This window comes from Sipha flava, unplaced genomic scaffold (assembly GCF_003268045.1).
Source record: "Sipha flava isolate LNK unplaced genomic scaffold, YSA_version1 116_pilon_pilon, whole genome shotgun sequence".
NCBI classification, from domain to species: Eukaryota; Metazoa; Arthropoda; class Insecta; order Hemiptera; family Aphididae; genus Sipha; species Sipha flava.
This window is the reverse complement of record NW_020271740.1, coordinates 1,146,250-1,290,428: the sequence shown is the minus strand read 5'-3', so window position 1 is coordinate 1,290,428 and position 144,179 is coordinate 1,146,250. Positions and strand designations below refer to the sequence as shown.

The 144,179-nt window shown below is 27.9% G+C and overlaps 11 protein-coding genes and 2 pseudogenes across 18 annotated transcripts in view; 3 read left to right on the top strand and 10 right to left on the bottom strand.

The window, feature by feature from the left end:
* The window catches only part of LOC112692280, a 15,489-nt gene extending 5,662 nt beyond the window's left edge, over nt 1–9,827 (bottom strand). The window contains exons 1-8 of the mRNA XM_025566904.1: nt 9,692–9,827; nt 9,283–9,353; nt 8,038–8,254; nt 6,961–7,092; nt 6,171–6,358; nt 4,874–5,030; nt 3,637–3,995; nt 1–117 (exon numbers count right to left, since the gene is read on the bottom strand). The exon at nt 1–117 is cut by the window's left edge and continues 83 nt beyond it. Of these exons, the coding sequence (XP_025422689.1) occupies nt 1–117; nt 3,637–3,995; nt 4,874–5,030; nt 6,171–6,358; nt 6,961–7,092; nt 8,038–8,254; nt 9,283–9,353; nt 9,692–9,827 (1,377 nt within the window). The remainder of the gene's footprint in view (nt 118–3,636; nt 3,996–4,873; nt 5,031–6,170; nt 6,359–6,960; nt 7,093–8,037; nt 8,255–9,282; nt 9,354–9,691) is intronic.
* Nucleotides 9,828–22,616: 12,789 nt separating this feature from the next.
* On the bottom strand, nt 22,617–24,541 carry LOC112692432 (tubulin beta chain-like). Of its 2 annotated transcripts, none has more exons than XM_025567116.1 (5): nt 24,485–24,541; nt 24,227–24,351; nt 23,939–24,136; nt 23,654–23,813; nt 22,617–23,429 (listed from the first exon to the last, which is right to left on the bottom strand). In XM_025567116.1, the coding sequence occupies exons 1-5, from the start codon at nt 24,539–24,541 to the stop codon at nt 22,617–22,619; spliced, it is 1,353 nt and encodes a 450-aa protein (XP_025422901.1). The 2 variants fall into 2 exon arrangements, with proteins under 2 accessions (XP_025422901.1, XP_025422907.1); XM_025567122.1 differs by having other exon boundaries at nt 23,939–24,134; nt 24,243–24,351.
* Nucleotides 24,542–24,979: 438 nt separating this feature from the next.
* LOC112692274 (ATP-dependent 6-phosphofructokinase-like) lies at nt 24,980–34,523 on the top strand. Its single transcript, XM_025566891.1, has 17 exons — nt 24,980–24,989; nt 25,639–25,779; nt 26,188–26,323; nt 27,026–27,123; nt 27,299–27,450; nt 27,518–27,713; nt 27,788–28,296; nt 28,385–28,569; nt 28,758–28,824; nt 28,888–29,031; nt 29,230–29,391; nt 29,447–29,599; nt 30,046–30,145; nt 30,205–30,334; nt 30,865–30,962; nt 34,145–34,349; nt 34,436–34,523. The coding sequence occupies exons 1-17, from the start codon at nt 24,980–24,982 to the stop codon at nt 34,521–34,523; spliced, it is 2,574 nt and encodes an 857-aa protein (XP_025422676.1).
* A 4,394-nt stretch (nt 34,524–38,917) lies between these two features.
* LOC112692071 lies at nt 38,918–42,740 on the bottom strand. 3 transcript variants are annotated; one of them, XM_025566617.1, is made up of 3 exons: nt 42,417–42,740; nt 39,912–40,058; nt 38,918–39,458 (listed from the first exon to the last, which is right to left on the bottom strand). In XM_025566617.1, the coding sequence occupies exons 2-3, from the start codon at nt 40,035–40,037 to the stop codon at nt 39,009–39,011; spliced, it is 576 nt and encodes a 191-aa protein (XP_025422402.1). In that variant the 5' UTR covers nt 40,038–40,058; nt 42,417–42,740; the 3' UTR covers nt 38,918–39,008. The 3 variants fall into 3 exon arrangements, with proteins under 3 accessions (XP_025422402.1, XP_025422391.1, XP_025422409.1); XM_025566606.1 differs by having other exon boundaries at nt 42,467–42,737; XM_025566624.1 differs by lacking the exon at nt 42,417–42,740 and adding an exon at nt 41,739–42,043.
* A 2,865-nt stretch (nt 42,741–45,605) lies between these two features.
* LOC112692055 (S-adenosylhomocysteine hydrolase-like protein 1) lies at nt 45,606–54,007 on the bottom strand. Its single transcript, XM_025566578.1, has 13 exons — nt 53,918–54,007; nt 53,719–53,800; nt 53,060–53,191; nt 51,681–51,781; nt 51,548–51,619; nt 51,398–51,428; nt 50,277–50,444; nt 47,291–47,441; nt 47,071–47,223; nt 46,522–46,687; nt 46,160–46,327; nt 46,020–46,098; nt 45,606–45,929 (listed from the first exon to the last, which is right to left on the bottom strand). Exons 1-13 carry the CDS (start codon nt 53,969–53,971, stop codon nt 45,802–45,804), a joined length of 1,485 nt encoding a protein of 494 aa, XP_025422363.1. The 5' UTR covers nt 53,972–54,007; the 3' UTR covers nt 45,606–45,801.
* An 832-nt stretch (nt 54,008–54,839) lies between these two features.
* LOC112692268 lies at nt 54,840–74,520 on the bottom strand. The gene is made up of 2 exons (XM_025566880.1): nt 74,262–74,520; nt 54,840–55,220 (listed from the first exon to the last, which is right to left on the bottom strand). The coding sequence occupies exons 1-2, from the start codon at nt 74,421–74,423 to the stop codon at nt 54,840–54,842; spliced, it is 543 nt and encodes a 180-aa protein (XP_025422665.1). The 5' UTR covers nt 74,424–74,520.
* Nucleotides 54,877–67,100, top strand: LOC112692060 (cysteine-rich with EGF-like domain protein 2). 2 transcript variants are annotated; one of them, XM_025566596.1, is made up of 9 exons: nt 54,877–54,966; nt 60,805–60,948; nt 61,109–61,255; nt 61,312–61,500; nt 61,875–62,046; nt 65,890–66,027; nt 66,085–66,180; nt 66,322–66,358; nt 66,910–67,017. In XM_025566596.1, exons 2-9 carry the CDS (start codon nt 60,817–60,819, stop codon nt 66,932–66,934), a joined length of 936 nt encoding a protein of 311 aa, XP_025422381.1. In that variant the 5' UTR covers nt 54,877–54,966; nt 60,805–60,816; the 3' UTR covers nt 66,935–67,017. The 2 variants fall into 2 exon arrangements, with proteins under 2 accessions (XP_025422381.1, XP_025422372.1); XM_025566587.1 differs by lacking the exon at nt 66,322–66,358 and having other exon boundaries at nt 66,910–67,100.
* An 873-nt stretch (nt 74,521–75,393) lies between the features above and the next one.
* LOC112692119 (RNA transcription, translation and transport factor protein) lies at nt 75,394–85,079 on the bottom strand. 2 transcript variants are annotated; one of them, XM_025566693.1, is made up of 5 exons: nt 84,866–85,079; nt 76,354–76,578; nt 76,187–76,282; nt 75,730–75,890; nt 75,394–75,669 (listed from the first exon to the last, which is right to left on the bottom strand). In XM_025566693.1, exons 2-5 carry the CDS (start codon nt 76,559–76,561, stop codon nt 75,463–75,465), a joined length of 672 nt encoding a protein of 223 aa, XP_025422478.1. In that variant the 5' UTR covers nt 76,562–76,578; nt 84,866–85,079; the 3' UTR covers nt 75,394–75,462. The 2 variants fall into 2 exon arrangements, with proteins under 2 accessions (XP_025422478.1, XP_025422470.1); XM_025566685.1 differs by lacking the exon at nt 84,866–85,079 and adding an exon at nt 77,619–77,817 and having other exon boundaries at nt 75,396–75,669.
* Nucleotides 85,080–98,966: 13,887 nt separating this feature from the next.
* Nucleotides 98,967–104,315, top strand: LOC112692113 (myotubularin-related protein 14). Its single transcript, XM_025566672.1, has 10 exons — nt 98,967–99,059; nt 99,763–99,819; nt 100,445–100,806; nt 100,891–101,076; nt 101,176–101,398; nt 102,491–102,822; nt 102,887–102,997; nt 103,053–103,433; nt 103,630–103,704; nt 103,767–104,315. Exons 1-10 carry the CDS (start codon nt 98,967–98,969, stop codon nt 103,873–103,875), a joined length of 1,929 nt encoding a protein of 642 aa, XP_025422457.1. The 3' UTR covers nt 103,876–104,315.
* Nucleotides 104,316–107,283: 2,968 nt separating this feature from the next.
* Nucleotides 107,284–113,341, bottom strand: LOC112692524 (protein Wnt-16-like). Of its 3 annotated transcripts, none has more exons than XM_025567221.1 (8): nt 112,886–113,341; nt 112,610–112,809; nt 111,717–112,006; nt 108,613–108,769; nt 108,398–108,551; nt 108,033–108,173; nt 107,686–107,946; nt 107,284–107,588 (listed from the first exon to the last, which is right to left on the bottom strand). In XM_025567221.1, the coding sequence occupies exons 2-8, from the start codon at nt 112,684–112,686 to the stop codon at nt 107,487–107,489; spliced, it is 1,182 nt and encodes a 393-aa protein (XP_025423006.1). In that variant the 5' UTR covers nt 112,687–112,809; nt 112,886–113,341; the 3' UTR covers nt 107,284–107,486. The 3 variants fall into 3 exon arrangements, with proteins under 3 accessions (XP_025423006.1, XP_025423015.1, XP_025422997.1); XM_025567230.1 differs by having other exon boundaries at nt 112,967–113,341; XM_025567212.1 differs by having other exon boundaries at nt 112,610–113,341.
* Nucleotides 113,342–115,953: 2,612 nt separating this feature from the next.
* Nucleotides 115,954–118,181, bottom strand: LOC112692258 (annotated as a pseudogene).
* A 210-nt stretch (nt 118,182–118,391) lies between these two features.
* LOC112692015 lies at nt 118,392–119,286 on the bottom strand (annotated as a pseudogene).
* A 15,956-nt stretch (nt 119,287–135,242) lies between these two features.
* LOC112692551 lies at nt 135,243–139,238 on the bottom strand. The gene is made up of 7 exons (XM_025567254.1): nt 138,994–139,238; nt 138,592–138,812; nt 138,328–138,514; nt 136,781–136,947; nt 136,579–136,681; nt 135,521–135,944; nt 135,243–135,437 (listed from the first exon to the last, which is right to left on the bottom strand). Exons 1-6 carry the CDS (start codon nt 139,174–139,176, stop codon nt 135,732–135,734), a joined length of 1,074 nt encoding a protein of 357 aa, XP_025423039.1. The 5' UTR covers nt 139,177–139,238; the 3' UTR covers nt 135,243–135,437; nt 135,521–135,731.
* Between the last annotated feature and the right edge of the window lie 4,941 nt (nt 139,239–144,179).

Below are 144,179 nucleotides of genomic sequence, written 5' to 3'. Positions count from 1 at the left end.
CTTTGTGCGGATCAACTCGGAAGGTTTCAAAACGCAGTAACGTGATTTAAACCGGGTAATTGTGCGACAACAAGATGATTGAAACAAATAAGATGTAATTACCGGAAAATTAATTAACTAACACACCAGACACACGAACATCGTCTCGATCCCGAACTGGGATAACTAGAAATACGATCAACAACATGGTTCCCAAAAACTCTCGGCTTCTCGTGGTAGAGTTTTTTTTCTGATAACATTTACTGCGACACTGTCCCAGGCCAGCGGACCGACTCACAGTGGGCCAGAATATAAAATAATGGGACAAAAATAGAAAAACAAAACTACTAAGATAAATGTTTATTTAATGTAATTAGATAAGGTATTCTTATATACATAAGTTGATAAAATTGTGTCCAAAGTAACATAAATATCTCGTTCATTCTATATAATTATTACACAAAGTCGTTGTACGAACATTCAACGTTTTATAATAAAATATTACATTTATCGAAATATTATTTTATTATGGGCTACTATGTATAGCCTAACCATGTATAAATAGAAAAAGATGTGTAACACAATATTATATAAATTGCGTAAGACAGCATATTATTATATTTAACTAATTGGTCGTAAGCCGAGTAATAATTGGAAGGTGCGTCAAATGTTAATCTATATTCCTAGCATATTATATTAGGAACAAGGCCTATCGCTGAATATTGCCAAAACAAGTCCTATAACGTCAATGGAGCAATATAAAAGGTTGATGAAAACGAACACAATTCAGATGAGTTCTAGTCACGGAACTAAAAGCAACTTCACGTCACTCAGTATCAGAATTTTGTTAAACACTTTGAATTATACAATAAACGTATAAAATGTATTAAAAAGTTAAAGCCTTATGTCTAATTAATTAAAATTAAATACATCTTCGACTGCACAATTTTAAATCGAGCCGGTGGCACGTAACAATTTATTCTTGTATTAATTTGTTATAATTAGAGCTCGGATGTTAATAACCAAAATTTCATAAAAATATGCACTCATATGCCATAAAATGTGTTAAATATTCCTATTTTTTCGACAAATATATGCAAAAAAATAGTTAATATTAATTTAAAAAACGTATATACTTGAATGTATAAACGAATGTGTATTTAAAATTACTTTATTACAAAAAACACAGCTAATATATATATAAAAAAATTAATTAATATAATATATAATATATTTATTTATTAATTTATTTATTTTTTTTATATATATATTAGTTTAAAAATTTATCTAAGTTAAATTTTACATAGATTAAGCACTTTAAGTATTAGGATTACACTGTATATGTATATGCATTTATATGCTCAAAAATTTCAAACATACAAATATATGCAAAATAAGTTTGAATATTTGCAATCAATATTTCACGAATCGAATTTATATCATATTAGGGTATAATTTTGGTTACGCGAAAAAAATATGCCGTCATAAACATCCAAATTCTAGTTATAATTATCGTGAATTCTGCGCAGATAATTAGTTTAGATAAAATTGTATTATATTTACTAAAAAAAGCAGTTATTTAATGTAAATATATTACTAGAATAGTGTATATATATAACTTAACATACTATTACAATTTTACCGATAGTATAATTATATTTTAAATCTATAAAAAATGCCCTGCACTTCCCGACTTATTTCTTTTTTACCTTCTTTTGGTAAAACTTATACAAAATTATATATACATGTCAATAACTGCCAATAACTGCCTATTTGAAACTTATGGAAATTTAAATATATTATTATTTATATTATTGATAAGATTTCACGTCGAGAATTGTATCAATCCGTTTTACTTTCTCGTAATAAAAATAAAACCCAAATAAAAAACGAACTTATTTAATAAATTTTAAATAAAAATAATATACCAGAAGCTACAAATAAATTTAAAAAATCAGTTGACAGATTTTATTCTGAGTTTTATAGAAAATGGCAAATTTAAAATCGTACAGTTAAACGTACGTAAATGTACGTTAAATGTACGTAAACTCGTACAGTTTTTGATAGTAAATTTAACTCTTGGTTAGATTTAAAATTCAAATTTTCTAACCACATTTCAAATAAAACATTGGCTAAGCCTACGCCTGGTTGTTCAAGAAGTCGGCCAAAAAAATTATATTCAGACTGCAGTGAACAAATTAAAAGAAGAAAAATACTAAATTTAATAAAAACTGATCCTGCTTTCTAAGAAACTATCTCTTGCAAATAAAATTGTTCTTCAAAATGCTGGTCAATTAGAGGCTGTTTAAATAATTAATGAAGCTACTATGACAACTGTAACACGTGCCTCTAAAATAATATATATAAAAAATATGGTTATAGATGCCAATAGTATCAATATAACCTTATTCGTTTTCAAGCAAAAAATAAAAATGCAAACATCATATAATTTAGTTTGAGAATCAAAACATTTTAGTCACCCCAGTGATGAATCAATTTCATAGGCGCAATTAGGGAGGGGGGACACAATAGGGTTTTTAGTACTCCTGAATTCAAATATAGCACTCTTGTTTTTTTTCAGATCTATATAATCTATAATTATTACAGTTTGTTTTCAGCAATTTCAACACCCCCAATATTTGGGCTGTAGTTGCACCCTTGATTAATTTGTATTAATAAATTAAATGCGGAAATAAAACTGCAATGATTACTTAAACATACCATAACTCGTATATTTAAAACTATTGATTATCGAAATAAGCGAATTACCATAACAGATTTACTCAATAATCTTCTCATATCATCAGATCTGTTAATATCTTACTTAAGAAAATCTTATAATTATAAGCCAAAAACACTTTTACCAGATGCAAAATTACTTCTAGCACGCGATTTTGAAGATTATGAAACTCAAAATAATGAACAAGTTCACAATATAACAGTAACACTAAAAATAATAGCAATAATAAGCTGTGAAAATTTAAATAAAAATAAAAATAAAAAATTGTTTAATGTCAACTTAGTTTTGTAATATATAAGTGAAATGGTATTTGAATAACATTAAAAACAACTTTTAAATATTTTGAAGTTGTTAAAAATTTTATTCCCATTATTTTATATTTTGACCCACTGTGCGACTATTCGAATCGATTAAAACGTTAAATTATTATGACGAGATCTCGTATGATGAGTATACTGCTGAGCGAGCGTCGTAAATCATAAAGGTGATCATATAGTGGAGCAAGTACCTACATTGGCGCGATTCGAGTCACTTGACCAGGGGTACTAGATTTATGCGAACGGCATTGATGCATCTTTAACAGCATGGAAAGCCGTTGAAGGTTTGCTGTACTCTCGTAATCGTGTTAAAACAACGAACGTAAATTGTTCAATATAAAATATATCCGAAAATCGACGACAAATATAAACAATAAACAAACTGGTACCGCTGCGTTTGATGCCAAAGTAGGGGAAAATACAAGCGAACAACTAGGACGAAAAAACGTTGTTTACTGTCCTTCCAGATGCATCGAGTGACGTGGTAACGAAACGCGATACTGCGGTAACCGATTCACCGGGAATGCTAATGTAATACCGAACCGTGACCAACTACGACCGACCGTGTCGGGTTTATCGGGTTCGTTACCGGCCGTTAACGGACGACGTGGACGTTTCGTAGTTAGCGCTGTCAATATCGATCGCCGTCTGCGTCACATTCAATGCTTTCTTCTCGGCTAGCCAGTCATCGTCCGACGACGACTGGTCGGCCCAACTCGCCGGGTCGTACGGTACCGAGAGATCAGCCTTTAGCCACCCGTAAGGTAACCGGTCGGTCGACTCTTCTCTGCCGCTGGACGATGACGAGGACGACGGCAGTTGCTCGATCACGGACATTGTGCTCTGCGAGGATTCCGAATCGGAAAACGTGAACAGTGATGAGCTTCGGACCGGCATTTTAATCGGATCACGTCCGCCATCCATCTCTTCTAGAGACCACGTGTCTTCCTCCTCCATTTCTGCGATAATTAAACGTGTTTCTCATTATCATTATTATAAACCAGAGACCGGGAATTACCCCGCTAAATGAATTAATTGCGTTCGAATATAACGGGAATTCATAAGTTTGATGTTCCCTGGTCGTCCCTGGTCTACTTGTTTATAAGCCTATTGTATTAATAACACACAATACGAAGTCACACTATACTTTCGATGTGCCCCAGTGACGTATTCAAGGTAACGGGGGCTGCAAGCTCTCTCACAATGATTCAGAGGATCTTAAATTACGTAGTAGCATCTTAATCTCAAATAATATAAAAATATTAGAGTCCCCCATACTCTGTTTCCATAATCAAACGTATAACCCATAAGTGATTTACTGTCTAAAATTTAGATTTTTAAAATGTTATTTTTTCTTCTTAATACTTATTTAACACTTATTATATAGGTTTTTTTTCGTAATATGATACATAAATGATCAGCCTTAACCCTTCAAAAAGAAATCAAATAAAATGTCCAGATACGACACTAGGTAATACACAGGCTACGGAAATCGTAAGAAAAAAAACACCAATAAAACATATTCTCATGAAAGTACATTATAGTTCGTCCCGTAAGTGACGTGTGTCTTTTTAGTCGTCAGTGAAATGAGTTAACAGCGATGGTACGGTCTCCGTTTTCGGAATTCTATACATTGACAGGCAACGCTGGATGTGACAATAGTGTCAAATCAGAAGTGTCACAATACTAACGGTCGGATGGATAGTTAGAAAACGTCTTAAAAACAAATATTCTTCATTTCTGATTAAAACTTAGCAATACTTTCATTTCTCAATATCGCTAACCATACTGTTTGGTCGGTATTAGTAGGTAATATTAACACACTATTGGCATGTACCGAAAAAAATAGATTCGGATGAGTGAGATTCGATAATCAGTTCTTCGTCTTCTTGTATAGATCCTAACATTAACGGTGGCCGATATAACATTTTCTGCAATGGATGTTCAGGGTATTCGATTTTCATTCGTGCTTTTATTGAGTTCTCGTTTTCCGTCTACACAAATCAAAACATCATCATTGTTTTATTTTTTCGATGTAAACACATGTACATATTAAAACACATAGTGTCTAACCTAACCTGTCAGTCTGTGTATGATTACAACCGTTAAATATGTGCAAAATATTGGTAAAAGTTGACGTATTACAGAGAAGTAACATACAGGTAATATACATTTTATAAACTTTTATTCAATTACCCTTACCTCGCACAGATTAAATAGGTTGTGTAGGATTTTTTTTAACCATCTTAATTTTATTTTGAAAATGTGTATCATAGAAATCAAAAATTATATTATATTTCTATTTATAGTAAGCAGAATGAAAAATACGAACAATTAAAAATCTCACTTTTGAATATTTGTACCGAACTATTTGCTGTTATTTGCTAGTCAAGTAATTGAATTATTAAAGAAGATCAAATCGTTGTGGTACGATTTAAAAATACAACCCAATTCTACGACTAATTGTTTTCGTTTTTCACATGTATACAACCAATTTAATATAGTAAATGTTAATTTTTTTTTTTAACGATATTTAGTAACCACACCTCATAATGACATGCCTCAATCCAGTGGCGACGGGAAGTTTTTCTACTCGAATCACCAGTTTCATAGGATTATCTACCCACCCACCTACCAATAATATTTATACGAAGTAACTGCGTGTATAAATATTTATTTGTATAAATTATAAGTTAAATTTTAGTATTTAACATTTCATATTATTATTATAATGTGTTCAGTGTATGATTATTCTTTCTAAATAATTATTTTCTTGGCTTTCTTTTTACAAAGACCACCTACCACCATTTTTTCATGAATCGTGTAATTCAAATATAACCCCTTCGCGCCGCCACTGCCTCAATCGTTGCAAATGTATAGCCAAGTTCATTTACCTTATAAATTATTTTTTTCTGATTAAATCACGTTTATAAATAGGTACACGTTGTACTCGCATTTACAAATCAAATGTTGTAATAATGTAGAATTTTATTGAAAATTCGCGTCAAATTTTTAACAGTTTCCTAAACTCGTTACAGTTACTTTCGAGACAGTTACCAACATCCATAGTAAGTAATTATATATTAGTAGCAATATTAGTATTATTGTTCCGTATACGTGTATATGTTTTTTACCTCTGTTTTTTGAAGCTTTTGTTGTTCTATGACTTTTAACTGTTCACTCATTTTTTGTTTTTTTACTTTCATGTTGTGCCACTGAATTTTTTTCTCTTCGGTCCTCGAAATAATGGGTTCAGGTAACGGTTCCAAATAGGGAGAATCATATTTGATTAGTGTTCGTTTTGGTAGTCTTATATATTTAACTAAAATCATAAATCAAAATTTAACTACTGTGTTAAGACGTTCACATTCGTCACAATTCTATTTCAAGTTCATAATTTGATAACGACTGTTTCATCAACATCAAATTTACATAATAATATTATTTCTAATAGTATACATGGAGCGATAGTATATATACATAGTATATGTATACAACGTATAGTGTATACATACGCTTTGCATTTCTTGATTACTTATTGGTATATTGTTTATTTTATTGGAAATTAAATGTAAAATGGATACTTGGTTCAAATATCAATAGACAAAATATTAAATATTATAGCATCAGAACTACAGTAGAAAAAGTTCGTTTAAAAATTATAAATATTATATATTTAATATTTATTATATTATAAATTACTTTGACGGTGGCGGCGAAGACTCTTGGAGAGTCATAAAGCCAAGAAGAAGAAAAATATTATAAATTATAATAAATAGTTGTATAATATTTGAGATAAAAAAACAATAATTTCTATACTATTAAGACTAAACTAAATTTAAGTATTCTCTGAGAGCACATAAAGATTATATAACGGTAAAATATTATTTATTATTTCAATATTCAGTAATCGTCTATCCTTACGCATTTTGTCAGGTACCGGTTTTGGTAGGCAATAATCCAGCCTTTTGATTAAGTTTGGAAATTCAAGGTAAACAATACCAGTCATTAATATTCGCACGTCCACTGAATACTTAACTGCATTATTATTTTGGCCTGAAAAAATTGTGTTAAGTATATTTTTCAAGCAAACACAATAGCCGTAATAACATTCATAAACTTTTACTGGAAGCGGAGATGAGAAAACCAAACCAATTGATGTAATTTTTTTAGTTACCTATGCAATGATTTTAATGAATTTTGTAAAATTGTCGATAAATATAATATTTACTCAACAAGAACTAAATACAGTCCACGTGTGATTCTGTGTCATGGGTCGAAAAGAAATATTTTCCATCCAGGGCGTCCGCAGGAATTTATCAAGGGGGCAAGGTATTTAAATTTTTTAATTTTTGTTTCATTATCTAATTAGTGATAAAGTACCTTATTGTTTTTGACGTGTTTTCTATCATATATAAGTAGGGAACGTAAAAAATTAAATTATTAATTATGTGTATAGTTAGAACGTTAGAATTTGATCTTACAGTATTAATTTTAATTAATTAATATGTAACTTTAAATCAAAAATGCATTTTATTTATATAAATAAAATAAAACCATTGATTTGATATTTTGAGGTTACTTATAAAATTAAATGTTTTTAGCTTCTATAAAATAAATAAAGAACTACCTATTACCAAACCATTTAATATTTACTAAATTTAAATATTCACATATAAAATTCGAAACAGTGCATCGAAAACCGATGATTTAAGAGGGCGCAACAATGAAAAAAATATGTAATACGCCCATGAAGATCCTCATAACATTTGTCGACTAAGTGTCGACCGTGGCATTCAACGTTTCAAAAAATGTTTTTAATTTAAAAAAATATTTATTTTGTGATATTTTATACTACATAATGGTTGTGATAATTGACCTATGAAAAAGCCAAGGGGGGCATATGCACCCTACTTCTTACCCTCTGCGGATGCATTTGGTTCAATCATAACATTTTTTAAATTGTTCAGGAGACTGATTTTAAAAACTATTATTATTCACCAATTTGTACACGGTTGTTCATTTTCATCACGTAATTTTTTATTTCCATTAAATAAAAAACCGGGTCAAGTTCGCTGACGACCTTGGCGTATGTAGCCACGGTATCCGGGATAAAAGTGCGCACTCCAAGAGTTTTGATCGCGTGTTTTGAGTATTGTGACGTGCACACATCGTAGTCATTCCTCATACTATTACGAAACTTATCCAAGATATCAATCTGCTTACAAGTAATTTTTATAAAGTAAATGATAATTGATTTCAATAAAGTGGTAATCATATCACAGCTAAACAGCATAACAGTAGTTTAGATGGAAAAAACGTAACGATTGGAATACAAAAAAATATGCATATAGTGTCTTAATTTGATTTTTAAATAATATTCATCCACACAAATATTTGATCTGATTTACTTACTACGAATGATTCTATGGCATATTATTTAGAACTTAAGGGTTTTATTTTTTGTGAAAATATAAGCAACTTATTAAGTTCTTTTTGAAAAAATATAGTTTTAATTAGCTTATACTTCACGATATTTTTTATACACTACTTCAAGGTTGCAGTCGAAGTAAATTAATTTTTAAAAGTCAATTATACGTGTGATTTGTGAATTATTTTAAAATAAACCACGTGATTTATAATTAATTGAAAATGTAAATTTTTTTTACAAAAATATATAAATAAATATTTTTTTATTTAAAATCTCAAGGCATCAACTTATTGACGTGTTTAATTAAAGCCGTATAAACAGCTTGAAATATCCATTAAAAATATTCTAAATGATTATCATAGTTATTGACAAAGACTCATGTAATAGTCGTAAAGTCGCAAAAAATATGCGTTGATACGAACTAATAAACCAAAATACTTAGCATAGACTATGTAACATTAAATAGAAAAATAATTTTATCCCATGAAAATACAAAATTTTAAAATCAAATTAAAAAATAATAATCGTGTAAACGTCACAATATTTAGTTATTTATAAAAGATCAGTGTGCACAGTGTTTATTTCAGACCTTCTATGCCGTGAAGGGGGGCGTACATTTTCGAACGGTTATGTGGTTTTATGATAGAGAATAAATACTTTTTTTTTCGGTGGTATAATTTATCCCCCCCAATCACCCCTGAAATGAACACTGTATAGGCAATTCTGAAGGTTTATTTTTTGGCCGGTTGATTTTTTTTTTTTTTTTTTAAATACTTGTAAAAACATATTTTCAATTTTGTGTTTATGTGTCTGACCTGATTGACTGATAGCTCTTGGTACCATCGCGGCCCCGTGTTATCAATGGTTCTTTTATTTTTTACAATTTCTGAGGAAAAAAAGAAAAAAATGCAGTGTTATTAGAACAGTAGAATGTAGTTGGGTGGTAACAGTCTTAAGGTGCGATCCCACGGCAAATGACTTAGTATAGCGCGGTACAACGAACGCGTCGTGGGACTGGTGTGGCGCGGTGCGGCTCGTGTAAGCGCGGCGCGGCGCAACCGTTCCCGATGATTGTCGGTTTTTGTGTCCCGCGTCCAAAAGGAAATTGGCGCGGAGCGTGTAAACGCCTGGAAACGCGCCGTGGGATTACGTAGAAGCGCGTCTGTCAGCGCGATATATAGTCGAATAACGAGCCGTTGGATCACACCTTTACAGGGTACGTACTTATTAGCTTTTCACGCCTTAGAAATTGCTTCCGGGCTCTTCGGTAATTTTTAATCCGAGCTGAGTACTTTTCGTTCAGTTCCCTTTCTACCTTCTCCTCGTAAAATTCGCGGTATCCTTCTCTCAGTTTAGGCATTTTCTCCTACGAGTATTTTTATTATGGTGATATACAGGGATTATTCTAAGGATTTTTATCAACTACGCATTTTGTTTAAATAAGCCTATCAAAATAGAACTATGATCTCAAAATATACTGTCAAATTGTTGTTAAAAATGATAAAATGTGTAGCTTCTATGTGAAGTCATTTAAAATGTAATGTATTTAAAAGATATAAAGCAATTTACATTCGTGTTCAAAGTATTTATTTTTTTTTTAATATTTTTTAATCAATTTCATTTTTACTTTGTTTTTAAATCATAATGTAATGTATAAAATAACACTAAACAACATCGAATTAAAAATCAATTACGCAAAATTATATTATCAAGTGCGCATATACCTTTTCCAAATACGCAAAATAAGCCCAACTGCGCTTTAGAATAAGCCCTGGTGATATACAAATATATACGTAACAGCCGTCACCGAACGAAGACTACTTTTATTGTTCCCAAAATTAAATACAACATATTCCGAAAATATCATCTATCCAGTTTAGTAAGTATTATATTAATATTTCAATACTATTTAACACCGAGAAAACTGTTAAGTCATTAGTGAACACTGATTAATTAACATAGTTTAATTTAATATTGTATTTGTTAATTTATATAGTTTCAGAGTTAACAAATCAAATTACAAAATTTCCGGTCACAAATAAAGATTTACACGAGAAATCGAAATCTAATTAAGTCTTATAAAAATAAAAAACCTTCACACAAGAATATTAATAAACTTGAGCTATAAAATGTTGATAATATTCTTAGTATGCACTATGAGTATGACAACAGAGTGCCTAACATTTGCCCACACTTTTAAATTTTTTTTAAATATTTGATTGTTAAACTTTTTTTTCCGATATTTCGTTAAAATACTTAAAAAAATAAAAAAATTGTAAAATATATTTTTGGTTGTTTGATTAAAATTAAGTTTCAAGTGTATTTTGCATCAAAATATTACTAATAAATTTTAATTCTTGGATCATGATTGATTATTACTTGACATATATTATTCAAATGATGATGGGAAATTGTTTTGTTTTTATTGGTCGTTTTTTAGTAGTATTTTTACAAAATTTTAAAATCAAATAAAAAAATTAAAAAATTGTACAAACGTAACAAAATTAAATGAATTGTAATCAATGTTACACCGAACATTAATAACTAAAAATAAAACTGTAACAATATTTAAATAAGAGTCTTATAAATATAACTGTAGTCTTGTATAATTTAATAGAAAAATAGTTTTACTCACAGATTTTTTTCACTTACTCACAATAATGAGTGATTTTGATTTATATGTGTAAATCGCAAATGCTAATTTATCATAAATTTCATAATTTAAATTAAAATAATAACAATAAACTTTGTTTATTTCAATTTTAGACAAATAAACACAGACAAGGTATACATGGAAATAGTGTATACAAACATTTAACGACAAAATATGGTCAATGCTGGTTCTATCTAACCTAACCTGGATCTATGAAAGGGAAGCAAGTGTACATATATGCTTGCCCTAGGCACTGTTGGTATAAGAATACTCTTAAGTTCATAAAAAAAAAAGTCATGAACATACCCCATAATTTCACATACGTAAGGGCGTTGTATTTTTATTAGCTCCGGAAGTAAAATATATACCTATGGGGATTTTTATTCAACAAAATAATTTTAAAAAGCCTGTTTGATTTTCGTTATATATTACTTGCATGACAATAGATTAAAACTTTCATATAATTTTTCTGGCAACGGCAATGACGATGGCATTTTGGCACCTTACACAGTTCAATCAACTCAAATAAAAATATGAATGCGAACAGCATCTTTTGTCCGAAATACTCAATCCATTTCTTAATGAACGTAATATCGTCTCCTTTAAGCGATTGATATTTTTTTAATGCTGATAATGTTTTGATTATTGTATTATTTTGTGTTTTATTATTAGGGTTCGGGACTTGTATTGCATTTGCATATTACTTAATAATGACCGCAGAATAGTATAAGTAAGATTTAAATTAGTTTTAATTCATAACAGATTTAAATACAAAAATTTTAACTGCATATTTTCGCATATTTTGCTGTTTTCTGAGCAAAATGCATATTTAACAAATTTTGGCATTTCATTTTTATTTATAGCATATTTACGCAGTTTTTTTTTATGTTTAGAACATTTATTTTAAAGGTTAACTTTATTTATTTTTTACTTTCATACGTTGTTCAATATATCTAATCACTCGTAATAAGTAATTGTTTCTCCATATAACTCGGTTTATTAAGGCTGAACAAGCCATTTTTTAAATTTAGTGAAATTTATAATTTTTTTTTCTAAGTTACTGAAAATTTTGTTTTTTAAGGGGTTAAAAATGATGATGAATATCGATTATATTGTGTTTTATATTAAGTCTTCTAGGTTCAATAATAAATATTATAGAGATTGAACTACATATAATTATTTGGTAGGACATATTGAAAAGCACCTCAATAGATTTTTTAAATTAATTCTCCTGTTTGACCAGAAAATTAAGTATCAAAAAGTTATTTTTTAAATAGGAGACTTTTTAGACATTTTATACATTTAAAAACTAATTATTTTAAAAATATAAAAAATCTCAACGAGATGCCCTGAAGAAAATGTTTATTTATCCAACTCAGCTTTTCAATTTAAAAAAAGTTGGTTATTAAAGAGTAAGGAGTTATTATAAGTGTACCATTTCAAAAATGTACTCTCGGATAATTCATTATTTCATTACAAAGTATAAAAATAGAATTATCAGCCTACACCGCGCACCGTAAACATTTCCTATAATTGACAACTTGTTGTACCTATTATAATCGTAAACGCTCATCTATAATATCACGGAATATCTATTATATATGTATATTGTATATTCTAAAGCCGCGCCCACACTAGTAAACATTTACGTTGCGCGTCGTATTCGGCGCAAATATGTTTTTTTTTATTCAAAAGAAGAAAACATTTCACAGGTCTGATCAAAACACAATTTTCAAAATTATAATTAAAGAATCTCAAATATGCATTCCAATAATGCACAATATTTGCTTTTTTTCAAATGTAATTTTCTAGTACTGTTCAAAGTAAAATGAAAATTCGGGCATTGATCCGACCTGCAAAATGTTCTCATTTTGAAGCTTTGAAGTATTGAACACGCATGCACTTGTAAAATTGTTCATCGTCGACGACGGTTCGAAATATTATTTAGTTATATAATAACATGAACAAACGTAGATTTTTATAAACAATTAATAAATAAAAAAATTAATATGTATATACGAATATGGGGCCCCGAAAACCGTAGAGCCAGCACTGTTTCAAGCCTTGGTCTTTTTATTTATGCATTGGTGAGTTTAATAATTCCTAATCACTACTCCAGACAAAGCATTGTAATTAGACTTGTAGTTTCTTTTCGACCAAGCACCATCAGCTATGACAGTTATCATGGGAACTCCGTCTTCTCTTACATCACCGTTTGCAACTGCCAGTTTAGCCTTTTCCTCTGCTGCTAGTGTCATTGCCTCCCAAGCTGTTTAACTAATAAACTTGTAAACATCTTCGTGTAGCTTCTGGTACAACTTGTTGCACATACTAGGCATATTCAAAATAGCAGAAAAAGTTTCTAGCTGAATAAAACCTTGCCCTAAATTTATAACTGCCGTTACTATTGCTGTATTGACGTTCATTAAAGACGAACTCGGATTTTTGGAATTAATAACCTCATATCTGTGACACATGTTACATGTAAACAATAATTCACTTAAAAATCCAGTTTTGCGCTCTTCAACCAAAAGTAAATTACTACAATTACAACCAAATGGTTTATGGTTTTGATATCAGCAATTTGCTTAAATACATAACCCATATTAAATATACGTCAACCCTCAACATTAAATCTTAAAACAAAAAAACTGTTGGAAAAATTACAAGCAAGTGGATATACCGTATATATATATGATCAATGATATAACTTACAAATGGTTAAGACCATAAGACACGTTTTTGTCTGTAGAATGGCTACTTGTTGATGGTGTATCTAATTTTTTAAAACTACATTGTGTTTTAGAAACATTTTCTGTTTTATTTTTTAAACCAAAACTAAACATAGGTAAATAAAAGCAATAATTAATATTTCACGAACATTATTACGTATAATTAATGTATTAATTTGTTTAGAATATAATTCACTAACCACTGTATAGTATATTACTATATTAGTAGCCATGTTCTATTTTTTATACATATACAGGGTGGGGCACTGAAACGGTCGATTTTCAAAGATAAATTTTCTCAGTAGCAATTAAAGTAAAAATTCTCTCTGAATATTATTAGTTGCAAGACAACATGCCATTTAGTAAACATGGAACAGTGGAGTGCTGAACAAAGTGCTTATGCGATAAAATTGTTTTATAAAAATAATAACAGTTACGTAGCTGCACAGCGTTCATTTGTTCGTCTTCATTTTAATCTTGAACGCCATGATTCAGTACTATCGGCATGGCTATTCAAATATGGGTAACCAACTTTTAAGAGTCGGGTTCAACATTAAAAAAGAAGCCTGTACGAAAAAAAAAACACGTCGCTGTGTAAAATCCGACCTAGACTTCTACTGAACAAGTTTTAAAAAAAACATATGTTTTGTGCAGAACATTTCGGACTCCTTATGAGAGCGGTCTTAACAGCAGTGATGTTTATGAATGCTTTTTTTTACGGGCATATATTTTTTAATGCTAAACCCGTGTCTTCAAAGTTGGTTATCCATATTTAAATAGCCTTGCCTTGACAGATGGTGCCGAATCATGGCGTTTAAGATTGAATTGAAGACGAAATGAACGCTGCGCAGCTACGTAACTGTCATTATTTTTGTATAATGATTTTATAGCATAAGCACGTTGTTCATCACTCCACTGTTCCATGTTTACTAAATGGCATGATGTCTTACAACTAATAATATTTAGAGAGAATTTTTATTTTAATAACTAATGAGAAAATTTATCTTTGGAAATCGGCCATTTTAGTGCCCCACCCTGTAGTAGGTACTTACCTCATATGTTTCCATCCTTTTTTCTTTCGATGAGTTGTTACATTCTTTTTTTATTTGAATATTTTTTTTTTTTGTTTTCCATATCTAGTATTATTTGTGACAAAATAAAAAAACACACACAATTCGTCATATAATACGTAATATTGGATTGTAAATTAGAGTCGATCGTAGAAAGCAAGAGACTTCGTCAATTATTGTGATCTCCAGTTGATAATAATAATAATAATAAACACAATTCATAACAGTAATTCTATAAAACGATAACGCATGGACTAATAAGACGTATAATATACAAATAGATACCCATCCGATAACGCGCAGCCAGTGAAATTATCTAATTTTATCTTATTATAGCTCACGCACACTAATATCGATTTACACACTCACATTCATGCACGGTTGGTGTGCCGCCGATAAAACATGTAAATTTAATTGCCTAAATTTTACTCCTTAATAAATGACCAGCACCGATCTTCTTAATAAAGATGAAATAATAACATTATTATAATAGTTATAACTGGATTTGGCAACAAGGGAAATACCTAATTATTCCTGTGTATACTATCGTTTATCGACGATAAGTTATCCACTTATCGTAAATCGTTTAAGAGTAATACTATGTAAAAGGAAAGTAAGAATTCAGTTTGTTTTGTGTGTTGTGGTTAGGAACGATTCTTGTAGCTCTCGTAATTTTAAAGATGCCGAAAATAACGAACAATACGCGTTTCAGACAATATATCACCGAGTTTGGAGAAAACATTTTTCGTTGTAGGAGAAAACGAAGAAAACGAAATATAATGTTGATAATGTAATTATTGTCAAAAAATAACGAATGATAAAAAATTATTTAAATTTAAATGTATAAATCAAATTTTTTAATTTGCATTTAAAAAATATTCAGTTGTATATTTCGGTTATTTTAAGTGCATATGTACATACATATTTCCTACAATTTGTGTACGAGAAGTCCCAAACCCTATTTATTATATAAGTTCATTGTAAGACAGATTTTTAATATTTTGTATCTTATGAGTCAAAATCTTATAACTAATTGTGAGTGCTTGTAAGTCATTTAATACTGCACCATCAATAAAGTATGTTAATTATATACTATGAACTTCAATATGCTTAAATAATGCATATTGGCTAAGGATCTTTAAAAAAAAGTAAAAAATAACAAAAATTATATACTTTTTATGTTCTAAAAAATTATGTCTACTTAAAATGTCTAATTTATGTAAAATATTAAGAACCTACTTAAATAGTTTTCTTTTAATCTCTTAGTTGTAGACTTTGAAAATAGTCCTTACAAATAATTCTGACGAGTACTCAAACCCATGTTTATGGCACATATTTGATTTCCATTTAAATTATCAGGTTTAATTAATTTAACTGGCCGGTATTATTAGAAAAAATGTTTGTAACTACTGAAAAAAAAATAGTTTTAAAAATAATAACTACCTATTTGTTAATACTTTATCACGACTAAATTTAAAATTAAATATGCGATCCCCGAAAAAAATCCAAGAAAATTTAATTGCCGAAAGAGATGAACTTAAATGCAAATTGCATGAAACATTGAAATGGAAAGATAGAAATCAAAACAAGCAAACAGAAGATTTTAATGAACTATTGTGTAGACTAGACACTTTAACCCGCGACTACAATACGTCACTAAAAGAGCTAATATTCTGCAACGGAGAACACGATTGTTTGTCGAGCGAAAACGATGAACTCGATCAAAAATTAACTGACTACAAAAAAGTTTTAGAAGAATTAAAATGCTGTAAACTAACCCAAATACAAATTGCGGACGATCTACAAAAACAATATTCGGATACGACTGAAAATCGACAACAGTTACAGAATAAGCTACATGTAGCCAAAGCAAATAATGAAGTCGTCGATAAAGATTTTAGTTGTGTTCAGAAAACATTGACTGAACAAATAACTATTCAAGGGGAACTAGAGAAAACCATAAGTAAAGAACAAAATGAAAAAGAGCGTTTGGTATCGTCAATAAACGAGTTGAAAATAAATATTGAGAAATTAAACAAATTATTCCAATCCGAGTCCTTATATCAACAGAATCAGGAAAATGAAAAAAAAGCTCAGTTGAATACAATAAAAGAAAAAAAAAATAATAAACACGAGGAAATAAAAATACATGAATGTCGAATAATAGAATTGAATACGAAAATAAAAGCACTTCAAGAGAATAATTTGAAAGAAAAAAGTAAACTAAATACAAAAGTTTGTGAACTCAAAGTCGAAATAAATACATTGACATCAAAACTTGACTATTGCAACGCAAAACTTTGCGATTTTCAATCTAAAAGTATAGTTTTCAAAAATCATCTAAATAATCAAGAAAATATAATAAAATTACTGGAATCGACGAAAGAAAAGATAATGCAGGAATTAAAAAATTTAAAAAATTCCAATGAAAAATTGACAATGACTATCACGACGTTAAACCAATTACGAGAAAAAGAGAAAAAAATCTATGAAACAAAATTGTTATTGAAAAATCAAGAAAAATGTAAAATTAAGGAGGTCATTAAAGGTCAAATGGATCAAATAAAGAAATTGCAGGCTCAAATATTAGATATGAAGATGAATAAGTGTGTTAACCAATAATACAATCTGCCTACTCGTAATATCATAAATTTATAATAATTATATACAGTGATAAGTTATTAATAATTATTGTTTATCAAATTGTATTTTTAAGACAAATAAAATTTTCTGACGTTATAGCCAAAGCGAAACGGTTACAATGACCGATAGGACGCGCTATTAGGTGTTTTTACACAGCGCAAGCCACAGGATGAACGAAATAGTTGTTATCGCGCGATTGACAAAACGGTCTAAAAATAATCAACATGCGGGGCGAGTATTTTATTGTTTCATCAACCGTCTTAGAATGCGGATAATATAAAAATATTATAATGGTGAATTATAATAATATCACCATAAAAGTCAAAATTCATATTATTTTGGCGCGCGCTTACGAACTAATTACTGATAGATTGAGATTACTATTTCTTATAATGTGTACATTAAAATAAAAAGAATTAATATATTACGATATATATGCCTATTAATATTTTACTCAATATTATTGAACTTTTATGTTCTCATTTTTATTTTTTATATTGTCAGATATATGTTTGGGTTCAAAAATATCTAATTTTAACAGCCCCCCTCCCCCAAATAAATAATAATAAAATAACACTTATTATTTCATCCATAATTAAGATTCTTTTAATATTAAAATATAACTTATAAATGAAAATCATTTAATACTTTTTTTAATTAAAAAATTAAACAAATTATAACATGATAAAACATACAATTTCCTTTTTTTTTTTTAACAAACTATTATATAATAAAAATAAATTTTTTTTTTAATTTACATGAGTAGTAATACTCGAAAAATTATTCCAATCTACTTCTAATTCATTAAGACACTTTTCAACACAGTCATATAAATCACTATCGGTTGTTGTGTCAGTCATAGGAATCAAGTACAAGAGTTATTTAGTTACTTCAAAATGATCGAAAACTCCGCGAATAAAAATAGCTAAATAAGCGGTATTGGTAATATCGGTACTTTCATCAACAACAATAGAAAAATTTAAAAATTGTTTACTTTTTTCATACAATTGTTGTTTAACATTGTTGGCCATTTCTTCAATTCTCTGAGCAATAGTATTTCCACTTAAACTTATATTCATAAATGCTTATTTCTTTTCGGGACATATTACTTCCACCGCACTAACTATACAATCTTTAATAAATTCACCGTCAGGAAAAGGTTTTGACGCGCGTGCGATTTTTTCTGATAGAACATAACTACATTTAACCGAATCAATATTTTCTCTTCTTATACTATCAAATAATTTTGTTTGATGCGAGAGATTTTTTTTTAATTCTTCAAATTTTTCTTCGCGTAATTTTTCTACAAATTTATCGTAAATCTTACCATGATTTGTGTCATGTTTTTTAATATTGTACTACTTGATGACAGATACGCTTTGTTTACAAATCAAACATATTGGAAGAGAATTAGAATAAGTAAAAAAATATGCATAGCCCCATTTTTCTTGAAAAGCCCGTCTTTCTTGGTAAATTTTACGTTTCATCGGTTTGATATGAGACATTACAACAAACAAATTACGCGTATAAACTTAAATTTAAAATTCAACTTGAATAGCAACTAGTTACTCGTACGAACAAAACAACACTGATCACAGTCAAGTTGTTAGCCTGTTACCCACTATTACACCGAAGTATAAATTATATTTATCTTTGTATATAAGATTTGATTTTATCGAGTATAATGGGATTTCCGAACAAGTAAATAATATAAAACATGAACGTTAGATAATATTAATTTTATTAACAATTTCAATTTTAACAATTCTTTTTATATTTTTGTTCAAAATGTATTTTTATTGCGGGCCGTATGTTTGAGACCACTGCTTTACAGGATGTAGTTAAACGCATTTTAAAACTCTACCAAAGTTGGATGCTGTTAAGCGAATTCTGCGTTTAACTTTCCACGTTTGTGAATTCGATTGGTCAGTTGTGTCCCTTTCTAACTTATCGATAGTTTCACTAGAAATTGATAATGATTTCATAAAATTATTTTTTTTTTATCTATATCTTCAAGTGTTTCATTAACGTCTAATGGTTCAGCTAGTCCATAATGTTCATCGGGGCCAACATTTTTTTTTCGTTTAGCAGTATATTTTTCTTTTTGAAAATTAAGCCTTCTTTTTTGTAAATTACTCAATTTACATTCACGGGCTTTCAAAAATTGTTTACCAACTATTCCTATGTAAGTGAAAAAATTATAAACAATATAAAAATATAAATGTTTAAATAATGAATATAAATACCTGGACTCTTCTTAGTAATTTTTTTATGAATTGATCTAATATATTTTCCTGAAGTATTAAAAGATACTACAGCAGCTTCAACGGACGACTCCCGAGTGCGTCCCAAAATGTCCCTTATTTAATGTTCCGAATGCGTCCGGAATAAGGTCTCGCCCGAGTGCGTCCCAAGAGAAAAAGGTCACTACTGTAATAACCCAAAAGTACAAAAATGAAATAAAGTAGGGTATATAGGTGTGGTAGGTGTGATGCGATGGGTTATTACCTTCCTCCTTGTTTAAGGGAGGGCTCTCGGGGTTGAGAAGGTTCGAGAGCCGATCAGTGCAATTGTGCAGTCTGCCAAGCTAAATAAAACAGCACTTACCTGTTCGCCGTAGAACTTCTGATGTCGACGTGAGGTTGAACAAGAAAGAACAAATGCAAATTTTAATGGCACCAGAACTGGGTATTCTTCAACACTCGTACGAAGAACGCAAGTCGAACAGATTCAATATTTTTTTTTCTTTTATTTGAGTTAAACTTGAATGATTCAAAACAAATCGCGTATGTAAATATGCAAATCGTTGGTCGTTGATCTTATGATCGGTGCGCATGCACTGACGATCTAAGACCAATGACTCTGTGTGTCCCGTCGTTGATCTTATGATCGGTGCGCATGCACTGACGATCTAAGATTAAGGACTCTGTGTGTGTGTCCCTGTTATATAGGCACATGCCGCGGCATGGACCTTGGGCCTGTCCTTTTAATGTAGGGATGTCAATACTACTATTGTTCGACCCGTGTCGTTCGTGCGGGTATCGAAGATACCGTTATTTATTTGAAAGAATTTAAAAATATATATTGTATACATAATAAAATATTTGTGCCGTCTTTAACAGTCGAATGATGCACATCATTACACTACTTTGACGTAGCTCAAGTGCGTCCCAGTTCATTTAAAGATACCCAAGGTGCACCACGAGGAGATGAACTTACACCTCAAAAATATTTAGTTAGTGAATATATGTATAAATAGTATAGTAAAATTAAATTATTTAGGCTTACATCCGTTTTTAAAATAATGGGTTAATATTAACTATTTTTTTGGTTGAATTTTCAATGCCATGATTTTCACATAATCATATCTAGAAATTTGTTCAGTTTTGTATTTTTGTATATTTTCTTCAATGAATTTAATATTTTTTTCATTGACTGATCTAATATTTTTAGGTATATGATTGAAAGTTTGTATTAAAATTGTTGTGTCTTTTTGAATTTATTTTAATATTTCCAAGAAGGAATATATGTCCGGATGAGGTGTGTAAATACATGAATTAAATTTTGAATGGAAGCTTTCGCACGCATTTGTTGTTCGCTCACTGCTACCGTTCATTTCTGCCCATGTGTGAGGAGGGAAGTCTGACTGTTGATCAATATAGTTTTCTACAAGATAATCCATAAACTGATTTAATTTTTCATCATCAGGCTTGATAGACATAAAATCCTCAGTAAAACTTATTTCAATATCGCGTTCATTCATCATGGGAAATCCAAATATATTCTTAATATATTATTTTAAATATAAAAATAAAAAAGAAATTTACTAAAAAATATTAAAAAAAATATTTTGAATTCGAGTTTAAATTGTTTTATATCTGTTACCGGAAATGTGGACATTTTAGGAAAGGATGACAATTCTTAGTAGCGGAAGGAAATTATATCATTGCCTAGGAATTGTCATCATTTTCGTAGTTTATTAGGCAATTTTATCACGCATTACTTTCTTACACGAAAGCATTGGAACTCATGATGTTGCAAGTCATGTGGGACCGACTTAACAATATAACTATTAGAACGATAACTAACTCGTAGCGGCGACATACTAAAACCCGTAATAACCGGTCACGGTAACCTAGGTTGGGCGATTGGTGCACCGAAAAGAGAAGTTTTCGAATATTCTAGATAATCGACAAGTCGATAGTCCATCCGAGTTATGGGTTTTGCCAACAAGACGTTCTGAACAGATTTTAAAAGCATTAAACTGTATAGGGTTTTTTTGTATTTATATATTTATGACGGAAAAGATTTGTAACAATAAATTATACCTACATTTTAACAGACATCTCGTAGAACATTTTTGATAATCTTATACAGCTTATGCTTTACCTATCTTATGTACCATTGGTATATTACATATGCAATACATATTAAAAGTATACTTAAATATATTAAAAGTACATTCCATGAATATTTTCTTAACGTTTCCCTAGATATCTAACGAATATGACCCTGGATTCTATCAGCATATTCATAATACATCGGAAACAAGACGTACTGCTATTATATTATTATTATATTATTTTAACTATTATATTTTACTAATACCTACAGCCTATTACTGGATAAATCTAGAAGTTCTGAAAAATGTATTCATCACGCATGGAAATAATATAGAAAAATATTTGTATAAGTTGGTATAGAAAATAAATTGTCAATGTTCTTATAATAATCGGTTTTGACGCATATTGTATACATTTTAAACATTTTTTTTGCCCGCAAATTACCCATCGCTCTTTAGAAAAAAGGTAAATTGTCCACAGTTTATCATCCCCTAACGAACATGTCGAGAAAAGTTGAGAAGGTACAAGCGTTATGTGATTCATCATAATAGTATCATGTCCGTATCGTTCCGTTTTCGCGCAATTCATTATAAAATATTTATTGAATCTCGTGTTGATTTTTTATTTATTTTTTTCAAACGCATTATTGCACAGACATCATATGTCCGCGCGTACAAAAGGAACGGTTGGGAATCGCAATGTTATTGTTCACGCCTCAGCATCCTCGTCCTCGTCCCCTTCACCTTCCTCCTCGACGGTCGCGTCCTGGTACTGCTGGTACTCGGACACCAGGTCGTTCATGTTGGCCTCGGCCTCGGTGAACTCCATCTCGTCCATACCCTCACCGGTGTACCAGTGCAAGAACGCCTTGCGCCGGAACATGGACGTGAACTGCTCGGCCACGCGCTTGAACATCTCCTGGATGGCCGTGGTGTTACCGATAAACGTGGCCGACATCTTGAGGCCGCGCGGCGGTATATCGCACACGGCTGTCTTGGTGTTGTTCGGTATCCACTCGATGAAGTAGCTGGAGTTCTTGGTCTGCACGTTGAGCATCTGCTCGTCCACCTCCTTCATGGACATACGGCCGCGAAATATGCTGGCCGCGGTCAAGTACCGGCCGTGACGCGGGTCGCACGCGGCCATCATGTTCTTCGCGTCGAACATCTGCTGCACCAACTCCGGCACGGTGAGCGCGCGGTACTGCTGGCTACCGCGGGACGTGAGTGGCGCGAATCCGATGATGAAGAAATGCAACCGCGGGAACGGCACCATGTTCACGGCCAGTTTCCGTAGATCCGTGTTCAGTTGCCCGGGAAACCTGAAGCACGTGGTCACGCCGCACATGGCTGCGGACACCAGGTGGTTCAAGTCACCGTACGTGGGGGTGGTCAGCTTCAGCGTCCGGAAGCATATATCGTACAACGCCTCGTTGTCGATGCAGAACGTCTCGTCAGTGTTCTCTACCAGCTGGTGCACGGACAACGTAGAGTTGTACGGTTCCACCACGGTGTCGGACACCTGTAAGACAAAAATACTGTTAGTAAAAAAAAACTATCGAAAAACCGTTCACTACGTGTATCCTTTTCCGATGATCTTTCCAACGTCGTTACGTACATCGATCAATTAATTAATAACGCGATTGTTCGTATATTACATTATAACGTCCAAATGAGCACGGTCAACAGAAAATCACGTGAACAACCCTCCCCCCCGCCGCATTAGTAGGACCCACGATTATATACCTTGGGCGAAGGGACTATGCTGTATGTGGTCATGATGCGGTCCGGGTATTCTTCACGTATTTTCGATATCAAAAGCGTGCCCATACCGGAACCGGTCCCTCCGCCCAGCGAATGGGTTAGTTGGAACCCTTGGAGACAATCGCAACTTTCCGCTTCTTTCCTGAAACCCAATACATTTGATACAGTATGTAAATGAGAATCCAAGTAATATTTTTTTTAAAAAATGTTTGTCTACAATTGATTTACTGTCTCGAGACGGTCGGTGGTTAATTTTAAACAATTTACCTAACTACATCTAACACGGAATCCACCAATTCGGCACCCTCGGTGTAATGTCCTTTTGCCCAATTGTTGCCCGCGCCGGATTGCCCAAAAATAAAGTTGTCCGGCCGGAATATCTGACCAAATGGACCGGATCTCACGGAATCCATGGTGCCCGGTTCCAAGTCCACGAGGATCGCTCTGGGTACATACTTGCCACCTAATATTATATTTTATAACGTCATGAACAGTGCAGTTGTAACGAAACATTAATTTTCCTCCCCAATCAATTTATTATTAATTATTTTTTTTTTGTTTTCTGTTTTACCAAGTGCCTCGGAATAGTACACATTAATTCGTTCCAGTTGAAGATCTGAGTCTCCATGGTATGAACCGGTTGGGTCAATACCGTGTTCATCAGAGATCACCTCCCAAAACTAAAAACAATAAGGGGGTTACATTAGTTGGTAATGTTGTTACATTGTATACAGGCCATCTTAATTATGTGTGTGTATGATCATTAGGTATTCCATATCTTACAAGAATGTTTAAATTTAAATTGTATATTACTTTAGCACCGATTTGATTTCCGCATTGACCGGCTTGCAAATGACAAATTTCACGCATGATGATACAGTTGAAAATATTTACTATTATTTGATACAGAAATCGTGAAGATGGATGACAGATAATTATAGTCCAGCAAAACGATTGTACGAAAATAAACAAATAATAATAGAAAACTAATAATTACGTTTCAATATTTAAGCTTTTTTAGCCAATACGGATAAAAATTTAATTAAAAACGTGTAATTTGTGTTATAACATTGATTAACGATATTTTCTAAAAATTATATATGGTTTACCGTATCTATCTATTAAATGAATATTTAGAATTTGCGGAAAGAATAGTATAAATATTTGTTAAATATTACATCACCTATTCAACAAAACCATTTAAATATTGATTTAAGGAGGATGTTTCAAAGTATTGTATTCATGTATAAATATATAATTTATATTTAGAAATAAATAAATAAAATGCATAGCTTGGAGTATTAAGATATGGGAGATGGTAAATTGCGGTGAAATTAATCTTTTTTTACTTGTATATATTGATATGTATGGTAAATTTGGGGAAAAAAATTAACATTTAACAATCTGCAGCGAAACCGATTAGATACATTATACATTATAGTACAAATTATAGCAATTTATTTTATATACCTTCTATGTGCACTATAATATACTATATATAGTATATATTATTATGTATTAGTATGTATATATTATATACATATCCATACAATAATATACATACGTTAATCGTATAATAACTATTATACGTGTTATGACAACTATACGTATTTTATCGGTAGCTTAACCTCATGATCGATAATGTTTGTAGTTTGTATGCTGTCTTGTAATATGTATGTATAATTAAATTTTTATGGCATGCATATTTTTTTTTGTTTATTTTAAAAAATCATATAATGAAATTCGCCCACCTTATTTCATTTGTTGCTGTTCGTTAATAAATATGCATTTTTGCGCTATCACTTTATTTCTTTCTTGTTTTGCTCTTTTTTGGCACTTATAATTTTTATATATATGTCAAATTGAATATCTGTAGAGTATCTATAAATTGATATAGTGATGGACGATGATAATAAAAATATTCGTTAACATTAAAAGCACTTGAATTTTAATTACTTATTTTATAGACATAATAGATATTGAAGCAATATATCCAAATGTAATTGATGCATTAATGTTATTAAATAATACTATTGAAATTTTAAAAGACATTAATAACGAAGATGTAGGCATGAATAATCTTGTAGAAAGTTCAATACAATTTACTTGTAAATTAGGAATTGATCCCAATTACGATTTTAATAATATTCATAGAAGACGATTAATATCCAATAGATAGGATTCAAATTCAAGTATACATACAAATTTTGATATGAAAACATTTTATAGATCAGAATTTAAAAAAATTCTATACACATTAACAATAAAACCTCTTTTCCAGGAATTTTCGACACTTTTATAGCCTAATTATACTGCAGAATATTTCAAAAAAATATTTTAATTACTTCCTCCAGGGAGTTCTGCATTCAAATTAACTGATGGAATTCTTTCCGAATTTTTAATATTAGTTCATTATTGTAATGATATGACAAATTTATTAAAAATATTAAAAACCTCAGAATCTTTTAAAAATCTTTTACCAAATGTGAACATGATGCTACGATTGGTGTTTACAGCTTTCATTCGTACAGCATCTAATAAACGGGCATTTAGTAAATTAAAAATTGTGAAGAATTATTTAAGATCTACTACTTTTGCTGGTCGCCAAGAAAATTCGATGTTGCTAACTCGAACAAAGATATTTTGGATAGTGTTAGTGTATCAATACTTGTTGATAAATGGTTACTTTTGAAAGAAAGAAGAATAATTATGTAAAAATTAAATACTTAATAGGAGTATTCTAATCTATATGTAACTTGAAATATTTGATATTTTGAATGCAATAAATACATGAGTACAATATGATAATTTTAACAAGTTTTAATTTCTTTTTTTTTTCTGAAGTCAGAAAATTGACCATAAGAACTTGTGAAGAAGAACCCCCTTGTCATTCATTCGTACCAGTTAGGATTATAAGAACATAATTAACTTCTTATTTTTCTTTTTTCTTACGTGTAAGCAGTGCTTATAGGCACAATACACCCTTGATGTATATTTAACAAAAAAACTTAATAAAAAATCTAACCAAATTCCATACGCCAACAATGGTAAATTTAGCAAAATTATGATTTTTTATTGTATTTGTGTTGGCCTAAGTAACATTGGAAAATAATAACGTAGGTAACTATTACAAGTACTCATTATATTATATCTATGTTGAACTAAGTATTATTGAAAATCAATAAAGAACAGTTATACAAAATATTAAACTTATTTTATATTTCAAATTTAACTTTTTAACTTATTTTTAATTAACGTAAGAAAGCACCGAACCAAAATATGTAAGTTATAATATTTATTGGCACCTAATGTAAAATTTCAACTCATGTAACTCGAAATAATATTTGGTTCCAGGTTAACTTACGACTTAAAAACAATTTTGCAGTCACACGCTCGTGAGAGTAATATGAATAAATCTCTAGCAGTTTTAACTAGTGGAGGAGACTCACAAGGTAATCATCCGATTTATTTTCCCAACACGCTATTGAATATTAATACGGGAGATAGGGTATCTAAAAACTTGATTTTGATTGAAAAATCTTTAACAACAATTATTTTTATCTATGTAATTGACTTTTTTATTTTTATAAATCAAAGATACATAAGAGTTAGTTATTTTTTTCACAGGAATGAATGCTGCTATACGATCGGTAGTTAGAGTATCGACGCAGCTGGGTTTGAATGTGTACATAGTTAAAGAAGGTTATTATGGACTTATAACAGGTGAAGATTACATAGTTAAAGCAAATTGGTTTGACGTTTCTTCTATTTTGAGTTTGGTATGTATGATTCCAAAACATCAAGCAATAATTTTCTATTGCTCTGTAATGATATTTGCATTACAAGGGTGGCACTTTTATTGGAACCAAACGGTGTATGGAGTTTATGACTAAAGAAGGAAGATTGGAAGCGGCCCGTAACTTAATATTGCTCGATATCTCGAATTTGATAGTAATCGGTGGTGACGGTTCACTGTTTGGTGCCAACATTTTCCGTAAAGAATGGTCGAGTTACGTTAATGAGCTTTTGAAATGTGGTAACCGTATAGTTTTTCAAACGTTTCCGGGACGAACGCAGATAATACTACTAATCAATGATAATAATTCTCGCATACAGGGCTTATAAGCCAAGAAGCTTCAGAGAAGTGTGCTCGCTTAAACTTGGTCGGCATAGTAGGCTCGATTGACAACGATTTCAGTGGCACTGATATGACCATCGGTGCGGACACCGCGCTACACCGAATAATTGAAGCGATTGATTCCATCGCAAGCACCGCGTTTTCCCATCAACGAACGTTCATAATGGAAGTCATGGGCCGCACTTGTGGTTATCTAGCCATCAAAAGCGCGTTGATGTGCGAAGCAGACTACATGTTCATCAAAGAATGGCCACAGAAATTGGATTGGCCGGAAAAACTATGCAAAAACGTGTCATTGGCAAGAGAAATGGGTAAAAGGCTGAATATTATAATTGTTTCAGAAGGAGCTGTGGACGAAAACGGCAATACGATTACATCGGAAATGGTTAAAAATATTTTAGTCGACAGATTGAATCAAGATGCTAGAATTACTGTTCTAGGACACGTACAAAGAGGCGGAAGCCCTTCGGCGTTCGATAGAACTTTGGTAACACGCATTAAATATTTTAAGTTATGCTACGAGTGATCAATACATATCCGTGTAGACTTAACATTATTAAACTCGTTTGTAATAGGCTACACGTATGGGTGCTCATGCCGTTTTGTCAATATTAAAAGCCTCGGATGAAACCAAAGTTATGTGTTTGAAATCGAATGCAATCGTCGAATCATCGTTGGTAGATTGCGTTCAAGCCACAATAAAAGTTGCAGAAGCCATTAAAAATAATGATTTTGAAAAAGCATTGGAATATCGAGGCCCGTACGTTATACGCAATAGTTCTATCGATATGTAGTTTTAGAGGAATTTGCGAAGTATTTGTTTTATCATATTTCATTAGTAACAATCATAAGTCAGTAATAGAGAGGTGTACGATCATAATAAATACATTTCAGTTAATTCGTTTTTGTCAACGTGTAATTTATATACTTAAACCAAACGTTTTTCAGAGGTTTCAAAAATAATCTAGAAACCTTCAAAGTAATGATTAGTCAAAAAATCGGTTGTAATGAAAACGTTCGTATCCGTGTTCCCAACATTAAATTACAATAATTATTACACTCAACGTTTTATTTATAGGGGAAAAGGACCTTGATATTTAATGTCGGAGGATCTAGTAACGGAATAAACGCGCTGACGTATTCTATAGTCCGAGCAACAATATCGTCAAATAATAGAATTTTCGGTGCAAAATACGGCGTTGATGGAGTAATACAGAACAAAGTAACTCATGATTTTACATACTAAATTGTAGCATGTAAACAATATGACAATCTTGACTAGGTTCATTATTATTAGTGATTTATAATTAAAACAAATACATTTTCAGTAATAAATATTTAGCTTTTATACGAGGGAGGGGGAAGTCACAGTGGGTTGCATTAATTACATCGTATTGTTACGTCGTTTTGTGGTAAATAGATTGTCGAACTCAAATGGACAGACGTCATAGGTTGGCTAAATCGAGGCGGCGTTGAGCTAGGAATAACTAGAACAGTTCCGGATTCGAAAATGTTGGCAGATATGGCAAAGCAAATGGGACATTATAAGTTCAATTCGTGCATAATTGCCGGAGGATTGGATGTAATATACATCATGTAATGGTACGAACACGACGTTACTAGTTTTCTGTTTGCAGGCTTTAAGGACTGGTCTGCGGATGTACGAGACTAGGGAGCAATTTGAAGAGTTTCGAGTGCCTATAATAGTAGTTCCAGTCACTTATAGCAACAATATACCGGGAACCGATTTTTCATTGGGAACCGATACGGCATTAAACCAAGTCGTGAAGGTAATTCGTATTGTTTTATGAATTATTGAGCGCATTTTTATTTGGTATATTTTGCCACTTACTATTGATTGATCAGCTAAAAAAAAGCTAAATTAGTTATAATTAATCATGCCAGTCAAACAGACGTATCCATGTACTGGGCGTTTGCTGTAACGTGAATTAGTTTTCACTAATGCAAATATTATAGTTATCTACTAAACTAAAATATACAAATGTTATTTTAATACTTCTCTGGTATAACATAAAGCTATACCTACTAACGCGCCGATTAACACTGAAAATCGCGTTAAACGATTTGCACGGTTTTTGCTTATAAAAATGTTCATAAATACTATTATTGGTGCAATAGAAATGTCTTTATCGGATTTTCATTAAAAACGCAACATCGATAAGCTTACAAAAGTAAAATATAATTAACAGTTTGAATGTTTCTTTTTAAATTACAGTTATGTGACATTATAAGGCAGTCTACAGAAGGCCATAAGCCACGAGTGTTCGTGGTTGAAGTGCCGGGCGGCAAGTGTGGTTATTTAACGACTATGGCGGGTATTTTGTACCTAGTTAATTTTTATTTGAATATTAGTTTAATGAAGTAATTTTTAAAGCGTTAGCGTGTGGTGCAGACAGATCATATATTCCCGAAGAAAACTTCAACATCGAAGATTTAATGGAATGTGTATACAGAATGGCACGGAAATTTGCTATGAATAAAATTAATCGAGGACTTGTGCTAAGGTAAAAGTACACATAATTAATTAACCATAATTTAATTCAAATTACTCTTGCACTTCCATGTGGGTATACAAATAATTATAACTCGAAAAATTAATTTATTAAAAATCAATCAAATTGTAATAGTTTTATTCTATTCAAGTCTACTAAAATAAGTGGACCTTAAAATAGCTATTTTCTCAAATCTGTTTTTATTATGTATTCTAATCATGGTAAACTGTGAAAATTAACGAAAAAAAAAAATAGTTTTTAAAATCTTTTTTGGCCTATTTAAACGTTCGTATTAATTATTATATAATACGCTATAAAAAAATATTAAAACGATTAAAACATTATTCACTGTGAAATTAAATGTCAATTAAAACAATACTACTATATTAATAAATGTTTATTATTATTTATAGATTGAAATACATAAATTAATAGATGTAGGTACATTATTTTTTAAATTATTTAATAACACTGATTCAGATAAAAACATATATTTGTTCAGAAAAATGCTAATTAATGATTAAAAATAATATATTTCATAGATCTGAAAGTGCCAATTCAAATTACACGACAAGTTTCATAGGAAAGTTGATGGCCGAAGAAGGAAAAGGTCTGTTTGCCACGAGAGAATCTATTTTGGGTGAGTACTGATAACAGTTCTTTACAACTCTATAAATAATTTATAATAACTAGATCAATTCTATTTTAATTTGTACAATGATAATGATATGCAATATTTTCGCACACGTGTATAAAATCACTGAAACCTTTAATTTTTCGATAAACCCATGGCCCTTCGCACACGTGGCAGTTGACACATGATGCAATTTTGCAATTTTTCAGCAAAGTGAATAGGGATCTACTATCAATGCAATTTTATAATAACGCGACTGTGATTTAAAGGTGCTACCATAACTAACCTTAGACCTTGAAGTGCTTTTTTATATGAAATTTACATCAAAACTTATTAATCACAAATACTCCAGGCCTTATTAGCTTTTATTTATCTATTTATATATATTAACTATTCATTTACTATATTATATTATACGAGTATATTACATTATATAGACAATATGTCAATGAATAAAATTTCTTTGTAGGATTCCTTCAATATTCTATAGAATTTCATACATTTTATGTGTATTTCCAGAAGTTTTCTAAAAAAAAAAAAGGGACGCATACTAGTTGTTAACGAAATTATTCAGGTCAATATTGTAACATAACAATTGCGGATACGTTTTTCGTTATCATAATACTAGTTGCGTACAGAGTTTTTTTTAATAAAATTATTTATTATTTATAGATTACTGTTATTATTTATTTATTTTTTTGTGACAGGTTTTATAGTTTTTGTGGCAAACATTGTTTTGGAACAGCCTGTATAAATGATAATCTACTGATTTTATCATTTGAATATTGCAACATTTTTTTGCTAATAATATCCTCCTTTTCGACAGTTCTTTTGGCTTGTTTTAAATTTTTTACAGCAGTACAGTTAATTTTAGTATATCTACCAGTCAGTACTTTATGTAAGGCCTTGATCAATTGATATATATTAGGGTGACTGTGATAAAACATACCATTTAGTTTAGCATGGAAACTTTCACAAGCATTTGTGGTTTGTGAAATAGATGAAGAAAATTCTGCCCATATTTCTGAAGGAAACTATACATTTTTCAAAGACGACAGATATTAAGCAAGCACGAGTAAGGTAAACTGATTAAATATATTTTTCGACAGCCGTCTCAAAAGCAACGGCACAATCTTAATGTTAATAAATAATCAGTCCAATAATATTATAGGTTTATATATATATATATATATCGTCAATATTAAGTAGTTTATCAGTAATTTCCTAACGTTTGGAAATTTGTACGCAATTAGTATGGAAATTTATGTCCGCAATTCGTATGTTACCTTTTTAGATTTCGTCCGCAACTCGCATTGTTTTTGTGACTTTGTCCGTAATTAGGAAACACCGAAAAAAAGCTGATAGTGATAATTCCTTTGAATATAAGGATGAATTCAAAACTCTTCTCTGATTCCTTTCTTGCTTTTTTTTATTAATCAATATTTATACAAATAATACGTAAAAATCGCTTCTTTGTCACTAGATGACAGTGGCGTAGCCAGGACTTTTAAATGGGAGGGGTTAATCACTTTTTGGATAAGTAAGGTAATAGAGAATATGAGAATTCACCCTTACCCCCCCCCACCATCTACCGCCAAGTTTTTAAATGTAATTCAAGCATTTTAGTATAGTTTTAAAAATATTTATTAATATATAATTTATAGTAATAATAATTTTGGTTTCAGTATTCAGTCACTTGGTCCACTCTGACAGCTGCATCCTCTTAGGCGAATTTCTGGCAAATTCAGTTATTATTTCACTTTCATCGAATTGCTCTTTTTTATTTATATTAGCCATAGCTAATCCATTCAGTCTGTTTTCCGACATGGGCTTCTTAAATAATTTTTTAAGCGATTAAGTGCAGAAAAAGTTCTTTCCGGAGTGGAAGAGGTAACTGGTAACGTGGTGAATAATTTTAAAAGTATTTTAATGTTAAGTTGAAGATTGGTGCAATGAGAGAGTGAATCAACAGCAGAATTCGGTTTTGGAATAGTATTTTGACTCCATTGTTGCCTTCGTATGAACAGCTCAGCTCTCATTATAGATGAAGTATCATCAAGGAGATCTTGGGCATATATTTTAGCAGCTCTAATAATATTTTCATCGTCATATATATATTTAAATCGGCCGGAATAAGTCCTTCAAGTGGCATAACATCAATAAGCCTTTGATTAAAACGAGTATCCATTGATTCTATTAAATAGCCAAGAAAAGGAATAAAAGTAGAACATTTAAAATATATTTCTGGATTTTCAGAAATAAAGTTTTCTCACTGAGTTTGCCTTTTACATACTCGTGGCATTTGTATTTCAATATTTACACTTTTTCCCATTTTGACATCATTAAATATTTGATAGTGACTCGCCACAACCTTGCATGATAACCAGGGCCGGCGAGAACTTCTGAAGGCCCCGGGGCTGCGGGGGTTCCGGACCGCCTTTCTTTTGCAGTTATTTGGCCGAGACGCACCAAGACCACTTGTACATGCTTTGGCACGACAAAAACATTGTATACAAGGCCGAAACGACAGTCCCTCTAGAACGAACGGGCCCCGGGGCTCTAGCCCTCCCTGTCCCACCCTCTCGCCGGCCACGATGATAACCATCAAAAAGATAGTGATAATCATGGTAGAAACTAGAAGTATTAGTAATCTGTAATATCTACGAAAAAGACAAACACCTGTTATTCAAAATTTAGTTAATATCAATGGTTTAAAATATTTAAATAAAAATAGTAGTATACTAGTTTAGTTCATAGATATACTATACATATAAACATGGCCTATGGGGGGGGGCTATAGCCCCTTAGTTCCCCCCCCCCTTGGTTACGCCACTGCTAAATGAACTCGATATTTTAAAAAAGGTTATAGAAAAACCACGCAAACATCAGTAAACGACTAATAATAATCGAATGTTACATAAAAAAATGATAATTTTAATTGCGTGTCAATCATCTCGCGTTTGGAGTGCTTAAATGAACGATTGATTTTATGGAAATAAATAAACATCTTCGATTCAGAGATTTTACTAGATTTTAATAACTAAACCAATTAACTAATTTTAATAAAATCTAGTGAAATGGTTGAGAACATAAAATAAAAAAATCAATATCCAATAATATTGAGTACAATATTAAACGAATTCATTGATACAACATTATATTATTATTTCAATTTTACATATACTCAGGGAGTATTGCCAGCGGTGGCGATCCAAGCCCGTTTGACAGATCTTTTGCTTTAAAAGAAGGTCAGAAGACGGTAGAATGGATAAACAAAATGCAAGCTCAATCTTCCCAATCACAAATGCTTCAGGAATCAGCTGTATTGTTGGGTTTCCAAAATAACGGTTATACGTTTACATCCCTAATAGATTTGAAATCTTCAATAGACAGGTACACACAAAGATTTCAAAATAATGCAACATTATAAATTGTATTTATAATTTAATTATTCTCGTCACTTTTATTTACAATTTTAGTGAACGATCCGACAGTAAAGTATGGTGGATGAAATACAGAGCGTTGTTAAAAATGTTGGAGGATTGCAAATACTGGAAAACAATTTAAACTCTTTGATACTAAACAAACATGATTAATATGTACACTACTGACTCAGAAATACAATGTGTTCCGGTATGAAGTACTAACCGATGTCATGAAATATGAATATTTTAATGCTATTTACTTATGCTGCCAACCAATATACACAATTAGACCAGAAATGTGCAAATTATATTTATTAAATAAAATATAAATAAATAAAATAATACTTTTTTAAAAGTAAACCGTGTATTACTACCAATAATTCGTATTGACTATAGTTTTTCATTGTACTTTATTATTCTACTAAATAAAAATTTGGTTTTTATATTATCTATAATTGAAAAATTATACGCTGTAAATTATCATTATCTTAGTACCTACCTATCGGTAGTTAATTGGTCGTCGACCGTTTGATTTTATTTTTTTCGGTAAATTTTAGTTTTTTCGTTGTCTGTATCATAAACTCCTGCTTCGACTACTAGTTTGCAAGTAAATTTGTAATTAAGTTTCAAAATGTCCAGATTATTAGATTTTTCCATTCAGTGGAAACACAAATATTATAATAAATTCAAAGTCATTCTGTGTTCATATAGGAGCTACTACAACAAATCGATCGAATTACATAGATATTTTGAAATTGAATTAAATATTAGTAGTTTAAGTAGAGGTCTACGTACAGACAACACAACAAATCCGCAAATTCCGAAACAGGAAATTAAATTTCATTCGATTTTTATGTAACAAATTTTTTCGTATTTTTAATATATTATCAAATACACTTGAATAAATATAAAAATCTACTTTGCAAAATAAATAAAATATTTCCTATTTTACTATTTTTCTTGGAAAATTACAGACTTACGACAAATTTTTTAAATATATATTTTATGAGCAACATTAAAATACATAATTGAATCGCTTATTTCAGAAGCCCCTTAAGTACAGAAATTTAAACTTTCGAGAAATTAATAAAAACTTCGCATTTTCCTAAAAAAAATTTTTTTTCATTTCTGGAAGTAGAGGAAGTTTCTATGCATAACATCAAACATACTCATATAATCATATGCTCACCAAAGTTAAAGGGAAGGGGTAAATTTAAACCCTTTCCCTTTGCAGTTATGGTATTTCTGCAATAAAAAACATTTACAACAATAATTTTCTAGTTTTAAGGTAATAATAAGTTTAATTTGAGGAAAAATTAACAAAGTAGACTTTTGAAAAACTATTAAAAATTAAATTATTACAAATAGATGTTTAAGGTATCAAAAAAATATATTTTACGCAAATTAAAATGTTTTAATTTATTATTACTGTTCTTCATATTCTGATTCGTCTATTTCTTCCTCCTGGGCTAATATTGGCCAGCTCAAAATAATGTTATAGAAATCTGAATAGTCTGTAGTATATTCCGAGAGCTTTTTCAAGTCTTCAATTTTTTTTTTTTTTTGTTTATTGGAACTTTCTCAGTAGGATAGGCTTTGGTAGTTGGTAAGTCAGGAGATTGATTGGTTTTTCTAAAAGTAAACGTAGATGAAGAGAGACCATTAATGAAGGTCTTGACTTCTACTTTTCCAGGTAAGCGATGTCTGAAAATAAATTGTTTGTATGAAGATATTTTGAATGTAATTCGGTCGTCCTTATGAATTCCTCTTCTTGAAGTTTCGTCTGATTTTACTGTTTTCTTGTATGAAGATGGCCACCAGTTTTTAAAACTCAAAATTTCGTTTGTTTGCACTTCGTGAACGGAAAAACGACTGCACCTGCTAGCCTCTATGATAAGTTGAACGTATTGCTGTGGTGTATAGATACGATCTGTTTTTCTTAAGTCTTTTTATAGAATCAAAATCCCTATCACATGGCAAAAACGAGTAGCCACGAACTGGAAAAAAATGAGTGATGGCCTCAAACTTTCCTCGATCGCATAAATTCATAAGAAACCTCACCACTGTATGGTTTTTGTTCTGCCCAGCTGCCCCATCACTAAATAGAATAATATTCTTTGTGTTGTCGGGGATATATTTTTCAAAATAATATAGAAGAAAAGAACAAACCTCATTCAGAGACTTACTAGCTTCTCATTCATGGTACATATACATTTTTGCCTGATTTGTTTTTACGTCATGTATACAAAAAATATTTACCCATAACTGACGTATATAAAACACCTCTTGAACAGGTATGTTTGGTAAGGGTAAGTTTGACGTATAGTTAAAACATAAAACGACCGTTATCATCTTTATTTTCTTTGGCAGTATTTGACTCGGTATAAAATTTTTTGGTTTTTCTTTTGTATAATATAAGCTCACCAGCTGCACCCCGTTTAGCACTCTCACTTAAAGCTGGATCTCTTATTTTCGTGTTTAAACTTTCGCACTGGCTACACACATCTATTTGTGGTCGACCGAAGGTATAATCAAAATTTTCTTTTAAATATTTATAATAGAAGTTGTATTTGTTAATTATTAATCTTCTATACATTTTTTCGCTCAGTACTATAGTTTTTGAGTTAAATACACAAAACTACAAAACTACCCTCTATGACAAATTTTCAACCTTTTTGAGGCACGGGATGGAGGTGAGTTATCATAACCAAATTTAGTCCCAATTACTTACTGATTATAATAAACAAAATGGCGGGTACCCGGCCAAAGAATATTTAAAAAAAATTTCTTCTTCTGTAACTAAGAACCACCCTAAGGTACACTCTTTTCGGCGTTTACTCGATAAACGAATAACGTTCACATATTTACTTACTATAATGCATTTCTTATCTGCAGTTATTTCGATATTGATATTACAAAAAGTTATTTATGTAATCAGTATTTTGTTGACAACCAGTTTATCGCTAGAAAATATTTATAAGACAATTTTTTTTTTATTAATTTTGACGCGCCAAACTTTCATTTTGGACCACTATGCGACCGTTTCATAAAAAAGTGACCATATCATGAAATATTTTTGTATTTCACCAAGTGTTAAAAAACCATTTCCATTTCATGAAATGGTCAATTTCACTAAATGGTTACGATATGTATATATTTATTGATACAGATAAAATTGTAGATTAATTAGCAGAAAAAATAGATTTTTAACATTAAAATAAAATATACAATAGACATAAATTATTTCTTTGTTTGTTTGTATTACACTATTACCTGTACATATTTGGCGCCTAACACAGTGAAGAAAAAGATAAGTAGTTGGTTGAAGTGCAATGTAAAACAAACACACATAAACAAACAAACTTCATACCTAACAAACTAAAACATCCTGGGTGCCACTGTAACTAAAGTTAAGGTAAAAATTTCAAGCCCCCCTATAGATATGACAAAATATTCACCAATGGAAACATTTCACCTAGAATGATTTTCTAAAAAGGGATGGTACATTGGTTTCAAGATTAAAAGAGAAATACAGTAAATCATTCACTTGTTCATATCCCACTATGTATATATAATATACCTATTTATCTATATATATCACTCGTTTTATTTATTTATTTTACATTGTATACAATATATATTAAAACTATTTGTCAAATAATTCAATTATACTAAAACAATAAAATTCATCTTAGACAGTACCAACAAAGTCTAGCAATAAGTATTTTAAAATTTGTCTTTAAAAACATAAAAAGTGTCAAGTGATAATAAATTGCTAAATTAAAACAATATTTGTTCAAAATCATACTTCAATGATCCTAACATTATAATTTCATCATTTATCGAACATTTTTGACTAATCTAATAAAATGTGTTAGAATTCATATATTTTGAGGTTTTTGAAAAATTTAAATTTTAAAAATCTTCAACAAGAGTATAAACTTTGATTTAAAAATAATTACAATTTTCACAGCATACTTTTTCTATTTAAATATTTTTAATATCAGTAATTGTACATTAACATATTTTTCTCAGTAGAATTTAATTTTCGTTGCACACTTCTAATAACATAGAACTATTCTTACTGCAAAACCTGATATTAATATAAATATGAATGCATTTCACCATAGCACATTTGATTTAGCTTTGAAATACTGTTTATTCATTAAGAAATATTGATAATTTTGCCTTCTAAAGGTGAACAATTAATTTAATTACAATAAATGAGTAAGAAATACTTTTTTCTTAAATATGATATAAGAAAAATTGTGATGCAAGTTCGATAATTAAAAATAGTTTACTCATCTTAAATTTAATAATTTAGATAATTTATTCAAAAAATCTAAAATGAATATATACATATAAAATTGTAAATATTATATTAAAAAATTATTATATTTAATAATATATTAAATTAATCATTACATAATAACAATTAATTTGAGAATTTTAAAACACAATATGATTTTTATTTGTATACAAAAATATAATAATAGTTTAGTAAAAATCACATATTTTTTAATTATAAATCAAAAATCAATTTACAATAAAAACTGTACTGTAAATAAATTATAGTAGCACCTGGAAATAATTGAAAATAGTAAAATCCTTTCAAACAGATGTAACATTATAAACCACCAAAAATTAATTCACGTTCCAATTGCTTGGGATCTGCTGATCCTTGAATAGGTGTGCATTGAGGATTAAACACAGAATATGCGCTCAATACATTGCGTTTATTTCCTGTACCTGTGTTAATATAAATAGCAATAAGTGCAGAGACAGCAAAAAATACTGCTCCAAAACCTGCTACAGCAATCATCCAGTACTGAATAGCAGCCCAACACAAAAATAAAGTTATCGCGTAGTACGTTTTTTTATTATTTGAAGGCTTATTTTTCTCTGTGGGATTGTCGTTTAAAGTAGAATCATTGGAATCTGAATCATCAGTGTCGGTTAAATTGTTGCTAATTGTGCATGATAATTTGACTTTGCTACGTTGTACTGTAGGAATTATAGGAAGCTCAGATTCTTGAAGTAAAATCCTTTTTTTCTCACTGGTTGCAGGAGATGGAATCTTTAAAATAAAAATAAAATAATTATATAATATAAATTATATACTAAAACAATAATATTAAATACTTTAAAAATAAATCTTAGTTCATTAAACTATTTATTATTTAGTAATTTTAAACTAGGTATATATGGGCATAAGTACTTTTACTATATTAAAGAATTAAGTAGCATTAAGTCTATTATTTTTTTCTAAGCTTCTTTTAATAAAGATTAAAGAATCGTTCTTTTTAATAATTGGAACTCCTTAATATATTTTAATATAACAATTTAAATAAAAGTAAATTGTATAGTTTAACTATAAAGTAAAACAGAATAACAGTTGAACATGAAAATTAAGTTTTTTTGTATAGATAAATTATTAGAAAACCTTATGTTTTTTAAAAAATAATCCAATATACATAAATAATCGTTTAACTTACACAATTAAAAATGTATCTATTTATAATAGACTTACCGGAGAACTGTCCTTAGCTTCCTCCAATAAATTTGACTTTTTGCTTTGTAGAGTTTCTGCTAACGATAGTGGTTTAATTACCATTCTTCTTCTGCTAGTCATCACTAAAGTTTCAGTTTCCATCATTCATCAACATCTAAGTTAATTCTGAAAAAAAAATACAACCAATATATAGTAAAATAATATAAATGCATTTACTGAAAAATTAAATTCATTAAAAATTCATAAAATAGATTTTAATTTTCTGTTTTTATCTGAACATAAATATAATGATTTTTATTATTTTTAGAGTAAAAGATTATTAGAAAAAAACCAGAAATTTTTAAATAACTCAACATTATCTATAAATATAACAATATTAAATCATTATTATTATTATTCTTTTTTTTAATTTTTGTCTTTTTTAATCTGTGCATATTTAATTAAATGTAATTATGCAAATCAAATTGAATATTTTCTTAGAAATACCATATACAAAAATATTGATTTCTAAAAACTGTCAAAAATCTGTTAATTTATATTAATTTTTTTCAAAGTAAAGAATAATTTAGTCGCTATAATGTTATCTAAATTGAGCTTTAATATATTTGCAAGAGCTTTTTTTTTTTATTATTTTGTATCTTGTATCATGTACATCAGTGATTTTAAAATTGTGCTCCGTGAAGTCTTTAAGGCTCTACAATTTCTCAAGGGCTCTGTTCGTTTTACTATAAAAAAATTTAATATTTATTTTTCAATTCAAATATAATTCCTTGATTACATATACAAACTGTATTGAAATTTGGATAAGAAAACATTATTTTTTAATTTTAGATAATAGGCATTCCTATTCTAATTACTACTATACCAGCTATATTATACATAAATATAATATTAAATATACATTATCCTGTTTTGAGTTTCCTGCTATATTCAATATGTAATATGCTTTATAGAAAAATTAAAATATTAATATTATATCATGAATAATAATAATAATAATATTTTATATTTTTTAATAGACAAATAAAACTTAATTATCCATATTTATTGGGGCACTACGAAAAAATATTGCTTAAAAAAAGGTTCATTGGCTGAAAAAGCTTGGAAATTATTGATGTACATCATCATTAAAGGAGAATGAAAAATTGAATTATAAAGCTAATGAAGCTAATGAAGGATAATTTTTATTTTTAATAAACTTAAAGTAAATGTATTTGTTGTTAAAAATCAAAGATTTCAAATCGTTATTTAGTATATACATGTTAAAACAAATTATTTTATTTAAATCAATATTATTAACCTGTCATTGGTATGACCTATGTAACGTCTTGCCATTGGTGTTGAGTAAGCGCTCACCTCATTGTTTTTTACCATTGTTTATTATTTCATAAGTATATAAAATTGAAACCAACACCAAATTATTCATATTTAAATATTTCACAAATATAATTATGAACATTTTTCCTGATTGCAAATATTTCAAACAATAAAAATTAAAAAGCCCATTATTTTAAAAAAAACCTTTTGTTCATACAATCTTTCAAATAATATTTACTTTAATATCTTCTGTTTGTTAGATATGTTTATTTTAAATAAACAGTTATATTGCAATGTTATATAATAGTACAGTAAATATTATTATTCGTCTAAGTCCATAATGTCTATGGAATGAGCACTAAACTCACTTTGTCGATATTAATGATATTGCATGTTGATATCATATCAAGAATTATTTATAAAATCATTAAAATAACAAGAATACATTTAGAATTGTGTCGATTGAAGGTAAAAATAGTATCAGAAGAATCAAGAAATAATTATACAAATGGTTTTCAAAATACTTACGAGGTAAGCGCCACACTCACCAGGATACCAATGACGGGTTGAATATTAATGAAGTTGAAGAACATTATTATATTAATATACTCAATAATGCTATTGTTTAATAAACAAAACAAATTATAACAATGGTATTTATGTTCTAATTAAGTTCTACGGTTACATTAGCAATAATTTTTAACAAGTTAGATGCATTCAAACAATTCAAGGAATAAAAATCGCTTATTGTAGTTTCAAGTTAAATAGATCTAATGAACAGCCAAATTAAATGTCATTTGTGTAGGAATAAATAAAACGCATGAATAGTTGAGAGCAGTTTCTTTTTATATAATACCACAGATTATATGAATATATTATAATTTATTATAATATATATATATATATATATTCATATAATCTGTGATAATACTATAATACTGGCAACGGTGATGAATCAAATGCAAAGGAAATTCATTCGAGTCCACGGCAAATTAATGTTAGGACCGCACAAGACGACCTCAAGTACAGCGAAACAGGTTAATAGTGTGAAAATTCTGACGGCAGGGTGAAAACGGGCACCGGAGAAATCCAGCAAACGATGGTGAAATTGCCACGACACGGACGACCGAAAGGGCGGGCCGTTACGTTGGGCGAAGATGATGGTACACTGCGGGGACGGTGATAGGGGTAACGGACGATACCAACCGATTGGCCACGGTCGTGGCGGCGGAAATTGCGTTGACAATCATACTCACATCTGGTTCAATGGATGTTGCGAGAATATGTTAGATCAGGACAAAAAGTGTTCAACGCGCAACAACAACCAGGTCGACTATCGGCGAAACGGTATCGACAGTAACGGGAACGAGAGGGAGAAGAGAGAAAAAGAGTGAGCAAGATAGAGAGAGAGAGAGAGCGACAGAAAGAGAAAACGTGAGACAAACGAATTCTGTGTGCGCTGCGGAACGTCAACAGTGTTTCATTTGCTCGACGCCACCGCCGGTGCCCGAAGACAGGCGACGATCATTCGCATGTAAAAAAAAAAAACAATTATAATTATTATCATTAATCCGCCCGGTGTAATATTTCTCGTTCGCGATCCGTGATAGCGTCGCGCGTCGGAACTCTTATCATCAACGGCTCGGCGTCGCGTTATCGGGCGAACGCGAAGTCGTCCGCGAAACGCGTCCCCGGCCGGATTCGGATTTTTCGCGGTACTGTCGCTGATAACGTTCGTGTAACGGATCTTTGAACCCGATAATAATTATGCGATTTAATTTACGATTATTAATATTGTTGAACGATGCGTCACCTGGTCGTCACGCCTGAACCCAATGTCGCGAATGTCTGAACGAACACGCCAACATGCTGACGTACGGCACGCTCCAAGAACGGATCGATGGGGTGCACCGCGCTGCGCAGTCACGTCGCAACGGTTGTACAACGATAAGATCACTGCAGAAAAATCCATCTCGGTCATCGTATCACGCGTGGCGCAACGTGTTTGGGACATACTTCACTATCGAGAATCGATCGACTGCGATGACGTGAGAACGCACTTTTCGACCGCGAAATCGGGAATAACTGTTCCTCGTCCTGTCGTTCGGGATTCTTGTTTGGATCGCTTCAAACCGATCGGTACGTTGTGCAACGGGGCGCATGCTGGATTGTCAGGATGACAATGACGTTCGAACTACGCGTAGCAAGCAGTCTGGCCTGTAATTGTTGTGTTGTCACGAAGAAAAATGATTTCCCTTTCAGAACCCAACGAACACTATTTTCCTTCTGTTTCCGCATCAACGTCGGCAATACCCTATCCAATCTTTTATATATTGAAGGCAAAGGTATGTTTAACAAATTCTTAATATTTTCTATTACTCATTTGTTAACTTTGTGACCATCAAGTTTTCCGTTAATCGGTATCTCGTGATAATCAACTCAACAGCGAAATTACATTTCTCATTCTTATAACAAATTTTTTACTTACAATGAAATAACATTGTTCTTGTGAGTAAAACAATAAAATTGTCTTACTTTAGATAATAAATAATTTAATTTAAAGGTATTAGGTCTTATAATTGACTAACCCATGTTATTCAACTGTTCCATGGAATACTAACCATAGTGAATTCCAATACAATAAAGAAAATTAATATTTGTGGATTGTACCCAGTTTTTACTTATAACTTCACATTTTTTTTCAATATATTAGTAACATAAATTAGGCTTACCTACCCATTTTAATAATGAGAGCTATTATAAAATATAATAGAAACCTACTTAATAACAATCATAATTTTATAAATCATTAATAAAAATATTTTAAACAGATTTACAAAAAATACATTATTGTAAAATATCTAATACTTTAGATTTAGATTACTATTCTCAATTGTATATAGCATATATATCCTATGTCTGTTTATGTGCTAATTAAATTAATATAACTAATAACTCAAATTATAATATTATACCACAAAAAAACATATGAAATAAAAATCAACATTTATAAATTGAAAATTTATTTAATTTTACAACACATTTAAATGTTAAACATTTCAGAAATACGAAAATACTGTTTTAATTATATTTTATTAGTATCAAAAGTATTAGGTACATAACCAATATTTGTGTGTATATAATAAGTATCTTTAGTTAAAATAAAAAAAGAAAAAAATATGAGTATCTATATGAAACTTGCTAAGTATTAGACCAGAATGATTATTAATCTATTTTTATCTAACTAGCTGCTATTTAAAAAAAAAAAAGAAAACATTACAATTATTATTAAACTTCTAATTCGTAACATATAATCAACTAGTTGATAGAATTAAAAATGTATTTTTAATATATTTTATACTAAATTTTATAATTAAATTTCAAATAAATCAATCAACCAAAAATCTGAAGTAAATGGATCAAATTACTAAGTTACTAGCAAACATCAAACTTTTTTATTGCCTCAAGTTCAACAAAGTGTAACAAACAATTATGAAATTAATAAAGAAAAATTGAGTAGTAATCATTTAAATATTAAAAGTGACAAAAATATGGTTGCATTAAACTCATAGTAAACTTATTGTTAAATTGTATTAAAATGAGATTTAAAGTAAAATTCAAATTATAACTGATAAAAAATGTTATAAAATATGATGGTAAATAATTAAGACCTTTGGAGTTTAGGTCCAATTTTTAAAAAGCATTGGTATAATTTTATAACTTGATCCATTGTTAAATGTTCATTTAATACTTCCAGCTATAAAAATAATTAATAAATATATTATAGTTAAACCTCACATTTGATTTGTATTGTACATTATAATTTTGTCTCCATTGTCATACTATTTTCATTAAATATAATCTAAACAGAATTTTTTGTCATACTCACTGTAATATATAAAATATTTGAAATTAAACTTGATATTACTAAGGGTTTTTTTTTTTTTTTTTTTTTAATAATAATTTTAATACTACTCTACATTTTTTTCTCTACTTATATTATTTATAAAACTAGTATAAATTCTTAAATTATAAAAGAAACCGATTATTTTTATTTTAGCTAATATATTTAAATTTTTTTAACAGTTTTAATTAAATACTGAATTAGTTGCTTATTAATTATAATTAAAAATAAAAGTCAATAATTTATTTATGCTTATACAACCTCCAAAGAAAATAATCTTTTCTAAAACTTTTTAAATGTTTTGTTCGGAATTTAAAAACCAAAAGTTAATACTTATTTTACAAAAAAATAAAAGAAATAAGAGTATATAAGTATCTGGAAAGTCTGAAGCAGTAGTAATAACACTTTAAATTAAAAAAAAAAAAAAAAAACATAAATAGTAAAATTCTGAATTTGAAAACTTGTATAAACTTTTTTTTCAATAAATGTTTAATTTTTATGTGAGGAGAAATAGTATAAAAAGAATGGAATTTTCAGAGTACTCAGTTTTTCCTTAATTATCTTTAAATATTATGTAAATATTCATGTATATAAAAATAATATTGTATTCCCTATAATAAAGTAGGTGTAATTTTATATTTGTGTTTTTGAACAAGAATTAAAAATATTTTTAAATTATTATTTCATTTAGTATCTATAGTAATTAGGTTTAAATGGGCCATTTTTTGGTAATCCCATGTACTTGGCTTGTTCTTCACTAAGTTCTGTAAGATGAGCATCAAATGTTGCTAAATGAAGACTTGCCACGTGCTCGTCTAAAATTAAATAGTAAATTAATTTCAGTTTCTATTTTAATTGTTATTTGATACAAATATAAATAAAATTATGCTTGAATAGTATTGTACCCATTTTTTTTGGCAGTAAATATACATCACTCTTATAGCGACCAATTGGCGCATTAAATAATTCCACTAATGCAAGTACCTAAATAAATCACATTTAATACATTTTTTATTCATAAAAAAAAATAAAATATAATAAATACTTGTGTTGCGGCAGTAATAGACGTGACAAATGATGGAATGCTAGAACAAGTGTAATTTACATGATGACCACCAGCAAGCAAAATCATAGTTTTTCCATCAGGCCAACGGATATGATCTACTTGTGAACGTACCTTTTCCCATTTTAACTCTGGTGTATGTAATGCAGCCTTATGAAAAAAAAATTAAATTTCAATTTATATTAATATTATAACTATAGGAACTATAGTAATTAATTGTATCATATTAGTTGTAATTAACATATGCTTATAATATAAGCAATAAGATATATAAGATATTATCTTTATTCACTTCATTAAATTATAATGAAAATTGTAATTTTAATACTTATCCATAGACTTACCACATCAATTTCATTATGACAATAACTCATACAACATACAATACAGCCAGACTTCATTTTATCCATATGTTCTCGAACAATTACATTTTTATTACCAGTAGCTGTAATTACAATATCCACTAGTCGAATTACTTCATTCAGCTTAACCACTTTAAATCCATCCATACTAAAAAAATAACATTAAAGAAAACATATAGAAAAATTATTGACAAGAATTATTTCATTCTTATTCTTAATTAATAAAGTAACCAAATTATCTTGAAGAATACTATTTACTATGGCAATATACAAAATTATACAATTATCTATGAGTAAACATTTATTAAAATGTTTAAATTATTTAATTGTCTTGAAAATAAAAATAATATAGTAATAAGTAAATTTAAAAGAAATATCTTTCGTGCATTTGGATGTTCAGTTATATATTGGCCTGTATGTGAGGCAAAATAAATATTTTTTATCAGTTTAATTAAATTTAATATAAAAATTGAAAAAAAAATGTGTGATTAAAACATAATAAGAGTCAACTAAAATTTCAATTTTACAAACCATGCTTGCAAAGCGCAAATTGGATCAATTTCTGTAACATATACTATACAACCAAGTCCTTTTAACGATTGACAACATCCTTTGCCCACTTCTCCATAACCACATAACACAACTTGTTTTGCACCAAACATTAAATCAGTACATTTCTTTAGACTGTAAGTATAAAACATTTATATACATGTATATAAAAAAATATTTGTAACATTATCAATATACATACCTGACAATTACAGATTCTCTACAACTATAACGATTATCAAATTTAGTTTTTGTTACACAATTATTGATATTAATAGCTGGTACTAATAGTTTTTCTGCTTTCAATAATTTATATAAACGATGAATACCAGTGGTGCTTTCTTCAACAATCCCTAAAAAACATTTTCAATTCATGCATTTTATTAAAATTATGTACATTAAAACTAAAATCAAAAAATATATGTGTAGTAAATTTAAGTGTCCTTTTTCAAATCAAAACCCAAAATTACATTTTATTTAAAAAAAAAAAAATTATAGAATCAGGTATTTATAAAGTTTTTACATTATTAAAATTAAACCTTAAAATTAACTTTTTTTTAGCTTGTTTATATTTCGAAAATTACCCGTTTTATATGTTTAGTAAACATCTTATGTATACAGTAGTTATTATGCGACTGCTTTCATATTACATATGTAAAACACTATTTTTACCAAATATGTATATAGAAAAAAAAATTGTTTGATATAATAACATGAAATATGCAATTTTATAATTAACCTGACAGTAGTCTGTGAAGGAAAAGTAAATCATCTAAATCTTTTTACTTAAAATTACAATGTGAATACTTATTAAATTGGGGCTTACACAAAAATATATTTTGGGAAGGATTTTAATTTGTAGGTATATTTTCATATTTATAAAATCTATAAACCACTTTTACTCTATAAAAACATATTTATTTATTTTCCTTAATTTCTAAGGGAGGGGGTTAAACCCTTAAAAACCTTCATTGTGTATGTATCTGCCCCATTTCGTCTTCGTTTTATTTTTTTTTTGAATAAACGCCCTTTAAGTCTCATTATCAACCTAACTGAATTTAAAACTCAACAACTAGGTAATCTCTTATGTTCTTATCTTACTTTCTTTTTACGTACATAATTATATAAGATCATAAACACTGAATATACCTAAAGAGCATAATCATGAAGCACTAATCTAGTGTATATGTATAAAGAAATATAATATTTCGTATTTATATATATAATATATTATAGTACGTTATACTGCTGTTGGCCTCATTGTTACTACTGCGCGTTTATTTTCTTAAATTGCCGAGAAAGTCATTCCACGTTTTTGCTATGAATAAATCACGCATATGTAATATTCCAAAAACGGTTCTTAGCAAGAAAATATTTTCAAAGAATGTATGACGTCATAGCCCATGAATCTACGATAACAGTGATGACGACAGTATTAATATTTTTTTTCTTTTTTTAATTGGAATTTAGAATTTATTTTGATGCTTTTACCTAGGTGTGAGCTTGGAAATTTTTTTCAGGGGAGGAGGGGGTTCAATATTTTTACTACTATATATTTCAAATGTATTTATTAACAAGATAGTAATTTAAGAGGGGAGAGGGTTGAACACCCTTGAACGTCCTTGCTTTTACTATAAGTTTTGAGTTACAGGTAAACATAATGAAATACAATTAAAACTACAGTAAAAGCACCAAAATAAATTCTAAATTCAAATTTAAAAAAGAAACGAAACATTGATATTCTCGTCATCACTGTTATTATTATAGTTTCATGGGCTGTGACTGTGGGCGTATTTTAGGGGGCAAAGGGGCGATCGCCTCCCATGAATCCGTATTTAAAGAATTGATTATACTGAGATACACAATTCAAAATTTTTTTAAATACTGAATTGGGCTTTTTGTTGGGTCCATACTTAGTGAAAAATTAAATAAAATACAAGTGTAACTTTCAAAACACAGGTGTTAAAAATAACTACACAAAAGTCGATTTTAAGGGGATCAGGCATAAGATTAAAAAAAAAAAACCATAAATATTAAGAATTCACTTGATTTAAATATTATCAAACATTTTATTTGTATATTTTGAGCCTGAATAAAAAAAATTTGAGTCACCCCCCGCCCCATAGAAGTTTAAATATACCCCTGGCTGTGACGTCATGGATACTATAACAACATTTTCATGCTACGCATTATTCGTTATATATATATATATATATATATTCCAGATTAAATAAATTTATAATATAAATCATACATTTTGCATTTTCTTTGTAAAAATGTATTCGAAAATCAATGATTACGTCATTAACTCCTACGTTAAAATTTTCTATTACAACATACAAATTTCTGTCGCTAGTCTTGAAGCTTTCATACATATTCTGAATCAGTTTTATACATATTTTCGGGACCTTTTCTCATTAATGCCCACTTTAAAACTTCTCTTAACAGTTTTTCGCACGCCTTTTTAAATTTATAAACATCAAATATAACTTTTTTTTTTATACTTCTCTACTAGATGTCTAACAAAAATTAATGGATCCACTGTCCATTTTCCTGACCTATAACTAAACTGTTTTCCTAATTCGTTTTTATTAATTATTATCATATTTATTAAAATTACTAATTTTAATGGTTATTAATTAAAATATTGAAGAACAGATAAGAGTAATTCCACTTTAATATAGCTTCATAATATTTAATTATTATGGAACTCAGAATCAAGTTATGCAATACATTTTTTTTTCATTATCCTTAAATCAGATGTTGAAAGTAAATAGGTTATAGGTATATATTGATTTAACAAAGACGTGTTTATATTTATTTTATAAGTATTATTTTTTGTAATTTGGAATTATTATATTATATATTAAACTATTATATTTGAAATACTGAATTAATAATACAGAGTTAAAAAAAGGAAGATGAAACAATAACTATTTTAGCTATTTTGCTATATTATATATAGTATAATTACACCTAATATTATTTTAAATTAGTTATTATTTTTTTTATGATTAATAATTTTACTTTTTTTTAAAAAAAATTATAAAATTTGGAATTATCATTATAAACACCTACAAATAATTTATATAAGTTCATTAATAAGTAATTATAATTTTAACTTCAACGACCTAATTTTCAAACTTTACAAAACAAAATATTTATCAAGCAACTGTTAATATATTTACCAATTAAATTTTTAAAAACACTAGGACATTTTGCCTGGCAATAATTAGTTGCGTCTCCACCATCATCCAAAATCATGTTAGGTTTCCAGTTCTTGCTTTCAAAACATTTTTCAATACACCACCAAAAATCATCAACAGATTCACCTCGCCAAGCAAATATTGGGAATCCTAAAATTTAGTAACTACATTAATTAAATATTTAAAATGTTGAGTTATAAATACAAATATCAACCATTTTTATTCCCAAAAATAGTTGTAGTTTAATTGATATTTATAACTTTTTAAATTATGATCTGCATTTTAAGTATCTAGCAAATTTCACTGAAAAAATAGTTATTATACAAATTTATAAACTTAATAAATAAATAAAAAAAATAAATACATTGTTCTATTGTAAATATAAAATTTAATAAAATATTTATAGTTTTAAATGTTAGCATTAAACTATAGTGATTATCTAAATATTTTTTATAATACAGGGTTGACTATTAATGGCATATATATTATATATAAACTGGTAAATGGGAATTTCAGGAATACCTTTTATAATAAATAACAAATTGATAAATATTCATAGATTTTATGAAAATTGGTTTCATAATTTGAAATATATAATAAAGTACTGTCTTGGACATTTAATAATATATTAAATATAATAAATTGACAATTTTTTTTTTTATTATATATAAGTATTATACAAAATAATAATTAAAGTTAAAAACTACAACAATATACATACAAAATGTAATTGAATACCAAATTAAATATAGGTACAATTAATATTTTAAATAAGTCAATCATACATAATTCAAAACATGTTTTTTTGAATGAGAGTAAACTTCTGTTTTGCTAATGTCAAATGATTATGCATACTAACACAGTCCTAATTTATAACTCAAAACCATTAATATGATTGATCGGTTGTTATAAATTCCAAATAGAACATTAATATATTATAGTGTTTAGAAATACTAGATCTTAATGGATATAGCTTATACTCTATAAATTCATGCTTTCAATTAACCCATAAAAAGATTAATTATGCTATAAGTTTTCACACTTTTGCATAGTATCTCATTTCCCTTATTTTCAATAATATAACTTGCGATGATCATTATTACCTGCTTCTGCTAAAGCAGCAGCAACTTCATTCTAAAACAAAATTTTAAAATAATGTCATAATTAATTTTAGTTGACTTAACATTAAATCCATTTAAAATAAACAAAGAATAAAGAACAAAAACTGGATTAAACATCATAATGTATAATACCTGCGTTGAATAAATATTACAAGCACACCATCTTAATTCAGCGCCTAAAGAAGCTAATGTTTCAATTAATACCTAAACAAAACAATTAGAAAATGTCGTATAAAAATAAACAAAACATAGTTCTGTGACTAACAGCAGTTGGAGCCGTAATAGATGTACATCCAACAATTTTAGCTCCTCGCAATGGCTTGTCATCTATCATTTTTTTTCTCAAAGACAATAAGCCAGGCATTTCTAAAATAAAATAAATATTGTATGCATTATAATATAATATAATGATAGTTATAAATTAACTTGGCTTTTTTATATAATGTTAATCGTAATTAATAAAATCATATTTTATTATACATTTTGTTTAAGAGGACGTACATCCGCATGTGTTGTCTCCATATGACATACATACAACATAGCAAATTTGTGTTTACTGATTCAAACGTAGTGATGTTAGCTTTAATATTAAAGTAAACTGACCTATAATCAAATTTTAAGGGAAGGACATTATTTGTGTTTTGTTGGTCAGTTTTTTCCAATTATTAAATTTTTTAGCGAGTTATGATGTTTTTTTAAATGTTATTTATTTCAAATTTCCAATTACATAAATATTAATAATAATAACAATCATTCATTAATAGTCTTAAATAAAAAGTTATATTTTACATATTCATAACACGCTTAAAAATTAAAATATCGGAAAAACTGACTAACAAAACACAGATAATGTTCTTCCCTTAAAGTTTATTATAGATCAGTTTACTCTAATATTAAAGCTAACTTCACTACATTTTAATCACTGAACGCAAATTTGCTATGTTATATGTATGTCAGACGAAAACAACACATGCGTGTGTGAAGTCCTTTTAATGTCATAATATTTTTTCTATATTTATAACTATTTATAAGTAATGTTTATAAGTACTTATACTTTTTAAAATAGAAAAACTCTAGATAAAAATATAGTAAAAGTTTCTCATGTCATGAACAAAATATTTTTAATGTTTATATTGAGCTATTTATAACATGAACATAATTTAATGATTTTAACTAAATTATTTTGTAATCATAAACTAATAATAAATACTCAGTTTTATATTTTGTACAAAAATATAGGTATTATGTTTAATGCTTATAAAATGTAATAATGAGTACCAATTTATGATGTATGACCTACTTCAGAAAAATTAAAAAATTATAATATAATAAATTTTCTTGTTAAAAAAAAATAAAATGCAAAAATTTATATATTTTGAAAATAAAAAATTATAATTAATATTTAAATATGTTGTAACAAAATATTTGAAATGTAAATTAATTAATTATATATAATACTTAGGTATAATTCAAAAAAACAACTTTAATTTAAATTTAAATATTTTTGGTTATTAGACATAAAAATTTGACAGTGGATAATTCTATACTTGAAATAGATTTAGAGTACATGTTATATTTGTATCAATATGTCAACAATTTTTTTTCTATTCAAATTTTTATACATGTGAATTTACTATGTTATACCTTGTTCTGCAAAATCAATTTCACGTCTTCCAAAATCCTTTAGCCTAATATCTTTAATGCAAAAGTCACTAAATCCAGAACTATTAAGTTGTTTTCTTGACCTAACTGGAGTATCATCTTCAGATAAACTTGCTATAAAAAATATAAAATATATTAATATCATAATACAAATAATAAATTAATTTATATAATACTTATATCAGAAAATAATTTATATAATAGTAATTTAATTTATGACTCCTGTAACCCATTTATTAATTAATGTATTCCTAAGTCTTTTATTAATACATACTTAATATTGGAAGTATTAAAATTAAAATATATAATATACAAATAACTGCTTTCAATGCTATTTTTAAAATATAAATAGTATTCATATAGACAATAATATTTCAAGAAAAATCATTATTAAGTTACTCAATGGTTTACAACTTCTTTCGATTATTGAATAATTTTTGAGAAAACATATTGTTTCATCAGATGCTATTTTTCATATTTTATTATATTAGGTGCTGCTTTAAAAACTTAAAGAAAAAAATGTTTCTTAAACATATATATATATATATATATATGTAAAAGAGGTCTAGAGATAACATGTAACATTTACTAGATCATACAATGTAATAAAAAAATAAAAAGCCATAAAAAGAAATACTCACCAGAGCTACACGAGTCTGTTGAACATGTAGACACGGATCTAGGCCTGTAGCTTTTATAAGGCATTTTGGCAGCTGTTATTTTCTAGGAACAAAAGAGTAAATGCTAAATGCATTGCGGACATTGTGTGCTCAGGAATCGAGACCGATAGATACAGGGAGAACACACATTCGTATATAGGCTCAGACTAGCGCCGCTTACCTCATTGCTAGCGTCCAAAGATGTGAATGACACTTCTTTGCCGTTCGTGGACATTGTGAATTATGCTGTTTGTCGAAGACGCAAGGGTGGATCTCGCCTTTTCACCAAAGCTGCGTTAGCAATCCGACCACCAGGTGTGTAATGAGGGGAGGAGGGAGAGTTTGTGAGATTGTTGAAGAAAACTCCGATCACGACGAACGGGATTAAAGGGGCACGGCAGACCTTGATAACCGTAGACGTCGTGGTCACGCTAATTTCAGGAACAATAATAATTAAAAATTAAGTGTTGAGATTCGAGTTAATTGGTTCGGGCGGAGACGGTGCCAAGTGAAACGCGACGGTGACCACGATTGTGATTATTGTCTGGTTTTTTTTTTCTTTGTTTTTCTTTCTCTCTCTCGTTATCCTACTGCTATTTGTTTTTACTTTCCATACGCCAGCGATGAGAATCCATATGAGCGTACAATGGTACTACTGTCGGCCGTCTGCCGGTATATGATGGCGACGGCTGGGACTGGTGTCCGCGCGACCAATGTTGTCGAACGCTACAGCTACCGTCGGTACCCACCCACCTCATACAGACCGGGACGACGGCACACGTCAATGTTTTCGCGGCGGCGACGCGTACACGAGCGCGACCGACGGGTGGTCGGCGGCACCGCGACTTTGGTAACCACCGAACCCCTTTGATAACTGTGATAACGATGGCCCGTCGCAGTGTCAACAATAACACATCGCCGCAGACAAACGTACGAGTGCTGCACCGTGTGACCATCGCTGTTCCGCGCTTAATCGTCGCGCCCTGGCTGCGGCATACTCTGTACATGCGCTCTACGAGTTGCTGATAACGACTGATTATCAACGTCGTCCGTCACCTGCAGTCCGGTTGGGCCACGTAAATATTCACGTTGCTCCAAACGGCTCACCGCCGATCCGCTGTACCCGTTCCATCACCGAGGCGAATGACATGCGTCCGTCGCCATTTCACTAAAACGTTCGTCATCGCCCGGCGTTCTAGAACATTATTGGAGTTAGCGGAACGGCCCATGGTGAGTACCTCATGCGTCCGTGACTCGTTTTGTTTGGTTGTCACAAGACAAACAACAGTCTCTGACCGGGTCCCGTACGTTGTTCTCTGACCGTTATTGGACCTATCTTCTCGTGTCTTGTTCTTAGCTGCGAAACCTTTCCAGCTTGGTTCTAAGTTCTTTACATTCTGTAGTGTCTCGTACGTCACAGTTGTGAACTGTTGTCGACGGTTGGAACTTATGTATGTATTGAATACCATCAGTGATTGAACGTTCTAATTCATATAATCATATCTAATATTATTGTTTAAATAACATTGTATTTACTTTGTTACAATTTTTAAGACTAATAATTATGTAATAAGATTAAATTGTTTGCAATTTTTTTGTACACCAGTGTGTACTTTAAACTTATATTTCTATAAACCTTACTAAAAAATTCTGTAGCAACATTTTTTATGAATTTAATTGTTTTTATTTTGGATAAAATGAATACAAATTACCAAATTGATTTAAACAAAAATAATTGTATGTTCTTTAAAATGTTTTCTTCTTTTTACTTTCAGTTTCAATCGTTCACTAAAATAAGTAACTAGTATAGTTTTGTAATTTACTAGAAGTCTATAAATAATTTATTAGATTATAAAATATATAAAATAATTTTATAATTGATTGACAATTTTTATTTTTGAATAAACATTTTACTTATTACTAAATCTCTAATATTAATGATCAATATTTTATTAAAATATACGAATAAATTAATTGGGCTTTAAATTATTTTGATGGGTTAATAAAAAAAAATAAAAATAAATATTTGGACTTAGAATTATTTCCAATAAAGTTATTATTTTAAGTTGAGAGTTAATTTATTTCACACATACCATATAATACATTGATTAAGAAGCTGCTTAATTGATTGTGCTCTACTCTCATTGCACTGATCATTATGCATCAATGTATATAAAAATTTATTAATATTCAAATATATGATTTAAAATGTATAAAATATATCTATTTTTCAATAAATATATGGAGAAAAAAACTGTTAACATTAATTCAAATTAAATTATGTACTCTTTTAAATGTGCATTTAAAATTAAATTAAATGTGTCAAATGCTTATAATTTCATAGTAGTGTAGATATAATTTAGCAAGTTCTACATGTACTTCTTATATATACCCTCATATATAAATATTAAATACCATTATATATGATAATATGGTATAATATATAATAGTCAATGAAAATTGATATTAATATAAAAAATATTTGTTTGTATTTATAATTTATAAATATGCTTCTAAATTTAGAAATAATCAATATATGCAAAATAAATTTGCTTATTTGCAATCTAGATTTCATGAATTGGTTTTATGTTGTAATCGGTTAAAACTGCACTAAAATTATATGTTATATCACAAAAATCCAAACTTTACTAATTTGATTATTTCTATAGAAATCTGAAGATTTTAATTTTTACATTATATAAAAATATTTATCGCTTGCTCGAGAAAGTCAAAATAAATACTTAAATCTTAAGTAGTTATAATAGCTAATTTTATTATTTTTCTTTTTTAATATCTTTTTTAATTCAGATTCAAATTTATTTTAACAAAATTATCAACTCTAAAAAAAGGTTTATAATTTAATAATGAAAACATGAAATTCTTGGTCTTATTTAACGTTATAATTCATAATTGAAGCGCTCGTCTGAACAACGGGGGAAGCACCACTGAGTGCATTTTATAAGAGAGGCAATTAAAATAATATCATATGTCACATTGTTCCATGAATTAAAATTAAACTTAAATTTACTTTCAATCTATTTTTAAATGAAATTTTAATGCGATAGTTACCATATACATAAAATTAGATGTGTCCCGATATTCTACTGATAAACGCAATATTGCCAAAACTGGCTCTTGTCCTGTTGTTTGGCCAAGTACTTAAATTCTGTTGATATATATGTCTACTTTTAATGATAAACAGAACTACCTACTACTTATTTATTCTATTTATTATTTTTATTTTCAAAATGTTTGTGTTTTATTGATTGTTTATAGTTTTAATTAATATTTTAACCTTTCTAGTTTTGGATGGTGTTTAAATTGTATTATATATTTAATAATTAAAGTATGATAATATTAAATGTCTTATAATTATTTATTTAACTAGCCTATAATGTTTTCAAACTCGATTTAAATATTATTTTTTATTTTTAACTTAGTATAAATATAATATTATTACTTCTTAATTGCGGATCATACTAAGCTGGTTGTTAGCTGCTGTTGATCAACGGCTTACAACGGAATTACACTTTCAGTTGCTACTCGCCATACAATCTTTAGCTTGTATACTTCAATTGCACCTGCACCACTTCTTTTTCAATGTTTGAACTTAATTAAGTTCCTTTCAATAGATGTAAGCTTTTAATTTTTTTTTTTTTTTTTAATTGACTCAAGTGTACCAGTAATTTCTGCAGTTCTTAAGTCTTCTAAAAGTTTTTGTTACAACACATCCTTTACATTCTGATTTAAATAATTTGCTGACTAAATGTCCCATAAACATTTCTTTACACTTTTTAAATCATTAATTTTTAAATAAAAAAAGTACAAAAAACTACATGATATAATGTTACTTGCTGCTGATATCAGCAAGTGGTCAGATTGTTTTGCTGGTTGGTAACAGCGGTTATGTGATTAATTAGCCGTCACCTCCTCCTACCAAAAGTAAAAACATTTCTAATTTCATCAGTTGCTGATAAATACTTGCCGGTTGGTGATGCTGTCTCCAAATTTAGTAGTCACATCAAGCTGATCGACAGCTGACAGTAGCAGCTACTAAATTCATGGATGGCAACCAGTCTACTGTGACCCGTGCTTAAGTTCTGCATTTTAAAATTAATAGTTATTTTTTAACAAACCTTAACTTTAATGATCAGTAATTACATTTTACAAAACAATTGATTACAATAATATAGCGACCCCTGCAAACAAATAATGTGCTAGGGCAGCAGTTTTTATCTAATAAATTCATACATATAATAATTTACAATTTATTTAAATTTAATTTTGAACATGGTATTTTACTCTCAAATTTATACTTTTCAACATATAATAAAATAAGAAAAGGTAAAATATAACATAAGTATAATATAATATTAGTATATTTATAATTAATTGACCTTATATAAGATACTAGATTGATTGAAGTCTAATATAATTATTAAAAGATTTTAAACTTTAAAAATAATCAAAGTTATTATTATATTTGCGCTATAAACTTAAATCTGTGCATAATATATTTAATTACAATTTGTATGTTATTACTTTATTTATATTATAAGTTACTTAAAATCCTTTACATTTATTGTCTTATGTATTTAAATAGTATTTGTTTTTGCATGGATAGATTTAACAAATATTTTATATTGTAATTTTTAATAATAATGAAACTTCACAAATTATTATTAATGATTTATGTATACTAGGTTGGTATTAAAAAAAAAAAAAAGTAATAAAAAAATAATGTTTTTATTTTTATTTTTATTTATTTGTTTTTATTGTTATTTGATTTTTACACAATTTATATAATTTATTACTATGAAAATGATACTGTGAATATGTGAAGAAATTTCATTTATATTAAAAGATTGCTCTATGAATTTAAAATGACCAAATATATTTAAAAAAATGTATTTTATATTATTTTAAATTGATTTTTTTGAAATTTGGGATATCTTGTCTGTGTTTTTCGATTATTTTAAGAAGTTATTGCTGTTATTGGTCTTAGTTGGTAAGAGTTCCATTTTTTGATATCAATGAAATACCCCTTTCATCTGCATTATTAACCACTTAAAAAGTTTTCTTTTTTATATTCATCCAGATATTGAATATTATTTTTCCAAGTATTTGGGTGCAATGTTAAAAAGTCCATTTTAATGTTAAGAGCTGTAAAAAGTTTATATAAAATATTTATAAAAAAGTCTTATAATTCGTTATTTAAAATATTATGTTCTGGAATACTTATTCTGTATTTAAAAATATTAGTCCCATTTTTATCCAGAACCTTAACTATTTATACTCAAATATTATCTGAAACTCAATTGTCAAAAAAAGCAAAGCCAAATTCACTAATGGAGCACTAAGGTACCATAAATATCCAAAAAATACTTTCAATGCTAATTTTTATTTGCTATTACTTGTATTTTTGTACCCCTTCAGGTCTTTCATAAAATTTAAATCGTTTAGTGGTGCATCTGAAACATCAGTAGAAGTAGACCACACTTTTAAATATATTCTCTTTATGAAAAAAGTAAGATGTTCCAAGTTTGATAATTCTGTTTCATTGAATTCAAATTGTAATTGAAACAAAAATATTTTTTTATAATAAATTATTTTTGCCTTTCATTTAACTCTATGACAAGCTCAGAGTTTCCAAAAACAATTTTTTCTGAAAACTCTTTACTAAGGTAATATAAACTTAATTGATCAATCATAAATTTAATCATATTAGTTTTTATCAGTTTTAATTTTGATGATAGAAATATTCTCAATAAACCATTTTCAAATGCTTTTGATTTATGTTGGGCCAAGATTTTGAAAATTGTTTAAATAATGTAACATCTGGTCCATTTGATGGGTTCATCAAGTTATCAAACACTTAAACCACAGCAATATCAAAATTATGATGTCAACAGGCTAATTTTAATACATTTTAGTCACTATATAGGTACACTAGTTGGTAGAAAATGTAAAAATAGTGTTACTTACGTAAGTTCAAAGTGTAATTGCCTTCAGTGACCATCAAATATTATTTGATTAGTATCAAACTTTCAATAAATAATTTTTAAACAAATTTAAATAATACTACAATATTAGACATGATAATAAAATAAATAAAAAATGTAAATGAATATCATTCTAATGTATTCTATTAGAAATTGATAGCACTAGTGTGAATAAATTATTATTTTACATGAATCATCAATTACCTATATATTTAAAATATTTAAAAAAAAGAATTTTTGTAAAGTAATATTTATACAATTGATTTAACTATCCCATTCATGTCTACAATCTATAGTTAGACCAATATATTTTAATTTGCATAAAATTAATTGTTATATTGTACAAAACTAAATATTAATTATATGTAAAGCTTTATTGCATTATTATTATAAAAATTTTGTTAGCTATTTATTTTTAAAGATTATTTTCCCATTTTCAAGTTTTAATAATAATTTTTAGTTCACTAATACATTAATAATTTTGCTACTGAAAATACTGTAATGCTAATAAAAAAAACCTGACTTAATTAAATTTTAAATATTTTTTACCTATACATTTTATTACTCCTGTGTTCCTGGTTCTATAATTTTAGGTTTGGAGAGTTTTGTTTGTCAATTTAGCGGTTTGAACAGGTGAATCTAGCTTTTGTTTGGCATTGTTTAAAATTGTATTTAAAATGAAACTATAATATTTTATTAAGTTGTTGCATACAGAAAATGTAAGTACATGTTTCTTTAAGCAAGATACCTGAAGACTTTTAATATACGTTTAAAATATTATGAAAGCAATGATAATAGAATTTGAAACAGAAATTTCAGGGAATGCTATATACTACAAGATTACTAATTTCTGATGCTACAAATGTAATATTCTAAAAAAACGTCGATTGCTTAAACAAAATAAAAATTTAAAAAATGTGGTGTCTTAACACATGATTTGACTTATTTATGGTTTGTGAGTAATAAAAAAAAGATGTACAAACCCTCAATCCTACTTTAAAAAATTATTATTATGCCTATACAGTAGTAATTTTTATAAATAATCATGAATATTATATTATTTCAGATATAATTGACAATGCTTCTACTCATATTGTTTCCATTATTTCATTTTTTACATGGTTTGGACGTGTCTAATTTGGTTCCAAAAGTTTCTGTTGATACTTCACCATGTAAAAGTTGTAAAGTATTAGTTACATCTTTTGAAAAGGTGAAGAACTATTTTATGTGTTCATATTGAGTAAAAGATTATTAACAAATTAATTTTTATGAATTTTTTAAAGCATTCAGTAAATATTTAATAATAACAGCTTTATATATAATAATATATAACAATATATAGTTATATATAATATTTAATGTACTTTTAGGGGCTTGAAAGAACTAAAAATAATTTTTTTGGCGGTGGAAATACAGCATGGGAAGAAAAAAATCTTTTAAATTATGCAGATAGTGAAGTTAGATTTGTAGAAATTTATGATACACTGTGTTCTGAAACTACTCAAAATCAAGACATGGTAATTTAAATAAATATCTTAAATTAGAAACAATTTATTAATTTATTTTTCTATAGTGTTTTCATTTGTCAAGTGAATATGAACATCATCTAAAAGAATGGTGGACCAATGGTCGCCAAGAAGAATTATATCAATGGTTTTGTGTAGACAAATTAAAAGTATGTTGTCCATCTAAACATTATGGACCTGATTGTTTACCATGTAAAGGTTATCCTAATGTTTGCAATTTACATGGCAGTTGTAAGGTAATGAAACAAGTCTTTATAAATGTTTAAGCGTGGCGGGTTAAATGAGCTAACTAAGAAATTTAGTAATTTAAAAATAATAAAATTGCTGTTATTTAAATAACCTAATTTTTATTATTTATATATAATATAAAATTTAACATTAAATACAAGTATCTATAAAGTAAGTCAGATTGAAATATATATATATATTGCGTGAAAATACTTTTTTTTTTTTTACTAACATATTTGTGAATATGGTTTGCATATTTCATATAATGCATAATATTTCCATGTATCTTATATTTTGAAGTATCCTATAATACTAAGTGTATAATATAAGTACACTCAATATTTAAAAGTACTAATTATTTTAATTTAAATTTATTTAACAGGGTGATGGAACTCGAAAGGGTAATGGGTTATGCAAATGTAATACTGGTTATAGTGGAGACAATTGTGATCGATGTGCAAAAAATTATTTTACTACAGTAAATAATGATACTCTAATCTGTCGAAAATGCCATAAATCATGTAAAGACGGCTGTATAGAATCCGGACCAAAAGGTATGAAGTATATTTATTATAACAGTAATTTAATTGCTTATTACAGAAACCTTTTAAATCCAGAAATTAAAAATTTCAAGTTATTAATAAAAAAAAAAAAATCCTTAAATGATGCTACATGTGGAGTTTTCGTTCTAAACTAAATTGAATATATTTTGTGTTTATATTTTTTTAACTAAAATAAATAATTTTTTATTTCATAGTTTGAACATTAAATGCATGGCTAACTTAATAATATTTTACATTGTAGTTTAATTACAGTAAGTCTTATCTAGTACATTTTTTTCCATATTATTTCAAAGATAATGATTATTTAATGCATATAATATATATATTTTACCAACACCTTCGTTCAGAATTGTTTCTCGAATGTGATGATTTATATTTGGTTGCAAATTAAAACTTAAGCAACCATTTTATAAAATTTCCTAAGTGAAAATGTTAACCTTTTTGTTGTAATATAGTACCGTGTCGCAATAGTCAAATTTGCTCTCGATTCTTTCACATATATTTTCGTTAATAGTTGCCAGTTTTTTGCGTACTTTGTTATAAGTGCATCCTTAAGCTGGTGTCGATTTTGTGTCAGTCTGCCCAAAATTTTCTACACAAGGACAATTATTGTGGTTTACACATACATAACACCGCCGCCGAAAATACGTAAGTTTATTTTAAATGTTTATCTGCTCGAAGGTAGTAGACGGTTTTGCTATCTTGCGTCGCCTATTAAGTACCTTCCGATTTGAGATACGATTCGGCCACACACATCATACACACTGCGTGCTCAAAAACTTCTCTTATACAGCGTGTCATAGTTCTCGCCGGTTGCCGCAAACTACGTCCAAGCCTTTATCAGTCATTACCCGCTCGCATTCTACAATTTCCACTACTTCTGAGAAATGCACTTCGAATGATAAAAGCTATTGAGCGTATCCAATCATCTCAAGATAAACTATTGACTGGCCACAAATCCTTAGAAAGTTTTGAGTTCCGTACTAAAGTCGACTTACTAGAGTCTAAGATTCTTGCTCTTGAGTCATACTCATCAAACCCATCAACTGTCTCTTCCATCCAGATCTCAGATATTTTACAAGAATTTGCTTGAACGTCAATAACTTCAAACCTGTCATCTTGTGTTAGATCGTCGTGTAGCAGCAGGAGAACATAACCTAACCATCACTTTCAAAAACGGTTGTCCATGCATAATTTCCCGCTCAAAAAACGGCGTCCGAGTCCATCATCGCCCTCAAGTATAAGCAACAACAACACCCCCATTACTGTCAGCATCAATGATTACTACCAGAATCATCGCGGCCTTCGTACTAAACTTGTTAATTTCAATTATAATACCTCATGTCTTAACTATGTGTTTATTGCTTTCACGAAAACTTGGCTCACTAATAGTTTTCACAATTCTGAGGTCGGTCTCAGTAATTACAATGTATTTAGATGCGACAGTTCCTCACAGACCAGCTCATTTAATCGTGGTGGTGGTGTGTTAGTAGCTGTGCGTAAAGACGTAGCTTTTTCCCGTCTCATTAGCCCTAATCATAGTGTTGAACAATTATTTGTTCTCTTCTCTCATAATTTCTTAAATATTAATGTTTGTATACGAGCTTCGTCGTTCCTTAAGCTTAATACAACCTATCTAGATGCTATTGATCATATTTTTTAACCTACCTAACCTAATCTTAGTCTTATATTCACTGGTGATTATAATCTACCATTAATTTCATGGTCAAATGATACACATGGCTTGTGTTTCCTAACTCAATTAATCTCTGAATATACTTCCATTTTTGAAAGACTTTCCATTCATGGATTCTTCCAACATAACTACGTATTAAACTCTCACTACTCTCTTTTCGACATCATATTCTCTAATCTTAGCTCCATAACTGTTAACCAAGCTCTTAACAAAATATAAATTAGAATAATTATTTTATTCAATTTCAAATTTGTTAATACCTATATTTAATTAAAAAAAAAATTATCTTTAAGTTTAAATATAAGTTAATGTTTTTAATTTTTTGAGTTTTGATTGTCTTGTTATTGTCAAATAATCTTTAAACTTCTTAAATATTTTACGTGTTATTAATTTTTCTATAATATAATGTATGTGTTTTACACATTCTTCATTCTCACAGATCCAATTTTTCATAAGTTGTCGTTTTTTAAACTATGTCATAAATGTTAGTTTTTTTTATGCTAAACAATGAGGAATTTGTCTTCAAAAATATCAATCTTATAAAAAGGATATAATACCCCTCTTGAATGCCGAGAAAAACTGACGTCTAGCGGCTGAATGCATGTAACCGCTGCCAATATTAACTATAAAATGGTTTATCTGTATATTATAAAGTCAATAGTAATAAACAGGGAACGGACTTTAATGTCTTAAAAAATAAGAAAAATGTCCGTAAAAAATATGACCTTATGCCATAAAAAATGCTTTAATATCGAAAAAATGCACTGAAAAAATGCACTAAAAATGTTATTAAATTCGATAAAAACAAAATTTTGAACAGTTTTGTGTGTGTATAATATTATTAAAACTTAAAATTTATAAAAAATTCATCATTATAAAAAATTTATCTTATAAAAAAAATATTTAAATATATACAATAAAAAAAAACTCTTTGTCTTTTCGCTTATCTTTTTTTTTAGCCTGAAAAATGTTTTATGTTAATTAATAATTATTAACTGTTTTCACCGAATTCTTGTACATACACACGCAAACGACAACGATCGGACAGCTTAATTTTCGGCATCTTTCACACTAATTCGAATTACGATAGCGAACACGACTAACGACTAACGACTCTATGAGTACCTACTAATAATCGGACACCAATTAGTTTTATGTCGCATATCGTAACGTTATCGAGATTATTTGATGGGAATTACGTATAACCGTATAGATAGTTACAATCAGCCGATCTTCGTAAGAATAACTAAAATTGTATAATTCCAAGCAACAAATATATACGAAAAATGACCTAAAAATGGAAAAATGCTCTAAAAATGTCAAAAAATGCTTTAAAAACTGAAAAAGTTTAAAAAATGCAAAAAAATGCAAAATAAAAGTTTCATTATTAAATTCTCTGATGTATGAATCGAATTATACACTTAGAAAGCATTGCCCTATTCTACCCACTAAAAAATGTATTTTGCATCAAAGTCCGTTCCCTGGTAATATATCAATGGTAGACATTATTTGGGCTTAGCGGTGGAATATAACAAACGCCGATAATACATTTAACAATATTCCCACTTTTAATAAGTACAAATAATTGCTCTAGATTATCATGTGGTAACTTAATAATCTCGGTTTCATATATTTTATTTACTATTATTACTACTCCACCAATTTGCTCGTTTTTTTATTCAAATTAGCACGTAACACATTTATTTATTTATTTATCGAAACCTAATTCGGCATCAAGTATATCAGTATTTAGCCAGGTTTTAACCAACATATGATTATATCTCTACGGTTATTATTTTTTGAGTTTTCGATGAAACCATTACATTTTATCGAAAACCAGTATGCTGTTTTTTATAACTTTTTGTTAGTTTTTCGTAATCATTAGGAGGATTCAAAAAATGACCTCCCACAAAATATTAATAACCACTATATGTAAACTTTTTATGAAAAATACAATTTATGGATGTTCGACCCTTAAAAGTTATCTTATGTGTCAACACAAAGTCATTCAAATGTTGTGTACACAAGTAATAAGAAATACATTTATATGTCACAAAATATGAATCATTTTGTGTGTATTTTTTATAAATATTAAATAAATAATATTATAACTACTAAATATTTAATTATACATATAGGGTGTAATGATTGTAAAGATGGATGGGTTTACATGGGTGAAGATAAGGGTTGTATTGATATTGATGAATGCTTGGAAGGAGACGTTTGTACTTCACAAGAGTTTTGTATTAATAATGAAGGTTCATATTCTTGTTTGAGTAAGTACTCTTTAAATAGTTTATTTACTTAATAGGTTTTATTGTAAATATTTTCAGGTTGTGATCAATCATGTAAAGACTGCTATGGTGATGGAAATGATATGTGTTATAATTGTGCTCCAGGATATTACATGAAGAATCAGAAATGCATAGGTATTTTATTAAAATATTTTCAAATTTATTGAAATTTTTGAGCTTATGCACACAGTTAAAAATTGAATAGTTCAATTAATAGAGCATGTTTAATACTCTAATGCTTAAGTAATGATTGTTTGCATGATTTTTACTTTGTAGATGCTAGTGAAGGCTATGAAGTTGAAGAAAGAATTGAGTAAGTTGTACTTTTAGATCAATAGTATATGGTTTAGTTTTTTATTTAATTTAATTATTTTTCCATTAATTATAAACATTAACTAATATCATCAGAAGAAATCATTGTTTATACATATATCATTAATTTTACTTAAAAATATTTGAATATTATTCTCATACAAATTATGTTATACACATTTCTTATAAACTCTTGAGTTGTATGCACATTTATTTATTGTTACATTTTTTTCTTGTCAATTTCATATTATATAGTTGTTATAATTTATTTGCTAATATTTAATTAATTTTAACACAATTCAAATTTAAATTTATTAATTATTGAATGCTCTACTAATTTTTTTTATTTATAGCATTCATTTTTACTACATTTGCTGTTTGTTCAATTTTAATGTTATTTAATATTTATTTAAGTTAATTATTAATATATTTTGTGTAATATTTCAACCCCGTCTAATTAATATCAATAATCAAATTTAATAAATTATACATTTAATATTATAAATATTAATATAATAATATATTTATTAATTTTTTAACATTTTGTTACAGAGAACACCGAATGGACGAGCTCTGATCAGTCCCGTTACTTAACATATGTTGGTTTAGGATTAGCAACCATCATTATTTTCATAATGAATACAACTATTGCAAGTATTGTTGGAGTATTTATAGCAGTGTATATAATGGTAGCTGAATATATTATGAGTGAATTATATAAGCAATGATGTTTACATAAATATTTTAAGCAATATTTTCTTCCATTATTCATATAATATATATTGCATAGTAAATAGTTTTTATCTAATTTCATTCTTGGAAAAAAAAAACGTTATTTCTTTATAGTAGACTAACTTTATTTTAGTTTAAATTATTGCTGCAATTAAAGGATATTATTGATAGGAAAACATTTTAAATTACCATATAAAAACCAAATTACTTAAATTTTGGTCAGACCAATTTGTGTTATTAAATTATTTCTTATTGTTTTTCATAATTATTTAGCACATTATTAAAGAATTCTTTACATAAATTTACTATATATTATTATATGATAAATTAAGTAAGTTTAATACATTTTAATATTCATAAATACTATTAACTTAAATGAATAGGTATCTTAAGATATTTTAAGTATTATAAAATAAATTTTAATATAAAGTTTCAATATTTATTGACTTTGTTATACATAAATGCTAAATAAAAATAAATAAAAACCACTTTCTATGTATACATATTTTAAACACATGTGTAATTCATAAAATTAGGATTTGGTTTGTGGACTGACTTAGAAAATATATTAAAATTATTTAGTTTGTGATACGTCATAAATAAAGCCAGCAAAGTACTAATTTTAAGCAGAATTGAAAATAATTATTATTTAAGATATTAAAAATGTCCAGCAAATCAAACCTAGGTAGGTTCTAATCGAGATTTACATAAGGCCCTTTAGTAGAAACAGTGGTAGGTAGTATAAATTATCATGTTGAATTAATTGAAATGGGCATATTCAAAAAAACTAAAAATATCTACATTATACACAAGTTTTATTCAGCTAAAATGTAATACATTTTCATTTAAAAGTAATTAAGAATCTATTACTTAAATGAATATTAACAGTGATACAATTTTAATTTTGAAAAATAACTAAATGACAACATTTTCCTGTATAATTTATGTAAAAATGTGTATTACTTCTATCTTGTAAATTTAAAAGACCAGGATATTTTGTAAAACAAATTTTACTCATTGTACATTATTCTTAATTATTCAAACATATATATTCTAAAATATATTCTCTGTGTATATAAGGATGGAAAAGTTTCCAGTATTAGAATTCAAAATCAAAAATAGGTTCATTTTATACACAATAATGTCTCTTTATATTTCCATTATTTTGACGCACATACAAATATGATTTATAAAAATAACTTGCTTTTCAACTTTGAATACAAAAATTAACACAAAATTTAACTACTAAAATTACCTTACACTAATAAATGTTTTTAAAAATGATCAACACACACATAAAGTACATAAATATTGATATTTATTAATTGCAACTTCATTATAGCAGTAATGTTTTGTTTTAGATGTTATTTCTATATTAGGTGTTAAAGTATGTACTATGTTCTTTTGAACTTGAAAATATTTATAATAACAAAATATAAATAAATCTGTTAAGAAAATTCAATAATCATTAATATAAATTTAAATTAAGCTTCTAAAAAGTTTTCAAACCTTATAATTTACCGTATTAAATATTTCAGTTTGTGTTTCTGGAACTTAAAATGTATATTCTGTTAGGGAAATAATTTTTTTTTTTTAATTACTATATAGCACTGTTTTAATAATTTTGATCATGGTAATTTTTAATTTAACTTAAATTTCTTAAAATCTCTGTTACTTTATAGTACCTAATATGTATAAGTTAAATAGTAATCACTTTTGTATAAACTATTTATTTTATCTGTATGATCTTAACCAAGATCATAATATATTAACAATATTTAAAATGCAGCAGAGAGTGGTTTTTTTACTTATATTATCTAAATAGAAGCTATAACCATATAGGGTAATTAAAATAACATTGTAAGTAATGTTTCAATTAAATTAAGTTTATTAGTTAAGTTAAGATGTATCGAATTAGTTTATTAACTGTTTTCAAATGTATTAAAAACCTCAAAATTGTATTAATTAATAGTGAAAAATATTCTTGACTAAGTATAATAACATTGATTTTACAATTTTATATATATAAAATATAGTAAGACAGATGGAAACAATAATTATATAGGGTAAACAGTAACGCATAAATTTGAATATTTATAAGTATTTTTTAAATATTAATTATAGCGAATTAATTTAATTAATTTAAAATTTATAATTAAATTGTATTGTACCTAATAATTAAACTACTCACTTAAAGCACTGTATAAGTCTGTTATAGTATAATAGTTATATTTTGATAAACCAATTTGGATTATAAATTGTTAACTTGATAACCTCAACGTATCTATAGATAGCCAAATGGGTAACTGAAGTTAGATGGCTAATATCCAACTTTCATGTCTAAGAAATAAATAAAAATGTAATACCTTTCTGCCATCTGAGTTCCGTTGCCATTTTTGGTAATATACTTTACAATTAATGTATTTAATAATAGACTATAAGATATGTTATTGTGATATTAATCATTATACTACTAACTCCAAATTAACTTGAAACACGTCAGATCTAAATTTGCTGTTGAATTATTATAAGTGTAAATGTTTTGTTATATTTTTTTTTCTTGTTTTTAGAGTATTGTTAAGATTGAATTGATGAAAACGATGTCATAGATGAACGAGGCTGATTAGAGTTACTTTGTATACATTATGGCTTCCTTAATATTATCTTAGTTGTATAAAATTTGGGTTTGTCACTAAATCTATTAGTTGTACACCAATTTTTTAAGTTTTAGTTTTCCTTGTAATATTAAATACAAATATTATCAAATTAATTATTATATATATTGTGTTTTATTTTATTCTACCAATCGTGTTCAGGATAAAATTAATTGGTGCATTCAATAGAAAAATTAACTAAAAAAATTAACTTGCATAAGTTATTAATTATGAGGTACACAATTAATAATAATTAGAAACATTTTATAAATCAAAACATTTTAAATGGTTGTAATTAAGAAAAATAATACACGTTTTTTATTATATTAATATTTTATAAAACATTTTTAACCCTTTATCTGTGTATGTATATGTTACCAACAATGTAGTAAATCAGGTATTTTATAAAATGTCCAGGTAATTTATAGAATGCTCAATATAGCCGGTCTATGTAGAAATTACCACACTTAGCCGGACATTCTATATAATGACCTTAATCTAACAGGCATTATGAAACATGCAGTATTTAGTTTCATTTTTTTGTAAAGAAACTAGAATAACAAAATTATTTTATAATTTAGCACCAGAACAGGCCATTCTATCCTAATCAATTATATCATTGCTCGTAATATATATATATTAGGGTGTCCAATTTTTTTACTTTTGAAATTATGGTTCTCCATATGGTTTTTTTTTTGTTACAAATCACCTTGTTAACTATTCTACAAAATTTCAGCCCAATTGAACAATATTTAGGGATAGCTAAGATTTATCACTTTTAAGAATAAGATAAATATTAAGAAAAAAACCGTTATTTTTATTAATTTATTAAATAAATCAAGACAAATTTAAATATATTATTTTAAATTTGTAATTAGAGGGTTTTAATCTAATGTTCATTGTTCATCTTCATTACATTGGATTTTGAAGCAATGGGAATTTTTTTTTTTTTGTGTTGATCAACCAGATGGAGAAGATATTGCTTTTGTTTCTCATTCTTTGTAATACTAGAATTAAATGTTTGAATCAGAGCTATTCCACGCATAGCACAATCATTAACAAACTTCATTTGGCAAATCTTCTCCTGCATTTCAGTATAAATTATATCTGTTGGTCACTCTGAGGGTTCTTTTGCTAAAAATGAAGCTGCTCTGTCTTGACCGTCATTGAGGAATAAATCAAACAGAACCATTGTGCGTTGTGCGATAAAAGACGAGTGGATTCTGATTATTAAAAGTTTTACCGTCGAGTCTTTTTAATGGTTTTTCTTTTGGTTGTTGTGTGCCAACTGTTTGATCAGTTGATTCTAGTATTAATGTCTTAGTCAACGCTTGGATGTAGGTGTAGTGAAGAAATAATTAATACTCTTTAAGATAATTTAGTTTATTAAACTATTCAAAATTATGTCGTTGAAGACTTGACCATTTCTTTTTTAGACTCAACACTGACACGAGAATCGAAAAAAGAAAGCCCAACTAAATGTTCGGAAAAATACCAGAGGTGGCGATGAAATGCTTTTGAGGCAGTGGTACCGTTCTCTTAATTAGGATAATTTTTTATCTGTTGAATGAGATTGGCATTGTTCAGAGGGGCTTTTTCGGCTATTGGGGCTTCGTTCCAATAACGACAATATACGAAACTTACAAATAAACTTATTTCAATGACCCCCTTTTTCTCTGATGAAGTAAGAATAAACTGGGATCCTGGAACATATAAATGTTTAGCAAAAAATTGTCTTCACCAACCAACGAGCTTGATGCACGAAATCGAACTTCAGTTTTTTCTGGTTTTCCGAGAAAGATCTGACACAGTTTAAGCAATTCAAAATAGTCGTCTCTAGGCTGTTGAGTTTTAATATCATCAATGTAGTACTTTTGCATATCCCGGCGAAGTTTAAGAAAGTTTTCGGTATTAAAAAAGTTGTCTTGACCTATTATAAAATTTTCTTGATCTATTTCCATTCATTTTTTCTTGAAACGTTTAAAAAGATCCACATCTTGTCCCTTACTTGGTCTAAACACTTCCTTAAAAACACTGGAGATCATGACTTCAAAAACATGGTGTCGGTAAGCAATGAAAACAAGCTCTTTATCCGGAGCTAGTGAATTTCAATTAAAGAGCATGCACCTAAATTCAATCCCGTGTTTGATGATGTTGTATTAAAGCAAAGTCCACACACTTGGGCTTTTAACTCCCACTCGTTGAGAACTGTCAAACAATCGTCGGCTTGTTCTTTGCCTGTTCCTTTTATAATTTCTGGAACTGCCAAGTTTTTCTAAACCACCACCACTGACAAGCACAACCAGGGGCAAATTGGCAATTATTTTCGGCCCATGAACCGTAAATTAAATTATTTTACCCCTCCCCGCTCCCAAAAAATGCTTTATTTTGCATCAATTTCAAAATTTGTTTAGTTTCATCCCTAAATTAGTAAAATCTACAATAACATTACTATAATTATAGCTCTAATAGTTTTGGGTATGTCACATGATTAATTAGTTCCAACTTGAAATTTGATCTTAATGCATCTTTAAATATATATTAATTTTTTTAATGATTTTTATTTATTTTATAAAATAAAACTTTTTTTGACAATTATATAATAATATAGAGCGGCCCAAACAAGGACCAGCCCATCGGGAAGATTCCCGATTTTCCGATAGGCTGATCCGCCCCTGAGCACAGCCACTCGATCCATTTTTTGCACTCCATCAACGATGTTAGTTAGCAATTTACTATCCCAATGCAAAACAAGAGGATGTTGAGAAGAAAAAGAAGCTTAGTCTGTTTCTACGTGATAAAGATATATCTGATACTGGTGTTCCTAAAGCTTGAGCTACAGCCCCAATGACAAACATTGCACTTCGATCAGACAAGTTCACACGGTCAAGAGATGCCACAATATCCTCGATACAGACATTTATTATCTTTTTAGGCTTTTTCATGTTGGTTGAAGTAGAAGGAACTTGAAATTCATCGTCCGAAGAAGTCTTTAATGGAATCCGTCAATTCAGAAAAAGATGCTAATTCTTGGTTCGCCTCTTCCTAATCGCATATACGTAGTCGCTTAGTCTCAGCTTCTGTTTCTCTCCTACGTTTTCGAATTTCCTTGTCATTAAGGCACTTGTCTATACCTGCCATGCTGCAATTCATTGTGTCTTCTCATTCCACTACGAGAAATATTTTGTCGTCTTCATTTTTCTGCATTTAATGCATCTTTAACAACTATATCAAAAATGTCAACAAGGTCTCCTTTAAATACCTCTTCTTTTTACAACAGCTTTTGAGACTGTTATTTCTGTTATTTTTTAAAAGATTGTATTCATCCACAATCCCCTTTTGATGGAAGTCTTGAGTATGATAATGTTTCTGTTAATTTTCCAACTAACCAAACTCTAGCTGATGTTCTTATAGTTTTTAATGTACCAGTGGAAGCTATTATATTTTATCTAAAAAAAACCTAATAATATACTCGCAATACTTGCATTATTTTAAACCTACTAAAGTATTATGTTGTATGTATGGGTTTGGTATGAAACGTCGACAATCATAATATTGGCAAGTTAAAATATTAATATAAAACATAAATAGAAACATCGTCAAGTACGTAATACGTAGACAGGTCAGAATGTTGACAAAATGCTGACAAATATAAATTAATATTATCATTGATAATTTCAAAAATATATAATAATAATTCGCAGTATTATAATAGTTATCATCAAGTATAGGTTATAGGTTATAGGTGATTATATCAATTCATTTCATTTTAAAATAAAAAAAAATTAATTATACGCTTAGAAATAAATTTTTCGATATTTTAATTCTGTACCCTATATTATGTATTTGTAATTTATATCCTATTTTATTGTAACTATAATTATCAATAATTGATTTGTCAACATTAATTCGTACTTTTTAACATGTCGATATTTTGACCGTCAACGTTTAAATCGCCTCCCGTATTTATAATTTTAATATAGTTTTCTACATAATTTGATATAAAAAATATTAATAATTTTTACACTATTCGTATGTACTCTAGAAAAATAAATAAATGATATACTTTATAAGTAAATCATAATACATAGCGTATTGGGCATAGGCAGTGGCGTATTTAGGAATTTTTCATGGGGAGGGTCCAGATAATTTTCAGAATACAAAGCCGTGGGGGGCTTTGCCCCCATACCCCCCCCAATTACTCTTTATTACATAAATATACCATATTTATAATACAATTTACAATTTAGTTGTAACTTTGTCATTTTTGTTCACATTTTCATTCTTTATATATTTAAATGTCAAATACCGCCAAGCAAATTTCATAAGGCACCCAGTAGCATAAATACCATAGTCCATCCAAATTCCACATATTATATAGTATACAATATAAAACATAAGTAGAAGCATTTAGCAAAATATACAACTATGGTCTACGAGAAAAGCAAGCTTAACAACTATAGATTTCAATTATATAATCAAGATAATAATAAATTCAGATTTTAAACAGTAACATACCTGAGAATTTAATTTCTTATTCAAACTTTGCTCACCGTCTTCGTCGATAGAACTTTTCAGATTTAAAGTCTCGGCAGTCTCGCTAGGGGTCTCACTACTACAAGTGGACTCTGTAGACCGAATCGCAGTGAAAAAAGTTGTTATTTTAGGTGTGTTGTTCATTTTGAATTTTTGAAAGATTAATTAAACAAAAAACAACACAGCGAAGTTTCGAATTCGAACGGTTCTGAAGATCATGTAATGCATAATCATAAATAAGAAAAACCGTCCGTCATCATTGTTATCTACCGGCTACCGCTATCATTTAATTTAATTTGATAAAAGCAGAGCGTTTGTTTAATAACCAAGAACTCGGTATTTTTCAATCATGTTTGGTTCCAAACTGACAACGAAAAATCGTGATAACAATTGAAAATGTTGATAATACTGACGCTTCGAAATTTTTTTACAAAATTGTTCATATCGACATATGTCATATCCTATGATATAATTTGTTTTTATTAAACATATAAAATCACAAACATTTACATGTACGAGACACGAGTCAATGGGGGGGGTCTGAACCCCTTGGACCCCCCCCCCGTAAATACGCCACTGGACATAGGTACTAATAACATTCTCACTTAATTTTGATAAGCGACGTTGAGTCAACAGCAGTTCAAAATAAAATAAAATTTAAAGATATAAACGCGTGTCACATACGTTTACTATTTATTTGACAGTGAATAATAATGCCGATATGATAAGGCAGATAAGTAAAATACAATACATTTCGGGTTAAAATCACAGTGTTATTGTAATAACAATTTATTATCGACAGTAATGTTGAAAACAACAATTATTATTGATAAATTTCATGAATTTTATTTTACTTACATATACTAGCGACCTCTAAATATACTTAAAATGGGCTAGTTTTTGGTATACATATTTCTTTTTGGTAAAGGAACAAAAAAGTGTTTGTGGAGAGCAAGCCAAAAACATTTTTTTTAATCTATATGAATTGGACCACCCTAATATATTTATATATAAAGCTCATCAATTGATATTATTCTGTTAAATCAAAATATAATTTTAAAATTAGATATTAAAACAAAGTAATTAAACATAAAATGTATTCATTTATTCATATATCTTACATGTTATTTGAATTACAATAATTTATTAATAAAACTTCATTTAATTTTAACCAATTGGATATTTAATAACCAACTTTTCCTAATTTAGTATCTGTTTTTGGATTTGAAGTAATTTGCTGCATAGATACAATACATTCATTTATGCAAGTTTGAAGATCACGTAACCTATGTAGCTGTGCTAATCTTAATACTTTCAATGCTTTTAGAACAGCTTTGTCTTTGGAATCAATTTTATGACCTTTGATTTGTTCTAAAGGAAAAGCTTCACCCTGTAAAGAGCAGAGTTGAATTACAAAAGAATGTGGATACAATTATTGAAAATATTTTACCTTAGGTAACACAGCAGATGGATTATTTATTGCTTTTGCACTTAATCTTTTTTCAATAAATGCACTTACAGCTTCTAATGTTATTATGTGATCAGGATGTTTGGAAATATTTAGTAAATCAGCAAGCTTCTCGACGCCTTTCTTAAAATCATCACTGTAAGCTATAAATTACATACCAATGTTAATAATAATTTTAATAATGAGTAAAAATCGTAATGTACATGTAAATAACTTTTATAGCATGTAATACATACAAACATTATCAAAAAAATAAATAAATAACATAAATAATATTATCAAAAATTAAAATAAATTTAAATGTCTAAGAATCGAGAAAAAGCGGTGTCTTAGGCAGGAAAACCTCAACTATATCATCTTTGCTGCATTTTATATGATAAAATAATAAAAATACTTTTAAACAATATTTTTTTAGTTTTTTGTATTATAATATAATTACCATCAATATTATCAATTGGGTTATCAGATGGTATAATCGTTGGAACATTAGAATCAATTTCAAGTGTTGTTTTTGTTTCTGAATCAAACTTGCTCCCTATAAGAAAAATGTAATAGCAATAAATTTAAATATAATCTACTGAAGGAATAGAATAAGGGTCAACTTACTTTGTTCATTGTACACTGTTCTAACAGCCCTACCTAAAAACCATTCCAAATGATCTATAGTTTCTGTACTTGTTATTGGATTGGAACTAGATACACAGTAGTCTTTAAATGCTGTGTCCCATTCATCAGAATCAATATTCTGTAACCCTGATCGTTTATCTGGTTCATATATTTTTAAAATATTCTCTTCTAACCACAACACTAACATCCGTAAACATTTTTCATCTAAATTAAAATATAAAATACAAAAACTAACAAAATTAAATAAAATTATTGTAATTCACAGTTAAGAGTAAATATAAAATAAGTAACTATATATGTATTTTACTTAGGCTTAGGTTGTGACTATACAAGTATATAGTATATACTAATGTATCTCATAGAAAGAACAGAACATTTTATATGATTTTCAGAACACAAAATAATACAAAAATTAACAATTTTTTACCTATGACAAAATTATTTTTCATCGTTACTGTAATGACTTAAATAATAATATATTAGTGATTTTACCACTATCAAACAGGCTGCTGATAGTTTTGTTATATAGGTAAATAATGAACTAGATAAAATAGAAAATAATATTATCCAAATTAGTGATAGTTTACCAACAACTCGACTAACAAAAAAGACTAAACAATTTACATGCGAATCTACAGATAATCAAACTATGAATCCATTAAAGTTGTTTGAAGTTAATGTTTGCAATGTAATATTTGACTCAGTTATTCAAAGTATTGAATTACGATTTGAAAAATATAAGGACTTGTATGCTGATATCAATTGCCTGGACCCAAATAATTTTTTTACTGAAGACAATTTGCTAAACAATGCATTGAAAAGTATTTTTACAAAAATTTTACCATTTAAAACTGATTTATCTTATCAACAGCTTCATCTAGAGTACATAAAATTTGTTTCAAAATGGGATAAACTTAAAATAAACTGTACAAATGTATAAACTCACAAAATAAAAGTTAGTGCAGATGAATCAGATAATAGTACTAGTACGTACCTATCTATATTGTCTTTAAATAATTATTAATTTATATTATGTGATTTACAGCATGTTTTCAATTTTACTAGAATTACTACCCATTTAGGCCCTTCCAATTCCTTCCCGGTAAAAAAATATATGATGAATACGTAATGTCAGGTATGTTCAGTAAACCAAAATGTTTAGATTCTATGCGGTCGATTATTTTAAAGAAAACAACAGCAGTTCAAGTGTAAAATAAATAATCCTATATAAATATACTACATACTGGTTGCGTCGAATACTGAAGCTAAAGGGTAACCGATTGCTTTCAGCTTGGAAATGGACATCACGACAGGTAATGCTATGAAATCAGAGTTGCAATTTAAATCTACAAGCCGACGTATGGACAAATAAGACTTAAGTGACAGTAACACTTCGATGTACCGGCCGGATGTGTACTACTAACAAAACGAACGAATGATAACGATTGTGATAATAGATTATTATCCATAACATAGAAAAGATATAACACCTTGTGCTGATACTGTGACGCGCCGCCGTAGTACCGCCGCGATATTTTGATTCAATAAATAAATAAATAGCGACGAATTTTCAGGACAAACTCGGCATTGCAGCGCATGCTTAAGAATAAAAACATAATTGGTAAAAATTTAACAATTATTTTATCATTAATAATAATATGATATAAAGCACGAAGTACCTATTTGAAAACAATCATAATTTATGATAAAAGTTATTCCTTTTTTTTTAAAACGACTTCGGAGTCAGCATTCACCACTGATTTTTATTATTGTCAATCATAATATTACTACCTATTACACCGGAGCGCCTTTGGCGTGAATGGTTAATTATTTGAGTTGTGATTACCATTGTTATGTTCTCTTTTTTTATTTGTCGGTACCTACAAGTGAGCGTTACCTCCATAATCTCACAAACAAAAATAACTGATAGATGATTTCCACATTTAAATAATATTAACCTCAGCAGTGAAAAAACAAATTGTATCGTTACGTAAAAATATATTTTCGCTGATGGTGAGATATGGAAACATATAAATATGGATATTGATTTTGAAAATATCGAATTTTTTAGGGTTAATTCGATTTATGTGTGCACGGTAGGAAGTTATAATTTATCTAAAAAAAATTCCGATTATAACGAGAATCTGATATTACCAGTAAATGTCTTGGTCTGTCTATTGGAACTATTAGCTTCCACTAGACAACGTTCATATAATTAGAAAACTTCTTACAACTAATTCAACAAATTAATAATAAATAAATAAAATATATAATATCCAAGCCAATTTGATCCATTTATTTTGGAACATTTAAATAAATATGGAAATCAAGGCAAAGGGAATCTTTCACATTTATCAGCTAATATTTGTAATTAATTTATTAACATAATGGATAGACAAGTGCTAAATACAATTCTTTCGGAATTAAAAGTGGCTAAATATTGTTCAATTAGTATTGATTCCACTCCTGATCTTTCTTATATGAATCAAATAACATTCATTATACGGTATGTTAAAAACGATAATCCAGTTGAACGTTTTTTAGAATTTATTCCTATTTATGAACACGGTTCTGAGAATTTATTTAAAGTTATTTTATCTTTTCTTGAAAAAAATCAGATTAGTTTAAAAACTGTCGTGGCCAGTCATATGACAATGCTACAAATATGTCAGGGGAATATGCTGGTTTACAAGACAGAATAAAAAAAAAAAGTGTAATTTTGCTGTTTTTATACCATGTGCAGCTTGTTCTTTTAACTTGGTATGGGTTCATGCAACAGAATGTGTTATGGAAGTAGTAAGTTATTTTCAATTTGTATAAAAACTATATAATTTTTTTTCGAGTTCTACCTATCTCTGGAATATCATGAAAAAGTGCCTAGGCTCAAATTATGTTTTAAAATCACTATCAAAAACTAGATGGTCTGCTGGAGCAGATGCTGTTACTGCCTTGTGTATTGGTTACAAAGACATTTTAGATGCTCTAAAAACAATTAAAATAGATGATAAGACTTCACCAGATGTTAAAAACGAAACCCATAGCTTAATTAAGGAAATGGAACAGTTGGAAAATATTGTTGTTGCTGAAGTAAAATCTTATCAAGAATAAATGAAACAAATAAAAATGTACAAAAAGAAAACCTTACTATTGACGTCGGTTCAAAATAATTTGATTCACTTGCTGGTTTTCTAAGTGAGATTAGAGATTAATTTTATAATTCTGTACCATTGTGGCAAAAACTGATTAGTGCCAAAAAGTCAATTTTGGGATTATAGATGATATATATAGAATAAGGTTGAAATTGTATTGTGTCAAAATATTTTTAGCTCTATTATTACATCTGTTATAAGCAAAAAACGAAAGTGATAACTGTTTAAATGCAGGAAATAAAATTGTGACAATACATGATATACTACATATCATTTTCGAACACAAATAAATATTGTCCATCTATAAAATTTATAGATACTTGTAATATAATGTTATAACAAAAAAGTTGATTGTTTTTATTTTATTTTTCGTTAATAATCAAAGGAATAAAGTTCTTTGAAAAAAAAAATATATTTGTTGTTTAAAAAACCTATTAGTCAAAAAATGTTATGTGCTACTTTGGCTGACAAAAAAAATGACAAAATATATTATGTGCATTTCATTGTTCTTATCAGTCACAATTATTGTAAGTTATTATAAGTTATTATAAGTCTTAACATAACTTTCAAATTAGCATAAAATTATTATAAAAGTATTTTAGTGTATCAAGACTATTTATAAATAACCTTTATTTAGTAAAATATCATTAAAAAATTAGGTATTTATGTTAAAAAATGTTTAAAAGGAAATCCTAATACATTTTATAATGCCCGTCCTATAAAATTTAGTTTTGGCACTTATCAGCTTTTGCCACAATGGTATAAAATTATGAAACTGTCACTAGAGATCAATTTCCAGATTCTGACTATAAAGATTTAGATCAACGAACTAAGAAGAGGAAAATTCATTTAACATACTTCGATCAACAAACTAATGAAAGTATATAATTTTTAAGAAATAAAAAATTCAAAATAGAAACTTACTTTCCTATAATAGGCACAACTCAGTTAAAAATTTGTGGTAAATCATACCAATCAATAAATAAACTGTTTGTATTTTTCTCCAATCTAAAAACAAAAGATAAAAGAAATACAAGTCCATTGTAAAAAATTTGCAGAATTTTATCATGTAGACGTTAATAAAAATGAATTAATTTTAAAATGTAACACTTAAAAGCGTATTTATTAGAAATTTATACTTCTGAATTCAGTATTTCTACTACATACAAATGTTTAAAATCAAATAGACTAGAAGTAACATTTTTGAACATAATAATACCTTTCCGAATTTTTTTATCAATGATGATTACGAACTGTACTGGTAGGAATGTTCATTTTCTAAGTTAAATTTAATTAAAGAAACTAAAGCCTAGAACAACCATGAGCCCAGTGGCGTACATACGGGAGAGGTTTTCGGGTCCAAACCCCCCTAGGGCCAAAAAAAAAAAATGTTAATATTATTAATGAATTTATTATTATTAATTACATGTATGCATAAAACATTCGTCATAATAATAATATATAGTATAGACTATTGAGTATACTTTACCAACAACGAAAAAATATTTTTTTAACGAAATTATGGGTGCCATATATTAATCTAAATAGAGATTTAATCGTACACAGTCAGTTAGTTGCGTGAGGATAATATTGTCATTATCTCGACTAACTCGAACGGATAATGGAGAAAAAACCGATTACGTTATAATCGTTGAATTTCGGGTGAACGACAATAATACGGTGCAATGGATTCTATTTTTATAGCACTATCGTAAATTACCATGTTAAACATTTTCGTTAAATAATATTATGAAATTTTCGTTCATTCTGTTCTACCTATTCTGCCATTGAAGAAGTTTATGTCAAAAACTATTCATTGAACTCCATAAACCATAGATAAGTATTTAGATAAGATTAGTTAGAGTTTATAACATTAAAATTGTTTATTAACAAAACATTAAACATATGTTTAATGTTTTGTTAATAAATAATTAATAATAAATAATAATAAATAAATAAATAATTAATAATAAATAGTTAATAAATAATATTGTTAATATTAAGCATTTGAAATATTAAAATTAATTATAAATACACAAGACTGGGTGAGTTAATGATTTTTTTTTTAACTTAGTATATATTGTATTTCTAAGTACAGAAGTTACCTATCTAATAAGTGATAACTAGGGAACGGATTTATATGTAAATACATATTTTTATTAAAACAAGATATTTAAAATTTGATAAGAAATGTTCATAATTTAAATCATTCCTATTAATATGATGCTACTTTTATTTTACATATTTTTACATATTTTGGTATAATTACATATTTTTACATATTTCACTAATTTGTAAATATTTTTAAACATATTTTATTATTTCATCATTCATACGTCTTCTTCATACAAAAATATAAAAAATTATTTCAAATTTAGATCCAGAACTTTTATCGCTATTAGAAAAGCTCAAAATATTATGCAAAATGAAACATTGAAAACAAATTTAATTTTCATCTCAGTGAATTTTAGTTTTATTGCACATACAATTATAAAATTAAAAACAAAAATATGTCCTTGAATGAAAGTATGCAAATTGTCGAATCAACGATTGCAAAATGAAAACTCGTAAACGGACCAATAGGAGAAGTAGTAAAAAAGAAAATTCATGTTTTTACAGAAAAAAATTTCAGGTCATATTGATTTTAAATCAATTAATGACATAATTAGTGGCAGACACCCTTCTAAAAATTTGGAATTATCGCCTTCTAATAATATGCCCTTCAAATATGCTTAAATCAACCGATGTAGGTTGATGTGGAACGATCATTTAGCCGTTTTAAAAATATTTTCAGATCTAATAGGCGACATTTAATATTTGATAATTTAAAATATATTGTAATAATTCAATGCAACAAATCATTTTGATAATTTAATAATTATATATTTTTTTTTTTTTAAAAATTTTTTTCCTACATATTTGGATGGTTTTAGTACATATTTTATAAATTATACTTACATACATATGTACATATTTATGTATTTTTATTACATATAAATCCGTTCCCTAGTGATAACTAATAAATAATAATAAATACCTAAATATAATAAATTAGTATTATATTTAGTTGTCTTTCAAACAGATATTATTTGTGTAAATTATAATACGATGAGTAGGTATTTTTAATTTTAATGTTTTAACTATCAACGTGAATAGTGTTACTGTAAACCCAAAAGTTCACAACTGAATACTGTTAAAATTATAGGACCACATCGACATCGCACGAAACCGTAAAATCGTAATAGTAGTCATGGCTGAAAAAAAACAATCAAAAATTCAATCTTTTTTTTCAAAACCACCCTCAATAATGAATCCAACTCAAACAGTTATAAGTTCTTCTAGTTCCTCATTACCATCAGCTATATCTGCATCTGATACACCTATCACTCAGTTCGCATCTTCGACTACAGATATTAATCGTACATCTTCCAGTTATAATATTTTTGACATAGCACATTACACAAATAAATTTTTAACGCAAAATGAAATAGAAGACGTTTTGAACAAAATTTGGGTCCCTGGTATTAATTACAATTTTCCTATCAAAATATCAGTAGTTGGTAAACAACAAAAAGTTTTGAAGTTGAAATTTCAATATAAATGACTTATTAACTTTCCTTGGTTGGTCTATTCAGAAGTAAACAATGATATTGCAAATATTGTGTTGCTTTTACTAAAAATGAAGCCGGTATTAATAACCAAAAATTAGAAGCATTCGTATTAAAAAAATATGATGATTGGAAACATGCATTGGAAGACTTTAAAAATCACTCGAATTTAGAATATCACAAAAAGAGTTTACTAGATGCCGATAATTTCTTAAACATGCTTAAAAATCCAACAAGGGCAATCGATAAAATAATTGACAACGAAAAAACAAACAGATATTGCAAAATCGAAAACATATTATTTCAATAATTGAGGCAGTTATTTTGTGCGATTGTCAAAACTTGGCATTAAGAAGACACTGTGATTCAGGAAAAATTGAAATCAATGACTCAAAAGTTATAAATTATAAGAATGAAGGTAATTTCAAAGAAATTTTACGATACCGAGCTCAAGGAGATATTGAAATGAAAATCTATCTGGAAAGCTCGGGAAAGATGAAATATACTAGTCATAAAAGTCAAATTAATATGATTGATGCTTGTAACAAAATTTTATTAAATTAAGTTATTTCTAGAGTAAATACAGCAAAATGTTTTTCAATTCTTGCAGTTGAAACTGCGGATATTTCAGAAGTTGAACAGGTATCGTTATGTGTTAAATATATCAACTCAAACACTTTAAAACTTACTGAAGAATTTTTACAATTTGTACCAACTAATGATATGACTGGTAAAGGAATAGCAAATTTAATCCTAGAAAATCTTCAACAATTTGGAATCAATACTCAATATTTACGTGGGCAAGGATATGACGGGGCAGCTGCAATGACCAGAAAATGTAATGGTGTCCAGGTTACATTAAAGAAATTCACCCAAATGCTCTATATGTTCATTGTTCAGCCCACTCGTTAAATTTAGCGGTTTCTAAATCCTATAGTGTACCAGCCATACGTGATTGTCTTGGCACAAAAAGTTAAATCAGAGATTTTTTTTATTTGTCCGAAGCGGAAGTTGGTACCAATTCAAAACTCTACTAAGGGTTGTGCAAATATTAAATAAAAAAACCTAATAAATAGCACAACCGAAGAAAGTACTGATAAATTTATAAGTACTTTCTTCGGTTGTGCTTAAGTACTTAAGTACTTACTACTACTAGTTCCCCTTTGCCAAGAGTAGCAAATTTTTCTATCGTTATATATTAAAAATGGCATAATTATTGTTTTTTTTTTTCATACCATTAAATCATGATAAATATTAGGTTATGTTAAATATTACTCCAGCAGAGCTTTTATTTATTTATATATTAACTTACGAGTATTAATTTAAAAATTTTTAATTTATTTTCTTATTTTATTAATATAAAGTAGGTATACATATTATATAAAAATTATAAAATAGTTAATTCCACTTTATTTTATTTTTTTTTTGTGTAGCTGATCTATATAATCAAATTCATTGATTAATTTACTTAATATGTTCGAAGTCCCATAAAAGTATATGAAAAACCAGAAAAAGTGTTAATTATTATTTTGAATGCTTGAATATCTTAAAGTTACAGAAATGGTGGGTAGTTCTTGTACAAAAAAAAATATTCAAATATTACTGATAAGCAGGGCTCGGGGTTTTTTGTGCTTAAAATCTTAAAAATATGCCCTTAAATATGCATTCACTTTTAATTAAAAAATACGTACTAATACAAATTTAATTTAAAAAAAAAACATATCTTGCACATACCTACTACTACTATCAAATTCCGAAATGAAACATCTCAAACGACTAATTTGTGATTGTTTTTCTTTCGACATATTTATTTTTTATTAATTTAAGAAAATTATACCACGAATACGAGCACTAATAATTAACAGACACGAGCCACGAAAACAAATACGAAAACGAAGACTAACACGACAAAATATGCAGTAATGCATTAACAAGAAAACGATCGTCTTCGTGGTTCGTCGATTACTGAGTAGTGACAAACAAAATAATACTTTGAAAGACAGATTAATAAAAGTAAAATTGTCTTCAGAGCTAAAAATAAAATGGGTTCCCCGAATGAAATAAGTGGAATAACACTATTGAGTATCGAGTATATTAAGTATCGCCCTATCGGCAATATTGTAGACGAATTCATATAGATAAAATTAATTTAGAATGAATAATGTATCAGCGCGTTTAGTTTTCTAAATAACATTTTTATAACGTGTCAAAAATGAAAATTTTACATTATTATTTTTGATTTACGAGTAAATTATCAACAATTATTTTAAAATATGCAGTTTAAATCAATAAATCTCAGAAATATGCAATTGAAGAAAAAAATCCAAAATATGAAAAAATATGCATAATAAAATTTTAAACTTAAAACTCCCAACACCATAATAAAAATTTGTACCATATCAGATTTATTCTATTTACTTCTCGAACAAATATGCAAATGCATTAAGTCCCAAGTCCTGTTGATAAGTTATAGATATGTTAAAGACACCTAAAAAATCAGAATAATATTTGATTAATATACTGAGTATTGCTCCGTAAGAATATAGATCACATATTACAATAATACACCTATGTTTAACACGGCCGTCTGTTATTTAAGTAAGAATAAATATGAATATATAGTAGTATGCTATATTACTACCAAATCTCCTGCACGTAGATATATTTCTTTAGATACGCACACTAAATGCTAATTATTTATATTATCCAATGATAGCTGCCGAAATTGTTGAATAATTTATCAACTCTGTGTGCAAAATGCAGTGCATGAGACGTCACATGAACGTTTTATTGTGTGATGTGAGGTTAATATTTAAAGCCTAGTAACGTACAAGTGACTTTCCCTAGACCCTTTATGCTAAGTTATTTGACCTAAGCCATACGCCGTTACAAATGTAACTCGCATTTGATATTATCAAATGCAATCTATGTTTAGTTTACCATGCGAAGTCATTATTGTGGTATTTCGTAACTCTTATTATACATCACAAAATTGACTTCCATGTTTAATATTAAATATTAATTTCCATTTAACTTTCCAAATTATGTTTTGCCTATCAATACTATTCAACGTTATAGTTATATAACTATAAGCTTCTTGGGAACTTCTAAGTTTAAACTTTGGAATTTGGTTGTATTGTTAATAACGCATAAATAGCTAAGAGTTAAAATTATAAATAGATACAAAAGGTTAAAATATTATGTGAGAAAAAGTAAACACATTCATTCCGGTTATGCTGCCAACGAAAGTTTATTTATCTAGAGCATATACACAATAAAAATACAAATATAATTATAATTTACATAATTATAAATTATTGTATTTATAAATACATAACAAATTTTTAATAACAATAATATTCATGATAAATAATTATTAATTAGACATAATTTATAATAAGACATACCTATATATTGTTTTTTTTTTCATTTTATTATTTATTCATTACTTTTTATACTCATTATGATTTAAGACTTGTAATTATATAATATTTTGATAATACACTTGAAACAAACTTAAATTTTAAAATAAATTATATAATTATACATAGACATAAAATATATATGATTTTTAATAAGCTAAATAAATAATAGTTTGTTTTTAAATAAAATTAAGTGATTATTTCTTACACAAAAACTAAATTTACTAACGTACGAGATATAAACCAATAAACACTTTAAATGTAATCATAACTTATTTAAAATAATTAAAAATCAAATATAATTTTATTCATATAGTGTACAATGAATGCAATGAAGTTATATATTGTGACACTAGCAATAAGTTCTTCCACAATGTTGGTTTATTTTATTTATGTTGATTTATCTATTATTTGATTAATATTTTAATAATTTTAAATCGGTAACAATGCCTAGTTTCAACGGTTAATTTTTTTTTTTTTTTACATAATTGTATTATTTTTAATTTAAGTATGTTATTATTTAATTATAATTATATTGACAAATTCAATAAACAAATTATATTAAAATGGAATATATTCTTACCTCTATTTGTAAGGTACTGGTATTTTTTTATAATGCCAACATTTTGTATTGTTTATGTAAAGTTATAATAAGTATTTTAATAATATAAAACTATAAAATTCAAACAAAACCCAATTTAAAAGGTAAGTATATTTTTATTCACAAATCTTTAATTTAATTTAATTATTAGTATGAAATGGTTAAAAAGATTAAATCTTACCATTTAAAAATTATAAAATTAAATAAGTATGTTACTATTGTTACTGGTCCTTTTGGTACTTTTTTTTTAATCTTCATTTATTTAGGTATTTGTGAATATATTCACTTATGTATAAAGGTATTAATTTATTTTAATGATTAAAAGTGTAACTAAAGAAAAATTTTAAATCTTAGAAGAAATAAATAATATTGTAAAAAAGGTTCCAATTGTACCCAATATCTCCTTCCTACCTATTTATCAATAGGTATATCATAAATTCATAATATATAATAGTGACATACATGAGGGTTATTATAAACTACCTAAGTAAGTGGTGCTCACCTAGCCAAAAAATAATGTTGTTTAATACTTTTTTACGTTACATTTATTTTGCATCCTTACAGAAAGTTAACAAAGATGTACACAATAAAAATATTTTTAACAAAGATAATCCTGAAATGCCATGAATTTATATTTTTTTGATAATTAGCCAAAAATGATCTATTTAGGTGGATTTAAATAATTTAATTAGATGTTCATATGATATTTTATGTTGAAACAAATGATGACACTATAGTTTTAATACCATCATCTTTAATTATGTATTAATCCAATACAATGATTGACGGTATGTGCCTACTAGTGTTTGATACATTTTTTTTATTAGTTTCAAATTCAATAAACGTTGAACCATTGACCACTAAATTGAAATTATCATTAATATTTACAAAATAATTTTAGAAAGTATTCCTGCCCAGAGTATATTGACAAAAATGATATGTTATTGATTACGAAAACGTATAAATATTTTTACTTTTGCATTCAAATAAAAGTCAAAGAACTAAGTCTAATACTTCTTTCTAGAGAAACATTGTAAAGGAAATTTTGAATAAATACCAAGACGGATGGTTAACTTCTTCAATTTAAATTATTAACTTAAAAAATATCAACGCATGCCACTATATTATATAAAATATAATTGGACTAACACAGTAGTACATTTAGTTTTTTAAATGTATAGTAAAATAAATAGATTTGTATTTCTTATCTTACGTTTTTTCACAGGTACACAAAATGACCAAACACGCACTTTTTGGAAACTCGAACTTTTTGAAGCACAGAACTTTTTTTGGGGATAAATGTACAGAAATCACTAACACGTGCAGTGTATAAAATATCGCGATGGGGAATGACAATTCAGTTATTGATAACAAAAACGTGTACATTATTATTAAAATATGTTTTATTAATATAATGAAAAACCAAAACGATTATTAATAACTGTCACTAAGTTTATCATGTTTATAAATTCAATTTCTGACTTAATCGTAACATATACATTATCCAAATAATTAGAGTTTATAGTTATAATAATATAGTTGTTTTTATTATTCATTACAAAAATAATCATTTTGAATATTTTGATGATAATTATAACGAAACACAACATTACGTTAATAAATAACGTATTATTCAATTCAATAACTGTACATATTGATTTCATAAAAATATTTTTACAAAATACTATTACTGTTTAATAAATAATAAATAAATACATTAGTATCAACATTTAACTTGTAAAAGTAATTAACTATGTATTTATGGTTTCAATGGCAAAAATTATTACTTAAATAACTATTATTTGTACAAATGATTAATAAAACAAATTGTATTCACGAATACTAATTTATAAAGTTAATCATCATTATTATTCATCAATAAACAATATTTAATTGCAATAGTAAAAAAATACATTGGGTCAATTAAAATCATCAATGATTGTCATTTATTCATAATATAAACAATTTTTTTTTTTTTTAATGTATCTTTCCAATTTTGGATTTTAGATTATATCTTGGCCACTTTAAAATATATTCTAATAATAGAAAATTATACGCTTATAAAATGTAGGTATGTTATAATTAATTTTATTATTTAAAATTATATAAAAAACAAAATTTGGTTCTTACACAAGAAATATGAAGACTTATAATTATTTGAACTTGGAAAAAATATCTAAACTTGTTTATCTTAGAATTGTAAAAATCAATTCAATTATAATAATAATAACTATAACTGTAACTATATGATATAAATAAAAATAATAATAACACTAATATAGTTTTGTGGTGTATTCAAGACTTATTAATATTTTACTTATATTGATAATATTCAACGGACTATTTAAGCGAATATATTTATCCTACTTGAAAGTTATAATATTTCTTTACCCATTGAACAGTATAAAGTATTTAAGTGATTTCTACACAGTTCCATGGGTACTACATTATTTTGAATAGGAGGTATTTGAATATAGATAGCCTTGAACTGCTATAATATACTCAACCAACTTTTCCGCGTTCCATTTTATATAGGCGTTTTATACAATTTTAACTTATTAAAAATTAAATGTTTGCTAAAACATCAAATAAATGGTTTCTGTGAAATAAATGATACAGCAGTTAACTTAAACTATTTAATAAAATAATAAAAAATAAAAATAAATTAATTGTTAATACTCCTAAATTAATTTATATAAATAAATGTATTATATTTATATATGAGTCGCGATTGCATAGACTTTGAATATGTTACGGGCAAAGTATACAATTCGGGCAATATAGATAACGGATGAAATGATTTAATGAAATATGATAAATCGTAAAACATAGTTAAAATAAAGTCAAATTATTATCTGTAACTAGTTTGTTTGTTCTTATCGTATTTTTACAATAGGGATGTCTGCTCATCCACATATTAAATGTGTGTACGTGACATAATATATTATTACTATATTTACTGATTTATAAGTTATATTAGGTATAAGTAGTTGTAGTGATTATCGTGCAGTCGGCCTTTTACCTATTCTCAAAAATGAACTATTTAGTAATCGTTAATCGTTTATATAATGCAGGTTAATTCATTCAGTACGTACTTAACTACTTGTTCAAAAATGGAAAAGTTTAATGAAGATTTCAACAATTTGTTAAAAAAAAAAAGTTCAAATACTTCATTTTTTACCAAGTTAAAACATGATCAATTAATTTTACATATGAATCAATTAAAAAACAATTCAAAGAAAAAGGAACTGAATGATTATAAACTTTTAAAAAAATATAACATGTTAAAAGTTTCTGATGTTAACAAGTTAATTGTACCAGTATCTGAAAACAACGAAATTAAATATTAAATACATAATGAAGAGTTATTTGATATTAAACATAATGTTCGTTTATCGATTGGACATGGTGAACGAAACAGGATGGAACCAGGGGCGGATCCAGAGTCGGGAAACTGTGGATCAAGCCATTTCAAGAGGCCATTTATTAGGGATGAAACTGAATTAGAAATTAATATCTTGTAAAAAAAAAAAAAAAACACAATATACTCATAAAAATGTATAAGTATATTTATATTACATTTTAGAATTAGTAATACCACCGATGACTTATTTACGATTAATAAATATAATCTAATTTTATCAGCGCAACAAACGTACGGAATAAAATATGATTTACTTAACTTTCTACTTAAACGACACAATTTAAAATATAAATTATGAATTGAAAAATTTTAAATTTTGAATATACATGGCATTCATTTTTCAAGAATCTTCGATGGGCCAACTGTCCAAGAGTCCAAATTAAGGTCTAAAAAGAGAAAAAAATTTCCAAGAGGTCAATTTTGTCAACAAATATTAACTGTGGGTCAACTGATCCCCTGAACCCCCTAGATCCGCCCCTGGATGGAACACGAGGTAAATATAAAATATAAAAATATCACTAGAGATATGATTATGCTATACTTAAATAGTTGCGAATCGTGCAAAAAAAAAAAAAGGGAAGCACAGCCAAGAAACGATTGGTGGTGCAATTAATTATATCTACTGAGATGAATTAATGAATAATATAAATATATGTCATTATTCATTGATTTATCACATTTCATTAAATCATATCATCTGTTATCTATATTGCCCTACATACGAAGGGCATTTTATATATTGTCCGGATAATGTATAAAATGCCCAAATTGTATGCTTTGCACGTAACATATATACCTGATGATGAATTTTTAATTCGAAACTTGTCATACATACAGCGGTGGATTGGCCCACCGGGATACTGGGAAAGTTCCCGGTGGGCCGGTAGTCGTATTATAACACTGGGCCGATCTACTTGGATTAAAAATTATTTTATAAAAATAATGTATTTAAGTATTTAATTGTAAGATTTTGATAAAAACCTAGTGTAAACGTGATGTAAACAATTCTACGAGCATTTAATCCATGAATAAAGGAGACTTTTATGGAAAATTATTATTATTGGATGGTGGGATGGTCATACGGTAATTTCCCGAGCCGAAATGTTTAGCCAATCCGCCGCTGCATACATAATAAATATAATAATACTCCAAGCTGAGGATTTGTTTACTTCTATATTTAAGCTATTTATTATGTTTATATAGTAAATTATTATTATTATACAATTTAAAGTTACAAGAATCTTAAGAATATAATAAACAAAAAACTATTTAAAACTTTTCAAAAATTGTTAATGTAACCAAATTAAGTTTAAGAGACATAACTACAAATTGTATATGCTATACAATTAAAATACACGACGGCTATCGATTATTTTACAACACAATAGTACATACAGATAGTTTCATTTATACATTTATAATTGTAAAACGCTTTATTTAAGATATATTTATCATAACTGACTTTGTTTATCTATGTTCATCAATTTTTACAATATCCCGACAAATATTGCATTGAGTGTACCTATAGGAATTTCCTAGGGACAGGAAAATAATTCGAGTTATCATAATTATTGTCAACTCAACAGAATTGCTTGGAATATTCTATGAACGCGAACGACTACATATTATTATAGTACAATTATACACAGCACGTATCGTTATTAAATCAATCTTGTAACAATGATAATTCTGATTTTATTTTATGACATATTTAGATACATCTGTGTCGTATACCCGCGTATTTATTGGTTCACAAATAACACAAAATGTAATGGTGACGTCCGCACAGCACTCATGCAATCCGTTATTGTAATATCATCGTTGTTCTGCCGAATTTAATACAAGTATTTAGTACAAGAAACAATAACAAAATTATGTAAATGTTAATGTAATGTATTTTTTGTCCGTATTATTCGGTAGTTATCATATTGTATTATCCCGTCACATAAACGGTTCGATGAACTTCGTAAGTAGGAAAGTAAATGGAGAGGAAACGTGTAAAAAATAAGCAGGTATGGTGTATTTTTTCATTTTTATTTTCATCACGCAAGTACACAAAAATGTTCAGATATCAAGGAAAAGACATATAGATTTGCTTAAAAATTAATCTATTTAAGATACACTCGTATAACTCGAAAAATGTACAATTCCTCGACAATATCTCCTCGGTTTTATAATTCATTATAGAACATATATATAAATCGAACAAATAATATAACTGATTCTAAGCGTTATCAGTATCCAATTTGTACAGACAGTGAAGAGTTCATTTAAAATACTAACTAATTCATAAAAATAAACAATTATTGAATTAAATTCAAATATTTAGGGTTCATGTTAAGGCAAACACAAAATTAATGGTATCAACGCTTTATTAAAAGTACCATGAGCGGCATGCGTTTTACACCAACCTTTTGTCCGATGCAAGTCGCCGGTCGACAAGCAAAATGCTTATAAATAAATTGATAATCGTGGAGCGGCCCCATAATGTACGATAATTTTACAGATAAACAATAACTGGAATATCTGATCAAACAGTTCATTTTAAGGATTTTTCCGTTAAGTTTTCATCGTTCAAATTAATTACTATCTATTTTATTTAATAAACAAAAGTTTATTTTGTTTTTATTTTTGATTAGTTCTTCTTTGACTCAAATTTTAACAGATCTATTATTTAAATGTATTTTAAATTGTGTACTTCTATAGATAAATGCCTACTTAAATTAGTTCAATTATAAAAATTATTAGAATATAAATATGTAATAAGTGAAGATTAAAAATGAAAGTCAAAATATGAACTAATTTATGTATAATTATTTATGTTATAATTAATTTAAAAATGTATTTTTTTCTTTTTAGACATTATTAAATTAAATAATAATCAAATAGCTCGAACAGTCGAAAAAACACTCGACATTATCAGTGCCCTTGCACTACGATCCCTGATTATCGCCATCAATGACGAGACAATAATGCTAAAAATAGTTAAAATTGATATTAATTTTTTTAACTCAAGATCTTTATAATACAGTGAAAACTTTCTAAAACGGACCCTGAATAAAATGAAAAATTATCCAATACGGAATTTTTCTATGGTCCTGTCACGTTCCTATAGTTTTATATAAACGCTGAACATCAATAAAACGGAACCTTGTTAACGCGGAAACGGAACGATTTTGTAAGTCATATGCAAATAAAAACCTTGCATTAACCGGAAAAAAGACACACGCGTGTGTACTATAAACCAAAAATAAGGTATAAAATATAGATGTATGTACAATGTACATCGTCTGCAATAGTGATAGATAAAGAAGATAAAATTGTTCTATACATATTCGTACAATATATGTACATACAATGCATATTATCGCATAAACAATATGAACTTTCTTCTTTGTAACTGTGATACAGTCTTATACCAACAGTCGTACGTACACTTTTAATTTTATCTTCTGTTCATCCTATTAAATATTAAAATGCCAAAATATAACACAGAAGAAAAAATAGCAGCAACCGTGACAAAACAAAAAAACTCATCATCATTTTTGGAAATTCTAAATGTTTATACGTCATATTTAATTGCCTTAGCATGTAATATGTAATAAAAAACCTATATTTTAGTTTAATTTTAATGAATTATATTATTTAAAACAATAATTTGAAAAATATTCTTTGATATTTATTTGAATTGAATAATCCGGAATTTTTCCTTTTTATTGGATAAAGTGGAAAATCGCTTAAAACAGGATTTTTTGTTGGTCCCATGCGATTCTACTTTAGACAGTTTTCACTGTATATTATAATTTCATTTTCCCAAACATTTTCAAATTTATAAAAAATATTAAAGAAAAAAAAATGATAATTTAGGACTGCATAGTTTAAACTCAAAATTTCTTAAGCCGAAATTAAGATTTTAGTACTTATTTAGTAACTTATTTAAGTTAAGAGTGTGCACCTATATATATACTGCTTTTTTCTTAGTTACACTGATTTCCATATAAAGTTTTTTTCGTGAATAGTCGCTTTCAGGTGTATACACATATCTTGTATCATAATAGTGTTTGAAAAGAACGTCAGTCGTGAACGCATGTTCATGTTTATATTTTGTGATCGATACATGAAGGTCATTCGCTTTTTTCAAATAGAACGTGAACGTGAATGAAGTTTATATTTTTAATGAATTTGATTGATTTTTGGGACCTTTAAATTTATTTATCATTTTAGAAATATGTGTATAAATAATAAATATTGATTATTATATGTTTAAGTATAGGTTTTAAATATAAAGTAAAATAAATTTAGAACATTTTGTATAGGCCTTATTTATACAGAATGCAGGTTAGTGATTACTAAACATAAAATAAAAAAATTTAAATGAATAGCCAAAATAATTCTTTCATTTTTTCTTCGATCTTGAACATTAAAAATGTTCACTTAAAAAAAAGAACATGAACGTGAACGAGTTCAATTTTTAAGTAAACGTTTCGAACATTGAATATGATTGATAGGTATACATATAAAAAAATAAAAAATAATACAAATAATATAATAAGAAATCAATATACTCGGATCCGACATTCGATATCTTAATGAATTAATAGAAGTATACTTAAAGTTATATAAACAAATTTACTGTTTTTGTAGTTATTTTCATGATTGAAATTATAAGTAAAATAAATATATAGTTTAATGAAATAAATATTAAAATTATTAACATTATATTCATAAAGTACGGGAAAAATATGCTTTTTGTTAATGTCACTTAATTATTAATTAATTTAGGATTGCATTATATATTTTATTTATATGCGTTTCAGATAATGTAAAAAATATATCCATAAAAAAAAATAAACGTACCGCATACATTTATACGTTCAAAAACAGTATTGGTAATTTATTAGCCAATATAAATATTTTTAAACCTGTAAATGTACACATGACAGTATAGGTACATCTCAATCAATATCTGTGGAGCTATACAAATTATTAATAGGCTACAATCTCGCAGAAGATTCGCCTTCACTAGTATCCCCCTTTCACAGTGTACTTATGTATTTTAACAACACTTCGGCGGTACATTTAAAAATCGATAGAGTTCTGGTACTCCCCAGCGGCACCAATAGACGATAGACAGCAGTGGCGTAGCCAAGGGGGGGCCAAGGGGGCTATAGCCCCCCCCCCATGGGCCGTGTTTATATGTATAATGTATTTTGACTATTTAATAGAATCAATGGATGCTCGTTTTAATCAAAGGCTTATTGATGTTATGCCACTTGAAGGACTTATTCCGGCCAATTTAAATATGTATGACGATAAAAATATTATAAAAGCTGCTAAAATATATGTCCAAGATCTCCATGATGATACTTCATCTACAATCAGAGCTGACCTGTTCATATGGAGGCAACAATAGAGTCAAAATACTATTCCAAAACCGAATTCTGCTCTTGATTCACTCTCTCATCGCACCAATCTTCGACCTAACATTAAAATACTTTTACAATTATTTGCCACGTTACCAGTTAACTCTTTCACTCCGGAAAGAACGTTTTTAGCACTTAATCGCTTAAACATTTTTTTAAGAAGCACTAAATCGGAAAACAGACTGAATGGGTTAGCTATGGCTTATATAAATAAAAAAAGAGCAATTCGATGAAAGTGAAATAATAACTGAATTTGCCAGAAATTCGCCTAAGAGGATGCAGCTGTCAGAGTGGAGCAAGGGACTGAACACTAAAACCAAAATTATTATTATTATTATAAATTATATATTAATAAATATTTTTAAAACTATACTAAAATGCTTGAATTAAGTTTAGAAACTTGGTGGTAGATGGTGGGGGGGTTAAGGGTGAATTCTCATATCCTCTCTTACCTTACTTATCCAAAAAAGTGGTTAGCCCCCCCCCCCCATTTAAAAATCCTGGCTACGCCACTGATAGACAGTACAAATATATTTATTATAAGTTAAATTTAATTATAATGTTACTTCTGCGCGTATTCGTACAGTTGTTTTACGTTAAATTTTAATACGATTTCGGAACGTGCGGCTAAAAATACAACAACAAAAAAAAATTAAATAAAAAAGCTGTGCATAAAATCTCCAAGGTTCTCCGTTTGATTTGCTTGGAACGTACTTGGACCAATTAGAAAGTTCAGTCGCCAAATCAGTAATTACCGAACGATGAAATCTATCGAATTTGTTTATGAGTTTTAAAAATTACGGTGCACATTGCAATGAAAATATTACGTCGTGTGTTTACAACAGTGAATTGAATATTTGAATACTGAACCGAAAAACACGTCGAGCGAGTACGGAACATGGCGGGTGATGTTGCGCCGAGGAGAAATCAACCCCTTCAGCGTGTTCAGCTCGTATTTCCAGCGGATGGGCACCGAATCACGAACCGACATCATCGTGATATGATCACGAGGAAAACATTTGGGGGTAGAAATATATTAAATATAATATAATAGTATATATTAGAAATATATTAAAAATTGTGAAGGTGCAATCCCACGGAGAGTGGCTCGCCGAGTCACGAATCATAAATATGCTAGCTTGGTACATTATACTCGCCATGGGAACGTTATTGGTCGCTTATGCGCGGTACAGCTAGACGAGGTTCGCAGCTATCCGAAAATGTTCGGTCCGTTGCGTTCGCGCCAAACGAATCGGACCGCCAGCGTTCCCACAGGCGCGCGATTCGGAGAGCCTGCACTGCACAGTGGATTTTCATTTTATTATGTGTTGTGTGCATTTTGATAACACATTCGACATTGATATACACTTTTTTGGGTTTTTAAATTTTAAACATTTGATTATAACTGAACTAAATTTCAAATAAAAACATGGAATGGTCTAACGACGAAGTTCTAGAGTTTTTGGAATTATACGAATCCGAAATTAACTTCATCTTGATCATAAAAATACAAATGTAGTTCACCATGTTTTTTTGTTTTTCAAATGCTCAACGAACATTACAAAATACGCAGCTGCACAAGCAGCAATTTGCGTCTGATCTAGAGCGCTAGTCATTTTGAACTGAAAAATTCGGTGGCTTATTTTTGGAGGATCTCCGGTCGGCCCGGGTAAGGTCGCCAAATCACACGCCGTAGCAATGGTGTAGATATTGCAGGCTCGTGATATGCCGAGCATAATAGCAGTATAGCTCAGTATAACAAGCGCGCCGATCCTAAGCACGTCCGCAGGATAAAATCCCACCCGGGGCAAGATTGAAATTCTAAGGGCCAAAACAACGTGTATCTAAAAATAGATGAGAACCAAATCAAATACCGTATAAATCGGTACTATGGGAGAATTTATAGTTTTAAGCGATATGCAGTCACGTGTAAACATTGTAAACTAATAAATACGTTCAAGATTATGCATTTTAGATTATCTAAAAATATAATACATTTTACTAAACTTCATAAATGGATCTCGATAAAATTATGTTATAATTGATATGCGTGGTATTAAATTAACAATGGTTTTTGAAATGAAAATTCCCAGTAGGGGCAATGGCCCCTTTGGATTCCCCACTGCGGACGCGCAGGTGTGGCGCGTCTTCACCCGATGATCGTCGGTATCCGCTCCAAAGGGAGACGTGAAGCGGCTCGCAATGAACGCTCCGGGAAACGCGCCGCCATGGGATTGTGTGACGTACGCGCGCCGTGTGATCGCGCCCAATTATTTTGTTGAAGTCGTGGGTCGTCGGCTAGCGTCGACGACGACGCCGGGGTGCCGCGTCCGCGACCGATAACGCGGAGGAAGAATCGAATGGAGCGCGACTGTGACGGCGACGTAATAATACCATTACCATTGTGCGTGCGTTCTCGTTATCAGTACGTTATCAACGGATGGGACGTTGTCGAGGAATTCACTAATGTCGGCGGCATGACCTCATGAGAAGCACGTTGTTTTGTTACTTTTTTTCTCGTTTTTTCATTTTTTTTCGTGTTTCTTTTTTTTTTTTGCTGGTGTTTTTTTCTCTCTCATCTCTGTCTCTCGCGTCAGTCCGCGGTCGCTCGCCTTGTCGCACTCGTCCGAACGCCGTCGTGTCGTCACCCTGTCGCGCGCGAATTCGATTCTCCTTCGGATATAACAATAATAATAATAGTAATAACAATAGAAATAATATTAACCGTTTGGCTCGCGTTCACGGCGAACGAGTACGGTGTACAACGCCAGCAGCAATCGTCAGTTATCGTTGACTAAACGTTTTGGCCGTGGCCACATCACGGCTTTGTGTCCGTCGCCCGAACGCAATACTTGCTGGCGTTCGTCCATTATTACCAATCCGTTTTCGTATCGCTTTCGTCCCCTTCATATGATGCGACAATGATTCACTGTTGGTTACCCGTCACCTGACACGTGCTGCAGCGATGGACAAGAACGTTGTGGACGAGGACGACATCAGCTCGTTGATCGGACATTTCGCCAAGGAAACATTTAAGTGCACCAACAGTGATTCGTTCGTAAGTCCACGAACTTTCCTTCACGCCTTCCCAACTTAGCTTTTCACGTTTCTGTTGCAAATGCACAACCCCTCTCCTGAAGCATAGTTATGTTTCTATTATTCGCCTTCATTTTTTTATTTTCTCACATCGGACCATTATCTATCTCTTTAGGATTTTCATCCCACATTGACCACATTGAGTGATTGCTTCGTTTGATCAATATTTAATTCATTACAGTGTTTTATTACTAATATATTGAATATTTCTGCTAATGGCCTTTGGTATGACCTTTATTTTGACCCAATTATAAACACTAGCCAATGTTGATATGTTTTTTTTTTTTTCATTACCTTTATATGTAATAATAATTAGATTATAGTACCCTATGTTATGATACATGTTAGTACAAAGACCACTTATTTTTATTCTAAAATAACCTTATTTGTTTATTTATATATTTTTAGTCAATTTTATTTTCTAAATTGAATAAAATTAGTTACATTCTGTTTTCAAAGATTCAAACAATGTATATTTGAACATTCAATCAATAAAAATATTCCAATTGAAAGCCAAACGTTTTAAATAAATTATTCTTGAATTGTATTTTAATGAGGATTCCTTCTTTCTTTTATTTTCGCATTTCGTTTTATTATTTTGAAGTACTCAATCTCTTAATTTATATTATTCATTAGTTTTTATAAAACAGTTTATCATTTTTCAGGGGTTAGATGTGATGGAAAGATGTTTAAATCTCTTGCGGTTGGATTATAAATTTATGGTAAGATTTTTACTCTGATTTATGTGTATTAATATATTTTATAATTTTGTTACCCATTCATTTAATTATTATCCATTTAAATAATTAATCATAAATTAATTATGGAATTAAGTGTATAATATATGTTACATATTTAATTTTACATTATGATTAATATTTCTAGTAATAATTAATTAGAAATGCAAAATCAACAATAATAATTATTTTTGCTTGGTATGATTACTATTTATAATCTTTAGTTCATTATATTTATTATTTATAAGGTCAAAAGATAATTAGAAGATAAAAATAATAAACCAATAATACGTATTACTTTACAATTATACTTTATAGGTACAAACTTTATTTAATTCTACCTTATTTATAGTTAATACTGTTGGAGGTATAGAATTATTAAATAATAAATAATTGATAAAATAATATTTTTTAATCAAAAGTATTACAATCAATTTTGAAATATAAGTAAAAATCATAGGCAGTCCTAGAGTTTTACATTCGAGTCTACTTAATTTAATAATTATTAGTATATAACAATATTTAGTTGTATAGCTATACTTTTAATGTAATAAATTATGTATATTAATATACATAATTAATGTATTAATTTGATGACTTTATTTTTTAGATCATTGATAATAGCAAGGGACGAATTAATGAGCAATATCCACATAAGATACCAATTTTACAACATGAAAGATATCCAAGAGGTCAAAGAACTTCTTCCAGTTCAGTGGATGATATTTCACCAAAAGGAGCTTGCAATCGAAAAAGGAACAGTTTAGGTGCTCCATCACCTAGTAGTCATTCATCCCCAGAACCATTCGTGCGATCTCAATCTCCAAGGCTTAATAGCCCTAAAAAAACTAGTGAAACTGTTGGTACAGATATTGTATCAATTGACACACTAATCAATGAAGCAAAATTTGCAAGGTGCCGTAACCGTTTTGTTGTACCTGTAATATTATACCAAGGAAAATATATATGCAGGTAAAATTACTATTTTATTATATTTATTTTATAATTTAATTACTTACATTTGTATTATGATTGTAATTTAATACAATTTATTAGATCTTCTACAATTGCAAGAATGACAGAAATAGGTTTGGGAACTGCGACTGAAAAAGGTCTGTCTTTTGAAGAATTCAGACAATTGGATAAAAAAAGAAAATGTGATGTTGAGTTACTTAATGCTTGGAAAGTAGGTACTATTATTGATCTGATGGTTGAAAATGAAAAGCAAAAATATTTATTTGCGTAAGTATTAATTTAATTAAATATTTATATTTTAACTGATATGATTCTAAGATTAATTATAAAACATGAATTTACTATTTTTTAAATGTTAATTTTTAGTGTAACATCATCAGAAAAAGTGGATGATACTCAAAAATATGCTGTATTCCGAATAATACCTACACCATATCCTGGATGTGAATTTTTTCTTGATTTTAAGAAAAACAATTATAATTCTGAAGGATTAATGTTTGATTGGTCTGATCCTTCTATTGATTCAACACTCAATGTGAAACCCAACCCTGCTGTTGATCAGTTGGATATCCAGTGGAGTAAATACAAGGTTAATTTTTCAATATCTATAGTTTAGAAGTCTAAGTATTATTTTTATTATTTTACTAAACTTCTATCCCAAAAATAAAATAGCAAATTATAGAAAAAACTTTTAATTGATTTCAGATTACATTTAACTCTAACAATTTAAATATTGAAACTTTAAAGTTGTTATTTTAAACAGTAAAATAGAAAAATACACTCATACAAATAAATAAAATATATTATTAACAATTATATAGTATATAGTTCTATTAATAAATAAAAATTTTATTTTGTACCAGTTTTTAATATACCTATATTGAAATATTAAGATTTATTATTATTACTGTTATTTATTATTAGTCAATTAATATTTAATTAAATATTTTTTACCACTTTAATTGTATTTTAGTTAACTTTCCATTCATTTATTAATGTTATTATTAGGGCCTGGATTTATTTGCATTTGCATGTTTTTTTCTAAACAGTTCAAAAAATTACTAGGTAAGCTAAGTTTGAATTATAGTCAATAGATCCAAAATACATAGTTTTTTTTTTTTTGCATAGGTATTTCTGTATTTTACGATTTTTCATTGCATTTATATGATGTTTTGCTTATATTAATTAAAATAATGTATTTTATAGTTATATTTATAGTCCCTGTAATGTAATGTAGTGGTTTTCTTATCTTATCTGGGACCTAATGGGACAAGTAGTAATTTGTTATTGAGTAGGTTTTCGTGAATCATACATTAGTCGTTTTCCGAGTGTGTGTAATTGTCATTTGATTTAATTTATTTATACTTAAAATACCAAAAATCAGTGTAACTATGTCTAATAGGCTAAAGAAATTTGTTGCTGAATATAAAAGTATTTTATTTATAGATGGTTTAGTTTTGTTAGTTTAGTTTTATGCATATTTTTGATTTCATAGGGCATATTCCTATAAAATGAGAGCATAAATGCATATTTTAAAGTGCACTAATATTGCATATTTCTAAGGTTATTAAAGTATATAAACCCAGGCCCTAGTTATTATGTTTAATCTAATTAACTGATTATTTTACTAATGTATGTAGTATTTATGTCTTATACATAAAAATTCAATTTTATGTTACAGGAATGGGACTTACGACAGCTAACTGAAAATTATCTTAGCTTAATGCTGAAGTATGTTTGGTGTTCATCAAAAGGAATACTTATACATTGTATAAGTGGTTGGGATCGTACACCAATGTTTATATCATTAATAAGAATGTCTTTATGGGCTGATGGTGTTATACATAAATCATTATCTCCTAGCCAGATTTTATATTTAACACTTGGGTATGATTGGTATTTATTTGGACACAATTTAGAAAATCGTCTTGAAAAAGGTGAAGACATTATGCACTTTTGTTTTCATTTCCTTAAGTACATATTCAGTGATGACTTTAAAACACCTTCTATGCCGTAAGTCATGATATAAATTATGATGGTTCTTTGATTAATGAATAATTATGATTTTCTAATATAGTTCTGCAGTCACAGCACCAAGTAGTCCTAAATTTTCTTCTTATTTAGGAGAATTTGACTTAACTGATCTGGATCAATTAGATATTCGCTCACGAAATAACAGTAATGACAGGTATGTAATTGGTCCCATAAATATTTTTTTTGGTAAATTTATATTAAATTTTCAGTAATGAAGATTCAACAAATGGAAAGTCTTATGATACTTTAGATGATTATCATTCACAGTTTGATTTTGAACAAACAACAGCAGGTAAATTAAAATCCATTAAGAAACCAGCAGAGAAGTTTTTCATCAAAGAGACTATATATGAGATGGAAGACATTGAAGACATTGATGATGATGATTATAGTATGTCTGATGAAGTTGAAACAAAACGGTACAAATGTTCATCTCCTCGTAGGAGACATCGTTCTCTTAGGTCTCCAGACTTGGATTTTGAATATGATGATTGCGATTTCATATCAATGGAAGATAAAACCATGCCCGTTGATATGCCTGCATCACATAAGCATATTCGAACATTTTCTAATTCAAGCGAGACTGATGAGTAAGTAAAAAGAAAATACTATAAAATCATGATAACTCAAAATAAATTATTATATAATATTAGTTGACTTTTATAGCTTAAATTATTCAAATGTTTTCATAATGAGTTATCTTGACTATATATATTTCTATTATTTCTATTTTAGTTTCTTGTATAAACCATCAAGTAATAAAAATCATTTTTTTGTATTTATCAGATGGTCAATGGTTACTCAAACAGGTAGCCTCAATGGAAATGATTTGTCTGAAAACCGATTTCGTCCTATTTCATCGTAAGTTTAGTCAATATTTAAAAATAGTATTAATCCAATTAATGTGATTTTTTTTTTTATAGGCGAGAAAATAGGTTATCTGCTGTTAGAGAACTGTTCCATAAATGTTACAGCACATACGGGTATAAAACTGATGGCCCTGAAGGTATTTTTAGTAAACTTTTGTTTTGATATCACTCCATATTAAATGTAAATTGTATTGAGTTTTATAACTCACTGTAAGAAACCATTATATAAGAAAAGGAAGTATAATATTTTATGTATTATACTACTGACATCAATTTTACTTTCTTTCCGGAAAATTAAGAAAATCTATTTTAATTGCATATTTATATTGATTATCTGTTAATATTTGATCAAATAATGTGAATTATTAAAAGGTATATAACCTACTATTTTACAGCAACTCATATACTGTGTTCAATTAATTTATAGCAATTTGAGTTTCCCTTTAGATGTTTAGTTTCTCTATCTATGTATACAGAACTCATTAAATGCCATTTTAAATACTCACACATGTATGAGTGTATTAATATTGCATATGCAGTTTTGTATTATTGTTTTTATAATTTTTAATGTATACTATTATAAAAGAAAGAAAAATAAGTGGAAATATTTCTTAATAGTTGTTTAATATATGAATAAACAATACAGGGAAAATGTGTCATAATTTTTTTTTTCAAACAAATTAAATTAGTTTTTGTTGTATACGTACATAATTTTTAATGTATTACACATTGTTGTTATATTATATATGTATTTTAAGCTGGTCCCACACGACTTGTATACTTGACGAGCATTGTAATCACTTATGTTCGCCAATTGATTGATTTGGTTGCTCTTATCAGTGCCACATTAAGCTATGTAGCTCTCCTGGTGCAAACTAAAATATGCCGCCCTTAAAAATATTACAATTCAAAATAAAAAATAATATATGTAATAGAAATAATATGTATTATAGTTATATAGGTATACAAAAAAAATTATAATTGTACATTTTGTATTTTATGTTGATTCTCAAAATTTTGCTACTCCATCAACATCATTAAATTTGTCACCTCGAAACAATTGCCCTCTGTTAAACGCGGATCTGGCTCCTCACTACTCATACGTTTACCGATCAATAAACGCGGTTTTCAATAATCTCTTTGACTCGTACATTTACCGACAACAATGGGAATCTATGAGTGACTCAACGAATAAAAATGATCGCCATACTTGACGATTAAACCACCTGCACGACTCGTAAAGTATCACGATTGACGATTTTTCATCGAGTATACGTTTCGTATGAGACCAGCTTTACATTCTACTTGTAAAAATGATTTATTTATTAGAATTAAATGTACTTAAACATTATTATATTTTAATTGAAATAAGTATATCTGAACCTTTGTTAGAAATAAATCAAATTGCTTCTCAATTGTTATAAGATTTAGTCAGTGGCATACTAGTTTTGTTCTTGGAAATAATGAAATTATCAAAATTGGTAACTTAATATTTTGCTCTGGATAGTTAATAAAGCAGTATTGACTGTTAATCTAAGCCCCTAAGTCTTGTCAGTAGGCTGTTTTCTAACTGTCAACAGTATGTCGAATAAGTTTAAACTAATAATTGTGCTATTCAATTACTTATAATACTACATAATTGTTTTTAAATTGTATTGTTATAACTTATTTTAACAAAATATTATATTGCCTTTTTCTTTTTTAGGTAGATAGATAACTTTTATAAAAATTAATTTATAGGAATTAATGATATTTTATTTAGACAAGTTAATACAGTTAAAAGATTAATTATTATTTATTTATACTATAAAAATTAACTGTTGATGTTTAAAAAAAACTATCATTCCTAAAATAAAATTTAATAATATTTGATTGTATTCAATTGTTAAAAACATTATCTGAGAGCATAAAAAAATGTTCCAAATCCAAGTTAATATTGTCCAAAATAATTGATGTAGGCTAATGGTAAGGTTTAGTTGATTTGAATATAATAAAATTTAAAGTTTTTAGTAAACTTAAATATAAGTTTTGTTAATTCACGGAACCAAATAATACATTGTTGTTATTAAAAGCATGATTTGGTTTCACTGAAATATTTTTTTGAACTATCAGTTAAACTAATGATTTGTACTTGATATTTATATTATATGTATATTTTTATTTATGTGTAAATTTTGGAATTGATCATAACTAATAAGTTTTTAAATTAAATTTATATATACATAATATTGTTTATCAGATAATGAAAATGATGAATTTGTTTTGTGGTTTATTATGGTTGTGTACGATGGCTTCACTGTTTGAATATATTGGTGAATTAAATCGCCTGTCACTTTTCCTGCCTAAATGTGATCTTAAAAAATGTTACTTTAACAGGTATATAGTTCTAAGAAAAAAACTGTGAGGCTGTTAAAATTTTTTTGTAATTTTTATAACTAATGTAATGTTAAGTTCCAAAATTTACATGACTGTTAATAATTGAATATAAAAAAATCCAATAAGAAAAATTGATTTTTGTAAATGAAATCTTTTGCTTTTGTCTTGGAAGTGGATACAATTTTTCCAAAATATAAAGTTTATCTATGTATATATTTTTTTTTGTCTTAAAAGCATATTTAACTTATTGTGATTTTTAACGATTTCAATATTTATGATATGCAAATAGCTTTTGACATCAACATTTTCACAAATACAAACACCAAAATCATTTAAATTGGACTTATAGAACTGTGTTCATAGATATTAAGAATTACTTAATAACTGTAATTATGTATTATTAGCTCAATGGCTGTGGTGGGTTATAGTTATATCTTATGTCTGCATTGGCATTGTTCATGCACACTATTCATATTATGATTTTAGTTAATACTGATATGAAATAATGTTAAGATTGTTATTACGAAAAAATTGACAAAATTTTATCGTATTTTATCCATTATATTGTTTATATTGTATATTTAGGTGTAAAAATGTTTGTAACATTTCACAGTAATGTATCTTCTGAAAAATTGAAATGTATTTTATTTATTTCTTTATGTGTTCAATTTTAATTTTATTTTCTCATATCATAATTTTAGATATAAAACATGGATTATGTTTTATTATTCAATTATCATTTTTTTTGTTTTGTAATTTTTTTTTTATTCGTAATTCAACAACTAGATTTTCTATACTGTGTAATACCACCTATGAATTATACTTATGTACATACAATAATAATGATAATATAATTAATTATGAGTTATGCTTTAAATACATATCTTATTATGTATTTTTTCTATATCATAAATATTACATTTTTAAATAAAATACAAATTAAACTTGTTTGAATAATAATAATATAATGTATAAAGGAATAATTATATTACGTATTTTTACATCAATTAATTTTAAAACTAAATATTTCAGGTTATAAATAAGAATACAAATTTATAATGCCCTAAATGCTAGGCAATTTTCTTGGTAAACTACAAAATACGCGAGCGTAAGCGACAGTTCATCAATTATGGAAGACTGATTGAGTGTATTTGTATAATTCATCAGGGAGAAGGGAAGAGATCAAAAACGTATGTGATGAAAATTGTCCTGAACGCCATAGCGCAAGTGCACATTTTTTATTTTTTATTGATATGTATATGAAAATTAACTCTCTATTAATTGTACGCGTACCATCGTTAATACAAAATAACAATGAACTACTTTTCCTCTGAAGCAATTGTTAATAATTTCATTTCCAGTACATGGAAATACACATACACCTTTAGTACTGTGTATTTATTTACACGAATTTTGTTCAATGTTTTTGTAGCAGGTATCACATTTGACATAACAACACCAAATAAATTTGCAATTGCAATGTTCTTCCTCCTTTACAACCTGTAAAAAACCAAACATAAACAAAAACTTAACATTTAAAATCAAAAGCTTTAAATGAGTTTTCCTTAATACATGGTAAGCAAATATTTTTAATTACCCTAGTGATAAAACCACGACCACAACATAGTTTATTACAAGAATCCGGTCCAGTTGATGTAATATTGCATTTGCGGCCTTCTGTTCCTAGAACACCGTTCTCAAAATCTTGTTTACAGTAGTTGGGTGACTTTTGTATATGCACCAATTCTTTTGACTCAATCAACAACCGCCGCTTCAGTCTCTTCAGAGCTCTGGTTTCTCTTTTCTTATGTATTGTTGTATGGTTTTTTTTTGGGGAATCATTTGCAATATGGTTTATCTATCAAAATAAGAAAGTTCAACCTTAATAATAAAAGTAATAATTATCACAGAAAAAATATTAATATTAATAAAAGAATAACTCACAAGAACTGCTTTTCCATACTTCTGTTTGATTTCATTACCTATCTCGTTGAACGATGGCATAAATTTCCAACAAGTTTTTAATTCGCAAGACCCTGACACACCATGGCAACGACAATGCATTTTCATTAATGAAATAACTATCTGGAAGTAGAATAATATGAATAATTTTTTTTATAACTGGATCAACAGTGAAATTATAAAAAAATTTAAAAACGTAATTCATACTTCAGATGAATAAATATTTTTATTTACAATTCATTGTTTTGAAAATAACTACTACCAGATAATGTGTAAAAATGATTATTTAATCAGCTTGATTGGAGGAATATAAACCAGAAAATTAAAAATAAACAATTCATACTAACCTGTCTTCCTATTTCATTGTTGTGCAAGTTCATTTTGAGACGATCAGCCCAAATTCTTTTTTGTTTTGTAGTTTTAAAGTTATCTGGGCGGCGATTAGGTTCAGAGCCATCAACAAATTTTCGTGAAAATTGTAATCCAAAACGTAAATTATCACTGCAGAATACAAATACAAATAATAAATATATTTTTTTCATAAAATTGATTAGTATTTTACCTGCAACCTCCCCACTTCCATCCTTCTGGTGTTGTTTGACCATGTTGCATAGAATCACAACTGCATTCTGTTAGTTTACCTGAACTGCATGCGTGTGTAATTGAATACACAACACCGGCACTAGTAATGGCATATATAAAAGCTGTCTCTTTACTACCTGTAGGAATAATACAAATAATAAACTACTTAATTAAAATGTAAAACATAAATACATAACTGTCATAGTTAGTCCATTTGATTTTGAAATTCATAATTAAATTAAAATTTTTTTATGAAATCATTAGTTGGTTATTTTATTTTAATACAATTTAACTAGTTAAGCCAATAAATTTTGTTTTGTTTAGAAACAATTTTTATAAATTATAAGTTATGTACCTACTAAATTTAAAATTGTATTTTTTTGATCATAATTTTACTTACTGTACAAAAAAAAAAAAAAGTCTTAACTGGGATAATAGAAAAAGTAATGCTGATAATCAATTTTTATCTCATATAGTCGGTCTATATTTTTAAGTGGGAGATTATAGCAAGCTTATTTCCAAAATTTATTATTATAAGGACACTAATTCTCTAACCAGAAAAAATGTAATGTAACACTAGTATCAAATAATATCTATAATTCAATGTTTATAGTTCATTAAGGTAACCTGAATTTACAATAGCACATTTATCTTCTTACACAGATGTATTCTATTTCAATAATATAAATATAAATATGCCTGCTTGATAACAATTTGTGTTAATATATATAATTATTTCATTAATTATATGTTAGTGTAGAAAAGTCCGCTATAACTTCTTTTGTCTTCCTTAGAGGTGGATTAGAATAAAATTAATATTAAGAAATTTCATAGGCAACTTTTAGAAGTCTAATTCCAAAATCAATAAAACATAAAAACATGTTTACCATTTTTCATCCCTTAAGGAAAGAATTTTAGTGAAATCCTTTCTTATTTTACCGCTATATTAAGAGAGATATAAACCACCAAATTTCAAGTTTCTAAGTTCAGTGATTGAGTTGATGAGTGAGTGTATCGGACATCTTATTTTATAAAATATAAGATAATAAAATATCCTTGTTTATAAATAACAGTTATGTACATATTATATCATTAAAATTTGAAGGAGTATTATCAACTAAAAAATAAAAATGGTCTACTTAAATATGCAATAATTTAAACAACTCTGAATAATTTTTCTTTGAATATGTAGTTTTATACTGCTTTATTATAATTATAAATTATTAGTAGTATTTTACAATTTTGAAATAAATTAAAGAGGAGCAATATTAATTTATTCTTTAGTTAAGTTTTCATTAAATATAGAAATCATTATCGTAACCAGAAAAAATAATTATTCATTACAAGAGCTCTAGATTTTATTGACATATTTTTAGAAAAAAAAACTTGTAAATATTTATATTGATTGAACAGACACTAATATAAGTAATTTGTGCAACTTTTATTACAAAGAATAAAATAGGATTGCAATAACTGTAAAATAGGTAATTTGTTTTAAAATATAAAGAAAGTGATATGTAACAAATATTAACTAATTAGATTAATGTCACGAGATATTAATGATATTAAATACCTAATTGTATTGAGAAATTGGAAAACAAATTCTAGAAGAATATAAATTCATTTTATGATAATATTATTATAGATTTATTATTTTATTAACATACATTTTAATATTTTTAAAATTATCAAATTTTAGTTTTTATTTTGTTAGATAGTTTTAGTAATTTAATATTAATAAGTATATAATTAAGTCTCTATCTTATTATTCTAATAGTAATTATAAATGTAAAATAAAACCAATATATAGCCAATTTTTTATATGACAAAAAATATTTAATAAAATCTAAATCTAATAGTAATTATTTGTATAAAAAACATAGATGCATACTTTTATTATTTTTTAAATTGCTTTTTATTTATTTATTTTGAGATTTAGATATAATATAAAAAGATAAATAAATAAATAAATAAATAGATAAAAAAAATATTTTTGAAATATATAATTCTACGTCAGAAATTAAATAATTTCTTCTAAATAATGTAGTAATTTAAACTTATATTTCATTGCCAATGAATAATAACAGCACAGTAAATAAGTTAAAACTAAATTATATAATTATTTATATTATACATTTATGATATTTATGACTTGTTTCGTAAATAAATATTTATTTTTTCCAGTAATATAGGTAAATATTGTTTATAATAATTATCATAATTATTATGAAAAAGGTATATATTTTTATATTAAGTGTAAAAATGTTTCTCTTATACTTTTTGAACTCTGAATTAAATGAGACTATTAATTTTACCATAATTTACATTTTTTTTAAGATATAACTAATCAGATAATTGTATGAAGAATAAAACGAAATAAACTAATCCAAAAAAATGTACACGATGCTTTATGAATTTGAATATGAATTAAAAAAGGAATATCATGAATAAATTGTTAAAAATATAACTAAATATAAATCTTTATATTATAAAAAATATCAAATTCAAATATCACACTCCTGCTGATTGGTACATCTGATAAATAGTAAATTGTAAAAACTTTTAATTAAACATTTTGGTTCTTTTAATAATCTAGCTATGCAATAAAATGGAAGTTATTTGAAAATCGCATTTTTAAGAGTTGAAACCGTATTGGACGGAATGGATACATTTTTTCACTTTTTGATTACCTAGGTATAACCTGATACCTAGAATATATTTTATTTTGTTTAATAAGTTGATTACAATAATGTAAATATATAAATTATAAATTAATATAAATAGTATAAGTTAATAAAAAATAAATATTATTATAATATACAACAATTCTGAGCTTTTTCAATTAAAGATTGTATGTAGTATTTTTGACAGTAATTGCTCTAATCTAAAATATTAAAATATCTTCTTGATGAATATGAGTAATTCAGCTAGTATATTTTGAATAGAATTATTTAATAGTTTTAATTAATTATTTGTACTACGTATACGAATATAAATTTATTATTTTAAAACAAGATAATTATAAGTAACAACAAGTTTGATTCTAAATTAAAATTAAAATCAACTATTTAACAAAATTCAAACCTCTGTCCAATGTAGGGCCAAACACGCTTTGTTCATTTTCCATTACTGAACAATTCCATCGTTCATGACGAAACTGAAATTGACACTGTTCAATAGCCTTTTTAGCTCCATCTGATACAGAATATATGGCATTTGGATGTTTCAGACATACATCAACTTGTTTTGATGCTAAACCAGGTAATGCACTACAAATAGCTCTGGCTTGAACTATTTCTGGATCCTCAATTTCTGCACCTGGGGATGCTTGTTGTTGTTGAAGAGGTGGTGGTATCCCTATTATTCCTAAATACCTATAATTAAAAATTGATGAAACATTAATATAGTTAAGTTCCTATAAAAAAAAATAAATAATACAAAATACTACTAACTATGAATAAATTCAATGGGTTAATTAAATTATATGTACCAAAGTCGACACCGATTCTCAGGTTTTTATATACAAACACATTATGCATACTACAAGCCATTACCTGAAAAATAAATAAACTTTAAAAGAACAAACTACAAACTACGAATAAAAATCATTTAATAAGCATCTATAAATTACTATCGAAAGGAAACCTAGTTCACTGTATCAAAATACTAAGATTGTTGATATACGTCTTAACAATAAGATGTAGGTACTAAAACAATTTTAATTAGAAATAGAATTCAATTAAAATACTCAACTTGTTTCTAAACACTGAAAGCAAATTACGGTAGTAGAACATAATAAACAATCGAAAAAAAATGCAAGTAATGACACAACAAAACAAATCAACAATAAATTGTTAAAAATAACAACACATGTAATATAAAATGCAATAGACAAAAAAATTATGGCAAACACAGCAATTTGACCACTACAGTAGTCGCCACTTGCCGGCTAATGACTATCTAATGAAATGACTTACATCCAATTTGGACTAGCAGATAACACGAACGGCAAGAGTAACACAATCAATCGAAAGATACCCGTCGAACGTCTCATACTGGCCAACGTTTGTATATACGCGGTATGTTTTCTTTACGTTATTTAAAAGAATTGATGCAACGTTTATGAGTAGTGAAATTCGTACAGATTAACCGGACAACACTGCCATCTTAGTGGAACCTACACAACACGAACAGGTCCGTAGAGAGATGAAACAACTCGCAACCGAGGCCTGAGCTGATGTCTGAGAACGCACAATCCAGTTACCAAGGGACCACGGCCGGACAACCGTCGTTTTTTTTTACTACGGTACCGGACGGTCACAACGCGCACTTACTGCGTTCGTGATGGCAACCATCAGCATTGTCGATGTTCGGTGAAGTTCGGCCGAGGAGGAGACCGAGCGGCGACGCGGAACTCGGCACGTTCGTGGAGAGTGTTGACCGGAAATAATAGTCGATGACGGTGCGAACGGGTCTGAGAGATCCGCGGCGACGAGAACGCGTGATGCTGCAGGGCTGATAGTACGACGGAGCGAGACAGTGACGGACACGGAGTGCGAGAGGGACTGATCTCGCTTATTATTGTGCTGTTAACGTACTCGGGGACCGTGATAATTGATTGGAAACGCACACGTTTTCGGGGGCCGACGAAACGTTCCACAATGACAATCGCGCCACACCGTTTTTATCGCGTCCGTTCGAGAACATCGTATTATTATTATTATTATTATTATTATTATCATTATTAAACTTTACCGCTTTGTGTCGCCTCCATTCGTGCGCCATACCCTTCACCGCTAAACTATCTTTTCGCCATCTGCCACCGTTGTCGTTCCATTGTCGTTAGCGGCGTCGATTTGATGTGTTTTTAATTTCGATCGCAGCGGCTGCTGCGTCGTCAATTCGTCATTATCGGCCGCATATGTCACGGCAAATGTGTGTGGTGTTCGGTATTGGCCACCCGGTTACAGCGACGAATGGTCTCGGTAATACGTGACTTGCGAACAAAAAAATGTTTTAGGATTTGGAAAAATAAAAAATTGTAAATCACATCTGAAAACCAATATTTTACCCAATTCTTTTAGTAATCTGCCTATAAGTGTTTAATCGATTGATTTTGATTATTAAATAAAATATGTTTTACTTGTACAGCTGATTGTTCGGTGATTAACTTGTACATTATCCTAATCGGACAATGTTACGAAAAAATCAGATTATTTTTATATGTACCGATTGTCAAATATTTAAATAATTCCTTCTTTATTTGATTTTTAATTATTGAAATTTTCATAGCGAAACAGCCTTATACATTATCGAAATGTTCATTGTCACGATTTGATCTCAATCGTATAATTATTTTACTTCTAAAATGTGATATTTTTATTTTATCGTTGCATTATTCTCACTAAATCCATTCGTCAAGATATCCATTCCGTCAACTGTAAATAGGTACTTTCGTCGAAACAGTGGCGTGCTCACGGGGGGGGGGGGGGGGCAGGCTGTCGTATCCACCTCTTTGGATTTTTTTGTCATGATTTATTATTTACATGAAAAAAAAAAATTAGGTTTAAAATTCTAGATTTTGGTCGTAGATTGGATCACGCTCCTGTATTCTTATCAATTCGATATTCACGTGCGTCATGTTTACTGTCTCGAAAATATGCCGCCAATATGTTTGGTCTAAAAATAAACCTATTATTTAAATTTTTTCCGGAATGTTGAGACAGAACTAATTTTATTACTATTAGTTTTTATAACATATTTTATCGACTATCGTGTAATAAATATTATACTAAATAAAATATTCTACGGTCCAATATGCATGCAACCTACGTCATAAATGTAAAATGCAAATAATTTTAACTAACCTTTTTTTTATTCCACTTCTCAGTGTCGTCAATAAATGTATTGTTCCAGTCAATATTATTATGAAATGTTTTTTTCATATTCATTAAAAAGTTATCAATAATAATTTTTGGATTTTGACACGATCTTCACCACTCTTCTTGGAGTTGTCTATCTAGTAAAGGAGATGCCTTATTATTTTTAATATTATATTTAAATTTTGTAATTCTCCATGAGCTTTCAATTTGTTAAGTGAGTGCTTTTGTGTCCGAGTCAATAAAAATTCTAAATGGTTAACTGTTTAATGAATATATCCATGATGATTTAATGTTGAATACGCTCTCCATTGGTCACTATAAATTATCGTTCCAGATTTTATTTCATTTTTAATAATTTGTAAAAGAGTTTCTCGGTTCCAAAATACATAAATAATATTCCCATAAATAGAATAAAATGCCCATAACGAAATTAACCGGGGTAACAAAACATGTAGATCAACACAATTTTATCGGTAGGTCGAGTTGTTACTCTTACAACTTACGAGTTTTTTGTAGGTCGCATATTGGACCGTTACCTAAAAATGTATAAAAAATCTTGTGAGTTATAAATATTGAAATATTAATTTTTTTGTAGGGAAAAATGTTGGTGATTATGTAATACTGAAACTAATTTAACTTGGAATTAAAAATTGTATGCAATGTCACGAATAAAATCCTCAATATTTGTATTATTGTTATATTTGGTACATATTTTTTTTAATTTTAGTTGTCCTATTTTGGTAAATTTTTTTTAGGATTTTTTTTACTTCCTACATACTGTTCTACTCTGAATCTGTCTATACTCTCTTCTTTTTTTAATGCAACCATAAACCGCTAAATTAAAGGATGCATACCATTTATATGTGATTAACAATTGCGCCACCCTTCTATAGTTTTATTTATGGTGGCTAAATCTCGGAGTACTCGCGAAAAAAAGTTTCATATTTTAATTACATACCTTGGTGGTTTTTTTTCATCTCCTATCTAATTTTTTATATAAATACAATATTAATTACCTGCATAACTGCGTTTCTTAAAACCAAATGTGCGTTGAGATTATTTTGTGATGTATTTTTCTTTAAAAATGAAATAACTTTTCGATTCGATTTTAGCAGTATTTGAAACGTGGTCGTTGTGTTCAATAAATCTTATGATTTTGTCATCTACTACGTATACCCCATCTTTATAAAAATTTTTTTTTTGTATTTTGAACATTTCCAATATATTTTTTTTTCTCGTTTTTTTTACGTGTAAAAAACCTTCATAATTCAGCATATTTTTATTTTTTTTTTTCTGTAAATATTATTTTGGAGATATATAAAAAAAATCTTAAAATGATTATAATGAAATATGATAATATTTTGTCATATGTATATAATATATATGTATATCATGTGTCCACGTACAAACGGAACAGATGGGAAACGCGGTGGTATTGTTCACGCGTCGGCGTCCTCGTCCTCGTCCCCTTCGCCTTCCTCCACGACAGTCGCGTCCTGGTACTGCTGGTACTCGGACACCAGGTCGTTCATGTTGGCCTCAGCCTCGGTGAACTCCGTCTCATCTATACCCTCGCTAGTGTACCAGTGCAAGAACACCTTGCGCCGGAACATGGACGTGAACTGCTCGGCCACGCGCTTGAACATATCCTGGATAGCCGTGATGTGCCGATGAACGTAGCCGACATCTTGAGGCCACGCGGTGGTATGTCGCACACGGCCGTCTTAGTGTTGTTCGGTATCTACTTGATGAAGTAGCTGGAGTTCTTGGTCTGCACGTTGAGCATCTGCTCGTCCACCTCCTTCATGGACATGCGGCCGCGGAATATGCTGGCCACGGTTAAGTACCGGCCGTGGCGCGGGTCGCACGCGGCCATCATGTTCTTCGCGTCGAACATCTGCTGCACCAACTCCGGCACGGTGAGCGCGCGGTACTGCTGGCTGCCGCGGGACGTGAGTGGCGCGAACTCGATGATGAAGAACTGTAGCCGCGGGAACAACACCATGATCACGGCCAGTTTCTGCAGATCCGTGTTCAGTTGCCCGAAGAACCTGAAGCACACAAGCACACGGTCACGCCGCACATGGCCGCGGATACCAAGTGGTTCAAGTCGCCGTACGTGGGCGAGGTCAGCTTCAGCGCCCGGAAGCATACCTATATCGTACAACGCCTCGTTGTCGATGCAGAACGTCTCGTCAGTATTCTCTACCAGCTGGTGCACGGACAACGTAGAGTTGTACGGTTCTACCACGGTGTCGGACACCTGTAAGACGAAAATACTGTTAGCAAAAAAATACTATCGAAAAACCGTTCACTACGTGTATCCTTTTCCGACGATCTTTCCAACGTCGTTACGCACATCGATCAATTATTTATTAACGCGATTATGCGTATATTACATTATAACGTCCAAATGAGCATGGTCAACAGAAAATCATGTGAACCCCCTCCCCCTGCATTAGTAGGACCCGCCTTTATATACCTTGAGTGAAGGGACTATGCTGTACGTGGTCATGATGCGGTCCGGGTATTCTTCACGTATTTTCGATATCAAAAGCGTGTCCATACCGGAACCGGTCCCTCCGCCCAGCGAATGGGTTAGTTGGAATCCTTGGAGACAATTGCAATTTTCCGTTTCTTTCCTGAAACCCAATACACTTGATACAGTATGTAAATGATAATCCAAGTAATATTTTTGTTTACAAGTGATTTATTGTGTCGAGACGGTCGGTGGTTAATTTTAAACAATTTACCTGACTACATCTAACACGGAATCCACCAATTCGGCATCCTCGGTGTAATCCTTTTGCCCAATTGTTGCCCGCTCCGGATTACCCGAAAATAAAGTTGTCCAGCCGAAATATTTGACCGAATGGACCGGATCTCAAAGAATCCAAGTCCACGAGGATCGCCTTGGTACATACTTGACACCCAATATTATATTTTATAACGTTATGAATAGTAAAGTTATAACGAAACGTTAATTTTCCTCCCCAATCAATTTATTATTAATTATTTTTTTTTGTTTTCCGTTTTACCAAGTGCCTCGGAATAGTATATATTAATTCGTTCCAGTTGAAGATCTGAGTTTCCATAGTATGAACCGGTTGGGTCATACCATGTTCATCAGAGATCACCTCTCAAAACTAAACACAATAGGGGGTTTCATTAGTAATTAATGTTGTTACTTTGTAATAGAATAGACGCTTTTCAAGACGTTTCAAGATTATTCCATTCAGATATTTTATCTAATGATTCAATAATTAAAACCAAATTCGAAAAAAACTGCATAATGGAATCATGTTTTTCGATTCACCTAGTTTCACATAAAGACTTTAAAGAATTATTTAAAATATTTTTTAAAACTAATTTTTTTTTTTTTGCTGAAGTATTGAAAAAACTTACTACTTCTTTAATAATTCCAAATGCATTTCTAACAAATGTTTGTTTACAACCTTTCATTATTGATACATTTAGAGCATGGCTAAAACATGAACATTTTATAGCAAATTTCATTTGAGATTGTAATAATTTAATTGCGCTTTTTGCATTTTTCAGATTCCATCACAGAATACCCATTTGTAGTTATTCCTACACAATTATTCATAGGTAAAGCTAAATTTTCTAAAATATATATGACAGTATTTCCTTTTATTTCTCCAGTCATTTTTGGTTCAGTATTTACACTAGATTGATCGCAGTTATTTTTATGACAGTCTATAAATCTAATAAAGTCTTCATTTATAGTTGTGTCGTACACGTATCGTAAAACTTTAACCAGTTGTGAAGTTTTGGATATATCAGTTTTTTCATCGAAAATTACGCTAAAATATTTTGCTTTATTTACTTTGTTCAATATATTTTTTTAAATTATATTTCCAATTATCAAAATAATAGTATTTTGAGTCGTTTTACTTATATAAGTAGCTTTTGCTTCAGTATTTTTTAAATGATTTTCTAATGCGAAATCTCCAGATAATATCTTAAACTTTAGAAGCTATCTGAAATTTCCTTCGTTTTCTAATGGGTTATCAAATAGATCATTAACGCTTCCATCATCGCGATGACCACGTAAAGCAATATTTTGCTGACCGAGAAAAATCAAACTTTCAACTATAGGTTTTAGTCTAGACTATTTTCTTTTACTTGTTTTAGGTGCTGTGAATTTATTTGGTTTACTACTTCTAGCTCTGGATTATTAAACGATTTTAAAAATTGTTTTCCGTTTAGTACAGAATTGTTATGGTATAAATTATTTTCATGCGTTTCGAGGTAACCAACCTTTCCTAATAACTTAGCGAATTTCTTTAAAGGTTCAACTACTAATGACTTTAATGGAGTAAGGTTATTAAATCGATGACCAGTTTAATTGTAAAAAATAGAACAGTAAATAAAAAATAATCTACTTTCTGAAGGCGAAAAAACAAGCCAGAAATATTTATTTATATGTTTTTGTTTCAAAAATCGTTTACGAAGAATTCCATTTTTTGTGTTACTTGAATAACGAAAATGTGGTTTCCAATAATTTTCAAGTAACTGTTTTTTTAGTAAAATCATCAATTGTTGATTTTGAACTTAATACAATCCCTATATCTATAATTATATTTTAAGTACCTTTGTTTTGATTTGATATTAGATCAATGTCTAAATTTTTCATTGGTTGATTTGACGAAATGGGAGGTGGGTTGTATACCTTTTTTATTGTTTTCAATAACACATTTTTTTTTTTTTTTAAGAACATTTTGCATAAAATCGGCATTACGCTTTGACATTCCAATAAAATAACAATACAACTATACACGTGTCACGTTTGATGTTGATTATCGTCAGTTACAGTGGCTTTGTGCGTATTGTATCATACCTATTGTCAGGGGCGTAAATTAGGGGGGGGAAGGGGGCGATATGTGAGATGAACATTTCAAATTTTTTTAATGTGGATCATATAACGATATTTAGTGTCCATACCAGGGCACCAAAACGTTTTTATAACGTTAAACTATTCAAAAAGCAATTGATAACAGATAAGGAAACTTTTTAAATACGGGCCTGACGGTAATTATTCTTATTTTTTCAACCCCTCTCCGAAATTTTTTTTCTGCGCCCAACCTTAGTACCTATACGCGGGTATACGGCGTATTCACATCAGCAGATTTTCGATTTTAGGCGTATACCTAATGTAAAATATTATTTTACGGGTATACGCTTCTAAAATAACTTGAAAACAAAAAAACTAATAATAATTTAATAGTTCATTGGAAAAATTGTTATGACCCATGAAATTGATTTAAATATTTAGCTGTTGAAGATTACAGTGTACATTGTGTTTAATGTATTTCGTTAACTGTAATGAATATCATTGAATAAAATAGTATGGAGTGTGAATATTCAGTCTATGGTTCTTAATTTATAACGTGCTGCAAATGTATATCTTGTAGTATTATACTTTATAGTTTTAATAGAAGTTATAAACATGTAGTTACAAAGGATTAATTAAATTTTATCGTACGTATTGAGAGAAAACAACTGTCGAGCGAAGCAAGAAAATTTATTTTAGGATTAATATCCATATTTTTTTAGTGCGTATACCCATAAATATATATATATTATATTATATTATATATAAATAATATTTAAAATACGTAATATTATTTTACAAAGTATTGATTGCTAAATATTACATTTGAAAACGTTTCAAATTTTACATTAATTTAAATAACGTAAAACGCTAAATTATTCATAACGTTTTAATTGTCAATAACGGTAAACGGAAAATTTTTTAAAGTTTAAATTTGTATAACGTTTAAACGCTTAAATTGAATAACGTTTAAATTATTTATAGCGTTAAATGCTTAATTGCTTATAACTAGAGCAGATGACTTGTAGCTCTAAAAGTTCACCAAATATGCACTTAAATTTATAAAATTGGCATTAAAAATATGCACTTAAATACACAAAATATGCTTTGAAAATATGCATTTTAAAATGAATTTTTTTGAACAAAAAATAAGAATTTTTTCTGTAGGTACTTACTATAATGAATACATTTTATTTAAAACTTTATTTAACAACTTACAGGTTACAATTAATTAATTGGGTTTATTTTATGGGTTTTCTTATCTAGATACTTACTTTAGGCATTTTTTATAATAAATAGTAAATAAAACGTGTTTGGACTGTCAACCGTTGAAAAATACAACGATTACTGAGATACGTATGAATATGTCTGATGGCATCCCGTGACCCGTATCAATATTTTGTGCGTTGAACAATATTATCTCATCCAGTGGCGTATATAGGAATTATTTTCACTGTGGGCCAATTTACCCCCACTATAGCTATAACTAAACATTTTTTAGGGAACGGGAGGTTTTAATTATTACATAAATGATACAAATATAGGAATTTTAATTTATTAATATATATTTATTATTAATTTATTATTTAAATAAGATAAATTAAGCATTTTTCTACAGTAGGTAGACTTAAAATGATTTGACTTAATATTATGTAAAATTAATTTTTCTATTTTTTTTTTTTTTAGTAAATATATTAACAATTTCTTCAACATTTAGAGGTATTTTACGATGAATTGTCATCAACATTAAGGCCGATAATCAAACGTTGCCTTGTTGATTTCTCAAAAATGTTTTAAGTCGACCTAGTGTTGAAAAACTCCTTTCAATAGATGCAGTAGTAACAGGTATGGTAGGTAGATAATATTTTCAACAGAACATATTGTTGGAAATTCATCTTTGTTACATTTTTTTAAAGCTTCAATAGCATTTTTTTGAATGTTGTCAGATGAATTTAAACAAAACAGTTTCCATTTACTTCTCCAGTCTCTATTCACCTTCAATAATTGATGGAATATAGCTATCTTTAAAATCAGTTTGGTAAAAAGTAATGGCATCTGATATATTAGTATAGTTAGAATTGACCACATATAATGGTAAAATATGTTGAAAAATTAAAAGAATTTTTATGTTTGGTAAATCTGTTAGTTAATAACATAGATAGCTCATCAAGATATGGAATAAATAAGCTAATTCTAAAATACACTTCATGTATCAACCATAGTATCAGTCAGTAACGTGAATTTTATACCTCAAAAACAACATACTAGCATAGAACAACAACAATAATAGTAGGTACGGGCCATGGTATCATTTAAATATAATATATTTAGAAATTTTATAATTATATTATAATTATATAATTTAGTAATATGCGTAAAATGTTTTAATTGAATTTGAAATTTCACTATGTGCTCGGTCCTAGGGCCGGGGGGCACTATATAGTGGGGGGGGCACTATATACGACACTGATCTCATCTGTTTATGAATAAAATGAATAACCCGACAATCAATCTAATCGCAACTCTTGAGACTTGATTTTAGGAAAACTGTTGGAACCCAATCCTTTCCGCGCCTGTGACAAGCAGTATGACACCTCTCCGTGGTCACCCTGCTGCATGTCTGACGCCGGAGTGCGCCTGCGCAAACTTTTGGCGACCGGTGTCGCAGACCACTCGGTTTTGGGCGGTCTAGTCGTTGGTCTGTCTGGATTCCACCACCATTCGGTAATGTTTGCCGTGATCGTGGATGCTGGTTATTTTTTTGTACCGCGCCTTTGTCGTGTGTCAACCTAAGAATCACCGGGTGTCGACCGTGCCTTTGTCGTGTACCAATTGCGCCTTTGTCGTGTGTCGATCTAAGAATTCACCATCGTCGCGCTGTCAACATCACTATTCGTCGACGCAGCGAGATCAAGTACAGATTACGATTTCCGTCATCGTCGTGGTATCCCGCCAGCAGTGGTGACCGATCGGTATCGTTGATATTATTAGTATCATTTATTATTCTACTTATTTCTATTAATTTGCATATTGCATACCTTTTTTGTGCCTTTGTCATATTACACTTATTTTATATCATATTTGTTGATGTTACTATTATTATTATTGCAACCGTCTGAAGAGACGTGTCCGGCGTTGTAACATTTTGTGAATATTATATATTTTAATATTAAGATATTATAATACTATTTGTCTCGAACACATTTTTATTATTATTATTTGCTCCTATACACTTCGCGAGTCGCTCAACAAACTGCTTAGGTAAGTGCTGGCGGCGTAAACAAAAACCATCATGGGTCTGGGAAGTCAAAAACCATATTAAAATTATGATTAAAATTTAATCTTTATTAACTTTCATGCGTTGTTCAATCAGTGTTGCCAGATTAAAATATGAAAATGTTCGGATAATTATCGCAAAATGTTCGTATTTATTCGTATTGTAGGAAATATATATAACGTATACAGTGAAAACTGCCTAAAACGGAATCGCATGGGACCAACAAAAAATTGAGCTTTAGGCAGCTTTCCGCTTTATTCAATAAAACGGAAAAATTCCGGATTATTCAATTATCCTTTTATACTCATATCGATCAGTTGATATTTTTCATAAACACTTATATTTTATTATTTTAATATTTAATACGATTAATGGAAGATAAATTTAAAAGTGTACGTACGACTGTTGGTGTATGACTATTTCACAGTTACAAAGAAGAAAGTTCGTATCGTTTATGCGATGATATGCATTGTATGTTCATATATTATACGAATATGTATTGGAAATTGTTGTCTTCTTTATCTATCACTATTTAGCGATGTACATACAACGATGTGCATGTCTATATTTTACACCTTATTTTTGGTTTATAGTACACACGCGCGTGTTCGATTTTTTCCGATTTATGCAAGGTTTTTACTTACATGGAACTTACAAAATCGTTCCGTTTCCGCGTTAAGAAGGTTCCGTTTTATTGACGTTCAGCGTCTGTATAAAACTATAGGAACGTGCCAGGACCATAGAAAAATTTCGTATTGGATAATTTTTCGTTTTATTCAGGGTCCGCTTTAGACAGTTTTCACTGTATTTATATAAAAAATGTTTCTCCTCGCTTCGTTTAGAAACAATTATCACATACCAGGTGCGTATACAAGGGGGGGGGAGTGTTAGGGGTTCAAACCCCTCCCGAAATTCAGGAAAATGATTAAATAAGTTTTTACATAGTAAATTTGGTATATAGATTATATTATTATAAAAATGTACAACTTAAAACCCCTCCCAAAATATTTTTTTGTGTATGCGCCTGTCACATACTATATTATTTTATCTATAAGTACATTACCGACTACTGTTGTATTTATTATCATACAACTGAGTAGGTATTAAATCATAGACCTTATACATGTAATGTCTATGTATTAAATATATTTTTTTCTTATCGAAAATACTAATTGATTACAAATTACAATGTTTACAATGTGTCTATGTACATTATTATTTTTAATTTAAAAACAATAAATACATATTTTGATTGAACAACATAACTTTTTTATTTCGTATAATTAATAATAACATTATGAACTTAAAATATTTAAATATAAACACTTTATTAACATAGAATGTGTATTAATCGTAATGATCGTATTATGCGTACGTATAAGTTTACACATTCTGTTAAAAATTTGGATTTCCATCTAAAAATAGATTTCATGTGTAAATTTTACAGTTTTAATAACAAATAGTGTTCACCTTCACCGTGTAACAAAATAATTATTTTGTTTATTATTTACCAGTTACCAGAATAGATATTCAGCATGATAATTTATTATAGTATACAAATTATTATTTTGTAAAATTTTATTTTTCTTAATAATTGTACGAACAATTGTTTTTTTTTTTTTGAATTCATACAAATACGAACATGTTCATAAACCTGGAAACACTGTTCAATATACCTTATCACTCGTAATCAGTAATTGTTTCTCCGTATAGCTGGGTTTATTAATTAAGATGAGATAATAACATTATTTGGCAACTGGGGAAATACCATAGAGTTAAAAAAAAATAGCTTCAAATCGCGTTCGTAAGACCCTCTCTATATTACTTTATGGTAAATACCTAATTATTTCTGCGTATACTATCGTTTATTGACGATAAGAAATCGAACATAAACTTTAGTAACATAATGTTGATAGTGTTATTGTTCTCCAAAAATAACTTATTACAAAAAATTGTCTACATTTAAATGAATAAATCAATTTTTTTAATTAGCATTTAAAAAATATTCAGTTGCATATTTTTGCGCATATTTCGGTTATTTTAAGTGCATATTTTCAACAATTTGTGTGCAATAAGTCTCGAACCCTATTTATTATATTATACTGTAACGTGATCAGGGTTGACCAGTTAAATATATGATATTTAGGGAAGGGTTTCTAGTCCTTTTGGATATATTAAACCGTAACTCGGGTGCATAAAAGGAAAAATCTTAATATTACCAATAAATGTAGATTGGTTAAAATAATTATTAAGATAAAAATAAAATAACTTATGAATATGAAGTTCTACATAAAAGCAATATAGAATGCGACTGTTGGACATCGTGACGGAACTGCCGTGACTTACATATTTAACATAGCCATTGGATTTATAGTTGTGATATATATGCCCTAGTTGGAACGTAATGTCTACTTATCAATATCCATATTATATGAGTAGACATTAATAATATACAACATTCGTTAAAATATTAAACCAATGGCGTATTTATGGTGAGGGGGCAGGCCCGTATTTAGGGGGGGCACGGTTAGGCACATACCCGGAGGCGTCAAATCTCAGGGGCGGCAAAATAATTTAGCAAAATAAATTTTAAAAATAATGTAACTTATGAAAAAAAAAAAATAAAAAATAAAATAGTATGTTTTACTATGTTATAATTTGTAAATTAAAAAAAAAAAATTGTATTTTTATTATATTATAATTTATTAATTAAAAAAAAGGAAATTGTATGTTTTATTATGTTATTATTTGTTTAATTTGTTAATTAAAAAAAAGGATTAAACGATTTTCATTTATAAGTTATATTTTAATATTAAAGAATCTCGATTATGGACGAAATAATGTTTAATTTATTAATTAAAAAAAGGATTAAATGATTTTTATTTATATGTTATATTTTAATATTAAAGAATTTCGATTATGGACTAAATAATAAGTGTTATATTATTAATATTATTCATTTTTTGGGGAGGTGCATAAATTATATGCCCGGGGGAGCCAAATTTTTAAATACGGGCCTGAGGGGTTAACTCCTTCTCAGACAAGGGTGTATTTGAGAGGGAGCGAAAAGGGCATTCGTCCCCCCTATGGCTTGTATTTTTTTTGAATATAAAACATTGATTTATTTAAAAAATTTAATGTATAAATAATTAAGAATATAAATTACTAGTCATTATAATATTTTATCATTGTAACAGGAACATGAGCTGTAGGCAGGCCTGTATTTAGGGGTGTTGCACAGGTAAGAACATGCCGGGGGTGTCAAGTCTCAGGGGCGGTGACATTACATACGATAGAAGTGTGCGATGGCGCAGGGTTTTAAAATCAGAAGGGCGCATGAGAGGCGTTAAAATTAGAAATTGTTGGTGACGCAAATTATTTACTATAGAAAGAATGATAATGTTCTCAATGTGATTCAATATAAATTAATTTAATCATTATTATTATTATTTATTAATATATCAACATGCAAATAGTGGCTGATTTTTTTCTGTATGATTTATAAACATATGGCAATATGGTACTTGGAAAAATTATTTTGAGTATTTTTGATCATGAATAAGGAAAGGAAATTTTTTGTTTAATACCATTTTTATTATTTTTATAACATTTTCAATTTTTAATATTATGTCTAGAAAAAGTTAAATGTTATTTTTAATTTAAATTTATTAAATGTTTTTATTTAAAAATTAAATGTTTTATTACATTTTGAGAATTACATATGTTGTTTATATATTTTGTTTAATATTTTTATTATTATTTCAACCATTTAAATTTTCTGAGGTACCTATAATAGTACGATCAGTTTCAATTTGAAATGTACACAGACAAAAAAACTAAAAACACTCATCACTAATTACTTCTTGGTTTTACTTACAACTTACAAGCAGTGACAGTGCTAGAGTTGGCGAGGCCCTAGGCAAAATAAATTTTGAGTCTTATAATTTCTATTTATAAAATATTTTAAGTTAATTTAAATCAGAACAATTTTATTAATAGTATAATTTGAGGCGCGGGGCCCTGGGCAACTGCCCCTATTGCCCTCTTCTCTCGCCGTCCCTGTCTACATGTAATCATATTATCAGGTATAAGAAAAATACTGAATATCACATTATGTTCATAAACGTCAATTGACGTCCTTGCCATATTTAAGTACAAAAACCTAAGATATCAATTGATGTCGTTACTATTTTTGCACGAATATCTAAAACAGGGGTGGTTAACCCAAATGATCTTGCGGGCCACTTTCGAAATACATTACGATCCTGAGGGCTACACATAAAATTATATTAGTATTTTCCCCAATACAAAAAAATGTGGAGTAAACATTTTAAACATTATTTAAATTAAATATTATTATAAAATAAGTTTTGGTGTATTAATTATTTGAAATAAACAGAATGAATTAAATATTATTGTTTTTATCACCGTATTCTGAATCTAATTCTTTCGAGAACTCTTTAAATTGTTGGTGCGGAAGCGCATGTTATCGAATGTAATTCACTGTTTTTATGACTACTTGCATAACATAATACATCAACAATACTTGGAAACGAAGATTTTGTTGATGAATCAAACTGTTTGTTGCGATTATATTGTTAATAATACGGCTTCCGTGTTGTGCGGGTATTCCAGAATATTTTATTGGGACAAAAATAAATATTTTTTTGTAAATGATTGATAAATCTCGCAGGCCACACACTTTTCAAGGTTGGCCGCGTGCGACCCACGGGCCACGGGTTGGCCATCCCTGATCTATAACGTCAAATGACGTGTTTACTTTAAGCAAATAATCAATATTTTTTTCATTAATAATTCACTCTTTAAATACTCTATTCAATATATATATATATATATATATATATATATATATATCACTAGTTAAAGGGTTAAAAGTGTATCTTTATGTATTATTGAACTTTGTACTGAATATTAGCTACATACTTCGGTTTCAAATTTTTACTGTTGAGTACAATATCTATGGGTGATTTTAATATCATTATGATTTAATCACATTAAATTATTTATTTTAAATCCACAAACTTCTATATTAAACTAATTATATTATTCTAGTGTAGAAGTTTATGTTTCAATAATACATAAATACCATTTGTTATACAAAATTAATATTATTAAAAATCAATTCAAATTTAAAAAAAAGAATATGATATCTAATAATTAATAATATAATTATGATATTCTATTAAATATTTATGTACCTACACTTGAAATTAGCAAGATACTTAGATTTGGTATAGAGAAAAAAAACATAATCAGTCTTGTAAAGTATTTTAGTAAATGTATTTTAAATACTTTTAAAATATAATCTTGAACGTATTTGTATTTTAAAATCAAATACCTACTTTTATTTAAATACTTTATCGACTTTTTTTCAAGAAATTAAATATTACATTTTTTTTAGTCAGAATTCATAAGTCATTGAAATTTTGTAATATTCGACATAACCTCCATTATACTGTATTATATTGTGACGAAAATTATTGAACACTTCAAATAAACGATTACGGGATACGGGTTTTGTGTGAATATCATGTACGTATAACAAATAAACATTTTTGGTATTAATATTTATAATTATTAATACATTTTTATAACATTCTTTTTGTTAAATAAACTTCATTTATATAAAATAATTTTACAATTATATTACATTGGTTTTTTACTGTGGCACTAAATACGAAATATTATATTATTAAGTACATTTGAAATATATTAATGTAAAATTATTATCATTCGTAAGTGATAGGATAGCTCTATAGCAGGTGGTTTCTATAAGTTGCGGATGGCACGCACATCTATGACACGCGTTCCTAAGATGACACGTAAAAAAATTAAAATATAATGTTTACATTATATTTTTAAATCTTTAATAATCAATTACAATGTTAGTACCTTCTTACTATTATTGACGTCTTTCAGAAATATAAATTGTCGATTCGTTAAAAACGTAAATAACATACTAAACGTAATATGACGCAATATAGAGCATTAGCGATTTTGTTTATTTTTTCCTTAACTTATTCATATGAGTCACTATTATAAAATAAAATTTATAATTTAATATATTTAAATATAAAACATAATAAAATAAAATAAGTAATAATTAATATATAATTATTATATATATATTATATTTATATTTATTTATTTCTATGTTTTATTATAAAATGTATTTTATAAAATCTGATTTAATGAATCGATCAACTGATGAATGTAGTACCGCATGTGCTAAGTTTACTAATTATAAACCAAATACCAATAAATTGACAATTCAACAAAATAAATCACATTAAGATGATGAATAATTACCATAGTAATGTAATTTTATATTAATTTAAAATGTTACATTTTTTTATATTTATAATTTAATAATAAATGTTTTCTTAAAATATATAATATGTCAAACTTTTTTATTATAAAATATTTATTGGCTCGCTCGAAGAAAAGAAAAAGAAAGGTAATTTTTGGCACGTAGCCTCAAAATAATATGCCACCCCTGCTATAGACTATTAGTTAGCACATATCTAATCTATAATATATAGTTTAAATGAATCTATAACCTCAATAGTCGAATTCAAAGTTTAAATATCAGAAAAAATGTATTGATTATAAAATTAAAAAAATTATATGTATTTAAGTACTTTCCAAGTGCTTGTATTTGTTCTTAAATACTTAACGACAAATGTACTTGAAATACTGTTTAAATACTTTTTAAGTTGATGTATTTATATCTCTATTTAAATATAAATTAAAAGTATCTTTTTACTACTAGATTGAACATAATAATAATTATATTGGAATCAATAACAGTAAAAACAATTTATCTGATAATACATAATTATTATTCTTATTATTGTTATTATTATAATATAATTATTCGTACATAAAATAATTTTCAAAAATATTTTCTTCGCCAAATGATTTTTCTTCATTCTCGTTTACATCTTCGTCACTTAAAGAGTATACCATTGACATTTCCACTAATGATTTCGAGTAAACGTTATTAGGGTCGAAAGTATTATACATTGATTTCAAAAACTTTAGTATTTTAACACTCTCCTTATAATAACCTGGGAAATGGAGAAAATTTTCAGGATACTCTTTCAGAGCTATATACGCCTAAAAAATAAAAAAATAATTTTTTTATTTACTAAAATCCGAATGTCCCTTATTTATTGTTAATTTTATTACTATAATAAATCTAAAATCATATAAAGTACGACAAATTATTTTTATATTATGATACAATTATAAGTTTTATTTCGTTTTAAAATAAATTATCAAAGAACATTTAATGTCTTAAATTGTAGGTAAAATAAAATAATCATCGCTAAACACGAACAGTTATTTATTACTACTTTTTTTATTATTGATTTACTATTGTTTTTTATTTAACCTTTAGGTCACGGAACTAATGTTTGAAACATTTAATCAAATTAAACATAAGAAATATTAAATGAGTAAGTAATGAAGTTAAGATTTTCATGATAAAGTATAGTTATGAATAATAACTTAAATTATACTTATTAATAATAACCCTTATGGAAATTTAATTATTATTATTACGAATTTTTTTGAACATTTTTTATAAATTTATTGACTTAATTTTATAATAAAGAATCCACATAGTTATATTGAAAATAAATTAAATTGTACTTATTTCAATATTTTTATATAGGTTATTTATTATAAAAAACAATTCATACTACACTTAACTAATATATTTTATCAAATTAATTAAAATATTTCTTGTTCAAAAATGTTCTTTGATTTAACAAAAAAATATCACTTTGGACGAATTTCTGATACAATATAACACTGATCAGTGACGTATCAATGGGGGGAGGGGGGTTTGGGGATCAGAATCCCCCCCCCATAAACCTGTGATGGTAAATTTACTTTTATATGAAACACGGTTTTTTCTTAAACATTTTTATATTATAGAATTTTGACTAAAATTTTTTGAAATCATATTAATAGTTTGTATAAACACTATAAACGTATTATACACACGCTGCACATACACACACACGCATAATATTATGACCATATTTAGATATTTTACTACTACTTTGATCATTTTTGCTTGGGAACATATTATTTAGGTTTTCTACAATGGTTGATTCTAAATCGGTCGTCTGGTTCCGACATAAAAGTGATATCATTGTCTATATTCAAAGTTTATTTTGGGTATACCTATTGCATTCGCGGCTCGCCGATCATTTAACATTAGCACCTTATTGTATAAAACTAATAGTTATTAGTTAATAGTTAATTGTTGCCCGTTGGTGTCTCACTGTTTTATTTATTACTTATTTAATCGTTTATATTTGACATTTGTATTCAATTAGGTATATTTGTTTAATTTTAATTTGACATCATTCTAAAGACATCTAAACATTCCATTATGGTAAGATATTTTAAAATTTAATTTTTAGTATACCTAAGTGATTGGACAGAAAATATTTTAATATCTAATATTTATGTTCCTATATTATTTCCTAGTTCCTAAATTGTTATTATTATTATTTATTATTATAGGAAAATTCTCTAACAAATAAGCAGACAAGAAAAATTAATTATTTTTTTTTTATCTGAGATGCTTTTGACATCAAGTTTCTACTCAATACCAAAGTTTCGATTGAGAAACTACATAAAAAGGTACGTCGTCCACCACAATGTCACAATTGCCAACTTTACGGACACACGCGAAACAATTGGTGCCACGAACCTAAATGCGTAAAGTGTGGTAGTAATCACCCCACGAAAGAGTGCTTCAAAGACCATAATAGTCCACCTAAATGCGCCCTTTGCACAAAGTAACACACAGCAAATTTCAAGAGATGCCCAGTTTACAAAGCTACTTTCAAAAAAACAGTCCCAAGAGTCCGTCCAACCAAGGGCTCTGATTCCAACGCCCAGTCCAAGACCAAACATGTGGAAGCCACAAAATTTCAATTATCACACACCACACAGAGAATAATATCGCCGACACTATATCAACTTTTATTTCAAATCTAAACCCATTAATTGGTCCCCTTATCTCCCTTCTCACTACAGTCCTAAGCACATTTAACCCTTTCACTGCTACTGTCGCGTATACGTGACAACAGTCTGTTTCTCGGGTGTGCTACTGTCGCGTATACGCTTTTGCTCTATTATAAAATAAGGTGTAATTACTACATTAACTAAATATGGAGTGCTGTCTAGGAAAGAAAGTAATAAATCAATTGAAAAAAAAAAAATTGTTTCCGTTCAATTCTAAAGATGTATTAATACATTTACATTTTGTCATTTCCAGTGATTACCAAAAAATAAATATGATACTGCATCCGTGGCAATAATAATAATTTTTGTTGTTTTTGACTGTTATCTACAAATTAAATTTTTCTTAGGCTGACCGCACACTGGTAAAGTAAAATTGACTGAAGGAATTTAAGTCATGTTTAATCATTTTGCTTTTAGTCAAAATAAAGCATTATGACCATACATTAGATAAAACATAGTTAGTCAAATCAATGTAAAACCAGTCGTCATAACCTAACGAGGAGGACATTGCTATTTTTATTTTATGGTTTATTTTAAAAGAAATTGAACAGGAAGAAAATAAATTTTGTTTTTGTAATCAATAAGAGACTGACGCTCTTGGACAAACGATATTAAATTTTCGAGGTTAATTTCATGCTCAACAAACATTTTATAAGCCTATTGAATAAAATAAATAATATACACATAATATGTACCTTCTACTTATTTACTTAATGTTTAAAATTTTTTAGGTGATACGTATAGTATATAGTATATGTCAAAATTATGTACATATATAAAATATAATTACCTTTATATTGTAGACAATTTAGCATAAATAAATAATTGTTGGCACCATTTTGATATAACCATCCAGTGACTGCTTGATTATGACTAATTAAAATAGCGCACGTTCTATTTCAATAAAGCAATATTAGTCATGACTAAAGTCAAAAATGTTTTGTTTTGACTGCGCTTTATCAGTGTGCGTATTTCCCATAAAATATAAATGTTTTATTTTTCATAAGTCACAATAAAGAGCTTTTAGGCGCTTTAAAGCAGTTTTGTTTTACCAATGTGCGGTCACCCTAAGGGTACATCTTACATCTTTACATCTAGGTAAATTTTTACTGTTTGTACTACGAAAAAAAGGAATATTATAAATAATAAATATTATACGTATACGGTAATATTTGAATGGTTTATACGGATATACATAAGATTTGAGAACCACTGGTTTAGGAAAGTAAAAAATTGAATAACTCGGTCAAAAATTAATTATTTTTTTTTAAAATTTTTTCTTCGGAATATATGTTAATTAAACTTTTTGTAAGGAGAAATTTAAAATTCTTGAAAAATTTAAAATTTATTCAGCACAGCATGCATTATAGAGAAATTTATTTCAGCAGTGAAAGGTAGCAGTATTCCATAATCTTATCTCTTTTCCTTTTATAATTATATTAATAAATATCCACATTAACTCTATTAAAAAATGTCAAATTGTATTCTCAATAACAATCTCAATTATCTTACCTAAACATTAATTATTTAGTATCATTATTATAAATATTACTTATAAAATTTAAAACTGTCAAAATACTTGTAATAACACCTAGTGTATTGAAACATTTTAAGTTAAAATAAATGAAAATTTTTTTTTTTTTTTATCTGAGTCAAAAAAACTAATGTCAGGCAGACTTAAAAATACCGGGATCAATACAAATAGTAGTCAAAATGATAGTGATAAGATTAAATATATATAAATTTGCTGAACCTCCACATAAAAAGTTCCTGGCTACGCCACTGACACTGATACTATATGAGACTTTTGGTGTAGATTGACTACTCGAGAATTATAAAATTATCGCTGTAAAATTAAAATGTTCATCACTTAGTTCGGAATTTAATATAATTATTTACCTGACGAAATTTTAATAATAAATGTTTTTACCAAAAATCCAACAGAATTCTTTGGTTTCAAATTTGCCACTTGAGCTAATAATTTGGACAGATTAATTGTAACATTTTTCTTCAAATACTCTTCACGTGATAAACTTTCGATGTGTTCGAAATCAATTAAATTTCCAAACTCTTCTAATAATTTCATCTATTTAATTAAAACTTGTTTCATTATAAGTATTTAATATATTAAATAATTTATAATTACAAATTTATGATTTTAATTTTTATTATTTTATTATTATATAGTTTTCCAATTATATCATTCAAAGATTTTAATGAGTTATAGTTATAAAAAATTATTGTTTGTTATTGTGAATAACTTGTCGGCATATTTTGGTTTGTAATTAGAAAAATAGTTTATAAGTTTATAAGTATATACTTTAGTATTTTATATTTATTCAATTAATTTTTTTTATCATAATTTAAATTGAACATAGTAAAAATATAATTGTAACGTAACACAATATTGGTATTAAAATGTCACAGTATTATCGTAATATTTAATCATAAGATTTTCACGTACCTATCATCATTTAATATTATATTATATTATAATAATAGAAAAAATGCAAAAAATTTTATATTTTATACATAAGTACAACATTTTATTACCTCAAAAGTATTCACAAGTATGAGTTTTAATAATTTTTATTTACAGCTGATTTTTTTAAATATATATTTGTGAAATAAAATTAAAAAGGAACCATCAGAACAGTTATAGAATAAAAATCGGAAAGGAAAAGACCAAGAGGCAGTTAAAGAGGAACTTAGCTCTGAGAGTGCAAGCATAAAAGAAAATGTTTGAAGCTTGAAAAAAATGGAAGGACGAAGATGTGATGACAACAACGATTGGAATAGATTTATAAATGTCAGTGAAAAAGAAGAAGAAATGAAATTAAAATACGGAAATAAGTAGATTTTTTGGAATATAATATTTTCAAACAATATTAAGTTGTTATAAAATTAAATAAACAATAAATATTAATTAAATATATATATATATATATATATATATATATTAAATAAATTAACCAAGCCTTGGTTAACATTATTAATGCTGTTGTGTTTTATTGATAGGTAGTTTTAAGATATATTTAAGTATACTTTTTCCTTTAATTGTTCAAATTGATTACGTTCATCGTCCATTTCTTTATATATTGAATCGGTTTCATTCAGACTAATTGTGTTATCTTTCAACAATTCTGAATCATATAATAATAATTTACTAGTAATATTATTTAATTATCGTTAGTGTTTTCAAATTTGAATTGTATTATAAATGCATGTTGCATTTATCTAATGATTCAATTACCATAATAACTTAATTCAATTTCATTGATTACTGTGTTTAAGATCGACTCGATATCCGGAATTATTTTTGACGAATTTAATTGATTTATATTTAAATTTAATGACGGCATTGAAAAATCAATGGTTTTTATCGGCACACAATAACGATTGAACATTTTCAGAAGATTATCATAGCAATCTTCATTATAATTACCACTGTTATTATTCGATTTCATTAATATCATATATATGTATGAATAATGGATGATTTAAACATACAATTTTTTGTTCTTCGTTGATTTTTTTAATATGGACTTAGCAATAACTTTATCCGATGCACTTGGTGCAAACTTATTTTCACTTCCTGATGAAAAAATATCAACTGATTTTACAAATCCAATTTGTTTTTTTTGTATCTTCCATTTCAACATTATTGTCGAAGGAAGGTGTGAGATCAATTTGTGTGTTTTGTTTTAAAAAAACAACCAAATCTAAACGTAGAAATCAATAATAATTAAAAACGTATCATTATGCTGTCAAGAAACTAATTCTATTAAAAAATGAAGTAGATTACCGGGTAATTTATTAATATCTATCTGTTTCGGTGAACGTATGTTAATGAATAGTTCTTTGGCTTCTTTTGTTGTGTTTGGATACCCGTTCAAAACATACCCACATTTAGTAGAAATGGAATGTGATATTTTTTCATTCAATAAACTATTGAAGAAATTTAACAGCTGAAGATATTTTCAAACGAATTGAGGCAATACATAGCAAATCATTTTTTATTTAACATACGGGATTAAATATTTATCTTCCAATATGCCATCGTTGAAATCCATAGATAAATATAATTTTTTTAGTTTTTGTTCTAACTCTGTTATACATTCGGTTAATACTGGGTCTTCTTTTTCATAATTATTGTCAACATTTTCTAGTAAGTCTATTTCTGATTCTGTGTATTGCATTTTTTGACGTAATGACTGGATTTCTTCTATCTGTACAAAAAAATTGATTACAATAAGCAGTCAATACATTTTTTTTAAGTATATATTATTATAAAATTCACGATTTCATTAATTAAATTTTGAGTAATTTGTTCTGGGTCTAAATATATCAAATTATAATGCTGAGCTATTCGATGTGCAAGTATGGTCATATCAGAAGCTACTGGACCGAGAATATGCAATTTTAAAATCTACGGAAAATAAATATACACGCAAATTAAATACACATTCGATTTTAAAATTAAAAAATTACTTTAATATTATGTTCTCTTTTATAAATCTCAACCAAAGATTTCATATTGTGAGTGATCGATGATCTGCCGCTATACCACTCAAAATTAGGCCACACTTGTTTAATGTTCCAATGCACTTTAATATCAACAGATATCATTTGTTTATGTAAGCCCTAATAACATATACTGAAATGTATACATTACATAATAAAAAAATATTTCTGCTCACCTCGAGTTTATAATTATTTATAAATGTGTCCAGTGACACAGGAGTCGAAATGCCTACATCGCATATATTACCAAGAGTCTAAGAAAATATTTATAAAACCTTTCGTTATAACATAAAAGTATTAATATATATATATATTTAAGATTTAATAACATATACTTACCGTGATGATTTGATTTAATGTATTCGTAGGACTTTCAACAGCAAAAATACAGTTATTGTATTTCAGTAATTCCTTGTTTTCGTGTATTACTTTATGTATGATCCTATAGATAATCAGAACATAAACAAAGCAACAGAAATTAAATGCTTATAAATAGTATCATATACAATAAGGATAAGCAAAAAGTGAGATGTATCCTAACCTGGCTAAGTTTTGAATGTGTATTACTGGAATGTAGTTTTGACTATTTGGTATTGGAAATACATCAGTATTTTGACAAGCCGAATTAAACGCGAATCTTAACAAATCTTGTTCGTAACCATATGTCAAACCAGTCCAAATAATTACAGACGACACAATTTCTTTTAACTTGTAATAAAAAAAAACCAAAACTGAAATTACTGTACATATATATAAAAGTTAACCCACCGTAATATATCGATGAAAATACCTCCATGGATATTAATTGTTTTTTTAATTCTTTTATTTTAGTACAGTTTAATAGAAAGTGGCCATATTAAACACTTATAATCAAATTTATATTTTCATCCATTAACCATTTAGAAAAAATAACTTTTGAATTTCCATTTCTACAAGGTATACAAATTGATGTACAAATTTTTAATATAGATTTAAATGTGTCGTATCGAAAATAAAAATATTGATTTTATAATTAGAGTAAATTTAAGCATATAAGATACGTTAAGCAACAGGTAATAATATTGACTAGGTATCGCAATAAATTAGGGAAAATTAGATAATTATTTACGATAAAAACGTTCATTATCATTTATTACTGTGAAGTAATAAATCTGCATGTGCAGATAGACAGTGTAGCAGCATATAAATGCCCAGTATAAGAGTCTACCTTATGACGTTAAATCGATTAACTATCTAGTTTATACTAATTTATTAATTAGTAAACAGTATAAGTATTAGTAAAAAGTATTAATTCCAGAAACGCTGAATCTTCTTTTAACTTACAATTAATTTGATTATAGAACTAATTATTTTGTTTTACAAAAGAAATACATACAATACAAAGACATTTTTAAATGAACTTATACCGCAATTCGTAGATAATATAGTTATATAGGAATTAGACATTTTAAAGTTGTTTTATCCAACAGTTAAGGAATGAAAAAGAATTTGAGTGTTTAATGTGGCCCTCATTAATGGTACTAAAACAAAAAAAATTAATATCTATGGAGAAATTTCCATCCGGATATCATGTTAATCCTTTTACTCCTATTGTTTGGTTGATGGCTAAAACTTCGAGTTCAAATTCATAATGCTCCATAAATGCAGGATTTGGAAATCTATTTTTCACATTACAATTCTTACTTACGATGAACTTTTTCATAATAAAAATTCATAATAATAATAATTTGTAACAATCTTTCGGTTGTTTATTAAAATTGCAACTTACTTTATTATTAACACCTGCCCATGTCATTATAGTCGATAGTAATATAATTAATATTTTGTTTTTGTTTTTGCCATTATTATCTATTCTTTTGAACTTATCGATTTTTTTTTTGAAAGATCTAAATATTTCTTTTCCCCTTGACAAAGCTGCAATATCTCTAGATATATCAATTATTACGACGCCGCATGTTTTCAATATTTCCAAAAGATCATCACTTTTGACTTTATTCACAATATGATTTTGTTCGTCCTAATTCCGTTAACATATTGAAAATATAAATTTATTAATATAATTTCTGTTATGCTAAAAAATTTCATTACATTAATGTATATTGGTATATTATTATGTTCTGTGGCTTCGATATATATTTCGTATGGAATTTCTGTCAGTATTTCATTATTTAATTTATCTAAATCGTCCATCGATTTATTATCTAAAATGTCATTAAACATGCGGTATTGATTTTTTAAAGTGTCTAGTCTTTTTGTCGGTTCTATATCCAACAATCTAAAATCGTATACTTAAATTGCTATATTTTGTAAATTTTATTGCATTAGATATTAATGTTTATATAGGACATTAACTTGGAAAATTCTATAGGCGACAAGCGATCAAGAATATTATAAACATAGTCTTCGTTTACCACTAATTCACCGTCCTTGACCACTTTAATGTTGTTTAATGTGGTGGGTGATTGAAATCCCATAACTTTTTTTGGTATTAGATGGTTATTATACGAGCTTGCAGTTGAAGGGACATGAGTTCCAGATATCCCATTAGGTTTGGCTAACATCGACGATAAAAACTATAAATATTTGAAATTAGATCAAATTTTATTTATCGTTTTTTATTTAATTTTTTTAATGTAAAATATACCTATTAATTAATAATATAAACTCGAAAAATTATTGCGTTTATCAATTATTCTACATTTAAGTATTATAAATAATAAATAAACTTGTTAAATAACTTGGTTACCCTATTACCTTGATGATATATTTTTCATTAAATGAATTTCCTGGGCTAATGAAAATTCGATTAAAATGATAGTGCCATTCAGCAACTTTTATATGGTTTATGTATGTCTTAATTTTTCGTTCAAGTTCAATTTTATCACGAATGCAGCTAGATGAATAATTCTCAGATAAAGGTGTCTTAAATATATTCATGTTTTCACCGTTTTAAAAAGTTAAACAATTAATATCAAGTACTGAAATTAAACAATTGAGTTTAATACACAAGTAGACCCTGTTATAAATTTCATAATTTGTTGTTATGGTTCCGAAATAATCGTTTATCATATCATATTTCAAATTTCCTTTCAGACAAAATATTATTCTTATATTTATAATTGATCAGTATATATTATGTTTGATTAGGCTGTGATCACACATGTCGACATGATCTATAGATGTAATGGTATATGATGGACGTCTAGCGTAAAAGAGAAACTGTGTTGTTGAAGTTGGATGTATTGTCATTTTCTATTTTCTAACGATTGTTGTTATTACAGTATTTTATTGGTTTATATTAATTATTATTATTTTTATATTAGTTTATGTCAAATAAAGTGATAGTAAAAGAATCATAACTTTATGGATTTAATATATAAGTAAATTAATTAATAAAAGTTTACCCGGAGTATTATTATATTTGTAAAATACAACTGTTTTCGAATACAATTAATCATCAGGTACATACAAAATCAATAAAATCGCCACTGATTATAGAAAAATAAAGGAAGGAATAGGTACATTGAGAAAAATTAGTCGTTTTACATGAAGATAATTTATTTTAATAGAAGAGCTTATTTAAAATGAGTTCTAATTATATATAGATATGTTCAGAAATATAAATACTTTAGTTTTTATTATTTATTATTATCTAAAATGTAATAATATAAGATATTATTTTTAAAATTGTTTTAAATACCTAGATTTCTTGTAAATATTAAACTCAATATTTTGATCTATTATGGTAATTGTATCTAATCTAAGAAATTAAATGTATTATTTATTTGTATTTCGAGTGTAAATTGAATGTTTTTATTTATTTTGTTTAAATCTTTAACTAAATTTTCTGTTTGTCTATTTGAACCTCTAAATAAAATGAAAGTGTCATCAACATATCTATAATATCCATTTATATATGGTTTGTATATTCGGTTTTTAATAATATGATTAATTTTATAATTTGCATATAAATTTCAGATAAAAGAACACTTAAAGCTCTACCCATAATCAACCCTTCTTTTTGAGAATATAATTTAATATTCTATTGGAAACAATTTTGATTAATGATTATATTTATTCATTTAATAATTTCTTGTATTTCGTTTATATTCAATTTTTTACTGTGAACGAGCTTATTTTATAAAAGATTTTCCGTTTCTTATTAAAGAATAGGTCTGTATACATTTTAATTGCCAATAAAAAATTTTTAATACCCTGGTTCAATAATATTTTTTTAAAATGTTTTCAAAAAAAATCATAAATGTTTTTTATAGAAGTATTAGTATTCATGTTCATTATATTTTTATGAGTGAGTCTAAATATTTATCAAGATTATATGTTGAAGCAGTTTTAAATATAATTAATAGATGAATCGGATTACTTTGTTAATGTAATTTTATGGATAGATGTACCTAAGTATAGAACCATTATTTTGTAATATTTTCTTTTGCAATTTAGGTATGATTTCTTTTGCATAGAGAAATTTCTTTATACTAGATCACAGAACTTTTAATTAGTATGAAAAAATGTGTTTTTTCAAGAATGTTTGTTGGGCTAAAGTTATTTTATCAACATTTTCGAAAAGAAGCTAAGAAAACATGAAATTTTCAATCATCTATAAATTGCTTGAAAAAATCTTTAGAAAATGATATCATTTATAGCGAAAATCGTATAATCATTAAATGATTATATCAATTTTGTATGATGAATATTTTTAAATTACAATGAAAACTAAAATTCGATTAATCAAAAACTGGTATATTGTAAATGTCGCCATTTATTTTTAACTTTTTGTTAGTTTTTTAATACTTGTTAATAATTATTTATAAAAACTATAGGGGAACTCGTAAAATGATGACCCCAAAATAATCAAAATACCAAAATAACCAAAATAATCCTACACAATTAAAAAATGTACACGTTTAATTGAATCATTGAAGGAAGATTGTATTAGATAAGGAATCTGCTCCTATGCTGGTTTATTTATTGTATTAATACCAATAATAGTACTCAGTAATAATTATTTAAATAATGATTAATTCATTTAAAAATTACAGTTGTTGTGTGAACAAAATTATTTTAGTGTCAGTTATATTCTTATATTAATGAATATATCACTAATACAATACTATGAAGCATAAACTTTTTTTTAATCCTTAATTTTGATTAAAAAAAAATCTGCTTTAATTATGATTAGAACTACTAGTTTAATTAATTAGGTTAACTAGTAATATTATATATGGTAAATAAACACAACGGTTTTCTCGTTTTTTTTTTTTATAAAATTCATTAATTTATTTAAATACTAGCTATAAGAATATACAGAAATAAAATGCATTTAATATCATTTATCCATAAGAAAAGGCTTTGTATTTTAATAAATAGAATAAATAGAAATAGACATCAAGCAATTTTTGACCAACTGGGTTTTTGAAATGTTATATTTTAGTATTAAATACTCGAAAAACTTTTATTATTTATTTAGTTTTTATCAATCTAATAATCTAAATAAATCAGATTTTATCGAAATGATGTTGAAAAACATTCTCTAATTTTGCTTCATTTTTTAAAAATAAGTACATGAATTTATTCAATATTATAGATTTTATAAAAACTATACTAACATTAATGTTTAATTTGATTTAAAAAAACCGAAAAGATGTTATAATTTTTCATAAATATTTTTATTATTCTCAACACTATCTTTTAATTTCTCTTGCGTTAGCTAAAAAAATACATTGTGCTTTAATTTTCAGTTTAATTTGCATTTATATTCTTAGTTTATGTAAAATGTATGGTAATTGAGCATTATCATAGTTTTAATTGTTTTCTTAAATTAGAAAAATTGAATTTAAATCTACATTTTTTATATTTTTCTTGTATGTATGTTATGTATATAACATATATATATATATGAATTTGTTTTATTACATAAATCTATATTTACCTTGATAACTTTAATAGTACAGTATATTTTAAATTATTTTACTTTTGTGTTTTATATTTCATATTTATTATTTAGTATATGTGAAAATACGTTAAACATACGTAAAATCCACATTTTGCGTTATAATACGTAAATGGCAAAATTTTTTAAACACTACAAAAAGTTTTAATTCTTAACCAATATTTATTAAAACAAATTTACATTTACTAAATCATCAATAAAAATTACCTGCTTATTAAATCAAATCATTCAAAGTACATTAACAATATACGAATTATATTTTTTATAGGTTACATTATTTATCTATTTTATTTTAAGTGTTCCTTAGTATATATTCTTTTATCTTATTATGACATTTAAAAAGGTTAACTCTGATATATTTTTCATTTTTCACTAAACATTTATATTTAATTATTCAGACCGCATTAGTTTTGATACCTATATTAGTTTAATTGACCATCGACAAATATTTTCTACAATAATCGGTTTCACTAATGTTTCATAACACAAAACCTCTTTATTATTAGTAGTAGGTATTACTAGTAGTCATGACCGCTATTCACATTGCATTATAAAGGGCGATTTAAACAGAAGTTTCACTTATGTTAGAGGGCAAGTAGTTCAAATATTATCATAAACATACTGAATAACTAGTTTACGAAAACGAGTATTAAGGTTTTTTAGACTGTTCTAATCGTAACTGCAAAATAGTTAAATAAAAACTATACTATAGTATAACCATAAATTATAATGTAATTTTGAATTTAATTACAATACGTAATTAGGTCAGATCGATTAACAAATTAGCATTCGAAATCTCAGAACATATCTATCTATAAAAATTTTAAGTTTGTTCTAAATTTACATAGCTCTGATTAAAACAATTCATTTAACTCGTATAGGTATAGTTTATAATTTTTGATTATAACCTGTGGCAACACAATATCCACGAGCTTTACAAAACATTTTCTATTTATTTCATTATTGTACAAACAGCAAAAATAATTACTTCCTTTCGATGATATAAAGGGTCATAGGTAATATACTAATATATAAATATATTAGGAAAAAAGTATTATTTAAGCGATGAACGTGATTATGTGTATACTTGAATAACAACAGGTATAGATTATTCGTGACCTTTTCTCTCCGTTTTAATGTGATATTCCACAGTTACTTCACTTTTATCGCCGATGGAATATTCAGACACTGCGTTATCACGTTCAACGCACAGTTAAATTTTTTATTAATTTTTCCGTTCACATTTATTGTGTACAATTCTAAAAAATATTAATCAAAATTTTCTCTATCGCAATACGCTTTATTTTGGAAGTCGTATCTAAAAAATAATGCAGTAAACACATCAGTACGATATATTTTTAATTAAATTATTTGGTTGTAGTTGAAAACAATTTAATTTATGAACTTTAAAATTGGTGCTATGCAACAGTTCGTTTTTCCGTACTGTTAGGTATTTTTTTCTTTAGGTTTCTAAAAAAATTGCGCAGAAGTAAAATTCAAATATTTTTGGTGAATGTTAAAATCAAATACTTTGATGATATTCATATGTTTAGAAAAGTTTGTAAGTATTAAGTGTAGAGAAAAAATTAATTCTACTCGTACAATTAATCCAATTATCCATGATATAATATAAATTTCATCGATTATATTTTTACATAATCATAAATGTTCATTTGTTTAAATATTAATTTCAAATTTTTATTACGTTACTTCGTATTTGATTATTCAGTTAAGTTCACTTTAAAAGATTATTCCAAAATCTACAACTTATGTTTTAATTTTAATTTTATCGAAACAGGAATGTCTATCATCAATGAGGTAAAATAAATTATTGACAAAAAGTATACGAGTACATACTAATATTGTAAAATATCCTTCTTTACTTATATCAAATTTTTTTGCTTTTAAAAAAATCACATATCTATTAACTATATTTTATAACTCATTGATACTCGTAGAACTTATACATTTT

Bases quoted from the DNA above. Each gene is read 5' to 3' on its own strand.
- LOC112692432 (XM_025567116.1), bottom strand. From the start codon at position 24,541: ATGCGTGAAATTTGTCATTTGCAAGCCGGTCAATGCGGAAATCAAATC. The intron at 24,352-24,484 runs GTAATATACAAT...TATTGTTTTTAG, and splicing joins GAAATCAAATCGGTGCTAAA to TTTTGGGAGGTGATCTCTGA. The intron at 23,430-23,653 runs GTATATAATCGT...TTTGTCTTACAG, and splicing joins GCATAGTCCCTTCGCCCAAG to GTGTCCGACACCGTGGTGGA.
- LOC112692274 (XM_025566891.1), top strand. The intron at 26,324-27,025 runs GTTAGTGTATCA...ATTTGGTTCCAG, and splicing joins ACAAAGATATTTTGGATAGT to GTTAACTTACGACTTAAAAA. The intron at 30,146-30,204 runs GTATTTTGTACC...TAATTTTTAAAG, and splicing joins TTATTTAACGACTATGGCGG to CGTTAGCGTGTGGTGCAGAC.
- LOC112692071 (XM_025566617.1), bottom strand. From the start codon at position 40,037: ATGATGGAAACTGAAACTTTAGTGATGACTAGCAGAAGAAGAATGGTA. The intron at 39,459-39,911 runs GTAAGTCTATTA...TTTATTTTAAAG, and splicing joins AAGCTAAGGACAGTTCTCCG to ATTCCATCTCCTGCAACCAG.
- LOC112692055 (XM_025566578.1), bottom strand. From the start codon at position 53,971: ATGTCCACGAACGGCAAAGAAGTGTCATTCACATCTTTGGACGCTAGC. The intron at 51,782-53,059 runs GTATAACATAGT...ATTTTATTTTAG, and splicing joins AATTGATTTTGCAGAACAAG to AAATGCCTGGCTTATTGTCT. The intron at 46,688-47,070 runs GTTTGTAAAATT...TTATTTTTTTAG, and splicing joins ATTTGCGCTTTGCAAGCATG to TATGGATGGATTTAAAGTGG.
- LOC112692060 (XM_025566587.1), top strand. From the start codon at position 60,817: ATGCTTCTACTCATATTGTTTCCATTATTTCATTTTTTACATGGTTTG. The intron at 61,256-61,311 runs GTAATTTAAATA...ATTTTTCTATAG, and splicing joins CTACTCAAAATCAAGACATG to TGTTTTCATTTGTCAAGTGA. The intron at 61,501-61,874 runs GTAATGAAACAA...TTTATTTAACAG, and splicing joins ATTTACATGGCAGTTGTAAG to GGTGATGGAACTCGAAAGGG.
- LOC112692268 (XM_025566880.1), bottom strand. From the start codon at position 74,423: ATGAACAACACACCTAAAATAACAACTTTTTTCACTGCGATTCGGTCT. The intron at 55,221-74,261 runs GTATGTTACTGT...TATATGAATTAG, and splicing joins ATAAGAAATTAAATTCTCAG to AACGTTCAATCACTGATGGT.
- LOC112692119 (XM_025566685.1), bottom strand. From the start codon at position 77,679: ATGTCCATTTCCAAGCTGAAAGCAATCGGTTACCCTTTAGCTTCAGTA. The intron at 76,579-77,618 runs GTATGTAGTATA...ATTTTAATTTAG, and splicing joins TTCAGTATTCGACGCAACCA to ATGAAAAATGTTTACGGATG. The intron at 76,283-76,353 runs GTAAGTTGACCC...TTTTTCTTATAG, and splicing joins AACAGTGTACAATGAACAAA to GGAGCAAGTTTGATTCAGAA.
- LOC112692113 (XM_025566672.1), top strand. From the start codon at position 98,967: ATGGACAAGAACGTTGTGGACGAGGACGACATCAGCTCGTTGATCGGA. The intron at 99,820-100,444 runs GTAAGATTTTTA...TTTATTTTTTAG, and splicing joins GGTTGGATTATAAATTTATG to ATCATTGATAATAGCAAGGG. The intron at 103,705-103,766 runs GTAAGTTTAGTC...TTTTTTTTATAG, and splicing joins CGATTTCGTCCTATTTCATC to GCGAGAAAATAGGTTATCTG.
- LOC112692524 (XM_025567212.1), bottom strand. From the start codon at position 112,686: ATGAGACGTTCGACGGGTATCTTTCGATTGATTGTGTTACTCTTGCCG. The intron at 108,770-111,716 runs GTTTGAATTTTG...TTATTCCTACAG, and splicing joins TGGCCCTACATTGGACAGAG to GTAGTAAAGAGACAGCTTTT. The intron at 108,552-108,612 runs GTAAAATACTAA...TGTATTCTGCAG, and splicing joins TGGAAGTGGGGAGGTTGCAG to TGATAATTTACGTTTTGGAT.
- LOC112692551 (XM_025567254.1), bottom strand. From the start codon at position 139,176: ATGAATATATTTAAGACACCTTTATCTGAGAATTATTCATCTAGCTGC. The intron at 136,948-138,327 runs GTAATGAAATTT...TTTTATTACAAG, and splicing joins ATATACCAATATACATTAAT to TTAAAAGAAATTGTGTCGTC. The intron at 135,945-136,578 runs GTAAGTATATGT...TTTTTTGTACAG, and splicing joins CATTAAATCAAATCATCACG to ATAGAAGAAATCCAGTCATT.